This window comes from Hyla sarda, chromosome 3 (assembly GCF_029499605.1).
Source record: "Hyla sarda isolate aHylSar1 chromosome 3, aHylSar1.hap1, whole genome shotgun sequence".
NCBI classification, from domain to species: Eukaryota; Metazoa; Chordata; class Amphibia; order Anura; family Hylidae; genus Hyla; species Hyla sarda.
The window spans coordinates 141297591-141403173 of NC_079191.1; the positions used below are offsets into that span (position 1 = coordinate 141297591).

The 105583-nt window shown below is 44.3% G+C and overlaps 3 protein-coding genes and 1 non-coding gene across 16 annotated transcripts; 3 read left to right on the forward strand and 1 right to left on the reverse strand.

Annotated features, from left to right (window-relative positions):
• The first annotated feature begins 7663 nt into the window (after positions 1-7663).
• On the forward strand, positions 7664-51646 carry MYNN (myoneurin). 3 transcript variants are annotated; one of them, XM_056565117.1, is made up of 10 exons: positions 7664-7918; positions 22501-22609; positions 31798-32043; positions 36211-36501; positions 38315-39057; positions 42863-43022; positions 45262-45440; positions 46145-46228; positions 47009-47095; positions 50939-51644. In XM_056565117.1, the coding sequence occupies exons 4-10, from the start codon at positions 36236-36238 to the stop codon at positions 51199-51201; spliced, it is 1782 nt and encodes a 593-aa protein (XP_056421092.1). In that variant the 5' UTR covers positions 7664-7918; positions 22501-22609; positions 31798-32043; positions 36211-36235; the 3' UTR covers positions 51202-51644. The 3 variants fall into 3 exon arrangements, with proteins under 3 accessions (XP_056421092.1, XP_056421091.1, XP_056421093.1); XM_056565116.1 differs by lacking the exon at positions 22501-22609; XM_056565118.1 differs by lacking the exons at positions 7664-7918; positions 22501-22609; positions 31798-32043 and adding an exon at positions 35743-36127 and having other exon boundaries at positions 50939-51646.
• On the forward strand, positions 31535-31607 carry TRNAV-AAC (transfer RNA valine (anticodon AAC)). The gene has a single exon. It is a non-coding gene; the product is annotated as a tRNA-Val (tRNA).
• A 12930-nt stretch (positions 51647-64576) lies between the features above and the next one.
• On the reverse strand, positions 64577-86771 carry LRRC34 (leucine rich repeat containing 34). Of its 9 annotated transcripts, none has more exons than XM_056565134.1 (11): positions 86590-86771; positions 84919-85010; positions 81011-81125; positions 80042-80106; positions 79846-79929; positions 79618-79746; positions 76234-76329; positions 75985-76139; positions 67824-67979; positions 65684-65810; positions 64577-64971 (listed from the first exon to the last, which is right to left on the reverse strand). In XM_056565134.1, the coding sequence occupies exons 2-11, from the start codon at positions 85006-85008 to the stop codon at positions 64771-64773; spliced, it is 1218 nt and encodes a 405-aa protein (XP_056421109.1). In that variant the 5' UTR covers positions 85009-85010; positions 86590-86771; the 3' UTR covers positions 64577-64770. The 9 variants fall into 9 exon arrangements, with proteins under 9 accessions (XP_056421109.1, XP_056421106.1, XP_056421100.1 ...); XM_056565131.1 differs by having other exon boundaries at positions 86578-86771; XM_056565125.1 differs by having other exon boundaries at positions 81011-81129; positions 84905-85010; positions 86639-86711.
• Positions 85560-104517, forward strand: LRRIQ4 (leucine rich repeats and IQ motif containing 4). Of its 3 annotated transcripts, none has more exons than XM_056565121.1 (6): positions 85560-85676; positions 99640-100758; positions 102901-103074; positions 103254-103392; positions 103482-103678; positions 104205-104517. In XM_056565121.1, exons 2-6 carry the CDS (start codon positions 99655-99657, stop codon positions 104355-104357), a joined length of 1767 nt encoding a protein of 588 aa, XP_056421096.1. In that variant the 5' UTR covers positions 85560-85676; positions 99640-99654; the 3' UTR covers positions 104358-104517. The 3 variants fall into 3 exon arrangements, with proteins under 3 accessions (XP_056421096.1, XP_056421095.1, XP_056421094.1); XM_056565120.1 differs by lacking the exon at positions 85560-85676 and adding an exon at positions 86634-86771; XM_056565119.1 differs by lacking the exon at positions 85560-85676 and adding an exon at positions 86692-86814.
• The last annotated feature ends 1066 nt before the right edge of the window (positions 104518-105583 follow it).

The window sequence follows — 105583 nt, forward strand, 5'->3', positions numbered from 1 at the left end:
AAAGTGATCAAAAAGTCCGATCAAAACAAAAATCGTACCGATAAAAACTTCAGATCACGGCGCAAAAAATGAGCCCTCATACCGCCCTGTACGTGGAAAAGTAAAAAAAGTTATAGGGGTCAGAAGATGACATTTTTAAACGTATAAATTTTCCTGCATGTAGTTATGATTTTTTCCAGAAGTACGACAAAATCAAACCTATATAAGTAGGGTATCATTATAACCGTATGGACCTACAGAATAATGATAAGGTGTAATTTTTACCGAAATATGCACTGCGTAGAAACGGAAGCCCCCAAAAGTTACAAAATGGTGTTTTTTCTTCGATTTTGTCGCACAATGATTTTTTTTCCGTTTCGTCGTGAATTTTTGGGTAAAATGACTGATGTCACTGCAAGGTAGAATTGGTGACGCAAAAAATAAGCCATAATATGGATTTTTAGGTGGAAAATTGAAAGGGTTATGATTTTTAAAAGGTAAGGAGGAAAAAACTAAAAGTGCAAAAACGGAAAAACCCTGAGTCCTTAAGGGGTTAAGGACCAAGGACGTACCAGTACATCCTGAGTCCTTTCCCTTTCTATAACGCGGGGCCACAACATAGCGGGTCGGGCTCGGCCTCTAACAACGGCCGGGACCCATGGCTAATAGCGCGCCACAATGATCGCGGTGCCGTGCGCTATTAACCCTTTAGATGCACCGTTCAAAGTTGAACGCCGCGTCTAATGTGAAAGTAAATCACTGCCGGTTAGCTCAGGGGGCTGTTCGGGATGTCCGCAGCGAAATCGCGGCATCCCAAAAAGCTCTGGGACACGAGGAGGGTCTCCTACCTTGCCTCCTGGTGTCCGATCGCCGAATGACTGCTGAGTGCCTGAGATCCAGGCATGAGCAGTCAAGCAGCAGAATCATTGATCACTGGTTTCCTATGAGAAACCAGTGATCAATGTAAAAGATCAATGTGTGCAGTGTTATAGCCCCATATGGGAGCTATAACATTGCAAAAATAAAGTGAAAAAAAAAAGTGAAAAGATCATTTAACCCCTCCCCTAATAAAAGTTTGAATGACCCCCCTTTTCCCTTTTAAAAAAAAAACTGTAAATAAAAATAAACATATGTGGTATTGCAGCTTGCGGAAATGTCCGAATTATAAAAATATATCATTAATAAAACCGCACAGTCAATGGCGTACGCGCAAAGAAATTCCAAAGTCCAAAATTGTGTATTTTTGGTCGCTTTTTACATTATGAAAAAATGAATAATAAGCGATCAACAAGTCCGATCAATACAAAAATGGTACCGCTAAAAACTTCAGATCACGGCGCAAAAAATGAGCCCTCATACTGCCCCGTATAAATAAAAGAGTTATAGGGGTCAGAAGATGACAATTTTAAACGTATACATTTTCCTGCATGTAGGTATGATTTTTTTCAGAAGTCCGACAAAATCAAACCTATACAAGTAGGGTATCATTTTAATCGTATGGACCTAAAGAATAAAGAGAATGTGTCATTTTTACCGAAAAAATTTATGGCGTAGAAACAGAAGCCAATTTTGTCTCACAATGATTTTTTTTTTCCGTTTCGCCATAGATTTTTGGGTACAATGACTGATGTTATTACAAAGTAGAATTGGTGGCACAAAAAAATAAGCCATCATATGGATTTCTAGGTGCAAAATTGAAAGAGATATGATTTTTTAAAGGTAAGGAGGAAAAAATGAAAGTGCAAAAATGGAAAAAACCCTGGTCCTTAAGGGGTTAAGTTTACACATTTAAAGCTAAGTTTTATAGGGAGGGTGCACATTTAAGAGGTCTCAAACCCCAACCTGGAATTTATTCTAGGGGTGAAGGTTTGTATTAATATATGGTTTAACCTCAGCACCTCTCCTGGGCAATCGGTTCTATGTCCCGTTAAATGGGCACTGTCAGATACAGCATATGTTATACATCTTGGAAACTCACTGACCTTTCAAATATACTTCATAAGAAAAATGTATTTTCTTTTTATAGAAATCATGGCTTTGTCCAAGCAGAATAACAGGCATGGACAAAGTACAGTAAGGGGGGGGAGGGCTAACACTGATAGGACAGGAGAGAGCACAGAGGCATGCTATCAGACAGGAGAGAGCACAGAGGAGTCCTATCAGACAGGAGAGAGCACAGAGGAGTACTATCAGACAGGAGAGAGCACAGAGGCGTGCTATCAGACAGGAGAGAGCACAGAGGAGTGCTATCAGACAGGAGAGAGCACAGAGGAGTGCTATCAGACAGGAGAGAGAGCACAGAGGAGTCCTATCAGACAAGAGAGAGCACAGAGGAGTGCTGTCACACAAGAGAGAGCACTGACTAGCCGGGATACTTTCGCTTTAGAAGCAGCGGTCAGCTTTGACCGCCGCTTCTAAAGGGTTAATACCGCACATCGCCACGATCGGCGATGTGTGGTATTAGCCGCGGGTCCCGGCCGTTGATGAGCGCCGGGACCGACGCAATGTGATGCGGGAGCCGGCACAGGACATAAATATACGTCCTGCGTCGTTAAAGGGTTAAGTGGTTAAAATGTGACATAAGGAACCTAATGGTTAACCCCTTAAGGATGCAGGGTTTTTCAGTTTTTGCATTTCCGTTTTTTCCTCCTTACATTTTAAAAATCATAACCCTTTCAATTTTCCACCTAAAAATCCATATTATGGCTTATTTTTTGCATCACCAATTCTACTTTGCAGTGACATTAGTAATTTTACCCAAAAATCCATGGCGAAACGGAAAAAAAATCATTGTGTGACAAAATCGAAGAAAAAACACAATTTTGTAAATTTTGGGGGCTTTTGTTTCTACGCAGTGCATATTTCGGTAAAAAGGACACCTTATCATTATTCTGTACATCCATACGGTTAAAATGATACCCTACTTATATAGGTTTAATTTTGTCGTAATTCTGGAAAAAATCATAACTATATGCAGGAAAATGTATACTTTTACAAAATGTCCTCTTCTGACCCCTATAACTTTTTTATTTTTCCGCATATGGGGCAATATGAGGGCTTATTTTTTGCACAGTGATCTGAAGTTTTTATCGGTACCATTTTTGTTTTGATCGGACTTTTTATCACTTTTTATTCATTTTTTAATGGTATAAAAAGTGACCAAAAATACCCTTTTTTGGACTTTGGAATTTTTTTTTACGTGTACGCCATTGACCGTGCAGTTTGATTAACAATATATTTTTATAGTTGGGACATTTACGCACGCGGCGATACCACATATGTTTATTTTTATTTACACTGTTTTATTTTTTTTAATGGGAAAGGGGGGTGTTTCAAAGTTTTATTAGGGAAGGGGTTAAATGATCTTTATTAACACTTTTTTTTACTTTTTTTTTTTGCAATGTTATAGCTCCCATAGGGGCCTATAACATTACATATACTGATCTTTTACAGAGATCACTGGCATGTATTAACATGCCTGTGATCAGTGTTATTGGCACTTGACTGCTCCTGCCGGAATCTCAGGCATGGAGCAGTCATTCGCCGATCGGACACCGAGAAGGCAGGTAGGGTCCCTCCCGGTGTCCTGTAAGCTGTTCGGGATGCCGCGATTTCACCGTGACGGTCCCGAACAGCCCGACTGAGCAGCCGGCATAGTTTCACTCTCGCTTCAGACACGGCGGTCAGCTTTGATCGCTGCGTCTGAAGGGTTAATACATGGCATCACCGCAATCTTATTGTGTGACTATTTTGCGACTTTCGCACTTAGTAAAGTGCTATCAGACAGGAGAGAGCACAGAGGAGTGCTATCAGACAGGAGAGAGCACAGGGGAGTCCTATCAGACAGGAGAGAGCACAGAGGAGTGCTGTCACACAAGAGAGAGCACAGAGGAGTCCTATCAGACAGGAGAGAGCACAGAGGCGTGCTATCAGACAGGAGAGAGCAAAGAGGCGTGCTATCAGACAGGAGAGAGCACAGAGGCGTGCTATCAGACAGGAGAGAGCAAAGAGGCGTGCTATCAGACAGGAGAGAGCACAGAGGCATGCTATCAGTCAGGAGAGAGCACAGAGGCGTGCTATCAGACAGGAGAGAGCACAGAGGCGTGCTATCAGACAGGAGGGAGCACAGAGGCATGCTATCATACAGGAGAGAGCACAGAGGCGTGCTATCACACAAGAGAGAGCACAGAGGAGTGTTATCAGACCGGAGAGAGCACAGAGGCGTGCTATCAGACAGGAGAGAGCGCAGAGGCGTGCTATAAGACAGGAGAGAGCACAGAGGGGTGCTATCAGATAGGAGAGAGCACAGAGGCGTGCTATCAGACAGGAGAGAGCGCAGAGGGGTGCTATCAGACAGGAGAGAGCGCAGAGGGGTGCTGTCAAGACAGGAGAGAGCACAGAGGAGTACTATCAGGCAGGAGAGAGCCCAGAGGTGTTCTCAGACAGGAGAGAGCACTGAGGAGTCCTATCAGACAGGTGAGAGCACAAAGGAGTGCTATCAGACAGGAAAGAGCACAGAGGAGTGCTATCAGACAGGAGAGAGCACAGAGGAGTGCTATCAGACAGGAGAGAGCACAGAGGAGTGCTATCAGACAGGAGAGAGCACAGAGGAGTACTATCAGACAGGAGAGAGCACAGAGGAGTACTATCAGACAGGAGAGAGCACAGAGGAGTACTATCAGACAGGAGAGAGCACTGAGGAGTACTATCAGACAGGAGAGAGCACTGAGGAGTACTATCAGACAGGAGAGAGCACTGAGGAGTACTATCAGACAGGAGAGAGCACTGAGGAGTACTATCAGACAGGAGAGAGCACTGAGGAGTACTATCAGACAGGAGAGCGCACAGAGGAGTGCTATCAGACAGGAGAGAGCACAGAGGAGTACTATCAGACAGGAGAGCACACAGAGGAGTGCTATCAGACAGAAGAGAGCACAGAGGAGTACTATCAGACAGGAGAGTGCACAGAGGAGTGCTATCAGACAGGAGAGAGCACAGAGGAGTACTATCAGACAGGATAGCGCACAGAGGAGTGCTATCAGACAGGAGAGAGCACAGAGGGGTGCTATCAGACAGGAGAGCGCACAGAGGGGTGCTATCAGACAGGAGAGCGCACAGAGGAGTGCTATCAGACAGGAGAGCGCACAGAGGAAAGCTATCAGACAGGAGAGCGCACAGAGGAGTTCTATCAGACAGGAGAGAGCACAGAGGAGTGCTATCAGACAGGAGAGAGCAGAGGAGTACTATCAGACAGGAAAGAGCACAGAGGAGTACTATCAGACAGGAGAGAGCACTGAGGAGTACTATCAGACAGGAGAGAGCACAGAGGAGTACTATCAGACAGGAGAGAGTACTGAGGAGTACTATCAGACAGGAGAGAGCACTGAGGAGTACTATCAGACAGGAGAGAGCACTGAGGAGTACTATCAGACAGGAGAGCGCACAGAGGAGTGCTATCAGACAGGAGAGAGCACAGAGGAGTACTATCAGACAGGAGAGCGCACAGAGGAGTGCTATCAGACAGGAGAGCACAGAGGAGTACTATCAGACAGGAGAGCGCACAGAGGAGTGCTATCAGACAGGAGAGAGCACAGAGGAGTACTATCAGACAGGAGAGCGCACAGAGGAGTGCTATCAGACAGGAGAGCGCACAGAGGAGTGCTATCAGACAGGAGAGAGCACAGAGGAGCGCTATCAGACAGGAGAGAGCACAGAGGAGTGCTATCAGACAGGAGAGAGCACAGAGGAGTGCTATCAGACAGGAGAGAGCACAGAGGAGTGCTATCAGACAGGAGAGAGCACAGAGGAGTGCTATCAGACAGGAGAGAGCACAGAGGAGTGCTATCAGACAGGAGAGAGCACAGAGGAGTGCTATCAGACAGGAGAGAGCACAGAGAAGTGCTAGCCCAGCCTCACTTGTCCATGTCTGTGTTTCAGCTTGGACAAAGCCATGATTTCTCAAAAAAATTCTTATGAAGTATATTTGAAAGGTTAAATGGGCACTGTCACCAACTTTATTTTTTGATATGTTGTAGTACTTATGTACTACAACTTATCTCTAATATACTTTTATTATTTATTTATTTTTTATTAAAATTGTTTAATTTACATTTGAAAACCGGCCACTAGGGGTCTCCCTCCTAGTGGCCGGCTGCAGCCTGGCGTGACGTCACGCCTGAAAAAGAACCAATGCGGCCGGGCATCGGTCCTTTTTCATTCAGCCTGTGCTCGCTCCGGCTACTCCTCCCGCACATCGCCGCCACTACCTCCACCGCTGTCCCTGCACGCCCGCTGCCGGACTCTGCAGTAAGTGTAATGGGGGGGGGGGGGGGGGTTGTGATGGAGGGAACGGGGTATGGCGGGGGAAGAGACAGAGGGGACGGGCTAGGGCCGCATGTAACTAATAGTTTATCTACACAGGGTGTCTCCAGCTGTTTCAATACTACAACTCCCAGCATGCCCTGACAGCCAATAGATGTCAGGGCAAGCTGGGAGTTGTAGTGATGAAACAGCTGGAGGCACCCTGTGTAGATGAACTAAGGGCAGAAGTCCCCCCCAGCAGGCATCAGTGACGTGGTGCCTGCTGGGGAAGTCTGCCTGGTAGTGAGCACACTACCAGGCAGACAAAAAGGCATTTTTAATATGGTAAACAAAAAAAATTAAAAGCAGGGAGGGGGTTAGGGATAGATTGGCAATAGGCAGGGACAGAAAAAAAAATAGGATGGTGGGAGCTACTCTTTAATGTTATGCCATGGACAACCTATAAGAAGTTTCTGTAGCTGACAGTGCCCATTTAAATGTTTTGTTGTAGCACAGCCAGCACCAAAAGTTCCCACAGATCCCATAGACTTTGAACTAAACTTAAGGAGACACCATAGTTAGAACATTGAGCCAATGGCATAAAAGAAAACATCCCTGTAATTCGTTGTGAGCTATGATATTAGTACAGAATAATCTTCCAATGTTTCGTCACTGAACCTATAGTACTAAGCAGCTGTGTCTGGCCACAAAGTTAAAGGCCATAAAGTGCATTAGAGAACCGCGGAGTCTACAATGGCGGGCTCCGGTAAGTAGCGCATACGCCGCCTGTACCCTCCGCACTCTCGGTAACGCAGAAGTCTCGGTGTAGCCCTAGTAGACATGTCGGAGCCCCGCACCCCACCGCTCCACAGCTCAGGAGCGGAGGACCGTACAGGCGGCGCGGCTCGCGTTAGTATTCCCCGCTCTGCCTGTGGGATCCCGCACTCCGTCCACAGCGACCAAGGCTGACAGAGACGAACTCTTCGCGACTACCAAATAGGGCGGTAGACCGCGGCCTCATAACTGGAAGCTGCAGGACATTGTGGCGAGACCCCAGGCGCGGTGTGAAGAGGCAGGGGCGGTGGGAACAGGAGGGCCCGCGGCTGCCGTTTTTTAGTCCTCGCTTCCCTGAGCTCCCCCGCCCGCTGAAAGACAACCGGCAAAACAACGAGCGGCACATGGGAGCCCTGACCCGAGTGAATTAGGGTTAGCAGATGTGATTCCCTCCAATTCCCACTGTGTGACAAGCCGACCGGCTCAGGCTTTTATACAGAGCATATGACGTCACTGGTCGGCTTCGAATTGGTGGCGGGAAACTTTCAACCTATAGGGGTGGCGCTACGTGAACACGTGACTAAAAAATCCACAGGTGACGGCACGCCTATACTGTGCTGCGCTGGAAGCTTGGACACTTGCTGTCTGAATGCACTGTGATGTAAAGAGACCATGCGGCGCCATGTTCCTTGGCTCTATGTAGTAGAGAGCATGAGGCGCCATGTTCATTGGCTCTATGTAGTAGAGAGCATGAGGCGCCATGTTCATTGGTTCTATGTAGTGACATAAACAACAAATGTGTAATGAAACCCCAGCCACAGCTCTGCAGAGCATCTGCCCAGTACATATATGAAGCCCTTGCCAGGTAATTTACCTTCTCATCACCATCTTGCCAAAAACAGCATCTTATGACGTATATGGCCATCTCATGTCACATGGCCGCAAGTCACCAGGTAGCCCTAGCCCAGTGTTTCCCAAGCAAAGTGCTTCCAGCTGTTGCAAAACTACAACTCCCAGCATGCCCAGACAGCCGTTGGCTGTCTGGGCATGCAGGGAGTTGTAGTTTTGTTTTCATGTTGTTTTTTTTACGGCATTTACCGTGCAGGATAATTAACCCCTTAACCTCTTAAGGACTCAGCCCATTTTAGCCGGACCCGGCCAATTTTGTTTTTGCACTTTTATTTTCTCCCCTTCTAAAAATCATAAGGCTAGGTTCACACAACGGAATCTTTGGGCAGAATTTCTGCCGGAGATTTAGCCGGCGGCACTAGGACCGCACGCACTGCAGTGCCTTCTCCATAGACGACAATGCATCTCTGGGTAGATCTTTTGGGAGATCTGCTCAGAAATGAATTGACATCTATGGGGACGGCATTGCAGTCCTAGTGCCGCCGGCTAAATCTCCGTCAGAATTTCTGCCCAGAAATTCCACAGTGTGAACCTAGCCTAACGCTTTCAATTTTGCACCTACAGACCCATATAAGGGCTTGTTTTCTGCATCACCAATTGTACTTTGTAATGATATCACCTGTTTTCATAACATAATATGCGGCAAAACAAAAAAAATGATCATGGGTTCTACATTTTGGGGGCTTTAGTTTCTACGCAGTGCAATTTTCAGTGAAAATGAAGCCTTATGTTTATTCTGTAGGTCCATACGGTTACAATTTATGTAGGTTTTATTTTCTTTTACTACTTAAAATAATTATAACTACATGCACCAAAATTAGTATGTTTAACCCCTTAACGACCACGGACGTATATTTACGTCAGTGGCCGGCTCCCGCGATATAACGCATGGTCACGCGGTGACTACGTGTCATATCGGGTCGGTCCCGGCATGTAGCTGAAGCCAGGACCCGGGGCTAATAGTGCGCGGCAGCGATCGCGGTGCCACGCGCTATTAACCCTTTAGACACGGCGTTCAAAGTTGAACGCAGCATCTAAAACGAAAGTAAAAGCTTCCCGGCTACTCAGTGGGGCTGATCGGGACCACCGCAGTGAAAATACGGTGTCCCGATCAGCTGGGACGCGAGCGGAGGGTCACTCACCTTCCTCCGGCGCGTCCGATTGGCGATTGATTGCTCTAAGCCTGAGATTCAGGCTTGAGCAATCGACCGCCGATAACACTGATCAATGCAAAGCTATGGCTTTGCAGTGAACAGTGCTGGAAATCAGCGTATGCAATGTTATAGCCCCCTATGGGGCAAAAAAAATTTTTAAAAAAAGTTAATAAATGTGATTTAACCCTTTCCCTAATAAAAGTCCAAATCACCCTCCTTTTCCCATTAAAAAAAAAAAAACATGTAAATAAAAATAAACATAAACATATGTGGTATCGCCACGTGTGTAAATGTCCGAACTATAAAAAAAATATCATTAATTAAACCGCAGGGTCAATGGCGTACGCGCAAAAAAAATCCAAAGTCCAAAATAGCGTATTTTTGGTCACTTTTTATATCATGAAAAAATGAATAAAAAGCAATCAAAAAGTGATCAATCCAAAAATGGTACCAGTAAAAACTTCAGATCACGGCGCAAAATATGAGCCCTCATACCGCCCCATACGCAGAAAGAAAAAAAAAGATATAGGGGTCAGAAGATGACAATTTTAAACGTATACATTTTCCTGCATGTAGTTATGATTTTTTCTAGAAGTACGACAAAATCAAACCTATATAAGTAGGGTATCATTTTAACCGTATGGACCTACAGAATAAAGATAAGGTGTCATTTTTACCGAAAAATGTACTACGTAGAAACGGCAGCCCTCAAAAGTTACGAACTGGCGTTTTTTCTTCAATTTCGCCGCACAATGATTTTTTCTCCTGTTTCGCTGTAGATTTTTGGGTAAAATGACTGATGTCACTGCAAGGTAGAATTGATGGTGCAAAAAATAAGCCATAATATGGATTTTTCGGTGCAAAAGTGAAATGGTTATGATTTTTAAAAGGTGAGGAGGAAAAAACGAAAGTGCAAAAACGGAAAAACCCGTGGTCCTTATGGGGTTAATATATATAAATATATGGGACCAAAAATGCACAATATTGGACTTTGGTATTTTTTTACGTGTACGCCATCGACCGTGAGATTTAACTAACCTTATATTTTAATAGTTCAGACATTTACGCACGTGGCGATACCACATATATTTATGTTTATTTTTTATTAAATTATTTTATTTAAAAAATGGGAATTGAAGGGTGATTCAAACTTGTTTTAGGGGAGGGGCTTATTCACATTTATTAACTTTTTCTTTTTTACACTTTTTGCTATTTTTTTTTTGTCCCCTTAGTGGGCTATACCATGCAATTATTTAATTGCATACACTGTTCAATGCTAAGCTTTGGCTCAGCATTAATCAGTGTTATCAGTGCTCTGCTGCTCTAGCCTGCCATGGCTGGCTGGGAGAATCAAATCCCCGATCAGACGGCGAGGAAGCAGGTAAGGGCCCTCTCGCCGTCCTCTTAGCTGATAGGGACATTTCACCAAGATGGTCCCAATCAGCTCCGCTGAGCTGTTGGTATCTTTTTTAACATTACAGATGCTGTGATCGCCCAATCGGGGATGTCCACCATTAACCCTGGGTCCAGGCTGTTGATAGCAGTCATGACCCACCGGGTATGAAGCGTGCTCAGCTCATGAGCATTCTTCAAGCATCAGTATCGGGAACAGGGCGTTTTTTTTTAAATCAACTGGTTCCAGAAAGTTAAACAGATTTGTAAATGACTTCTATTAAAAAAATGTTTACCCTTCCAGTACTTTTTAGCAGCTGTATGCTACAGAGGAAATTATTTTCTTTTTGAATTTTTTATTTGTCATATCCACAGAGCTCTCTGCTGACACCTGATGCCCGCATCAGGAACTGTCCAGAGCAGGAGAAAATCCCCATTGCAAACCTATGCTGCTCTGGACAGTTACTGACACGGACAGAGGTGTCAGCATAGAGCACTGTGGACAAGACAAAAAAGAAATTAAAAAAGAAAAGAATTTCCTCTGTAGCATACAGCTGCTAAAAAGTACTGAAAGGGTAAAGATTTTTAATAGAAGTCATTTACAAATCTGTTTAACTTTCTGGCACCAGTTGATTTAAAAAAAATAAATGTTTTCCACGGAGTACCCCATTAAGTAACGGGTTAAGGACACAGCCCAAAAATGTTTTTACTTTTTTTAAATTTTTGTTTTTTCCCCTTTGCCTTCTATAAATCATAACTTTTTTTTATATTTCAGTCCACAGACCCATATGATGGCTTGTTTTTACCATGACCAATTGTACTTTGTAATGACATCACTCATTTTACTATAAAATGTATGGCAAAACCAACATTGAAAAGAAAAACGCAATTTTGCTAATTTTGGAAGGTTTCATTTTTAAGCTGTACACTTTTTACGGTAAAATGACTTGTTTTCTTTATTCTATGAGTTAATTAAAATGATACCCATGTTTAGATACTTTTCTATTATTGTACTACTTTAAAAAAAAAAACTAAAGGGGCGCTGTCAGATACAAAACCTTTTAATATGTTATGCATCTTGGCAAAACCTTAACCTTTCTGATATACTTAATAAGAAAATTTGATTTCCTTTTTATAGAAATCATGGCTTATAAAATCATGGCTTTGTCCAAGCTGAAGCACAGGCATGGACAAAGCCCAGTAAGTGAGAGTGGGCTAGCATTCCTCTGTGTCTGATAGGACAGGAGAGAGCACAGAGGAATCCTATCAGACAGGAGAGAGCACAGAGGAGACCTATCAGACAGGAGAAAGCACAGAGGAGTCCTTTCAGAAAGGAGAGAGCACAGAGTGTCACGATCCCGGCTGGTAGGAGGTGGATCCTCTGTGCCAGAGAGGGATTGGCGAGGACCGTGCTAGTGGACCGGTTCTAAGTCACTACAGGTTTTCACCAGAGCCCGCCGCAAAGCGGGATGGTCTTGCTGCGGCGGTAGTGACCAGGTCGTATCCACTAGCAACGGCTCAACCTCTCTGACTGCTGAAGATAGGCGCGGTACAAGGGAGTAGACAAAGGCAAGGTCGGACGTAGCAGAAGGTCGGGGCAGGCAGCAAGGATCGTAGTCAGGGGCAACGGCAGGAGGTCTGGAACACGGGCTAGGAACAAACAAGGGAACGCTTTCACTAGGCACAAGGGCAACAAGATCCGGCAAGGGAGTGCAGGGGAAGTGAGGTATAAGTAGGGAGTGCACAGGTGGAAACTAATTAAGCTAATTGGGAAGATTGGGCCAGGCACCAACATTGGTGCACTGGCCCTTTAAATCGCAGAGACCCGGCGCGCGCGCGCCCTAGGGAGCGGGGCCGCGCGCGCCGGGACAGGACCGACGGAGAGCGAGTCAGGTACGGGGACCGGGGTGCGCATCGCGAGCGGGCGCCACCCGCATCGCGAATCGCATCCCGGCTGGAGGCGGGACCGCAGCGCACCCGGTCAGTGGATCTGACCGGGGCGCTGCAACAACGAGGATGAGGCGAGCGCTCCGAGGAGGAACGGGGACCCGGAGCGCTCGGCGTAACAGTACCCCCCCCCCCTTGGGTCTCCCCCTCTTCTTGGGGCCAAAGAACCTGAGGAAAAAAAACTCAATTTTTTCGTGATGAGGTCCGATGCACATTAGGAAGGGTTCCGTGCGGTAACGCACGAGACAGTCCAATTTTTTATTGTAAACACAATTGATGTAGAGGGGTCTGGCGAGACTGGTCACAGGGACGTTGAACCTGTTGATAAGAGAGGCCAAAAAAAAATTTCCTGCAGATCCGGAATCCAAGAAGGCCATAGTAGAGAAGGTAGAGGCAGATATCCGCACAGGCACAGTAAGGCGTGGAGAAGCAGAGTTGACATCAAGAACTGTGTCACCTTTGTGCGGAGTCAGCGTACGTCTTTCCAGGCGGGGAGAACGGATAGGACAATCCTTCAGGAAGTGTTCGGTACCGGCATAGTACAGGCAAAGATTCTCCATGCGGCGTCGTGTCCTCTCTTGAGGTGTCAAGCGAGACCGGTCAACTTGCATAGCCTCCACGGCGGGAGGCACAGGAACGGTTTGCAGAGGACCAGAGGAGAGAGGAGCCGGGGAGAAAAAACGCCTCGTGCGAACAAAGTCCATATCCAGGCGGAGCTCCAGACGCCATCCGGAAAAACGCATGTCAATGCGAGTGGCAAGATAAATGAGTTCATGTAGGTTAGCAGGAGTCTCTCGTGCGGCCAGAACATCTTTAATGTTGCTGGATAGGCCTTTTTTAAAGGTCGCGCAGAGAGCCTCACTATTCCAGGACAACTCGGAAGCAAGAGCACGGAACTGAATGGCGTACTCGCCAACGGAAGAAACACCCTGGGCCAGGTTCAGCAGGGCAGTCTCGGCAGAAGAAGCTCGGGCAGGCTCCTCGAAGACACCACGGACCTCAGCGGAATCCATGGCCGGACGCTGCGGAGGAGTTGCAGGAGACGGCGGAGGAGATGGTTGTTGCAGTTGCAGCTGCTGTGTCAGTGGCAGCAGCTGCTGTAACTGTGACTTCAGTTGCTGTTTCACGGAGGACAAGTATGCCAGCTGGTGATTTTGTTGGGTGATCATCGTGAAAATGTCGGCAAGACTTGACAGCGGCACCTCAGCGGAATCCATGGCCGGATCTACTGTCACGATCCCGGCTGGTAGGAGGTGGATCCTCTGTGCCAGAGAGGGATTGGCGAGGACCGTGCTAGTGGACCGGTTCTAAGTCACTACAGGTTTTCACCAGAGCCCGCCGCAAAGCGGGATGGTCTTGCTGCGGCGGTAGTGACCAGGTCATATCCACTAGCAACGGCTCAACCTCTCTGACTGCTGAAGATAGGCGCGGTACAAGGGAGTAGACAAAGGCAAGGTCGGACGTAGCAGAAGGTCGGGGCAGGCAGCAAGGATCGTAGTCAGGGGCAACGGCAGGAGGTCTGGAACACGGGCTAGGAACAAACAAGGGAACGCTTTCACTAGGCACAAGGGCAACAAGATCCGGCAAGGGAGTGCAGGGGAAGTGAGGTATAAGTAGGGAGTGCACAGGTGGAAACTAATTAAGCTAATTGGGAAGATTGGGCCAGGCACCAACATTGGTGCACTGGCCCTTTAAATCGCAGAGACCCGGCGCGCGCGCGCCCTAGGGAGCGGGGCCGCGCGCGCCGGGACAGGACCGACGGAGAGCGAGTCAGGTACGGGGACCGGGGTGCGCATCGCGAGCGGGCGCCACCCGCATCGCGAATCGCATCCCGGCTGGAGGCGGGACCGCAGCGCACCCGGTCAGTGGATCTGACCGGGGCGCTGCAACAACGAGGATGAGGCGAGCGCTCCGGGGAGGAACGGGGACCCGGAGCGCTCGGCGTAACACAGAGGAGTACTATCAGACAGGTGAGAGCACAGAGGAGTCCCATCAGACAGGAGAGAGCACAGAGGAGTCCTATCTGACAGGAGAGAACACAGAGGAGTACTATCAGACAGGAGAGAGCACAGAGGAGTCCTTTCAGAAAGGAGAGAGCACAGAGGAGTCCTAAAAGACAGGATAGAGCACATAGGAGTCCTATCAGACAGGAGAGAGCGCATATGAGTCCTATCAGACAGGAGAGAGCACAGAGGAGTCCTTTCAGATTGGAGAGAGCACAGAGGAGTCCTATCAGACAGGAGAGAGCATAGAGGAGTACTATCAGACAGGAGAGAGCACAGAGGAGCCCTATAAGACTGGAGAGAGCACAGAGGAGCCCTATCAGACAGTAGAGAGCATAGAGGAGCCCTATCAGACAGGAGAGAGCACAGAGGAGTTCTGTCAGACAGGAGAGAGCACAGAGGAGTACTATCAGACAGGTGAGAGCACAGAGGAGTGCTATCAGAGAGGAGAGAGCACAGAGGAGTGCTATCAGACAGGAGAGAGCACAGATGAGTCCTATCAGACAAGAGAGAGCACACAGGAGTCCTATCAGACATGAGAGAGCACAGAGGAGTACTATCAGACAGGAGAGAGCACAGAGGAGTCCTATAAGACAGGAGAGAGCACAGAGGAGTCCTATCAGACAGGAGAGAGCACAAAGGAGTACTATAAGACAGGAGAGAGCACAGAGGAGTCCTATCAGCCAAGAGAGAGCACAGAGGAGTCCTATCAGACAGGATAGAGCACAGAGGAGTCCTATCAGACAGGAGAGAGCACAGAGGAGTCCTATCAGACAGAAGAGAGCACAGATGAGTCCTATCAGACAGGAGAGAGCACAGAGGAGTGCTATCAGACAGGAGGATATCAGACGGGATATGATAGAGACTTTTAAATACATAAAGGGAATCAACATGGTAAAGGAGGAGAACATATTTAAATGAAGAAAAACTTGTATGAATTTGAAAGGAAGCCTAATAGTTAAAAGCCCAGCAGCTTAACCACTCTACATATACACAATCTCTCATACGAGAGTAAACATGTGTCCTGTGCCTGCTGTGCTACAGGAACTGGTGGGTGGATGAACTGCTGTCATTAAAACTTGAAATGAACTGCCTCCTGGGCATTGGTTTTCATATATCAAGCAGGAGAGCACACAGAGAAGTACTACCAAAGAGGAGAGATCACAAAGGAGTACTATCAGACAGGAAAGAGCACAGAGGAGTCCTATCAGACAGGAGAGAGCACAGAGGAGTGCTATCAGACAGGAGAGAGCACAGAGGAGTACTATCAGACAGGAGAGAGCATAGAGGAGTACTATCAGACAGGAGAGAGCACAGAGGAGCTCTATCAGACAGGAGAGAGCACAGAGGAGCCCTATCAAACAGGAGAGAGCACAGAGGAGTACTATTAGACAGGTGAGAGCACAGAGGAGTCCTATCAGAGAGGAGAGAGCACAGAGGTGTGCTATCAGACAGGGGAGAGCACAGAGGAGTACTATCAGATGGGAGAGAGCACAGAGGAGTACTATCAGACAGGAGAGAGCGCAGAGGAGTCCTATCAGACTGGAGAGAGCACAGAGGAGCCATATCAGACAGGAGAGAGCACAGATGAGTACTGTCAGACAGGAGAGAGCACAGAGGAGTCCTATCAGACAGGAGAGAGCACAGAGGAGTCTTATCAGACTGGAGAGAGCACAGAGGAGTCCTATCAGACAGGAGAGAGCACAGAGGAGTCTTATCAGACTGGAGAGAGCACAGAGGAGTCCGATCAGGCAGGAGAGAGCACAGAGGAGTGCTATCAGACAGGAGAGAGCACAGAGGAGTGCTAGCCCACCCTCACTTACTGGACTTACAAATTACAAATAGATTACAAATCGCGGGTCGCCATTGGTTGCTATGGCAGCAGGAGGTCAGATCATGACCTCCTGTCTGCCTGCTAGGGAAGCCTGTGAGATCCAGCCATAGGCTGGATCGCTCAGGCTGTAGTGTGTGCAGGTCATCAGGTTATACTGTGCTGTGGTACAAATGTATTGCAGCATAGTATAACCTGTAAAAAGTGAAGAAAAAAATTAATAAAAGTATGAAGTGTAATAAAAAATAAAAAAAATGCCCCTTTCCCAATAAAAGCCCTGTATTATCATCATAAAAACAAACAAGACACAAATCATATACATATTAGATATTGTCACTTCCATAATGACGTGTACTTTAAAGCTATAATGTAAATTATCCCGCATGGTGAACGCCTTAAAAAAATACACAAAATTCGCCAATTTTGATACAAATAGCGGTATAAAAAAAATCAAAGGTAGCGTGTATCACAAAAATGATACCAATATAAAGTACAGCTTGTCCCGCAAAAAAATAAGCCCTCACTCGGACGAAGAATAAAAAAGTTACAGCTGTCGGAACATAACACAAAAAAGGGAAAAATAGAATTCTGCTCAGAAAAAGGAAAAAGAACATAACAAGCGATATAAAATGGGTATCGCCATAATTGTACCGACCCACAGAATAAATATAACATCACTTTTACTGCACAGTGAACACCATAAAAATATAATAAAATAAAAAACGCCAAGTTTTTCACAAAAAATGCTTCATGTGTCAACAAAAATGCACCACTTATGTAAAATACAACATGTCACAAAAAAACTATCTCAGAATCGCTCAACTCAGAAAAAGCATTCTAAAGTTACCATTTAAAGAGATACATATCAAATTAAAAAAAAAGGGACTGGTCATTATGGTAAAAAAATAGGTCCATCCTTAACCCCTTAAGGACATAGGGCGTATCCATACGCCCCCGTTTCCAAGTCCTTAAGGACCGAGGGCGTATGGATACGCCCTGAGCATTTCCGGCCCCCACCGCTAGCCGGAGGGGAGCCGGAGCCGGATGCCTGCTGAAATCGTTCAGCAGGCATCCCGGCATATCGCCCAGGGGGGTCATTATGTCCCCCCATGTCGGCGATTGCCGCAGATCGCTGGACAATTCAGTCCAGCGATCTGCGGCAGATTCCGGGTTAATCGGGTCTCCAGTGACCCGATGACCCGGAATTACTGGCTGATCGGGGCCGTCAGAGACGGCCCCGAACAGCCAGAGCCAGCAGGGGTGAGGTGGCACTGGTGCCACCTCACGATCGCCCTGATTCGTCGGCCGGATTACCGGCCGACCAATCAGGGCGCCTGCTGCGGGTGTCACTCCCGCAACCCGCTCCGCCCCTCTTCCGGAGGACGTGAGCGGGTGCGGGAAGACGACCCCCGGTGCTGGGGACCCCGATCCCCGGCGTCCCTGTTGGGATCGGGGCCCCAGGAGCAGCGGCGGCGGCGGAGACGACGAGGGACTGACCTGTGCGGCTGGATCGTTGGAGGTGAGTGACAGCCTCCTGCTGTTGCTTAGCAACAGCTCCCAGCATGCAACAAGGGCATGCTGGGAGCTGTAGTTATGCAACAGCAGGAGACAGACCACCACAACTTCCAGCATGCCCTTATGGGCATGCTGGGACTTGTAGTTTTGCAACAGCTGGAGGCACATTCTTTCTATGGGAAAGTGTACCTTCAGCTGTTGTCTAACTACAACTCCCAGCTTGCACAATCAGCTAAAGTGCATGCTGGGAGTTGTAGTGGTGCATCTGGTGGTTGCATAACTACAACTCCCAGCATGCCCGTTGGCTGTCGGTGACTGCTGAGAGTTGTAGTTTTGCAACAGCTGAAGGCACACTGAGTTAAGTAGTAAACCAGTGTGTCTCCAGCTGTTGCATAACTACAATCCCCAGCATCCCCAGCCAATGTAGTATGCCTCTGGCTGTTGCATAACTACAAGACCCAGCATGCCCTTCCGCTGTCCGTACATGCTGGGGGTTGTAGCTTTTGCAACAGCTGAAGGCACACTGGTTGCAAAACACTGAGTTTGTTACCAAACTCGGTGTTTCACAACCTGTGTGTCTCCAGCTGTTGCAAAACTACAACTCCCAGCATGCACTGATAGACCGTACATGCTGGGAGTTGTAGTTTTGCAACAGCTGGATGTTAATCCCCCCCCCCCCCCCCCAATGTGAACGTACAGGGTACACTCACATGGGCGGAGGATTACAGTAAGTATCCGGCTGCAAGTTTGAGCTGCCGCAAAATTTCTGTCGCAGCTCAAACTGCCAGCGAGAAACTACTGTGAACCCCCGCCCGTGTGACTGTACCCTAAAAACACTACACTACACTAACACAAAATAAAATAAAAAGTAAAAAACACTACATATACACATACCCTACACAGCCCCCCTCCCCTCCCCAATAAAAATGAAAAACGTCTGGTACGTCACTGTTTCCAAAACGGAGCCTCCAGCGGTTGCAAAACTACAACTCCCAGCATGCACTGATAGACCGTACATGCTGGGAGTTGTAGTTTTGCAACAGCTGGATGTTCCCCCCCCCCCCCCCCAATGTGAACGTACAGGGTACACTCACATGGGCGGAGGATTACAGTAAGTATCCGGCTGCAAGTTTGAGCTGCGTCAAATTTTCTGCCGCAGTTCAAACTGCCAGCGAGAAACTACTGTGAACCCCCCGCCCGTGTGACTGTACCCTAAAAACACTACACTACACTACCACAAAATAAAATAAAAAGTAAAAAACACTACATATACACATACCCCTACACAGCCCCCCTCCCCTCCCTAATAAAAATGAAAAACGTCTGGTACGCCACTGTTTCCAAAACGGAGCCTCCAGCTGTTGCAAAACAACTACTCCCAGTATTGCCAGATAGCCACTGACTGTCCAGGCATGCTGGGAGTTTTACAACAGCTGGAGGCACCCTGTTTGGGAATCACTGGTGTAGAATACCCCTATGTCCACCCCTATGCAATCCCTAATTTAGGCCTCAAATGCGCATGGCGCTCTCACTTTGGAGCCCTGTCGTATTTCAAGGCAACAGTTTAGGGCCACATATGGGGTATCGCCGTACTCGGGAGAAATTGGGCTTTAAATTTTGTGGGGTATTTTCAGCTATTACCCTTTTTAAAAATGTAAAATTTTTGGGAAAACAAGCATTTTAGGTAAAAAAAAAAATTTTTTTTTTACATATACAAAAGTCATGAAACACCTGTGGGGTATAAAGGTTCACTTAACCCCTTGTTACGTTCCCCGAGGGGTCTAGTTTCCAAAATGGTATGCCATGTGTTATTTTTTTTGCTGTCCTGGCACCATAGGGGCTTCCTAAATGCGGCATGCCCCCAGAGCAAAATTTGCTTTCAAAAAGCCAAATGTGACTCCTTCTCTTCTGAGACCTGTTGTGCGCCAGCAGAGCACTTTTCACCCCAATATGGGGTGTTTTCTGAATCGGGAGAAATTGGGCTTCAAATTTTGGGGGGTGTTTTCTGCTATTACCCTTTTTAAAAATGTAAAAATTTTGGGAAACCAAGCATTTTAGGTAAAAAAAAATAAAAAATTTTCACATATGCAAAAGTTGTGAAACACCTGTAGGGTATTAAGGTTCACATTACCCCTTGTTACGTTCCCCGAGGGGTCTAGTTTCCAAAATGGTATGCCATGTGTTTTTTTTTGCTGTTCTGGCACCATAGGGGCTTCCTAAATGCGGCATGCCCCCAGAGCAAAATTTGCTTTCAAAAAGCCAAATGTGACTCCTTCTCTTCTGAGACCTGTAGTGCGCCAGCATAGCACTTTTCACCCCCATATGGGGTGTTTTCTGAATCGGGAGAAATTGGGCTTCAAATTTTGGGGGGTATTTCCTGCTATTACCCTTTTTAAAAATGTAAAAATTTTGGGAAACCAAGCATATTAGGTAAAAAATAAAAAATTTTTTTTACATATGCAAAAGTCGTGAAACACCTGTAGGGTATTAAGGTTCACATTACCCCTTGTTACTTTCCCCGAGGGGTCTAATTTCCAAAATGGTATGCCATGTGTTTTTTTTTTGCTGTTCTGGCACCATAGGGGCTTCCTAAATGCGGCATGCCCCCAGAGCAAAATTTGCTTTCAAAAAGCCAAATGTGACTCCTTCTCTTCTGAGACCTGTAGTGCGCCAGCAGAGCAATTTTCACCCCCATATGGGGTGTTTTCTGAATCGGGAGAAATTGGGTTTCAAATTTTGGGGGGTATTTTCTGCTATTACACATTTTAAAAATGCAAAATTTTTGGGAAACCAAGCATTTTAGGTAAAAAAAAAAATTTTTTTTTACATATGCAAAAGTCGTGAAACACCTGTGGGGTATTAAGGTTCACTTTACCCCTTTTTACGTTCTCTGAGGGGTCTAGTTTTAAAAATGGTATGCCATGTGTGTTTTTTTGCTGTTCTGGCACCATAGGGGCTTCCTAAAGGTGACATGCCCCCCAAAAACCATTTGTCGCTCCTTCCCTTCTGAACCCTCTACTGCGCCCGCTGAACAATTAACATAGACATATGAGGTATGTGCTTACTCGAGAGAAATTGGGTTTCAAATACAAGTAAAAATTTTCTCCTTTTTACCCCTTGCAAAAATTCAAAAATTGGGTCTACAAGAACATGCGAGTGTAAAAAATTAAGATTTTGAATTTTCTCCTTCACTTTGCTGCTATTCCTGTGAAACACCTAAAGGGTTAATACACTTATTGAATGTCATTTTGAATACTTTGGGGGGTGTAGTTTTTATAATGGGGTCTTTTATGGGGCATTTCTAATATGAAGGCCCTTCAAATCCACTTCAAACGTGAGCTGGTCCATGAAAAATAGCGAGTTTGAAAATTTTGTGAAAAATTTCAAAATTGCTGCTGAACTTTGAAGCCCTCTGATGTCTTCCGAAAGTAAAAACTCATAAATTTTATGATGCAAACATAAAGTAGACATATTGTATATGTGAACCCAAAAAAAATATATTTTGAATATCCATTTTCCTTACAAGCAGAGAGCTTCAAAGTTAGAAAAATGCAAAATTTTCATTTTTTTCATCAAATTTGGTGATTTTTCACCAAGAAAGGATGCAAGTTACCATAAAATTTTACCACTAAGTTAAAGTAGAATATGTCACGAAAAAACAATCTCGGAATCAGAATGATAACTAAAAGCATTCCAGAGTTATTAATGTTTAAAGTGACAGTGGTCAGAATTGCAAAAAACGCTCCGGTCCTTAAGGTGAAAAAGGGCTCGGTCCTTAAGGGGTTAAAGGGGTATTCCGCCCCTAGATATCCTTTGTCTGATCGCTGGGGTCCTGCCGCTGGGGACCCCTGGGATCTCGGCTGCAGCACCCCTCTGTCATTACTGCACAGAGCAAACTCGCTCTGTGCGTAATGACGGGCGATACAGGGGCCGGAGCAGCATCGTGACATCACGGCTTCGTCCCTCGTGACGTTACGGCCCACACCCTTAATGCAAGTCTATGGGAGGGGGCATGAAGGCCGCCACGATGCTTCGGCCCCTGTATTGCCCGTCATTACGCACAGAGCGAGTTTGCTCTGTGCAGTAATGACAGAGGGGTGCTGTAGCCGAGAGCCCGGGGGTCCCCAGCGGCGGTACCCCCACAATCAGACATTTTATCCCCTATCCTTTGGATAGGGGATAAGATGTCTAGGGGCAGAGAACCCCTTTAAGGGGTTAAAGAAAATATTTCATCGGCCTCACCTGCACTAACCTGTACAGACAGGTAGTACAGGTGACACTGATGACAACGGTACTTACCTGACCCCGTTCCGTGCTGTGGTTCTCTGGCAATCCTCTTCAGTATCATCAGCTCCGGGCGCATTTTGGAGCATGGGCGAGGCTTAGTGACGTCACAGCTGCTGTTCTCTGCTGGGTCCCTCTGCTAGCAAACAGCAGCGATGACATCACTAAGTTCCGCCCATGCTCCAAGTAGGGAGCTGATGATACTGAAGAAGATTGCCAGAGAACCACAGCACGGAACGGGGTCAGGTAAGTACCATTGTCATCAGTGTCACCTGCACTACCTGTCTGTACAGGTTAGTGCAGGTGACACTGATGACAGATTTCCTTTAAACTTTTTGTTTTTTATAAAACGAGTATGTTTAAAATTGCCCTATTTTGACAACCTATAGCTTACTCATTTTTCTGTATACAGGACAGTATGAGGGCATATTTTTTTGCGCTGTGATATGTAGTATTATCGGTACCAATTTTTGCTGGAAGGCAGACCAGAGAATAAGACCCCGGGATGAAGGCCAGAGCAGGTGATGGGACCTCCGTCCACCATCTTGGATGATTGTATCCCTGCGGCCGTTCCACGGGCGATTGGATCATTGATTACAAGTGCCGCATTGCCGCAGATGCCGTGATCTGTATTGATCAAGGCATCTGAGGGGTTAATGGCAGATATCAGTCTCTGATGTCCGCCATTACCGGCGGGTCCCTGGCTGCTGATAAGAGCCGAGACCTGCCGTGCATGATGCGAGCTCCGCTTTGGTACTTGCATCATGTACAGGATGTAAATGTACTTCTTGGTGCATTAAAGGGGTACTCCGATGGAAAAAAAAAATCAAATAAACTGGTGCTATAAGATTAAACAGATTTGTTAATTACTTCTATTAAAAAATCTTAATCCTTCCAGTACTTATCATCTCTTGTATGCTCCAGAGGAAGTTGTGAAGTTCTATTTTTTTAGTCTGACCACAGTACTCTCTGCTGACTGTTTGTGTCAGGAACTGTCCAGAGTAGGAGCAAAGCCCCATAGCAAACGATTCCAGCTCTGGACAGTTCCTAACACAGAGAGAGGTGTCAGCAGAGAGCACTGTTGTCAGACAGAAAAGAATTTCACAACTTTCTCTGGAGCATACACGAGCCTCCAGTGCCGCAGCCGGAGTTCTAAATGATAGGGGCTAAGATGCCTAGGGGCAACATTATCATTTAATAGTACAAGTATATACAAACATGGCAATACCTTTTACAAACATGGCAATACCTATTATGTATAGGTTATGTTTTTTTGGGGGGGTAGTATGGGGCCGTATTGGACATGGGGCATTTATTTTATTTTTAGTTCACTTTATTTAGTTACCGTATATACTCGAGTATAAGCCGACCCGAATATAAGCCGAGGCCCCTAATTTCAACCCAAAAACCCAGGAAAAGTTATTGACTCGACTATAAGCCTAGGATGGGAAATACATCATCACCGCCTGTTAATCCCTTCATCAGTGGTCTTCAACATCTGCGGACCTACAGATGTTTCAAAACTACAACTCCCAGCATGCCCGGACAGCCGATGGCTGTCCGGGCATGCTGGGAGTTGTAGTTTTGAAACCTCTGGAGGTCCGCAGGTTGAAGACCACTGCGGCCTTCATCATCATCCAGACACCCCCTTTAGTTTTCTACTCACCTCCCCTCGGTGGGAAGGAAGGGTGAGCTGGTCCGGGCCATCTATGCTGCAGGGACCGTCCGGTGGGGAGGGTTAGTCGTTTCAGGCTGTCCATCTTCACCGGGAGGCCTTCTTCTTCGCTCCGGGCCGGACTAGTGTTGTTGCCTTGACGACGATGCACAGGGACGTTCATGCGCAGGGACCTCCCAGACCAGCTCACCCTTCCTTCCCACCGAGGGGAGTTGAGTAGAAAACTAAAGGGGGGTCTGGATGATGACGAAGGCCGCAGTGGTCTACAACCTGCGGACCTCCAGATGTTTCAAAACTACAACTCCCAGCATGCCGATCGCTGTGCGGGCATGCTGGGAGCTGTAGTTTTGCAACATCTGGAGGTCCGCAGGTTGAAGACCACTGAGAAGGGATTGACAGGCGGAGAGTTCACTCGAGTATAAGCCGAGGGGGGCGTTTTCAGCACGAAAAATCGTGCTGAAAAACTAGGCTTATACTCGAGTATATATGGTATTTATTTATTCATTTATTGAAAAGCCTTTTATTTTTATACTTTTTAGGCTAGAATTCCACTGAGGATTTTCAGGCAAAAACGCCGTAAAAACACCCATTTTGCCGCACATTTTTTTTTTCTGCAAAAAAACGCTGTTTCCAGATGTTAGCTGCAAATCAATAGTAAACTGCAAAATGCCAGATCCACTTGGCGTTTTTCAGTTTGGCGTTTTTTTTTAATCCTTTGGGCGTTTTTCAGCTATTTTGGGTTCAGAGGTTGGTTTTCAAAAATGCCCTCCAAATCCTAGTTTGGCATTTTTAATCGGGAAAATCTTGGCGCTTTCCTCCCATAGATGTCTATGGAAGTGAAAAACGCCAAGAAAAACGCCATGTGGGTTTTAACTTTAGTATTTTTTCAGTCTGTTTTTATTCTTTTTTGGACTTAAGTGATCCAAAAAAGTGATGGAGATACCTTTTTTAATACAATTTCGTAGGGTGCTATTAAAAAATAATAATAAAAAAGATACAATAGTGATGGAAAAATTGTATTTAACAAAAATTATCTTTTTTATAACAACATTTTTATAAATTTTTAAACAGGGATCAATTTATGTGGGTGGGCAGGGCACAAAAAATGTAGCCGACAATAATAAAAATGTAGTGTGTGTGTTTTTCACTTTTCTTTTTTTTTTAGGTGGTTCTACTATTCCCAGCATGGAACACACTGTTCCATGATGGGAGTAGTAGTTCCTGTACTATTTGACAGATCGCCCGGGTTCCGTTACGATCCTTCTGTATAATTTATAGATGCGGCCGGCCGCTCTTCTATGGTCCCCTGCACTGCCGTATATATACACCTATTCATATTTCCCGCAGAGAGCTGTGATTGGCCAGATGATTCCAGCCAATCACAACTCTCTGGGAAATATGAATAGGTGTATATATTCGTGTAGGTGTATATATACGTGTAGGTGTATATATACGTCAGTATATATACGTCAGTGCAGGGGACCATAGAAGAGCGGCCGGCCGCATCTATACATTATACTGGAGGATCACAGCGGGTGTCAGGAGTGACATCTGCTGTGATCTTTCCTTAACTGCAAGTACTACTGCTTCCAACATGAAACACACTTTGCTTCATGCTGGGAGCTATAGTACCTGCATTAATAGACAGATAGCAACAGGTGTCAGAAGTTACACTCGCTGCAATCTGTCTATCAATGCAGGTACTACCGCTCCCCACATGGAGCAGAGTGTTCTCCATATTGGGAGTAGTAGTACCTGTAGTTAAGGACAAATCACAGCAGGTGTCACTCCTGACACCCGATGCGATCGTCCTATCTATTGCAGAGATGCAGATCGGCTTTCTCCTGCGCTCCACATCTCTGCACTATACTGCAGCCGGCCACTCACTCATTCATATTTCCCTCTGAGAGCGGTGAGTGGCTGCCACCATCTGGCCAATCCCCACTCTGGGCGGAAAATATAAATGAGTGATGTGTATTCTATTCACATCACTGGCCGGCCGGAGTACAGAGCAAAGATCTGAGCGCTGTATAGAGCAGCTCCGCATCTCTGCTATAGATAGGATGATCACATCGGGTGTCAGGAGTGACACCCTGGGTGGTCAGTCTATTAGTACAGGAACTACTACTCCCATCATGGAACAGTCCGCCTGGAATTTCCAAGTCAAAATGTTGGGCAGAAATTCTTAATATGAACGGGCTCTTAGCGTTTAATAGGGAACTGGCCATTGAAATTGATCTGTTGGTATCCTGTGACAGAAAGCATAAAACACTGGCCCTCATTTACTATTTTAAACCCGACCTCTTTTGTCGGGTTTTTTTGTCGCATCTTTGTCTGTGCCATGTCGCAGACATCGTGCGCCAGTCTGCGACACTATGCGACATTTTTTCCCGACAGACCCGATGTGGATTCTCCCAAACCCGAAAAAGGGGCGTTACCCGACATTTCTGAGTTTTCCCACGTATTTATTAAGGTTTCCAACCCGAATTTGTTGAATTGTTGTGGATTTTTTCCCGACAGCTCAGAGGAGTTGGAAACCAAAACCTACAAAACCCACGTGCGACAAACAAGATGCGACATAATAATAAATACCAGGGAAAAAAGCAGTCGGGTAAGAAAGCAACATAGACTTACAACCCGATTTTGTTAGTAAATGAGGGCCACTGTGTGAACCTGGCCTTACTACTGAGCTCAAGGTGTTCTTTGTGAAAGCATAACCCACAACAGTGGTCTCCAAACTGAGGCTCTCCAGCTGATGCAAAACTACAACTCCAAGCATGCCCGGACAGCCGTTAACTGTCTGGGCATGCTGGGACTTGTAGTTTTGCAACAGCTGAAGGTCCACAGTTTAACCCTATGGGGACCGAGCCCATTTTGACCCTAAGGACCAGAGCATTGTTTTCAATTCTGACCACTGTCACTTTAAGCATTAATAACTCTGGGATGCTTGTACTTATGAATTTGATCCCGAGATTGTTTTTTCTTGACATATTCTACTTTATGAGTGGTAAATTTTCGTCTATAATTGCAAAATTTCATGAAAAATTTAAACATTTTGCATTTTTATAAATTTGAAGCTCTCTACTTGTAAGGAAAATAGACATAAGAAATAAATGATATATTGATTCACATATACAATATGTCTACTTTATGTTTGCATCATAAAGTTGAAATGTTTTCACTTTTTGAAGACGCCAGAGGGCTTCAAAGTATAGCAGCAATTTTCCAATTTTTCAAGTAAATTTCAAAATCTGAATTTTTCAGGGACCAGTTCAGTTTTGAAGTGAATTTGAGGGTCTTTATGTTAGAAATACCCCATAAAGGACCCCATTATGAAAACTGCACCCCTCAATGTATTCAAAATGACATTCATTTTTTAACCCTTTAGGTGTTTCACAGGAATAGCAGCAAATTGGAGGGGAAAATTCTAAATCTTAATTTTTTTACACTAACATGTTCTTGGAGACCCATATTTTTTATTTTTACAAGGGGTAAAAGGAGAAATAGCCCCCAAAATTTGTAACCCAATTTCTCTTGAGTAAGGAAATACCTCATTTGTGGATGTAAAGTGCTCTGGGGGTGCAGTAGAGGGCTCAGAAGGGAAGGAGCAACAATGGGATTTTGGAGAGCGAATTTTGCTGAAATGGTTTTTGCAGGGCATGTCACATTTAGGAAGCCCCCAAGGTGCCAGAACAGTAAAAAAAAAAAAAAAAAACCACCCCTCATGGCATACTATTTGGGAAACTACACCCCTCAAGGAACGTAACAAGTTGTATAGTGAGCCTTAAAGGAGTAGTCCAGTGCTTAAAAACTTATCCCCTATCCTAAGGATAGGGGATAAGTTTCAGATCGTGGAGGGTCCAACCGCTGGGGCGATCTCCTTTACGGGGCCCCGGCTCGCTGGCCAGATAGCGGGTGTCGACCACCGCATGAAGCGGCAGCCGACACGCCCCCTCAATACAGCGCTATGGCGGAGCCGGAGAATGCCAAAGGCAGCGCTCCGGCTCTGCCATAGAGTTGTATTGAGGGGGCGTGTCAGCCGCCGCTTCGTGCGGTGGTCAACACGCCCCCTTCCCGCGGAGATCCCCGTACAGGAGATCGCCGTGGGCCCCAGCTGTCAGTCCCCCGCAACCTGAAACTTATCCCTTATCCTTAGGATAGGGGATAAGTTTTTCAGCACTGGACTACTCCTTTAACAACCCACAGGTGTTTGATAAATTTTCAATAAAGTTGGACATGAAAATGAAAATTATTATTTTTTTCACTAAAATGCTTACCACAAATTTTACATTTTCACAATGGGTAATAGGTAATCTTCACTGCTGCCTCTGTGGCTGCCTCCACTTGCCTGCTGGTCCTCCCCTGCTCCACTTGCCAGTCCCCGCCAGTCCCAGCGTGCCCAAGGTACCTGCCACCATCTTCCCCTGCTCTGTCTTGGCTTCCAGGGGCAACAGGTCTCAGGACTCCCCCAGTCATTGTCACGGGATGCCTGCTGAATGATTTCAGCAGGCATCCCGCTCCGGTCCCGGCCCGGAGGGGACCAAATTCCCACGGGCGTACAGGTACGCCCTTGGTCCTTAGGTACCAGGGAACAAGGGCGTACCTGTACGCCCTTCGTCCCCAACAGGTTAACCCCTTAACGACCACGGACGTAAATGTACGTCATGGTGACGTGGTACTTAGAGCACCATGACGTACATTTACGCGCCACCATGATCTGTGCTCGCGTCATGCCCGGCAGGTCCCGGCTGCTATTACTGCTGGTAATGGCAGATGTCCGCCATTAACCCCTCAGATGCCTTGATCAATACAGATCACGGCATCTGCAGCAGTGCGGAACTTTGAATGGATGATGCGGCAGCGCTGCGGGCGATCCGATCATCCAGCATGCCGGCCGGAGGTCCCCTCACCTTGTTCCGGCCGTCTCCCGGGGTCTTCTGCTGTGGTCTGAGATCGAGTAGACCAGAGCAGAAGATGACCGATAATTCTGAGCTGAGCAGTGCTGTGTCCTATACATAGCACTGAACAGTATTAGCAATCAAATGATTGCTATAGATAGTCTCCTCTGGGGACATAAAAAGTGTTAAAAAAAATGTAAAATAAAAAATGTGAAAAATCCCCTCCCCCTATAAAAAAAAGTAAAATGGACGTTTTTCCCATTTTACCCCCAAAAAAGCGTAAAAAAAAAAAATTAATACAAATATTTGGTCTTGCGTAAAAGTCTGAACTATTAAAATATACTGTTAATTATCCCGTACGGTGAACGGCGTAAGCGTAAAAAAATTTTTTTAAAGTCCAAAATTGCTGCTTTTTTGTCACATTTTTTTCAAAAAATAAATTATTCAAATATTTATAAAAAGTAAAACCTAAGCAAAAGTGGTACTGATAAAAACTGAGCCCTCATATCGCCCCATATACAGAAAAAATTGAAAGTTATAGGTGGTCAAAATAGGGCAATTTCAAACATACTAATTTTGCTAAAATGGTTTGAGATTTTTTTTGAGCGGTACAATTATAGAAAAGCATATAACATGGGTATCATTTTAATCGGATTGACCCACAGCATAAAGAAAACATGTCATTTTTACCGGAAAGTGTACAGCGTGAAAATAAAACCTTCCAAAATTTGCTAAATTGAGGTTTTCTTTTCAATTTTCCCACATAAATAATATTTGTTTGGTTGCGCCATACATTTTATGGTAAAATAAGTGATGTGATTACAAAGTACAATTGGTGATGCAAAAAACAAGCCCTCATATGGGTCTGTGGATGGAAATATAAGAGAGTTATGATTTTTAGAAGGCGAGGAGGAAAAAACTAAAATGCAAAAATATAATTGGTCTTGTCCTTAAAGGAGAACTCCAGAGTATAAAAATTGTCCTTCATACTGCCGGCAGTAAAAAAAATAAACATGTACATACCTTCCTCCGCTCCCCCGTGGCCTCCGGTAACCGGCTTCGGTCTCCGCCGTGATCCTCTTACTGGTTGCCGGTGGTCGGAGAGTCATACTGCGCTCAGCCAATCACCAGCCGCAGTGAAGTCCCGGCTCGGCCGGCGATAGGCTGAGCGGCAGTGTGACGTTTTCGGCCCTGGCCGCAGGTGCCGGTGTAGTGAAGAATTTTGTGTCCTGAAGCGTTCTCACACTGCCGCTCAGCCTATCGCCTGCCGAGTCGGACTTCGCTGAGGCTGGTGATTGGCTGAGTGCAGTATGATTCTCCGACCACCGGCAACCAGGAAGTGGATCGCGGCGGAGACCGTAACCGGTTACCGGAGGCCCCGGGGGAGCGGAGGAAGGTATGTACATCTTTATTTTTTTACTGCCGGCAGTATGGGCGACAATTTTTATACTCTGGAGTTCTCCTTTAAGGCCAAGATGGGCCTGGTCCTTAACCCCTTAAGGACCAAGGACGTACCGGTACGTCCTTGGTCCTGCTCTCCTGATATAACGCGGGGTTACACGGTAACCTCGCATCATATCACGGAGGGCCCGGCGTCATAGTGAAGCCGGGACCCGCCTCTAATAGCGCACAGCGCCGATCGCGGCACCGCGTGCTATTAACCCTTTAGCCGCGCGCTCAGAGCTGAGCCGCGCGGCTAAAACCAAAAGCGAAAGTTGCCGGTTAGCTCAGTGGGCTGTTCGGGATAGCCGCGGCAAAGTCGCGGCATCCCGAACAGCTTACAGGACAGCGGGAGGGCCCCTACCTGCCTCCTCGCTGTCCGATCGCCGAATGACTGCTCAGTGCCTGAGATCCAGGCATGAGCAGTCAAGCGGCAGAATCATAGATCACTGGTTTCCTATGAGAAACCAGTGATCAATGATAAAGATCAGTGTGTGCAGTGTTATAGGTCCCTATGGGAGCTATAACACTGCAAAAAAAAAGTGAAAAAAAAATTGAATAAAGATCATTTAACTCCTCCCCTATTAAAACTTTGAATCACCCCCCTTTTCCCATAAAAAAAAAACACAGTGTAAATAAAAATAAACATATATGGTATCACCGTGTGCGGAAATGTCCGAATTATAAAAATATATCATTAATTAAACCACTCGGTCAATGGCGTTCGCGCAAAAAAATTCCAAAGTCCAAAATAGTGCATTTTTGGTCACTTTTTATATCATTTAAAAATGAATAAAAAGCGATCAATAAGTCCTATCAATTAAAAAATGGTACCGTTAAAAACTTCAGATCACGGCGCAAAAAATGAGCCCTCATACCGCCCCATACACGGAAAAATAAAAAAGTTATAGGGGTCAGAAGATGACAATTTTAAACGTATTCATTTTCCTGCATGTAGTTATGATTTTTTCCAGAAGTACGACAAAATCAAACCTATATAAGTAGGGTATCATTTTAATCGTATGGACCTACAGAATAATGATAAGGTGTCATTTACACCGAAAAATGTACCACGTAGAAACGGAAGCCACCAAAAGTTACAAAACTGCGTTTTTTTTTTTCAATTTTGTCGCACAATGATTTTTTTTTCCGTTTCACTGTAGATTTTTGGGCAAAATGACTGACGTCATTACAAAGTAGAATTGGTGGCGCAAAAAATAAGCCCTCATATGGATTTTTAGGTGCAAAATTGAAAGAGTTATGATTTTTTAAAGGCAAGGAGGAAAAAACGAAAATGCAAAAACGGAAAACCCCCCGGTCTTTAAGGGGTTAAAGACCACTGAATTTGAGAAACATAAAAATAACAGCATACCATGCTACTGACTGCTGTGAGTATGTTTTGTAGGCAGATTACCCCTTCCTTCGCTATGAGAGTTTCCGTAGTGTAGTGGTTATCACGTTCGCCTAACACGCGAAAGGTCCCCGGTTCGAAACCGGGCGGAAACATTATTGTAATTTTGTATCTAATTTATTTTTCCGCTCTTCAGTTTTTTCACATTAATGTCGTCTGTACCAGCAGAATTTAACCCTCTGATTTACCGAGCACTGCTAATATTATATATTCACAATACGTGCGCATGCTTTATTGCTTTTTCTGTGACAATGTCCCCGGTTGTTTCTCATTCCCATACACTAGATGGACCATAAGACCTCCGCTCTGGGCACCGCTCCGCCCGTCTCATCCTGTCACCGGGGATCAAGGAGTTAACGAGCCCCGGAGACGTCATCCGGCCGGTGGCTTACGACGTTCCGGCTACAACAATGGCCGCCTAGTGAGGAGAGCGGTGCGGCTGGACGGGGCTCATCCCTGCTGGACGGGGAGATCTGTGGATAGCACGGGCCGATCCTCCGGTTATTCCTGCACACTGCTTACTACGGGGAGGTAGGTGGGCGGAGAGGCGATCAGCCTGATCTCTTTACGTTACGGCATTGTGACCGTTGGCTGAAAATATTTAAAAATGTAAACGTGAATTCTTTTTACCGGAATCGTAACACTGTTTCCATGGAGACGGTAGATGGTCCTAGGTATAACAGCTGTATGAAGCATAAGAAGTCATGTCTGTAACCAGCTCGTCTACAGCAGTGCTTAGCAAGAACTACAACTCCCAGCATGCCCAGATGTGCCCCAGGTTGCCATGATGGGAGTTGTAGTCTTGCCACAGCTTGGGAAGCAAGTGAAGATAGAGAACTTGATACTGACAATCTTTATTCGTGGATGTAGGGCAGTGTTTCCCAACCAGGGTGTCTCCAGCTGTTGCAAAACTACAACTCCCAGCATGCCCGGACAGCCTTTGGCTGTCCGGGCATGCTGGGAGTTGTAGTTTTGCAACAAAATGAGGCTCCCTGGTTGGGAAACGCTGATGTAGGTAACCCGTGGCAAGCCAGCTGCAGCCAAAACCTGGGTAGTTTACCTCAATATGATTCCCCATATGTCACTGAAAGGGGTGCCAGCATGGGCACACTACTTGGAATAAAAATAGTTGTCCATTCATATGCTCTGTGGGGGTCCCAGATGTGGAACCTTCCCCCCCTAATTTGCTTGTTATCCTCTGTCCCTAGGGGAATTGCTTTTAATTTTGGGGTAACCTATGTAACTAGTTGTCATTTCGGAAAATGATGCATGTAATACTGCCTATCCCCTGTAGATGGCAGCTGTGTACCTGCAGTGCAGACGCTGGCAACCAAAGAGTCTGCAGAATGCCTTTTATTAGCCAATTCCATAGGTTGACATTGGGGTTGATAACTGAATTTAACCCCTTAAGGACTCAGGGTTATTCCGTTTTTGCACTTTCGTTTTTTCCTCCTTACCTTTTAAAAATCATAACCCTTTCAATTTTCCACCAAAAAAATCCATATTATGGCTTATTTTTTGCGTCACCAATTCTACTTTGCAGTGACATTAGTCATTTTACCCAAAAATTCACGGCGAAGCGGAAAAAAAAAAATCATTGTGCAACAAAATCAAAGAAAAAACACCATTTTGTAACTTTTGGGGGCTTCCGTTTCTACGCAGTGCATATTTCGGTAAAAATGACACCTTATCATTATTCTGTAGGTCCATACGATTAAAATGATACCCTACTTATATAGGTTTGATTTTGTCGCACTTCTGGAAAAAATCATAACTACATGCAGGAAAATGTATACGTTTAAAAATGTCATCTTCTGACCCTTATAACTTTTTTATTTTTCCACGTACAGGGCGGTATGAGGGCTCATTTTTTGCGCCGTGATCTGAAGTTTTATTAAATTTTAACGGTATGATTTTTTGTTTTGATCGGACTTTTTGATCACTTTTTATTCATTTTTTAATGGTATAAAAAGTGACCAAAATACGCTTTTTTGGACTTTGGAATTTTTTTGCGCGTACGCCATTGACCGTGCGGTTTAATTATTGATATATTTTTATAGTTCGGACATTTACGCAGGCGACGATACCACATATGTTTATTTTTTTATTTACACTGTTTTATTTTTTATGGGAAAAGGGGGGTGATTCAAACTTTTATTAGGGAAGGGGTTAAATGACCTTTATTAACACTTTTTTTTTGCAGTGTTATAGGTCCCATAGGGACCTATAACACTGCACACACTGATCTCCTATGCTGATCACTGGCGTGTATTAACACGCCTGTGATCAGTGTTATTGGCGCTTGACTGCTCCTGCCTGGATCTCAGGCACAGAGCAGTCATTCGTCGATCGGACACCGAGGAGGCAGGTAAGGGCCCTCCCGGTGTCCTGTAAGCTGTTCGGGACGCCGCGGTGAAATTCACCGCGGCGGTCACGAACAGCCCGATGACTAGCCGGGATACTTTCACTTTCGCTTTAGAAGCGGCAGTCAGCTTTGACCGCCGCTTCTAAAGGGTTAATACCGCACATCGCCGCGATCAGCGATGTGTGGCATTAGCCGCGGGTCCCGGCCGTGTAAATATACGTCCTGCGTCGTTAAGGGGTTAAAGGACATCTGTGGCAAAATACAACTTATCCCCTATCCACAAAATAGGGGATAAGTGATTGGGGGGGGGCCGACTGCTGGGACCCCTCGCAATCTCCCAAAAGGGGCTCCGCATTGCCGCTTTATGTGAGCGGCTAATGCGCGTAGCGGTACTTGCACTTGGGTGATTTGCGAGCACGTACCTCGGCTTTCAAAAAGATGCGTGTAGCGGTACGCCCCCTCCCCATACAGAGGTGTGGAGGCACTAACGCTGCCTCCCGGCCTCTCCCATAGAACTACATGGAGGAGGTGTGTCGGCCATGACGTAACGCTGCGGATGGTACGCCTCCTGCACGGGAGAGCTGTGGCAGAGCCGTGGCCCCGTGCAGGAGATCGCGAGGGGGGCACAGCGGTCGGACCCCCCCGCGATCAGACACTTATCCCCTATACTATGGATAGGGGATAAGTTGTATTTTGCCACAGATGTCCTTTAATACTAGGAAGAAGTGATGGATTTTATTTTTTTGGGAACGTAAATAACATGTCAATAATCCAGTATTTCCCAAGCAGGGTGCCTGCAGCTGTTGCAAAACTACAACTCCCAGCATGCCCGGACAGCCTTTGGCTGTCCGGGCATGCTGGGAGTTGTAGTTTTGCAATGGCTGGAGGCACCCTGGTTGGAAAATACTGCATTACTCTAGAGGTTGCAGTAGTTTTTTGCACGTAAGTGTAAGTTTACATCTGCAATGTGTTCTGTTCCATCGTAGTAACAGAAAACCAAAAATACCAGTGGTGCCGGATCACTAAGGCTACTTTCACACTACGAAAGTGGCTTTGTTACAAACGGACATTAAAGGGGTACTCCGGTGGAAAAGGTGTGTGTGTGTGTGTGTGTGTGTGTTTTTTTTTTTTTTTTCTTTTAAATCAACTTGTGCCAGAAAGTTAAACAGATTTGTAAAATACTTCTATTAAAAATTCTTAATCCTTCCAGTACTTATTAGCTGTTGTATACTACAGAGGAAATTCTTTTCTTTTTGGATTTCTTTTCTGTCACGACCACAGTGCTGACACCTCTGTCCATGTCAGGAACTGTCCAGAGCAGGAGAAAATCCCCATAGCAAACCTATGCTGCTCTGGACAGCAGAGAACACTGTGGTCAGACAGAAAATATATCCAAAAAGAAAAGAATTTCCTCAGACGTATACAGCCGCTAATAAGTACTGGAAGGATTAACATTTTTTTAATAGAAGTAATTTACAAATATGTTTATCTTTCTGGCACCAGTTGATAAAAGGTGTTTCACCGGAGTACCCCTTTAAGGGCTCTTTTATTTTTTTTATAAATTGTTTTCACTTTTACCGCCCTTATCGTTCGTTATTGTAACTGAGCCTAACGGGAGTCATAACTGGCAAAGAGGATCATGTTCACTCGAATGGGATTCCTCTAACGTCTGTTATAACTCCTGTTATTGCGGGAGAAAAAGATGGCGCATGCACAAGTTATTCTCCTGCTATCTTCCTAATGCATGTCACCTACCGGGCACAAACAGTAGTGTGAAAGGAGCCTAACAGCACATTACAGATGCCATGGGTCTGTCAGGTTTCCATCATTGTGTATGGCATTTTACCAGGCAAAATAACGCTGCATGCTGCACTACTTTGTCTCTTATTTGTAACTGAATCTGTATTGGAGGTTCCAAATAAAACATTTCTGCCGATGTGAACCTAGACCAAGGCTCTGTTCCCACTCCCGTCAGTGATGGACATGCCACATGACAGACAAGCGCTGTAACCATCAGCCACTTATTGACTTACAATGGGACCGGTTGGATCTTGGCTAGTAAAATAGTGAATAAATTATGAAATGATCCAGCACTTGAAGAAACTGCAGCTTTATTGGTAAATCCTCTTATAAACAGCATAGAACAACTTCACAAAATCTTACACAGCTCGACGCGTTTTGAGCGCATGCGCTCTTTGTCAAAAGATATACAAGATGGTTCCTATCACATATAAATAGGTGGTTCCACAGGTGAGTCAAATATATATATGCAGATCTTATTTGGCATAAATCTTGTAGAAATAACACTCATGACAATTGTGATTCTCTTGTAGATAAGAAGTTCCAGGCCCGGCTATCATGGCCCATGCTGAGCACTGTAAACAACTTCTAGACAAGTTACAGACACAGCGAGAGGCCGGCTTCTTGTGTGACTGCACTATTGTGATCGGTGACGGCCACTACAGAGCTCATAGGAATGTATTGGCCTCTTTCAGTGAATATTTCCGAGCCCTTTTTAAGGACACTTTGGACTGTACTATACTTTTGGACCAGAAGCAGGTGACCCCTGCTGGATTTCAGACAATGTTGGATTTTATTTATAGTGGCGACTTACATCTTGACAGGTAAGTTGTATGTTATATCTATAACCCATACAATACTATGGATTTACGCACAAAATATCCTTAGTAGATTACAGTATCAGCACACCTATACCCTGTGCTTTCTACCCCTAATAAGTTTTTGGACTGTCTTGCATCTCGGAAAAAATACCCCAAAAACTGACTATTTTTCCCATTAAATTCTGTTTCATTCAATGGGAAAAGATCTCTAAAAGTGTAACTCTCCAGTTGCATTCACTTTGAAGAAAATTTGGCACTGTGCACGATAGTCATTTATCTAAATAACTACCCATACCAAGCACCTGTTCTCCCTGCCGCATATAATATGTGCATTAAAGGGGTATTCCATTGAAAAACTATTGTTTTCATATCAACTGGCTCCAGAAAGTTAAACAGATTTGTAAATTACTTCTATAAAAAAAATCGTAATCCTTCCAGTACTTATCAGCTGCTGAAGTTGAGTTGTTGCTTCTGTCTGACCACAGTGCTCTCTGCTGACACCTCTGTCTGTCTCAGGAACTGTCCAGAGTAGGAGCAAATCCCCATAGCAAACCTCTCCTGCTCTGGACAGTTCCTAAAATGGACAGAAGTGTCAGCAGAGAGCACTGTTGTCAGACAGAAAAGAACAACTCAACTTCAGCAGCTGATAAGTACTGGAAGGATTACGATTTTTTTATAGAAGTAATTTACAAATCTGTTTAACTTTCTGGAGCCAGTTGATATGAATTTTTTTTTTTTTTTTACTGGAATACCCCTTTAACAGATGGAGCTTCCTGCTCTGGCTCCACAGCACCTGTCTCCAGCACAATACCCAGTGGGGTAGAATCGCATCACACTAGGTCACGCAGTGGAGACTAAGCGAGAAGCTCCTTCTACTAGTGACATTACCCTTTGTCGCACCTTTTCTGTGTTTTTACATGTAAAACGCATGGATTTCCGCATCAAAATCAGTGCAGTGTCATTTCCCAAAACTCCACCCCCAAAAAAGGTAGCATGTCACTTCTTCTATATGACATACACTTCTTTTGCCTTTGTCAATATATCCTTAGGCTATGTTTACACATGGTATTTTAGTCAATATATTGATTAATATTTTAGCCAAAACCAGGAGTGGGTCCAAAACGCATAAGGGTGTGTTCACACTGAGTAAATCAAGAGGAATTCACGCTGAAAAATTTACGTGCGGAAAAAAGAATTTTCTATTAGCGCAGAATTTGTGCGGAATTGTGCGCGGAAACTGGGGAGAAAGAAGTGAAGGGTTTTTCAGCCATTTCTGCACAAATTATGCGCGAAAACGATGTCGGGCGGAATTTTTACCATTGACTTCTATTGATTTCTGCTAGAGGATTCCGCTTGAAGAATGAACATGTTCTTTCTTCGTTCGATTCGTCACAAACTTCTCGGCTCGGCGGTGGCTGACTTTTCCTGCGTAAATTAGTTCAGCTTTCAGGTGCTCCGGTGGGCTGGAAAAGGTGGATACATTCCTAGGAAAGAGTCTCCTAGGATTGTATCCACCTTTATCAGCCCACGGGAGCACCGGAAAGCTGAACTAATTTATGCAGGAAAAGTCAGCAACCGCCGAGCCGAGAAGTTCGTGACGAATCGAATTTACCGTAAGTTCGCTCATCTCTAAAAGTAACATTGAATTATTACACATAATATTGGCCTTGTCTTGTAAGAAATTAATTCCTTGCATTAAGAAGACAAGTTAGCATGTAATGGAGTTATGATCTGAAGCCATTATAACACGGTATTATGAAATGCCAGTAACACTTGTACAAAACTAATGCCACCCTTACTGCTGCGTTTCCCATAGATGTCCTTTAGAAGAAATCCTTAATGCGGCTGAATACTTGAGGCTTGAAGAAGTAGTTTTGACATGCAGAACTAAACTGAACTGTGTTATGATGGAGGAAGCCTGCAGTACAGAGCTTCCTTCTGCAGAGGATTGTCCTGACACAGATAGACAACCAGAGCATACAGCAGCAGGGGACAAAAGAAAAGATCTACGACCGCCTAAAAAGATCACAAACAGAAAAACAGCTAGGAGCAAAAAGTGGAAAAGGAAAATAACCTCTACCCAAAAAATGCCAAAAAAGGTGGCAGGCCAGCAGAATGGTACATCAGACGCCTGCCTGCCTGTAAATAGACTGCAAGAAGCTTTAGTGGAGCAAACCACTACGGATCACTGCTTACCACCAGGCACTATGACACTGAGCTGTGAAAGCTTTTTACCAGAAGCGAATGTTACTCAGCTTTCATCAGTGAGGCAAAAACAAGTCAGGTCACCCCAAAACGGCGCTCTGAAGGAACACTGTATGGCTAATATTACAAGTGCATCTAACATGTGCAGGATGGAGGACTTGGTAAAAGACGCGGATGAGAAATACTATAAGAATAAACCTACCTGCAATACTTGTGGGAAAGTTTTCTCAGAAGCTAGCAGCCTTCGGCGCCACATGCGGATCCACAAGGGCGTTAAACCTTATGTATGTCATTTGTGTGGAAAAGCTTTCACTCAGTGCAACCAGCTAAAAACACATGTAAGGACTCATACAGGTAAGACAGGCGTGCTTAACCCATTGAGGGTGGTCACACACACACACACACAGCATTTCTTTAAAAAAAAATCAGAAGTGCATCCAACAGGAAGGCGAAGTATATGTCCTTCTTTTTTATATTTCTCCTTTTAAATCCACTTCTGGCCATAAAAAAAAAAAAACTGAATGAACAGCTGCCACAAAAAATCATTTTCCCCACCGCCTTCGGTAATGCTACTCCTGATCTTCGGTGTTCTTCCCTTCTGGGTGCTAGGGGTCGGTACGTCAATTGCTGCTCAGCCAATCACTGACTGCAGTGTGACGTATTGGGCTCAGCCGCCCCCCAAGGCCCCTTGAATAGGAGAACACCTGAGACCGGAGGCAGCCAGGAAGCTCAAGCGGTATGTAGGGGGTGGGGGTGTCCCTAACGGCACCCACTCCGCCTCTATTCCGGGGGGGGCCAGAGCGGGTGCCGGGAGTGAGTACTTGAAGTGGGGGCCCCAATCCCAGGCAGCGGGAACGGGGCCTCCGGAGCGGAGCCAGCGGTTGCTTAGCAACAACTCCCAGCATGCATGAAAGGGAATGAAAAAGTTTGCCTCCAGCAATTGCATAACTACAACCCCCAGCATGCACAAACTACCAAAGGGCATGCTGGGAGTTGCAGTAGTGTGCTTCCAGGTGTTGCATAACTACAAGTCCCAGCATGCCCTTTGGCTGTAAGTGCATGCTGAGAGTTGTAGTTTTGCAACAGCATAAGGCACACTGGTTGCGAAACACTGAGTTTGTTACCTAACTCAGTGTTTTGCAACCAATGTACCTCCAGCAGTTGCATAACTACAACTCCCAGCATGTTTGGTCTGTCAGTGCATGCAGGGAGTTGTAGTTTTGCAACAGCTGGAGGTTTGCCCCCCCCCCATGTGAGTGTACAGGCTACATTCACATGAGTGTGGGTTTACAGCGAGTTTTCTGCTGCAAGTTCGAGATGCAGCAAATTTTCCACCGCAGCTCAAACTCGCCGTAAACCCCCGCCCGTGTGACTGTACCCTAAAAACACTACACTACACTACACAAAATAAAAAGTAAAACACTACATGTACATATACCCCCTACACAGCCCCCCCCCCCCCCCCCCCCAATAATAAAAATAAAAAACGTCTTGTATGGCCCTTTTTCCAAAACGGAGCCTCTAGCTGTTAAAAAACAACAATTCCCAGTATTGCCGGACAGCCACTGACTGTCCAGGCATGCTGGGAGTTTTGCAACAGCTGGAGACACCCTGTTTGGGAAACACTGCCGTAGGGTATTTTGATGGCGGAAGCTAAACCCCAATTTAGGCCTCAAGTGCGCATGGTGTGCTCTCACTCCGGAGCCCTGTCGTATTTCAACGCAACAGTTTAGTGCCACATATGGGGTATTCCGTACTCGAGAGAAATTGCGTTACAAATTTTGGGGGTCTTTTTCTCCTTTTATACCTTTATGAAAAGGTTTATACCTTTATGAAAAGTTGGGGTCTACACCAGCCTGTTAGTGTAAATTTTTAAAATTTTTACACTAACATGCTGGTGTTGCCCCATACTTTTAATTTTCAGCGGTAAAAGGAAAAAAAAAGACCCCCAAAATTTGTTACGCAATTTCTCCTGAGGACGGAAATACTCCATATGTGGACGCAAAGTGCTCTGCGGCGCACAACAAGGCTCAGGAGTGAGAGCGCACCATGTACATTTGAGGCCTAAATTGGTGATTTGCACAGGGGTGGCTGATTTTACAGCGGTTCTCACATAAACGCAAGAAAATAAATACCCACATGTGATCCCATTTTGGAAACTACACCCCCCACGGAACGTAACAAGGGGTATAGGGAACCTTAATACCCCACAGGTGTTTGACAAATTTTCACAAGGGAAATTAGGAAAAATCCCCCCCCAAATTTGTAGCCCCATTTCTTATGAGTATGGAAATGCCCCATATGTGGATGTTAAGTGCTCTGTGGGCGCACTACAATGCTCAGAAGAGAAGGAGCGCCATTGGGATTTTGGAGAGAGAATGTGTTCAAAATTGAAGGCCATGTGTGTTTACAAAGCCCCCATAGTGCCAGAACAATGGACCCCCCCCCCCCCCCCCAACATGTGACCCCATTTTGGAAACTGCACCCCTCACGGAATGTAATAAGGGGTACAGTGAGCATTTACGCCCCACAGGAGTCTGACAGATTTTTGGAACGGTGGTCCGTGAAAATGAAAAATTGAGATCCCGACCAAACACTAAAACGAACAGATAGCTGTGCTCAGGTGAGCTCTGTGCTCCTTCATTTCTGTTTAGAGAGCAGCATGAGCAGTGGACATGTACAGACTGGACCATATGCATTCTGCTGCCATATTGGGGAAACAGCCTCCTTTTTACCAATAATATGTCACCTCAATCTATTTTACATGCACTTTGAGGGGGTTTAAGATTGCACTTTATTTATTAATTCTGTTTTCATTAGAACAATTTTTGTACTTGTTACCAGTACTAAGGAACTTTATGAAAGGGGACTGTAAGCAGTGTGCATACCTGTACTTATTTGGGGTCTGGACCTAATAGGTAAAATACACTGGTACTTGTGTGTTTGGAATTGAGTACAATAAGGAGATTTCTCAATGACGAGCACTCACACGTATATCTAATAGGCCAAGTAAAGCTTTGTTCACATCTGCATTGGATGCTCCATTCAGGGCCTCTGTCACAGGTTCCGATCAAGTAACTGACATTTTTGTTTCTTGTTCGGTTAAAATCCAGTAAAATTAGCGGACCATATTAAAGTCAGTGGGGTCTGTCGGGCTCTGTTAGTGTCCCGCGTGCGGCTGACCTGCTGCCTCTATTTACTGCTGTTGAATGGAATCTGAGATTGAGTCCCTGAATGGACCCTCCAGCCCAGAAATGTAAACGTAGTAGAACACACAGGGGGTCAAGTCCTGGGAAAAAATAGTGTGGGAACTCTCCCAAGATTTCCACTTAAAGAGGTACTAGACATCTGCCACTGGGGACCCCCGCATTCTCCCTGCTGCACCCGGCGTTCGTTTAGAGCGTTGGGTGCAGCACCGGAGGCTCGTGACGTCGCACTCACGGCCCTTCAATGCAAGTCTATGGGATTGGGCATGATGGCCATCACACACCCTCCCATAGACTTGCATTGAGGGGGCCTAACTGTGATATCACAAGCCTCTGCCCCGCATCACCAGTCATCCGGCACGGAGTGACATTCGCTCTGTGTACCGGATGTCTGGGGTGCCACAGCCGAGATCACGGGGGTCCCCAGCAGCTGGACCTCTGCGATCTGACATCTTATCCCCTATCCTTTGGATAGGGGATAAGATGTCTAGGGGCAGAGTACCCCTTTAAGGGCTGGTCCTGCAGGACTCCTGCTAATGGGAACTGCGTTCCTGCTGTGGAAAAAGTGCAGGATCTCTGTTCCCATGAGTTTTTTTTTTTTTTGTGTATTTGTATTTTAGAACAGTTTACAACAGTTTCTTTACAAAACTGCCTGGTAGTTTTTTGTTTTTTTAATAGGTGGGAGCTTCCCAAAATACAAGACTATCTGCTGTATAGACACATTCTTATTGCGAACAATGGTTTTAATATGTTTTTTGCCCGCTTGGAAAACATGGTAAAATGCTTGTGGGACTGTAACCTCACAAGTTTCTGATGTAACTGAAGATAAAAGTACAATATAAGTGAGAACCAGCAACAAGCATTCAACACCCTTTACATGGAGAAAGTGACCTTTGACCTGTTCTCTTTGTCCAGTTCAGTTGTGACTCCCTTCTGTTTATCTGATATTTCAGGAGAAAAGCCATATCAGTGTAAGCTCTGTGACAAAGGTTTTGCCCAGAAATGCCAGTTGGTCTTTCATAGCCGAATGCATCATGGAGAAGAGAAACCGTATAAATGTGACGTGTGCAATCTACAGTTTGCTACTTCCAGCAATTTAAAGATTCATGTCAGGTCAGTAACATAATGTGGTAAGTGCCCCTAAAAATATGTCTGTGCACTGCTAGGATTTTCACTTTTTTATTTTTTTGTTTATCTCTTCAAGGATCCCCCCTAACAAACAAACGATCAGTAATATGGAGAGATGGAAGTTGTATCAATTTTTTAAGGCCTTTTTATAATTTTTTTATTTGCAATATATGCTGAACAAGATTTGGTTCAGTTTAAAGCAGTGGTCTTCAAACTGTGGCCCTCCAGATGTTACAAAACTACAATTCCCAGCATGCCAGGACAGCCGTTGGCTGTCCGGGCATGCTGGGAGTTGTAGTTTTGCAACATCTGGAGGGCCACAGTTTGAAGACCACTCCTTAAAGTGAACCTGTGACCTATTTTATACTTCCAATACCGCAGGCAGCATTAAAACAGGTGCAAGGAACGAGGTCTTGAAACTCCATGTTTTACTCTGAATTGCTTGGAAGTTTCTGAAAAAAAATCATAGTTTAATAAATAAATAAATTAAATACACCGGGACCAGGCTAAGTAGTCGCAGAGGGCAGTCTCCACAGCCGTTCCCCACCTGCAGGCCTAAGACTTGTCACTCAAGGCTGGCGGGGGAAGAGCAGCTTCAAGGAACCACCCCCATGACTAGTTACCTGGGTCCTAGCAATTTTTTAAATTAAATAATAAAAATAAACTAAATAAATACATTTTATTCCTTCACTTTCCTAGGTGTTAAAGGGGTACTCCACTGCTCAGAGTTTGGAACAAACAGTTCCGAACACTGGCGCCGGGAGCTGGTGACTTTCACCTTATGTCACGTCCCGCCCCCTCAATGCAAGTCTATGGGAGGGGGCGTGACGGCTGTCACGCCCACTCCCATAGACTTGCATTGGGGGGGCAGAGCGGGACATCATGAGGGGGCGGGGCTATGACGTTAACAGCTCTCGGCGCTGGCTCCAGCGTTCGGAACAGTTTGTTTCAAATGCTGAGCAGCGGAGTACCCCTTTAACTAACTCATGCTTTACCAATAGTGTAACGTGCTATTACATGACTCTGGAAAGACAATTCGCATCCTATCGTATCTAATATCGTCTAAACGACAACTGCTTGCTTGATGTTTGGGGTCATGAGCCCGATCTGGTTACTTGTACAGTTTTACTATTAATTTGACATAATCTCTATTGAAGTACATGTAGAGATCTGCACCTAATACTTTAACAAATTATTCCGTTTTTAAACAAGTTGTACACGTATCTCATCCAAATATTATTTGACTGATGTGATTTTATTAATTTATTAATTTCGAAATTTGCAATAAAATGTATGTAAAAAATATATATATATTTTTTTTAATTAGAAAAAAAAAGCATTCCACAAAAAGGCATATTGATTGTTGGGGAGACATTTACCTAATCCCAGGATCCCATTCCGCAGCAGTGTCATTGCCAATATGGTGGTGGTCTATTTGTTCACTCTTCTGATCCTCAGAAGTGCTTGTTAGGTTATGTTCACACGGCAAAATTCCACAAGAATATTCCGCACAGACATTTCGCTGAAGCAGAGTCAATGGGATTCTGCTGCACTGTTCATACAGTGGAATTTCTGCGGCACATGTTTCTGCCGCGGAAATCCCCATTCTGGCGTCCACAAAAAGAATAGACTTGTCTATTCTTTTTGCAGATTTCGCACGGAAATGCATTGCCCTTTATGAGACATTGGTCCTCATTTACTAGTGTTGTGTAGGTTTCTTTGTGGGTTTTAATTCCCTACAATTTACTTTCCACTGTATTTACTAATGTTTCCCTACATTTTCCACTTTCCCTACATTTAGCTTTTTTTACACATGCTCTGATCTGTCTGGTTTTCCTCGGCTCAAATCCACCACATTTTATGTGGAAACCTTAGTAAATATGTTGGGTTTTTGTGAAAATGTTGGGAACACGCCCCTTTTCAGAGACCACGCCCCTTTGTCTGGCAGCCACGCCCCCTTTTCAGGTTTTCTTAGCAAAATTGAGAGTTAGTCGTGGTTTTTTCAATTCTGGCGCAGACATAGTAAATGAGGGCCATTATTCAAATGTGCGGAATGTCCGCACGTGTTTTCCGTGTGGTCATTCCCGCACATTTTACACCATGTAATCATGACCTTAGATGCTCCCAACAGGCTTGTCCTTATAGTTAGAACAAGCACAAGTTAATAATAAAAGTTTATATGACCTTTTCCTTTTATGCTAACACTTAGCTTTTTTATTGTTAGAAAACACAGTGGAGAAAAGCCATATGTCTGTGATAGGTGCGGTCAGCGATTTGCACAGGCTAGCACCCTGACCTACCATGTCCGGCGACACACAGGAGAGAAACCGTATGTTTGTGATACCTGTGGAAAAGCGTTTGCGGTCTCCAGTTCTCTAATCACTCATGCAAGAAAGCATACAGGTAACCGGAAAAGGAATAGTCGGCACGTATCAAATCCTACAGTAGTGCATACAAGTCTAAAGGGGATATATTATTGTCTTTGTCCTGGACATAAGCATTCACATGTTTAGACCTCCCCAAAATAGCATATTTATAACAGCCGTGTACCCCTCCCTGTTTCACAGAAGGCTTTTAAATTGATAGTGAATCCTGCATGTCACCCAGGAAAAAAAAAAAATAGTGAAACCTTTGCTCCTTTTTCTGTGCTTTGGACCCACTCCTGGTGTTGGTTTGAGTTTGTATGTAGTATTTTAAAGAGAAAAAAAATATTCTATTGTATTATATACCCGTGGCTATACTCACTTGTTTGAGGTACAAATTTGTAGTATGCCCTGGAAATTCTGGCATATACGGTAAATAAATGCATAGAACCCCCCCCACCCCCAAATTATTCAACAGAGGCCAAAAGAGTGTAATTTTGCCTATTTTCCGGTGATTCTTGCCAGGGTTTCTGTACATTTGCTTGAGGGAATAACAGTGTATGTAAAACATGGGGGATGTACATACTTTGGATGCTACTCTGGCATCTGTCACAGGAAATTAACCCAACGTATACCTGTGAGCAGACACTACACAACGCAGTGAGAAAATAACCTATCTTTAAATGGTTCTTTCGTCAGTATTGCTTTATCTTTAATGTACACTCATCTATATGTAATTTCTAGGGGAGAAACCTTACATTTGTGGAGTTTGTGGAAAAAGTTTTATTTCTTCTGGAGAACTTAACAAACACTTTCGTTCTCATACAGGTAGGTATTTTCTGTAAAGAAATGCATAGTTTTTCATCACCGCTTCAGTAAAGACTATCGTATACCACTCCCTTACCTTTCTAAACTTAATCTGCTATAGTGATAGGTGGGAAATAGTTTTTTATACCTTAGAGACCTTTTAGCCAGGACGATTTTTGGCCATTACAACAAGTACTAATTGACTGTATATACTATATAATAATGATTTTCGCCTATTAAATGGCTTCTTTACGTGGCTCAATCATCTCATGTAAACAGATGCACAAATCATGCTGCCACTTTACTTAAGTTAATGCGCTGCCAACAACCAACTTGGATTTTTGCCGCAGCTCAGAAACTAATTTTCGCTTGTTTGCCAGCTGATTGTTGGTCCTTTTGCATAATGTCCCCTAAGAAGTGTCTGATTGCAGGTGGTGTGAACACTGGGCCCCCACCCCACCCCCTCCGCAGTCTCCTCCACCTGAAGCGGCAGCCAACACACCTCCTCTATGTATCTCTATGGGAGAGCCGAAGATACTCAAACTCTGTATCTTCGGCTCTCCCATCGACCTACATGGAGGGGGTGTGTCGGCCATGTGTGTGTGAGGGTAGACATGCTTCCTTCCTGGGGACTGCCCGTGTGTTGTGTAGAAGATCATGGTGGGGGTGTCCAAGCGGTCGTACCCCTGCAATCAGACACTTAAACTCCGACATTTTTATTGTTTTACTTTGTGATATTGAAACAAATGACATATGTTCAGGTCATATTACATTATATTTTACATAATATTCTGAATTTAGGAGAAAGGCCCTTTGTCTGTGAAGTATGTGGAAACTCATATACTGATGTGAAAAACTTGAAGAAACACAACCTGAAAATGCACAGTGGTGAGTTAAGATGTTCTTTTTCCTACTGTATAGTGAAGCATATGTCAAAAAAGTAGCTTTTTTTTATTTTTTTTCATTCATTCATTGAATTGTTTAAAAGTGGCCAACCCCTTTAAATGTCAGATCCAGAAACTTTGTATATGTTATTACGGAAGAAAATTCTAGACCTTTTGTAATATGGTTATTTCAATTTTTTTTTTAATATTTAAAGCGCAACTGTCATGAAATTTTGGTGCCATAACCTGCACACAGCCTTTGTACTGTGTGCAGGTGGTGGGTATAGCAATATTTTTACCTAATATTTGGCGGCTTTCATGACAGCAAAAATTGCTTTTATTCAAAGCCACTGACGGTCGGATAGGCGTGGCGCGAGGTACGCGATGCCCTGTCGCCGCCACCCCCACGCCTACCCCGTATGTCAGCACTGGGACCGCTGTGTGATTGACACACAGGTCCCAATGCATGTGCCCTTCAGCAAATCTGCTAACCTGCGCGCCGCTGTGTGTCATCCTGCAACTGCTCGCTCCCGCCGCCGTCTTCCTCCTCAGTGCGCCTGCTCAGAGCAGCGCGCAATCAGGTTAGTTCTCGATACTAGGTGCAGAGAGGAAGTGTGCTCTCTGCACCTAGCACTGCGCAGGCGCACTGAGAAGGAAGACGGCGGCGGGAGCGAGCGCGATGACACACATCAGCACGCAGGTTAGACTAGCTGAAGGGCGCATGCACTGGGACCTGTGTGTCACTCACACAGGGGTCCCAGCGCTGACATACGGGGTAGGCGTGGGGGTGGGCTTGGCGGCGGCGGGGGATCGCGTACCTCGTGCCACGCCTTTCCGACCATCAGTGGCTTTGAATAAAAGCATTATTTGCAGTCATGAAAGCCTGCAAATATTAGGTAAAAATATTGCTATACCCACCACCTGCACACAGTACACAGGCTGTGGGCAGGTTATTGCACCAAAATTTCATGACAGTTGTGCTTTAATAAGGAAACCGGCTCCTGGACCACTGATCCCACCACTAGGGGTCCCCAAACCTACTGGAACACTAACTAGTCCTGCCTCAGTATGTCCATGAGTCATGGACAAGGCAGCATGAGCAGACACACCATTCACCTCCCACCACCACAAGGAGGTCCCCTTTCCGAGAGGATTTTTTTTAACACTGTGAGCTAATGAAGAAAGGTATTTTGATAATAAATATAGGTGATAGAGGCATAAAAATGAACGTACATGGTCAGGATTGGGTACTGAGTAACCTAGCATAGGTACTATAGTAACTTAGCATAGATGCCATGTATAATTTATGCTTGCTCTCTAGCCAAAATTTTCATAAATTTGGCATCTCGGGAGGCCACGTCCCCCTCACACTAATAAGCTCTGCCCACTTGCGAGCACTGCGTCACAGCACATTTTTGCACAAAACTTTTTTGAAGTGTACCTTTCGTTTGCAAAACATTTTATATTATGTAGATAATACTATTGTATGTATATTTGTAATTTACTTTGGTTAAATAATGTGTATATTTTTTGGGTAAAAAAAAAATTCTGTTGCATACGTGTCGTTGTGCAAAGACAAAATACAAGTTTGGGCAGGACAAGCAGGGCTCTGTGCAGGCTCCTGGCTTGTCAGTCATCCTGCTGTTTGAGCCGGGGCATGTCGCAGCCACAGTGTACGGAGCCCCGCTTGTCCTCGGTGTACGGAGCCCCGCTTGTCCTCGGTGTACGGAGCCCCGCTTGTCCTCGGTGTACGGGGCCCCGCTTGTCCTCGGTGTACGGGGCCCCGCTTGTCCTCGGTGTACGGGGCCCCGCTTGTCCTCGGTGTACGGGGCCCCGCTTGTCCTCGGTGTACGGGGCCCCGCTTGTCCTCGGTGTACGGGGCCCCGCTTGTCCTCGGTGTACGGGGCCCCGCTTGTCCTCGGTGCACGGGGCCCCGCTTGTCCTCGGTGCACGGGGCCCCGCTTGTCCTCGGTGCACAGAGGAGCCCCGCTTGTCCTCGGTGCACAGGGCCCTGCTTGTCCTCGGTGTACAGAGTAGCCCTGCTTGTCCTGCCCACACTTCCTGTATTTTGTCTCTGCACAGATACACATAGACAATAGCTGCAAGGACAAGCCAGGATTCTTTCACCCCAAAATGTAACACATTTTTTAACCAATAAATAGTGCAAATATACATATGTTGTTTATATGAAAAGTTTTTTGCAAATGACAGGTACGCTTTAAGCCTGAAGCCTGATGTAGCGGTTTGTAAATACCCCCCACACTGACTCTGCTGAGTTTCTTCTGTCTTTACACAGATAAACAACCTATGTAATTTACCCACCTACCATTCAGACTTCCCTTTGTGTCCTTTCCTCCTTATCTACACTGTGATACAGTAAAGCCTGTGTGATCTGCCCTCCTTGAAAACATGGATATGTTTCTAACTATCTACACTCTCATCTGTTGTGTACAACCTCCTTGTGATGAGAGCAAAGAGACTGAACACACAGCCAGAAATAACATGACGTCAGGTCGTTAGAGCTATATAATGGTGTTATAGAAAGCGTTAAAGAAGTCTATTTATAAAGCAATTAAAGTGGAAAAACAGACAAACAAAAAAACTCAGTGCGAAGGTGTCCATAACAATTAAACTATATTTGTGGAAAATGAATACACATATAATACATCTTATACATATAATATCTATTAATACACATCATCTGGGAAGATGTGCAGATAAGAACACACTTGTGAATTGTAGCATGGACTTTGAAATAATTGCTAATGGATATTGTATGTTTTATTTCCCTCCTTATGTACATTACATAAACGTTTACAAATTTGTTCTGTGACAATTATTTGTTACATGAACAAACTGCCTTTTTGTTGGTCATTGACACAATTGTGGCAAAAAATAAATAAATAATAATAATAATTAATGTAACGGCAGCCGTATTTGTAACAGTTGCATTTTGCTCAGCGTTTGCTGTTAGGAACAAAGTAACAGTTTGTCAAACTTTTTTTTAATAATATTTTATTTTTAAATGACATTTTGTAAACCAGGTACAGTGGTCCCTCAAGTTACACAATATTAATTGGTTCCAGGACGGCCATTGTATGTTGAAACCATTGTATGTTGAGACCAGAACTCTATGGAAACCTGGTAATTGGTTCTAAAGCCATCAAAATATCATCCAAAAATAGGAAAAAGTGATGATTAAACAAAAATAAGTAGATAACTAATATAGATAAAGCAAATCCTTACATATAAAAGTAAGAAAGATCTGCTGGGAGCTGTAATCACTGTCTATGTCTGTGTTTCCCAAGCAGGGAGCCTCCAGCTGTTGCAAAACTACAACTCCCAGCATGCCCGGACAGCCTTCGGCTGTCCGGGCATGCTGGGAGTTGTAGTTTTGCAACAGCTGAGGGCACCCTGCTTGGGAAACACTGGTCTATGTAGAGGACAGGAGCTTCTTCGGGGTCCTGTACAGAACATGCAATGTCCTAAAAAAAAAAAAAAAGTAACATGGAGTCGCCCTCACCTGGTGTCCAAAGGAGCAGCTATCCCTGGTACAGGTAAAGAGTACAGAACATGTAATACCTCCCTGTACTGTAGGGGGCGCTACCAGACATCAGTCAGTGCATACACTTCAGTAATACAGGGGTTTTACCAGTGAATGTCCATTCTGATTGGTCAGTTCTTCCAGCCATTGACACGTTTCACAGATCTGGACTGTCTGTACATTGTATGTTGAGTCTGGCTTCAACTTACAATGGTCCAGAAAATATCACTGTATGTTGAAACTATTGTATGTTGAGGCCATTGTAAGTTGAGGGATCACTGTATCACCTTTGTTGCATTGCAGGAAATGAAGAGACAGAGGAAGCAGAACCTTCTGGTGGAAGCCTCAATGAGGAAGACACTGCAAAGACTAGTTCAGCTCCCGACTGCTTGGATCTGAAGCCATCCGAGTTGTTCTTGCCTCTTACTCTCCACATTGGCCCGGAGGACCACCAGATGTTGCTTCCTGTAACAGATAACCAGTGTCTCTCTTCTGATGCTTTGCTGAGGACATCGGTCAGCAGCTATTCAGAGCCACAGTTTATATTTTTACAACAAATGTACTGACAGAACTGTCTACAATCACACAAAATACAGTCAAGCAGCGCCGTAAAGAATTACTGTAGGGTAAGCCTGAGCTGGGGTTTTAGAGATGCACTTTTTTTGCTTTTAGAGGAACAATTTATTTGATGCGCTGTAGAGGAAAAATAAATTCACCCCTTATACATTTTACCTGCATAGTTTTTTTTATTTATTTATTTTTTTACTAGGACATTGCTTTCAAGTCTTATTTCTTGCTCACAGAGTACATGCTGTGAGGTTGTAGAATATTTAGCAAATCTATTAAACTCATATTAAAGGGGTACTCTGCCCCTAGACATCTTATACCCTCTCCAAAGGATAGGTAATAAGATGTCTGATCACGAGGGGTCCCACCACTGGGGACCCCCACGATCTCCCTGCTGAACCCAGCATTCATTTAGAGCGTGGGGTGCAGCGCCGGAGGCTCGCTTGTGACTTCACACCCACGCCCCCTCAATGCAAGTCTATGGGAGGGGGCGTCACGCCCCCTCCCATAGACTTGCATTGAGGGGGCATGGCCGTGACATCACGTGTGAGCATGGCCGTGACGTCATGAGCCTCCGCCCCGCATCGCCAGTCACCCCGGCACAGAGCAAAGTTCGCTCCGTGCATTGGATGTTTGGGGTGCCGCAGCCTAGATTAGACATCTTATCCCCTATCCAAAGGATAGGGGATAAGATGTCTAGGGGTGGAGTAACTAAAGCTACAGTTCCTGCCTCATCCTGTTCTTTTTAATAGTTAATAAAAACTGTGACCAATATATAAAGCATTCTTATATATTTTTGCCCCAGAACAGTCATTAACTCCCCCTCCTCTTAACAAGCCTGCCTTTAGACCTGACTTTTGTTCTATAGCAACTGGCTGCAGCAGAAGACCCCCCCCCCCCCCCCATTGCTAATCTAGCAGTTGAAGACCAGACATGGCAACCCTCCAAACCTATAGTTCCTGCCAGCTTTCTGCCAAGCTGTAAATAGGGGTTCCAAAGGACATTAATATGTGTTCTCTGCAAGGGTTTTGCTTTCTAAGGACCATGCACAAAATCCTGCAGACTGACACACACTATTGACATGTTTTCCCCTCTATATTATCAGTGTTGATCTTTCCATCATTACTGTTCCTATAATGTCACTTTATATAGACAGTTTACAAGCATTTTTCAAAAACTGCAAGTTTCCCTTTTAAAGGGGTACTACACTGGAAAACTTTTTTTATTTTAAATCAACTGGTGCCAGAAAGTTAAACAGATTAGTAAATTACTTCTATTAAAATATCTTAATCCTTCCAGTACTTATCAGCTGCTGTATGATCCACAGGAAGTTCTTTTCTTTTTGAGTTTCCTTTCTGTCTGAGCACAGTGCTCTCTGCTGACATCTCTCTCCATGTCAGGAACTGTCTAGAGTAGGAGCGAATCCCCATAGAAAACCTATAATGCTCTGGACAGTTCCTAAAATGAATAGGTGTCAGCAGAGAGCACTGTGGTCAGGCAGAAAGGAGAAAAAAATTTCCTGTGGAACATACAGCAGCTGAAAAGTACTGGAAGGATTAAGATTTTTTTAATGGAAGTAAATTACAAACCTGTTTAACTTTCTGGCACCAGTTGATTTCCAGTGGAGTACCCCTTTAAAGAAGTACTCCAGCTTTTGCCCATATCATGCACACTCAGCTTCACTATACCTACAGTGCCATTTGTTTCATGCAAGCACACACAGCTGCATATTTTTCATTACTGTAACTTGTTCATGACCCACAGAAAATCGCAGTGCGTAATGTGTCAGAGAAAGTGGTCTCTCCTGGGTCAGCTGATTTTCCATCCCCATCGAGCTCTATCTATATACTGCGATCTCTATAGGATCAGGATTTATAGCAGTTATACACCTCTCCTGAGGCCATGTTCACACATTGCATTTTTGCCAGGTTTAAAAAAAAAAAAATTTGGGAAATGGTGCTGTTTACTGCAATTGTGCAAACCATTGTAATTAAATGTAATTTTTAAGATTTTTAGAAAAACACAGCAAAAAATTACCAAGATGTGTTTAAAATACAACGTGCTAGCATAGCCTGAAGACTTCAAATCTCCCCCCAAAAAATCTAATTTGTGAATATACGTCAATCACTTTTTCTAATGTCAATATTTCTAAAAGAAAAAAAAAAATTTGAATAAGAAAAGGCATCAAAACTGCACGTTGTGTGTGTGTGTGTGTGTGTGTGTGTGTGTGTGTGTGTGTGTACCAACCCACTTATGAGTCTGAGCTGTTAGGGCCTCTGGGTGATTAGATTGGTCTCTGCAATAAGAAAATTGCTGTGATTGGAGGTGTAAAATGTATTTTGTTGATTATTTAAGGCTTTGTTCACACTAGCTTCAGTAGCCTACATTGGGGGTTCTGTTGGACATTGCAGTATTTTTAATAGCAAGAATAGTCATAATCTGCAGAACAATTGCAGTCAAAATTGTAATGAACGTCTATCAAGTCTGTCAGCTTGCATCTTTTTCCTAAAGCTTATACCACTACAGCATAAATGGAAGTTTGGTACTAGTGTGAACAGAGGCTAATGGGCCATGTACACTTCAGACATTCTGCTTGCAGCAGCGTCCGATTCATGTCAATGGGAGGTCCTCTGTACACACATCAGAACTTCCGACGAGGAAGTGTATTCTGCCCATATTTGCCCATGGGACTTTGACTTTGGCCGCTTATTTCCAAAGCATATCTCGTGGAAAATAAGCGCCAAATCCTTTTCATTTATCTGTGAGCTTGCTGAATTTCCTTGGGCCCTATCTATTCAAGAACGGTTGTCCAGTTTTGCGTAAGCAAACAAGTGTTTAAAGTTCACTATTTTCTGAAAGACTATGGTTTAAAGGGGTTATCCAGGAAAAAACTTTTTTTTATATAGATCAACTGGCTCCAGAAAGTTTTGTACAGATTTGTAAATTATTTCTATTAAAAAATCTTAATCCTTTCAGTACTTATGAGCTTCTGAAGTTAAGGTTGTTCTTTTCTGTCTAAGTGTTCTCTGATGACGGGTGTCTCGGGAACCGCCCAGTTTAGAAGAGCTTTGCTATGGGAATTTGCTTCTAAACTGGGCGTTTCCCGAGAAACGTGTCATCAGAGAACACTTAGACAGAAAAGAACAACCTTAACTTCAGAAGCTCATAAGTACTGAAAGGATTAAGATTTTTTAATAGAAGTAATTTACAAATCTGTTTAACTTTCTGGAACCAGTTGATATATAAAAAAAAGTTTTTTTCCTGGAATACCCCTTTAAGCTCCTTTAGGTAGTTGTAGTTTGATGGAATGTATGAATGGGTCATCCATGCAGGAAACAGATGTGTATTACTCTTTCACATTGCTATAAGAAAAATGTTGTTTGTATGGGGTTTCACCATACAAGTTCCATCTCTCTGACTAAAAGCAGAGGTTATTGTATTTATTCATATGGTACAAACAAAATCTGCAAGCTGTACATTGGTCACTGTGCGTTTTAAGGCTTATAATCTACATTCCAAGTTTTTTTTTCTTGATTTTAGAAAGTGTGGAGAAAAAATGTAATACTCAGAAGAAACTTTTACAAATGAAGTGAGTGTAGGGGAGTCCATACAGATGAATACAGCGGCTGACACTCTCCTGTGTGCAGACTCTGTAGTGACTCCTATGTAATGGAGCCTGACACTGCAGAGAGGGAGAAAAGGAGCTGCTGCTGTATTACATACGATATCATACTCTATAGTTTGAGTGAAGGGAAAGATTTGTGTCACTTACTGCACTTAAAGGGGTATTCCAGGATTTTTTTTTTAATATGACTGTTACATGGGCTGTAAAGTTAGTGTAGTTCATAATATAGTGTCTGTACCTGTGGTCTCGCAATTCTTCTGTGATTTATCGCTCCAATAGTTATTATTTTTAACCGCAAACAAAATTTACTCAGGTGTCAGGTTTTACTACATTGCAGTGCATCACTAGTTAGGTGTGCAAAGGGAGCCTGTCCTGCTTCAATGGGTGGAGCAACCGCTTGGTGGGAGAGAGAGATCATCCTGCAACTAATTGTATTTTTGCAACAGCTGTAGGTAGGGCTGGGCAGTATACCGGTTCATACTGAATACCAACATATACCAACGCAATACCGGTTGGGCCCCTCTGCAAAAGATAAAGAAAATAAACTTTAACTTATCTACGTCGGCCTCACACTGGGGACGGAAAAGTCGGACAGCCGTCAGCCTATCACCGGCCGGAGCGATGTCCCGCCCCTGCCAGTGATAGGCTGAGCCCACTGTCATGTAAGGAGCTCTGATTTAACCTATCACTGGCCGGGGCGGGACATCGCTGCGGCCGGTGATAGGCTGACGGCTGTCCGACGTTCCCGTCCCCAGCGCAAGGCCGACGTAGGTAAGTTAAAGTTTATTTTCTTTATTTTTTGCAGCCCGGGCATAGGGATACAGCGTACAGCAGTGGTCTCCAACCTGCGGACCGCCAGCTGTTGCAAAACTACAACTCCCAGTATGCCCGGACAGCCGTATGCTGTCCGGGCATGCTGGGAGTTGTAGTTTTGCAACATCTGGAGGTCCGCAGGTTGGAGACCACTGGCGTACAGTATAGCGTTCCATCGCCGGCGGCCCCCAACAAAGAGGAGGAGGGCAGTGCTTGCGGGTGACAAATGTGAGTAGTATCCCGCTGGGCTGATAATTAATTGGGGGGAGCAGAACAGCGCTGGCGGGTAACATGATTTGGTGGGAGGGGGGAGCAGAACAGTGCTGGCAGGTAACATGATTTGGGGGGAGGCGTGAAAGAAATACCGTTCTATACCGTGGAACTGCCATAAGTTACAAAAATACTGTGATACACATATTTGGTCATACCGCCCAGCTCTAGCTGTAGGCACCCTGGTTAGAAAACACTGGTCTTTTGAATAGAATGCAGCTCATTTATGTTTCAGTGGGTGAGGTGGCTGATGTGTGGGAGGGAGGAAAGTAACCTTACACTTTTACAAATAAGGAACTATGGGATTTGTAGTTTGAGAGAGCAAACTCCAACAGGAAATACCCAGTTCACAAAAAGCCACAGCTTTATAGTAATCTCACAACAGCTCTTGCTGTCCTGTTGCTTGTATAAGAATCAAAACGTTCCTTCTTTTTTTTATTTTTTATTTGGATTTCCATTTCGGCGAGCCAATGAGGTTGTCACACTGTAGCAGCTATGAACAGGCTGATTCCCAGGCCCTCATTCACTACTCCCTCAGCCCTATATAGACTGTACAAAAAGTACTATGTTATGTATTTTTTTAAAGAATTTTTTTCCTTTTTCAGTTTAAATTTATAGTGTATTTGTATGTATAGTGTTGACTGTAGAGATTACATATGTAATCATACATGTTTTATCTTAGACATTCTGATGGCCATAGGACAAGAATTCTCATAAAGTGGACACATTCAAAAATCTTTGTCATTTATGTTACAGCAATATTAACCCTTTTTTTTCACTTTCACTTTTCAAAAATTTAGGCAGCAAATACAAATCACACGTAACAAGATATGTGAGATGATATTATTTATTATTGCACAGATCAGAGGCTATGTTAACACAGTGCTTTTATTAGCAGTACTGCTGCAGTACCGAAAACATTTTTGCATAGTTTTTATGTAAAATGCCTGGAACTTGCTGTAAAAATGGCACTTTTAACCGTAGTTCATTTTGGAACATTGCTGTAAAAACGTGACCGTACTGCAAAGCCAAAAATGCCTCCAGTTCCAGTAAGCCAGACCAGATGGTATGTTCAGACCCCATACAAAAATAAATCAATATAGTTTGAAAATAAAACAAAACAGTGTGTAAGTCCTCAAGGTGTTACCTGAATGGTGATAGTGCTGTGTGTATACATGAATGTGTCTCTAAAATTAAATGGGCACTGTCAGAATCAAAAACACTTTATATGTCTTGGCCAAACGTTAACCTTTCTAATATACTTCATAAAAATGTTATCTCCTTTTTAACAGAATTTGTGGCTTATTAAAAAAAAGGCCACTAGGGGTCCCCATACCATCCAGAAAATAATCCTGTCTGGCTGAAGCATCATCTTTGTCTTAGCTGAAGCACAGGCTGGTACAAAGTCCAGGAAGTGAGGGTGGGGCTATCACCCCTCTGTGCTCACTCCTGTCCTGTCTGAAAATAGGAGGGGGTTACAGAGCAGCCTGCTGAGAAAATGGAGTGTGATTGTTTTGTGCTAAAACTTTGGTGCAAAACTCTGTTAAACGTAGCATAAAAAGTTCTGAATATGTCCCCAAGAGTGTCTTTTATGCCTAATTATCCTAGTTCTGCTGGTCATTTTTAGCACACTGTTTTGCACTACTGTTTTTAATAAACAAGCAGATTGCTTTGAACGTTTGATCTGATCCTGTCAGACAGAGCTCACGAGCATACTTACATTAAATTGGTGACCTCTCTCCACATATATTTAGAATGACAAGTTTATAGACATTTGCAAAAATAATGATCAATAGGGTTGCCTTCATTATTGACTACTTCACACAAAGAACATTGCATTGAATCGGTAAAGCAGGGGAAACGGAGCAATAAGATTTACAGTAGTTTAGCAATAACTAATGGCTTATGATTAGGTATCTGCTCTAGAGGTAGATGGTACTGTTCCTTTTTAATGGCATCACAAAGGATTTACTTATTTTATACACAAGAAATGTCTCTTTGGCAGAACATAGACAATGGTGCATTTCTGTCTCTCCATACATGATGGTTATCACTTTTTTCCTTGGGACCATTCTAGGTGCCTTAAAGGGGTACTCCCTTTGGAACAAACTGTTGCCGAACGCTGGAGCCGGCGACCGGAGCTCGTGACGTCATAGCGCTGCTCCCTCATGACGTCACGCCCCACCCCCTCAATGCATGTCTATGGGAGGGGGCATGACAGCTGTCACGCCCCCTCCCATAGACTTGCATTGAGGGGGCAGGGCTATGACGTCACGAGCTCCCGGCGGCGGCTCCAGCGTTCGGAACAGTTTGTTCCAAACGCTGAGCAGTGGAGTACCCCTTTTAATGTTGTATTTGATAATTCTATTAGGGCTACACTTAAATGCATTGATAATAAAATTATATCATAGTATATTATTTGTATGTGCATTGTCGTTTTTTTTTTTTTTCTTTTTTTGTGTGTTTAGTAAATTCTGTGCAATAACACTAGAAAGAATGACCTGCATTATGAGAATTTTGGAGATGGCGAGTTTAATAGGAGCCTCATGTCCACTTGTCTTACCTGTATAGTTGCTTGTGTTAGCTGCATTTTTATTGTTTTAAATAAAGGTGCAATTTTCTAATTCATATAATGTACTCTGTTACTTTCATATTATATACACTAGAAATAACATATATATATATATATATATATATATATATATGTGACATAAGAGAGAGAAAAGGCACCTTGGCACCGCTGGAGTTCCTTAAAGGGGTAGTCCAGTGGTGAAAAATGTATCCCCTATCCTAAGGATAGGGGATAAGTTTGAGATCGCGGGGGGTCCGACCGCTGGGGCCCCCCGCGATCTCTCTGTACGGGGCCCCGGCTCTCCGCCGAGATAGCGGGTGTCGACCCCCGCACGAGGCGGCAGCCGACACGCCCCCTCAATACATCTCAATGGCAGAGCCGGAGATTGCCGAAGGCAGCGCTTCGGCTCTGCCATAGAGATGTATGGAGGGGGCGTGTCGGAGCCCCTTCCCGCGGGCTGTCGGGGCTCCGTACAGGAGATCGCGGGGGGCCCCAGGGGTCGGACCCCCCGCGATCTGCAACTTATCCCCTATCCTTAAGATAGGGGATAAGTTGTAAACCACTGAGTCACCACTGGACTACTCCTTTCATTTCAATGCCCACTGCGACAGCTGTGAATATCCTGAACTCCTCGTGTAAAGCTAAGGGTGGTGCTGCACGAACTGATATACAATATTGGCAATAACGTGTGAAGAAGAATGAATCGGAGCACTCACCCAGTAGAAGTATGCAAAATCTTCAGGCTTTATTCAATATTGGAGCAGGTAACAAATACAGTGCAGGAGAGAGGATTGGCGTGGGGGGTTGGGCAAACGGACCGTGTTCGCGCGAGATCGCGCTTCGTCAGGCCACTAGTGTGCTTCCGTGTAGTAGGTGTTATATAACACCTAAAGCTCGTTACCATGGCAAAGGGTGTAAACAAACCAAACACAGAAAAGACAAGGTAACAAAGCATAAGGTAAATTAAAAATAACTCTAAAACATTCATGTGAATCCGATATAACTGGGATAGGTATGATAGCAATAAATATAAATATAAATAACATGCTTCTTTTAAACGGTTACAGAACAACTTCAGATCTGTCATTTAACCCAATCGGGCCCGTAGCATTTAATTTAGCTATCCACCTTGCTTCCCTAATGAGAAGCTGTCGGTGTCTATTACCTCCCCTTCTGGACTGATTAACTCTTTCAAGGGCTGCAAAACGCAATGCTTTCGGATTACCAGTGTGAACAGTCCTTACATGGTCGATTAATCTCGTGGCTCCTATACCACTAGTTATAGATTTAACATGTTCGCGAATGCGGTGGTATAGGGGGCGAATAGTTTTGCCTATATAAAATAGACCGCACTCGCAAAATATAGTATATTCCACGAAATTTGATCGGCACGTAAGGAATTGTTTAATATTAACTGTTTCACCTCCCAATTTTATTTCTTTTGCTTTACTGTTTAAAGGACAAAATGGGCAATTGCCGCATGAATAATTGCCTACTGGGATAGACGCAGATAACCAGTTTTTCTTTACCTGACTTTTTTTTATTACTTCTCATCTTTAAATAATCGTGAATTGTTTTATTCCTTTTGTAGGTAATTATAGGTTTACTTTTTGTGGAATCTTTTAATTCATTATCATGTTGGAGTATGTACCAATTTTGGTGTATAGCTCGTCTAACAGCTGAATTCATAGGGGTATTATTAAACGCAAACATTAAACAATTCCTTACGTGCCGATCAAATTTCGTGGAATATACTATATTTTGCGAGTGCGGCCTATTTTATATAGGCAAAACTGTTCGCCCCCTATACCACCGCATTCGCGAACATGTTAAATCCAAAACTAGTGGTATAGGAGCCACGAGATTAATCGACCATGTAAGGACTGTTCACACTGGTAATCCGAAAGCATTGCGTTTTGCAGCCCTTGAAAGAGTTAATCAGTCCAGAAGGGGAGGTAATAGACACCGACAGCTTCTCATTAGGGAAGCAAGGTGGATAGCTAAATTAAATGCTACGGGCCCGATTGGGTTAAATGACAGATCTGAAGTTGTTCTGTAACCGTTTAAAAGAAGCATGTTATTTATATTTATTGCTATCATACCTATCCCAGTTATATCGGATTCACATGAATGTTTTAGAGTTGTTTTTAATTTACCTTATGCTTTGTTACCTTGTCTTTTCTTTGTTTGGTTTGTTTACACTCTTTGCCATGGTAACGAGCTTCAGGTGTTATATAACACCTACTACACGGAAGCACACTAGTGGCCTGACGAAGCGCGATCTCGCGCGAACACGGTCCGTTTGCCCAACCCCCCACGCCAATCCTCTCTCCTGCACTGTGTTTGTTACCTGCTCCAATATTGAATAAAGTCTGAAGATTTTGTATACTTCTACTGGGTGAGTGCTCCGATTCATTCTTCTTCACACGTTATTAACATATATATATAAACAAACTCAACGTGTGTGTGTAAGTATGTATGTGTGTATGTTCCACAACAACTTCCAAACGGCTAAAGATATTAACATGAAACTTGGCCACATGTTACTTATGTCAACAACAAACATAGGATAGGTGATTTAATCCTTACTCACCCCCATTTGCCAGGGGCGGGGTTTATGTTTAAAGTCCCATACAAGTCTATGGAAAATATATGTTACTGCATAACTTCCAAAGGGCTGGAGATATTTTGATAATACTTGGTTACATGTTACTTATATGTCCACTTAAAATATAGGATAGTTAATTTAACGCTTAACTACCCACATTTGTGAGGGTCAGGGTTTTTGTTTAAAGTCCCATGCAAATCAATGGGAAATGTATGTTCTCACATAACTTCTGTACGGCTGGAGATATTTCAATACCTGGTACACATATTACGGGTCAGGATATGAGGACGGGATGGTCGGGATATGAGGACGGGATATGATGACGGGATAGGAGGTCGAGATAGGAGGTTGAGATAGGAGGACAGGATAGGGGGTTGAGATAGGAGGAAGGCATAAGGGGTTGAGATAGGAGGACGGGATAGGGGGTTGAGATAGGAGGACAGGATAGGGGGTCGGCATAGGAGGTCAAGATAGGAGGTCGGCATAGAAGGTCAATATAGGAGGTCGGCATAGAAGGTGGAGATAGGAGGGCGGGATAGGGGGTCGAGATAGGAGGACGGGATAGGAGGTCTAGATAGGAGGACGGGATATGGGGTTGGGATATGACAACAATATATGGGGATGGGATTTGAAGTCAAAAGCTTCCTCCTTTTGTTGATTTTCCTCCCCAACAAGGATGGGGAAGGAAAAACCGGGCAACGCTGGGTATTCAGCTAGTTTCTCATAAAACACAGTATGGAACAAACTTGGAACGTCACTTTTTAATTTGTGGCTCATGAAATTAGCAACTCAATAAATCCTCTATGTGCAATTCTTATGTGGGACACGTGTGGTCAGTATAAGTGGGTTTTTTATGTACTTTTTATCTTTTTAGTTTTTTATTTCTTTATAGGTATTTCTTTTCTTTAAGGTATTTATAGCTATAGACAGAAGTAGAAGCGCTTAAAGGGGTACTCCGGTGAAAACCTTTTTTCTTTTAAATCAACTGGTGGCAGAAAGTTAAACATATTTGTAAATTACTTCTATTAAAAAATCTCAATCCTTCCAGTACTTATTTGCTGCTGAATGCTATAGAGGAAATTCCTTTCTTTTTGGAACACTGATGACATCACGAGCACAGTGCTCTCTGCTGACATCTCTGTCCATTTTAGCAACCATGCATAGCAGAGGTATGATAAGGGCAGCATGGTGGCTCAGTGGTTAGTACTGCTGCCTTGCAGTGCTGGGGACTTGGGTTCAAATCCCACTAAGGACAACAATAAATAAAGTGTTATTATTATTATAATAACGTCAGCAGAGAGAACTGTGCTCGTGATGTCATCAGAGAGCATTCCAAAAAGAAAAGAATTTCCTCTGTAGTATTCAGCAGCTAATAAGTGCAGGAAGGATTAAGATTTTTAATAGAAGTAATTTAGAAATATGTGCTTTCTGCCACCAGTTGATTTAAAAGAAAAAAAGGTTTTCACCGGAGTACCCCTTTAAATAATGTATTCATATGGATATTTTACCCACCAACTCTGTTGACATGAACATAGTGGTCAGTACTACATGAAATGCCATCAGTATTACATCCTTTTTTCTGTACAGTAAATACCGGCGGCTGTCTTCTAAACGCAATACAGACAAAATACTGATGACTTGTCGAGACAATACTGATCAAAGATGGAATACATTTAGTTGCATTCATATTTTAATCCCCACCCATAGACTTTAATGGGTGTTTTACATCCAGAAATGAATGAGTAGCTCAACAATGTAAAATATCCATGTGAATAGCCCCATAGTTTTTTTGTTCTTCCGACTCCGACTCCTCTGTATTAATATGCAAATGTATTTATAAACACTTACAGTTGAATCCAAGAAGCTGTTCCACCAAGTTCTTCTAAGCTCTTCTAGCAGAGAGAGGTAGTTGGGCAGAAGCTGCTGCCTTCTCCTTTTTGTGTGCTGATCTGCTGCTGAAGATAGGGCAGTGGGAGGATCCAGGAGGGGGCATTTATTATAGAACATGATTTCCCTAGTAGAATCCCATAGTCATGTTTAAAGTTTAAGCTAACAATCAGAGTTTACAAGTTTTTATAGCCTAAGCTGAATGGCAGCAGTTTTTCCCAATAGTTTACAGCTTCAGTCTTGAACTATTGACCTTCCAGTCTCTAGTCCTGCAAAAAAATATTTACTTAATCCCTTATCAGAGAGAGGCTAGGTTACCCATGGGTTCCCTGTAACAGCAGAACACAACACTATGGAAAGTATAAGTATTGCCGCTCCTAATTGTGCGTTGCGTGCCATATAGTGAAGCACATGAACAGCATGCTTCTTCATGGTCACTTAACGTGTTCGTTTTGCGGTTACATGAGACACTGCATGCAATGGTCTTTATTCTTACAGTAGAGAAGTCATTAATTATAACATTTTGTGAATTGGGACATTTAAACATGCTTTTTTTTTTACATTCCAATCTAAATTTAGTAGGAGTCTGAGTCGGTGCATTGTTCTCCGACTCCGGGTACCCAAAATTTCGTCCGACGACTCGACTCCAACTCCACAGCACTGGTGAGGTCTGAAACAAGCCAGTAGAATGCCCATGTAAAATACACTTGTGAAAGTTGCCAAAGGAATATGTGCCGACTTTTGCATCTACTTAAATACATTGCATATGCCATACTATGTGTTCTCATAGGGGAAGATGTATCATTGCTTTGAGCATTTTTTTGGTCTATATTTTGGCGCTGATCAGGCGCAAGCAGCATATTTTGAGACTTTTATGCGCCTTTTGATATTGACAGTTTCACTCTTTTTGCCTACCCGTAGAACTTTTTCTTTTTGACCATGCAGTGGTACAGGTACTTTTTTAGGCGCAAAGCCACACCACCTACCCGTAGGCGTGAGAATCCCTTCTACCTTTCGCAATTTAACCTTTGACTTAACCTCTTGTGGACGACAGCGTCCCGCTGCCCTTCTATGACACGTGATCAGGAGCGGAAAGCGGGTCATAGCTGGGTGGTCCTAGTGGCTATCTGCTGCCAGGAACCATCTCTAATGCCAGACATGACCGATCACGGTGATGCCCGGCTTTAACCCCATAGACACTGCAATCAAATTTGATTGTAGCGTCTAAAATGCAAGTAAAAATGTCCCGGCAGCTCTATGAAAGTAAGTAAAAACACCTAACCTGCCAAATTCAGGACCCAGGAAAGTGTCTACTTCCCTCCCTCACAAGTGTCTAAAAAAAAGTGTATGTGGTAGAGCTTTTCCCACCCACAGTAGAGCTGCGCAAAATTCATCATCCTGCTGCACCCACCACTCAAATAAACGTGGGAAAATAGCTCTACCGTAGACATTCTTTGATAAATCTGGGCCATAGTATTTCATTTAGTATGTCAGATATGTGTTCTTATAAAATTCAAATAACAAAAATGCTTTTTGACCAGCAGAAAAATAACAATTTAATTGCATTTTTTCAGAACATAAAGAATTAGAAGTCTACAATCCTTTTATTTCCATTTATTTTCAAACTTTTGTATCTTTAAAAATGTTTGCATGTTTTAAGCATAGTGTTCTTCAAAAGTGACATAAAATGTAAGTATTGCCATGTTAATGGTGATTATACACATTTATTGTAGTTTTGGTAAGCCCTGGCTTAAATAAATAGCATATCTTTTCAGGGAAATTTGTTTTTGCCTTCAGGACGTATGATCATTTATTATTGTGAGACTGGAGTTACATACAGGATCATCTGCAATGCCGTAAGATGGAGTCCAATAATAATGCTTCTTTAGACCATGGAAGAGTTCTGCAAGGTAGACACGACCATCAACCATACAGGGCTGTACATCTGTGGAGGAGGCACTCAGGCGACCGGTCAAGAGGAGCTCTGAAAATGCCTGAAACAGCGCATATGAGTTAGTAAAACAACCTACCATTATCATTACATAGCTTAGGGTGCCCTGATCACACCCTTTTTATTTCGTGATACTCCCTTCTGTTGCTGAGATATATAGTCTTATAGTTTATCTGACAATTCAGTGAGTCAGTCATATGGGTGTGAACTTAATTTTACAGGAGGTGTGTATTAGGCAAACATACCCCTCAATGTACAAAATCCACACCTTCTTGCCCATCACCTGATAGCCACTCCCACTATTAAACTAAGTTCACGCCCATCTGATGGATTTCCCTAATTATGCGGCAGAAAAAACGTATCCCCCATCCTGTGGATAGGGGTTGAGTGATCGCGGGGGGAGGTTCCGACCGTTGGGACCCCTGCCATCTCTCATACGGGGCCCCGACTCTGCTCCTCTAATTCCCATGTCATACCCAGCATGGAAGCTGGTTGAAACATGCCCCCTCCCTATCAATGGGAAAGGCAGAGAGACAGCGTTTTGGAGGGGGCGTGTTTCAACCAGCTTCCATGCTGGGTATGACATGCGCATTAGAGGAGCAGAGTCAGGGCCCCATACAGGATATCGCAGGGGTCCCAGCAGTTGGATAATTTTCCATTGCATATCTCCTTTAAATGTTACTTTCTCAAGGTTCTTAGTTTACAAATATAAGAAATGGCAAAAGTAGCCCAATAATCTGGAATAGAATACATACCAAACAGGCATCTTCGTCAAGTACGTTACCCCAAATATAGATGTATTCTAGCCCTTTATTTACTTTGATTGCAGCTGCCAGAGCCTTGAGTCCTTGTCCAGTGATATTGTTACTTACAATTGCTAACCTGGTGGTTAAAACAACGAATAGTGTCAGACTATAATAATGAAAGGTTTCCAAACTCTCCCCACACTTCCATATGTACATTATATCAGATATTGTTTAACATCAACTATTACATATCTGATTACACACTGAGTGCAGTTTTCAATGTGGCCCCCAGGCAACTGGCTTGTCATTCATTGAGAGGATGATAATATATAGTCTGATGGCATGGACCTTGAAATTGCAGCTAGCCATGCTTACCTGCTAATATCCCACTACTACATAACATTAAATAACAGCTTTAAACCCTCAAGGCATGGACCCCACAAAACCTTTGAGGGTGTCTTGTGGTATCTGCCACCAAGATGATAGCAGCGGATCTGTAGGTAAGACCTCCATGAATTGGACTTGCTTTTTCAGAACATCCTTTGTGCCAGGCTCCAGTTCATGCAGCAGGCTGATTGACAAACAGGGGGCCTGCCCAGAGCCCTGCTTGTCCCGCCCACGCTTCCTATATTTTATCTCTCAAAGATAATATATGCAGGAGAAAGAGCATTTTTTCACTGCAAAAATATATACATTTTTTAACCAATGTATATTACAAATACATATATATATATATATATATATATATATATATATATATGTATTATCTACAATGATATAAAAAATATAGTGCTAATGACAGGTATGCTTTAACTCTTATTCCTCAAACCATTCCTGAACAAACTGTGCACTGTGGTGCGTGGCATTATCCTGTTAAAAGAGGCCACTAGTATAATGGAATAGCATTGAACTTAGTCTGTAAAAATGCCAGGACCCACGGTTTCCCAGCAGAACATTGCCTAGGGAACCACACTGGCTTACCTACTTCCTATAATGTATCCTGGTGCCATATCTTCCCCATGTAAGTAATGCACACATGCCCTGCCATCCTCGCCATCCTCGTGATAAAATGTGAGCCATCAGAGGCCACCTTCTACCATTGCTCCATGGTCTTGTTCTAATGCTTATATATCCATTATAGGTGCTTTCTGTGGTACATAGAGGTCAGCAGTCCTTTAGACCAGTCTGCAGCTACACAACGAGCTGTGTTACACTGTGTTTTGATGTCTATATTACCCAGTATTACCTTTTTCAGCCATTTTTGCTAAAGTAGGTTTTCTGTGGGATTAGACCAGACAGGATAGCCTTCAGCATCCATGATGATGCTGTCACAAGTTAACCGTCTGTCCTCTTTTGAGACTCATGGTAGGTACTAACTACTGTGTATATGAGACACCTGCTGTTCTGAAGATGCTTTGATCCAGTTATCGAGCATTTCAATTTGGACCTTATGACTCTTGGGTCTTCTGGCATTCCTTAAACACATTAACTTCAATAACTGTATTGCTGCCTTATATGTCCCAATACTTGACAGATGCCATTGCCACAAGGCAATGTTATTTATATAGAAGAAAAGAATCACTGCGCAGCACTCACCTTTTCCAGTGATTTATTTCAGATCCATTGACAATCCATGTGATGATCCAAGTACACTGAGGTTCGTGGGGAGGACAGGAAAGAGAGCTCTGAGGAGCCCTTGCGGCAACGTTTCGCAGCAAAAACCGCTTGGTCACGCCTTCTGAAGGCGTGACCAAGCGGTTTTTGCCGCGAAACGTTGCCGCAAGGGCTCCTCAGAGCTCTCTTTCCTGTCCTCCCCACGAACCTCACTGTACTTGGATCATCACATGGATTGTCTATGGATCTGAAATAAATCACTGGAAAAGGTGAGTGCTGCGCTGTGATTCTTTTCTTCTATATTGTCGCATCTCTAAGTGCCACTGCACCACCCAAGTGTATAGTACAGTCACCCCCGATAACAAAGACTATTGCAAGACCCGGTGCCGAGCACTTTCCTACTCTGTGTGTGTGTATACATATATATATATATATATATATATATATATATATATATAAAATGTTATTTACTTCACCTTTTAATGTTTTGATTAATGGGTATATACTATTATTAAATGTTAAATGTAATACTAACGCTCTCAGGCTGTGATTGTATGAATGAATAGCTTCAGCCAGGTAGATTGCACCTTCATCTTCCATTCTGTTTGATGTCAAGTCTAAGATCTCCAGTACTGCATTTGTCTTCAGTAGGTTTGCCAAGCACTTGACGCCATCACGGGTTATTTTATTGCTGAAAAGGTATAAGCATATTTGTTCAGTTTTCTACCGGTGTACAATAGCAGATGCTACTCACGACATTGCACATAATAGTATGACCCTAAATGCACCTTCATTCTCTGATTTCAGAGAAATCTCAACATATATTTCTCATAAGGGAAATACTCTGCTCAAAAAAATAAAGGGAACACTTAAAGGGGTACTCCCATGGAAAACTTTTTTTTTAAATCAACTGGTGCCAGAAAGTTAAGCAGATTTGTAAATCACTTCTATTAAAAAAATCTTAATCCTTCCAGTACTTTTTAGAGGTTGTATACTAAAGAGAAATCCAAAAAAGAAATGCATTTCCTCTGATGTCATGACCACAGTGCTCTCTGCTAACCTCTGCTGTCCATTTTAGGAACTGTCCAGAGCAGGAAAAAATCTCCATAGCAAACATATGCTGCTCTGGATAGTTCCTAAAATGGACAGCAGAGGTCAGCAGAGAGCACTGTGGTCATGACATCAGAGGAAATGCATTTCTTTTTTGGATTTCTCTTTAGTATACAGCCCCTAAAAAGTACTGGAAGGATTAGGATTTTTTAATAGAAGTGATTTACAAATCTGTTTAACTTTCTGGCACCAGTTGATTTAAAAAAAAAAAAAGTTTTCCACGGGAGTACCCCTTTAACGACGCAGGACGTATATTTACATCCTGCACCGGCTCCCGCGATATGAAGCATCACATTGCGTCGGTCCCAGCGCTCATCAACGACCGGAACATGCGGCTAATACCACACATCGCCGATCGCGGTATTAACCCTTTAGAAGCGGAGGTCAAAGCTGACCGCCGCTTCTAAAGTGAAAGTGAGACTCTCCCGTCTAGTCAGTCGGGCTGTTCGGGACCGCCGCGGTGAAATCACGGCGTTCCGAACAGCTTACAAGACACCGGGAGGGCCCTTACCTGCCTCCTCGGTGTCCGATCGACGAATGACTGCTCCGTGCCTGAGATCCAGGCAGGAGCAGTAAAGCGCCAATAACACTGATCACAGGCGTGTTAATACAAGCCAGTGATCAGCATGAGAGATCAGTGTGTGCAGTGTTATAGGTCCCTATGGGACCTATAACACTGCAAAAAAAAAGGAAAAAAAAGTGTTAATAAAGGTCATTTAACCCCTTCCCTAATAAAAGTTTGAATCACCCCCCTTTTCCCATAAAAAAAATAAAACAGTGTAAATAAAAAAAATAAACATATGTGGAATCGCCGCGTGCGTAAATGTCCAAACTATAAAAATATATCATTAATTAAACCGCACGGTCAATGGCGTACGCGCAAAAAAATTCCAAAGTCCAAAAAAGCGTATTTTTGGTCACTTTTTATACCATTAAAAAATGAATAAAAAGTGATCAAAAAGTCAGATCAAAACAAAAATCATACCGATAAAAACTTCAGATCATGGCGCAAAAAAATGAGTCCTCATACCGCCCTGTACGTGGAAAAATAAAAAAGTTATAGGGGTCAGAAGATGACATTTTTAAACGTACAAAATGGCGTTTTTTCTTCGATTTTATCGCACAATGATTTTTTTTTTCCGTTTCGCCGTGAATTTTTGGGTAAAATGACTAATGTCACTGCAAAGTAGAATTGGTGACGCAAAAAATAAGCCATAATATGGATTTTTAGGTGGAAAATTGAAAGGGTTATGATTTTTAAAAGGTAAGGAGGAAAAAACTGAAAAACCCTGAGTCCTTAAGGGGTTAAACAACACAATGTAACTCCAAATCATTCACACTTCTGTGAAATCACACTGTCCACTCAGGAAGCAACACTGACAATCAATTTCACATGCTGTTGTGCAAATGGAACAGACAACAGGTGAAAATTATAGGCAATTAGCAAGACACACAAGACAAAAAGGAGTGGTTCTGCAGGTGGTGACCACAGACCACTTCCAGGTTCCTATGCTTCCTGGCTGATGTTTTGGTCACTTTTGAATGCTGGCGGTGCTTTACCTCTAGTGGTAGCATGAGACGGAGTCTACAACCCACACAAGTGGCTAAGGTAGTGCAGCTCATCCAGGATGGCACATCAATGTGAGCTGTGACAAGAAGGTTTGCTATGTCTGTCAGCGTAGTGTCCAGAGCATGGAGGCACTACCCGAGACAGGCCAGTACATCAGGAGACGTGGAGGAGGCCGTAGCAGGCAAACAACCCAGCAGCAGGACCTCTATCTCCGCCTTTGTGCAAGGAGGAGCACTGCCAGAGCCCTGCAAAATGACCTCCAGCAAGCCACAAATGTGCATGTGTCCACACAAATGGTCAGAAACAGACTCCATGAGGGTGGTACGAGGGCCCAATGTCCACAGGTGGGGGTTGTGCTTACAGCCCAACACCATGCAGGACGTTTGGCATTTGCCAGAGAACACCAAGATTGGCAAATTCGCCACTGGTCCCCTGTGCTCTTCATGGATGAAAGCAGGTACACACTGAGCACATGTGACAGACGTGACAGAGTCTGGAGACACCATGGAGAATGTTCTGCTGCCTGCAACATCCTCCAGCATGATCGGTTTGGCGGTGGGTCAGTTATGGTGTGGGGTGGCATTTCTTTGGGGGCCACACAGCCCTCCATGTGCTTGCCAGAGGTAGCCTGACTGCCATTAGGTACCGAGATGAGATCCTCAGACCCCATGTGAGACCATATGCTGATGTGGTTGGCCCTGGGTTCCTCCTAGTGCAAGACAATGCTAAATCTCATGTGGCTGGAGTGTGACAGCAGTTCCTGCAAGAGGAAGGCATTGATGCTATGCACTGGCCCACCCGTTCCCCAGACCTGAATCCAATTGAGCACATCTGGGACATCATGTCTCGCTCCATCCACCGCCACATTGCACCACAGACTGTCCAGGAGTTGGCGGATGCTTTAGTCCAGGTCTGGGAGGACATCCCTCAGGAGACCATACACCACCTCATCAGGAGCATGCCCAGGCATTGTAAGGAGGTCATACAGGCACATGGAAGCCCCACACACTACTGAGCCTCATTTTGACTTGTTTTAACCCCTTAAGGACGCAGGACGTAAATGTACGTCCTGGTGCAGGGGTACTTAACGCACCAGGATGTACATTTACGTCCTAAGCATAACCGCGGGCATCGGAGCGATGCCCGTGTCATGCGCGGCTGATCCTGGCTGCTGATCGCAGCCAGGGACCCGCCGGCAATGGCCGACGCCCGCGATCTCGCGGGCGTCCGCCATTAACCCCTCAGGTGCCGGGATCAATACAGATCCCGGCATCTGCGGCAGTGCGCGATTTGAATGAATGATCGGATCGCCCGCAGCGCTGCTGCGGGGATCCGATCATTCATAACGCCGCACAGAGGTCCCCTCTCCTTCCTCCGTGCGGCTCCCGGCGTCTCCTGCTCTGGTCTGTGATCGAGCAGACCAGAGCAGAAGATAACCGATAATACTGATCTGTTCTATTGTCACGATGCCGGCTGGCAGGAGGTGGATCCTCTGTGCCAGAGAGGGATAGCGAGGACCGTGCTAGTGGACCGGTTCTAAGACACTACAGGTTTTCACCAGAGCCCGCCGCAAAGCGGGATGGTCTTGCTGCGGCGGTAGTGACCAGGTCGTATCCACTAGCAACGGCTCACCTCTCTGGCTGCTGAAGATAGGCGAGGTACAAGGGAGTAGGCAGAAGCAAAGTCGGACGTAGCAGAAGGTCGGGGGCAGGCGGCAAGGTTCGTAGTCAGGGGAGATAGCAAAGTTCTGGTACACAGGGTATAAACACACAAAAACGCTTTCACTAGGCTCTAGGGCAACAAGATCCGGCAAGGAAGTGCAAGGGAGGAGACTAGATATAGCCAGGAAACAGATGGGAACCAATTAAGCTAATTGGGCCAGGCACCAATCATTGGTGCACTGGCCCTTTAAGTCTCAGGGAGCTGGCGCGCGCGCGCCCTAGAGAGCGGAGCCGCGCGCGCCAGCACATGACCGCAGGAGACGGGAACGGGTAAGTGACCTGGGATGCGATTCGCGAGCGGGCGCGTCCCGCTGTGCGAATCGCATCCCCAACGGCCATGACAGGGCAGCGCTCCCGGTCAGCGCTGACCGGGGAGCTGCAGGGAGAAAGGCGCCGTGAGCGCTCCGGGGAGGAGCGGGGACCCGGAGCGCTAGGCGTAACAGTACCCCCCCCCTTAGGTCTCCCCTTCTCTTTATCGGGTAACTGCCTCCCCTGGGATGAGGACACCGGGAAAGGAAGGAGGGATTCCTCAACGGCAGGCAGAACCGCAGGAGTAGGAATGGGGAGAGAGGGCAGAGGGCGAGACCTGGCACGGGGCAGTGTGACACCAGGACGGGGGCCATGGGGTGGCACAGAGGCTTGCCTGACGGGACTGGGAGGGGGGGAGGGGCATTTCCTGTGGCAGGCAGAGTCCTTAATGACCTTAGGGGGACCGGAAACAGGAGGAACCACAGGGTCACGGCAGGGAGTACTGGGAACCGGTTTTAGACAGTTCTTGGAACAAGAGGACCCCCAACTCCTGATCTCCCCAGTGGACCAATCCAGGGTAGGGGAATGAAGTTGAAGCCAGGGAAGTCCAAGGAGAATTTCCGAGGTGCAATTGGGGAGGACCAAAAGTTCAATCCTCTCATGATGAGATCCGATGCTCATAAGAAGGGGCTCCGTGCGGAAACGTATGGTGCAATCCAACTTGGCTCCGTTGACCGCGGAAACGTGGAGTGGCTTGACAAGACGGGTCACCGGAATGCGAAATTTATTCACTAGGGACTCTCGAATAAAATTTCCAGAAGCTCCAGAGTCCAGGCAGGCCACGGCTGAGAGAGAAGAGCTGGCTGAAGCAGAAATCCGCACGGGTACCGTGAGACGTGGAGGAGCAGACTTGGAACCAAGAGACGCCACACCCACGTGAGCTGGGTGCGTGCGTGCGTTTCCCAGGCGTGGAGGACGGATAGGGCAATCCACCAAGAAATGCTCGGTACTGGCACAGTACAGACAAAGATTCTCTTCCTTACGGCGATTCCTCTCTTCCTGGGTCAGGCGAGACTTATCCACTTGCATGGCCTCCTCGGCGGGAGGCCCAGGCGTAGATTGCAACGGATACTGTGGGAGAGGTGCCCAGAGATCTAAGTCTTTTTCCTGGCGGAGCTCTTGGTGTCGCTCAGAAAAACGCATGTCAATGCGGGTAGCTAGATGGATGAGTTCTTGCAGATTGGCAGGAATCTCTCGTGCGGCCAGCACATCCTTGATGCGACTGGATAGGCCTTTTTTGAAGGTCGCGCAGAGTGCCTCATTATTCCAGGATAATTCTGAAGCAAGGGTACGGAACTGTACGGCATACTCGCCAACGGAAGAATTACCCTGGACCAGGTTCAACAGGGCAGTCTCAGCAGAAGAGGCTCGGGCAGGTTCCTCAAAGACACTTCGGATTTCCGAGAAGAAGGAGTGTACGGAGGCAGTGACGGGGTCATTGCGGTCCCAGAGCGGTGTGGCCCAAGACAGAGCTTTTCCAGACAGAAGGCTGACTACGAAAGCCACCTTAGACCTTTCAGTGGGAAACAGGTCCGACATCATCTCCAGGTGCAATGAACATTGCGAAAGAAAGCCACGGCAAAACTTAGAGTCCCCATTAAATTTGTCCGGCAAGGACAGGTGGAGGCTAGGAGTGGCCACTCGCAGCGGAGGAGGTGCAGGAGCTGGCGAAGGAGATGATTGCTGAAGAAGTTGCGAATGTTGGCGCACAATGGTGGACACTTCCGACAGCTGGTGGGTTAGATGGGCGATCTGTCGGGCGATATCAGAGACAACTGGCAGGGGAACCTCAGCGGGATCCATGGCCGGATCTACTGTCACGATGCCGGCTGGCAGGAGGTGGATCCTCTGTGCCAGAGAGGGATAGCGAGGACCGTGCTAGTGGACCGGTTCTAAGACACTACAGGTTTTCACCAGAGCCCGCCGCAAAGCGGGATGGTCTTGCTGCGGCGGTAGTGACCAGGTCGTATCCACTAGCAACGGCTCACCTCTCTGGCTGCTGAAGATAGGCGAGGTACAAGGGAGTAGGCAGAAGCAAAGTCGGACGTAGCAGAAGGTCGGGGGCAGGCGGCAAGGTTCGTAGTCAGGGGAGATAGCAAAGTTCTGGTACACAGGGTATAAACACACAAAAACGCTTTCACTAGGCTCTAGGGCAACAAGATCCGGCAAGGAAGTGCAAGGGAGGAGACTAGATATAGCCAGGAAACAGATGGGAACCAATTAAGCTAATTGGGCCAGGCACCAATCATTGGTGCACTGGCCCTTTAAGTCTCAGGGAGCTGGCGCGCGCGCGCCCTAGAGAGCGGAGCCGCGCGCGCCAGCACATGACCGCAGGAGACGGGAACGGGTAAGTGACCTGGGATGCGATTCGCGAGCGGGCGCGTCCCGCTGTGCGAATCGCATCCCCAACGGCCATGACAGGGCAGCGCTCCCGGTCAGCGCTGACCGGGGAGCTGCAGGGAGAAAGGCGCCGTGAGCGCTCCGGGGAGGAGCGGGGACCCGGAGCGCTAGGCGTAACATCTATGTCCTATACATAGAACAGATCAGTATTAGCAATCATGGTATTGCTATGAATAGTCCCCTATGGGGACTATTCAAGTGTAAAAAAAAATGTAAAAAAATGTAAAAGTAAAAGTAAAAAAAAAGTGAAAAATCCCCTCCCCCAATAAAAAAGTTAAACGTCCGTTTTTTCCTATTTTCCCCCCAAAAAGCGTAAATTTTTTTTTTTATAGACATATTTGGTATCGCCGCGTGCGTAAATGTCCGAACTATTAAAATAAAATGTTAATGATCCCGTACGGTGAACGGCGTGAACGAAAAAAAAAAAAGTCCAAAATTCCTACTTTTTTAATACATTTTATTAAAAAAAAAATTATAAAAAATGTATTAAAAGTTTTTTATATGCAAATGTGGTATCAAAAAAAAGTACAGATCATGGCGCAAAAAATGAGCCCCCATACCGCCGCTTATACAGAAAAATAAAAAAGTTATAGGTCATCAAAATAAAGGGATTATAAACGTACTAATTTGGTTAAAAAGTTTGTGATTTTTTTTAAGCGCAACAATAATATAAAAGTAAGTAATAATGGGTATCATTTTAATCGTATTGACCCTCAGAATAAAGAACACATGTCATTTTTACCGTAAATTGTACGGCGTGAAAACGAAACCTTCCAAAATTAGCAAAATTGCGTTTTTCGTTTTAATTTCCCCACAAAAATAGTGTTTTTTGGTTGCGCCATACATTTTATGGCATAATGAGTTATGTCATTACAAAGGACAACTGGTCGCGCAAAAAACAAGCCCTCATACTAGTCTGTGGATGAAAATATAAAAGAGTTATGATTTTTAGAAGGCGAGGAGGAAAAAATGAAAACGTAAAAATGAAATTGTCTGAGTCCTTAAGGCCAAAATGGGCCGAGTCCTTAAGGGGTTAAGGACATTACATCAAAGTTGGATCAGCCTGTAGTGTGGTTTTCCACTTTGATTTTGAGTGTGACTCCATATCCAGACCTCCATGGGTTGATAAATTTGATTTCCATTGATAATTTTTGTGTGATTTTGTTGTCAGCACATTCAACTATATAAAGATGAAAGTATTTCATACGATTAGTTCATTCATTCAGATCTAGGATGTGTTATCTTAGTGTTCCCTTTCTTTTTTTGAGCAGTGTAGTATGTGTCTCTTTCTAGCATATAGATCACACAGATCGTACTAGCAGTTATATTGAACTTTCTACTGTGATTACAATAACACTGCAATACTGCAGAAACCACTGCAAAACACAACAATATCCAGCTGCCTGATCCCTCGCTTCCCTGATATCTACTGCCAGGGGAGATGCCCACAAACCCACGATATGACTGAACAATCCTTCTGAAAGTTGACGTTAGTGTATTGCCAGTGTACCACTGTCTAATCATCAAAACTAGAAGGCATGGGGCACAAAGGTAATGCACTTGATTGATACCATATTACTCTTTACCAGCTTAGATCGAGATATTTTAGAGTCCTGTTTTCATGTAAGGCTTCACAAAGACGCTCAACTCCAGAATCTGTCATCTCATGTTTTGACAGATGGATCTCCTTAAGAGTATTGTTCACCTTTAACATTCGAGCTATGTGATTGGTAGTATCCTCCTAAAAAAGACCAATAAATAAGGATGAATTGAAATAATTTGCACAACAACATTTAGTAAAAATCAGTTTACTATAACTAAAGTAAGTACCTTACCTGCAAAACATAAAACAAAGGGCGGTTTAGATTTATCGATTTTATCGAGTCATTTTGCTTTAGGACTGTAGAAAATGCTATCAAGCTTTCTATGCCCTGTACAGATAAATGAGATAAAAAAACAATTTAGCAATAGCATATTTCTATTAAAAAAAACATACAAATAATACAAAAAAATACATACCACCTGTCTAAAACTGCCTTAGCGTACATTCACACATGCATATTTTCTGAAACAGATTTTGCTACCCATTAAAGTCAATGGGCATCAAAATCTACTGAAGAAAATCTGCAGCAGAAAATACACGTGTGAACGTACCCTTAGGGTAGGGTTCACTTGTACAAGAGCTGCTGCGTATTTTTGCTGCATATTTTGTGCAGCTGATTTTGCTACCCATTAACTTCAATGGGCAACAAAATCAGCTGCAGAAAATATGCAGCAGGTCCTGTACGTGTGAACATACTCTTAGGGTAGGGTCACACATAACGGATCCACAGCATATTTTAAGATGCGGATCCGCCGGTGACTGGACCCATAGTGTTCCTCCAGTTGTTGCCCCGCCCCCTGGCCTACTCACAGTGGCAAACTGCCGCTCTAAGCAGCCACACAAGGGCCTGCGAGTCGTCGCACGCATGCGCAGTGTACTCCGCGATGTCTGAGTACACTGCAAGTGCACTTTGTGACTCACAGGCCCCTGTGTGGCTGCTCGGAGCAGCGGGCAACAGCTGGAGGCACACTATAGGTCGGGTCACCGGTGGATCCGCAGCGTAGAATATGCTGCGGATCCATGACGAGTGACCCTACCCTTAGAGCAGGGGTCTCAAACTGGTGGCCTTCCAGATGTAGAAAAACTTCAACTCCCAGCATTCCCAGACAGCCGTTAGCTGCAGCCAAGGCTGTCTGGGCATGTCCAGGCATGCTGGGAGTTGAAGTTTTGTAACATCTGGAGGGCCACCAGTTTGAGACCCCTGTCTTAGAGGATGTTTACATGCTGCAAATTTGTTGCAGATTTGCTGCAGATATTGACTTACCTATTAAAGTTAGAAAATGTGCAGTAAATTCGCAGCATGTGAACATACCATTATAGAAAACCTGTCACCAAACCCAGAAAATGATATTGCATTATTATTAAATAGCTTAAAGGGGTACTCCTGTGGAAAACTTTTTTTTTTAAATGAACTGGTGCCAGAAAGTTAAACAGATTTGTAAATTACTTTCAGTACTTATTAGCAGCTGTATACTACAGAGGAAATTCTATTTTTTTTTTGTGTTGTCCACAGTGCTCTCTGCTGACATCTCTGTCCGTGTCAGGAACTGCCCAGAGTAGCATAGGTTTTCTATGGGGATTTTCTCCTGCTCTGGACAATTCCTGATACGGGCATCAGGTGTCAGCAGAGAGCACTGTGGACAAGACAAAAAATAAATTCTAAAAGAATAGAATTTCCTCTGTAGCATACATCTGATAATAAGTACTGAAAGGATTGAGAATTTTTTTACAAATCTGTTTAACTTTCTGGACAAGATGATTTAAAAAAAAAAAATGTTTTTCACCGGAGTACCCCTTTAAGGTGCCTTGATCTAACAACAGCTTCTTGATACACCCTTCTGCTCCCAAGATATGAGGGCTTAGAGTTTGTCTGACAATTCAAGGAATTAGTCAGATGGGTGTGAACAAAATTTTAATAATGGGAAAAATATTTGGTGATGGGTGAGATTATACAAACAGGGGGTGTATATTAGAAACATATGACCCTCAATATATAATTCTGACCTGATATTTACTTCCAATTTTAAAATTACCTGTATATACTCGAGTATAAGCCGAGTTTTTCAGCACGATTATTCGTGCTAAAAACGCCCCCCTCGGTGTATACTCGAGTGAACTCTCTGCCTGTCAATCCCTTCTCAGTGGTCTTCAACTTGCGGACCTCCAAATGTTGCAAAACTACAACTCCCAGCATGCCTGGACAGCCATCGGCTGTCCGGGCATGCTGGGAGTTGTAATTTTGAAACATCTTGAGGTCCGCAGGTTGAAGAGCGCTGCGGCCTTCGTCATCATCCAGACCCTCCCTTTAGTTTTCTTCTCACCTCCCCTCGGTGGGAAGGAAGGGTGAGCTGGTCCGGGCCATCTATGCTGCAGGGACCGTCCGGTGGGGAGGGTTAGTCGTTCCGGGCTGTCCAATTTCACCGGTGGGCCCTCTTCTCTGCTCCGGGCCTGCCCTGTGACGTTGCCTTGATGACGATGCACAGGGACGTCCGTGCGCAGCAGACGTCCCTGCGCATGAATGACTAACCCTCCCCACCGGACGGTCCCTGCAGCATAGATGGCCCGGACCAGCTCACCCTTCCTTCCCACCGAGGGGAGGTGAGTAGAAAACTAAAGGGGGGTCTGGATGACGACGAAGGCCGCAGTGGTCTTCCACCTGCAGACCTCCAGATGTTTCAAAACTACAACTCCCAGCATGCCCGGACAGCCGATGGCAACATCTGGAGGTCCGCAGGTTGAAGACCACTGAGAAGGGATTGACAGGCGGTGATGATGACGGAGGGGGGATGATGACGAGGGGGATGATGACAGGGTGATGATGACGGGGGTGATAATGACAGGATGATGATGATGGGGTGATAATGACAGGGTGATGATGATGGGGGTGATAATGACAGGATGATGATGATGGGGGGTGTAAATGACTGGGGTCTGGATGATGACAGGGGGGATGATGACATGGGGGGGATGATGTACAGTATTTCCCACCCTAGGCTTATAGTCAAGTAAAGTTTTTGGGGTGAAATTAGGGGCCTCGGCTTATATTCGGATATATATATATATATATATATATATATATATATATATATATATATATATATAGTAAGTTCACACCCATCCATCTGATTCCCTAAATTGTCAAACAGACTATAAACCACATATCTTGGAAACGGAAGGGTATATCAAGAAACTTTAAAAAGGTCTGAGATCAGGACACCTTAAGCTATTTTTAACAGTAAAGAACCCCCACAATCTCCAGAATGGAGAAAGAGAAAGCACGTGCTGTAGATGGCACACGCTCAACTAACTTGTGTGGGAGCATCGGAGATGCCCGAATGCTAAACTCTGGTTTCTTCAGTGCTACCATAGAAGTTATTTTTTATTGGACAACCACTTTAATGACTGAATAAAAAGGAATTGACCAAAATTAAAGATAGAAGTAAGTACACAGTACAAATGTACTACAGGGTCAGACTACAAAAAGTTTGTTTGTGGTCAGTTACCATGGAGACACATAGGTATGCATAGGGGCTGCAGACATAAGGAACCTTTTTTCTTTTACATAGAATATTTGGAAAGCTAACCTATAAGACAGTTCATTTCCTATCGGACATACCAAGTCGCAGTCTCCGAGGTCCAGTGCTTCGAGAGTTGAATTTATTTGCAGCATTGCAGCAAAGAACATTGCTCCCTTGTTGCCAATTTTGTTACCTGTCATCCTCAGGCTTCTAAGAGTGTCATTCCTCTGTGCAGAAAAAAATAGAAAAATGAAAAGGAGACTATCACCATTAATATTTATAAGATTTATAAGAATTAAATGCAAGGAAGAATAAAGTTTACTTACATGCAAAGCTTTAGCAATGTGTCCTGCACCATCTATTTCAATGTCATTCCCCATAAGGTTTAAATGGAACAGGGAGCAGCCATCCTGAGATAATAAGAAAGGTTGTTTACTTCTTCAAGTATAAAAAAACAATATACTGACAAATACTGACAATGAACAGAACATGCGTGCCTTTAATCTTCTTTTTGCAACATACCTGAAGAAATTTGGCGATGTACGCTGCCCCATTATTGGTCAAATTGTTGAACCTAAGATCAAGATCTTAAAAAAAATATAATTAAATATATTTGCTTTGAAAAAAAACAACTATGAAATGACAGCACATATTTGTAATACCAATTTATAATATTCTGAAGGCTAATACATTATTTTTAATTGACTTTTTATCTAATCTGTCAAACTTCTGTTCGTCTCTAAGGCTACTGAAAAGTAGCCTATGTTCGAGGTATACATATGTTGACACATAGACTACAGTGTCCCCATGTTGGTCTTACGGAATTCAATTAACCGAACGTAAACTACTAATGACTATATTCAGTCCATGTCCAAATATATATAAAGAACAGGTGAGTCCAGCGAAATAACAGCATATGCTAAGAAATGGACTGAATATAGTCACCAGTATACTATGCTTGGTCCACTGAGCTCAAAGGGGGACATTTCCTAATCTAGTCTATTCTGGGTATGCTTATAGACCAGCGTATGTGGTAGTCTCCTGTCTATTGTGCTCCTAATTTATCAAAGGTCTCACAGCCCTTGATAAATTCTGTGCTCAGACTTCAGGGTCTACAGCTTAAACTGCATTTAGACCTGCTCCAACATGGTCTGACATTTCAGCGTATTTTGGGCAGATGCGACTTGTCGCACAAAAGTCGCACTTGATAAATTCAGCACCAATGCATTTTCCAATGCATTTCCGTCTAAAATAGACTTGCATGCATCATGTTCTAAAAATCCTCTACAGCAAAAGTCGCAGAAAAGTCGCACATATTTAGACTGCGACTTTCTGTGAGACAAATTTAGACAAGAAAAACCAGTCTAAATCCTTTGATAAATCTCCCCCAATGTACCTACAGCAGTATACATCTGCATATTGTTTTGTCACTATGCCAACTCATATCCTAAGCATAGCCTAAGTCATAAAAAATGCTCAAATATTACTTACTTGTTATGAAATTATTTTCTTTTAATACACGAGAAATAGCAAGAAAATCTTCATCTGTAACACGTTTGACGGCCACTAGTCGATTATTTCCACAAATCTTCAATGTAGATGTATACTGCCTAGAAAAATACATTGGACAATTTATAGACCAGTGTATGTGTAAATATTATTCTCTCAGGAGCATTAACAGGGTGAGCCTAAACAGACCCCCTGTTCCCCTCTTCATTTCTCTGCTATTTACTATTTACCCAGCTCTGGTCCCAGCGAGCTGCTTTATGATCAGCCATTTTACAGCCATTTTTGTGTGTGAAGCGGAATTTACTTTTCATATGTAAGTCTTCGGATGCCAGTAAACGTCCCAAATTTATTTCATTGCTATTTAGGGTACATTCACACATGCATATTTTCTATTGCAGATTTGCTGTAGCAGATATTTCTACCTATTGAAGACAAGGGGCAGAAAAAGCTTCAGCAGCAAATATGCAGCAAAAATATGCATGTGTGAACATACCCTCAAAGTGAAAATGTACAAACAATTGAAAAAAGTAAAAAAAAAAAAAAAAAACACAAATTTATTTCCATCTTTTTGTACTTTTAATGGCACCCTTTCAAAATTGTGGAAAAATAAGGTTGTTTCAAGCATGTGATGCTCCTTTAAACTCACCTGGGGCAAGTAACAGGTGTGGGCAATATAAAAATCACACCTGAAAGCAGATAAAAAAGTGAGTCTTAGTCTTTGTATTGTGTGTCTGTGTGTGCCACACTAAGCATGGACAACAGAAAGAGGAGAAGAGAACTGTCTGAGAACCGACATTGTGGAAAAATATCAACAATCTCAAGTCCATCTCCAGAGATCTACATTTGCCTTTGTCCACAGTGACCAACATTTTCAAGAAGTTTGCAACCCATGGCCCTGTAGCTAATCTCCCTGGGCGTGGACGGAAGAGAAAAATTTATGAAAGGTGTCAACACAGGATTGTCCGGATGGTGGATAAGCAGCCCCAAACAAGTTCCAAAGACATTCAAGCTGTCCTGCAGGCTCATAGAGCATCAGTGTCAGTGCAAACTATCCGTTGAGATTTAAATGAAATGAAACACTATGGCAGGAGTCCCAGGAGGACCCCACTGCTGACACAGAGACATAAAAAAGCAAGACTACATTTTGCCAAAATTAACTTGAGTAAGCCAAAATCCTTCTGGGAAAACATCTTGTGGGCAGATGAGACCAAGATAGAGCTTTTTGGTAAAGCACATCATTCTACTATTTACCGAAAACATAATGAGGCCTACAAAGAAAAGAACACAGTACCTACAGTGAAATATGGTGGAGGTTCGATGATGTTTTGGGGTTGTTTTGCTGCCTATGGCACTGGGTGCCTTGAAAGGATTACAAACGGATTTTGGGTCGCACTGTACAGCCCAGTGTCAGAAACCTGGGTTAGCGTCCGAGATCTTGCGTCTTCCAGCAGGACAATCATCCCAAACATACATCAAAAAAGCACCCAGAAATGGATGGCAACAAAGAACTGGAGAGTGCTGTAGTGGCCAGCAATGAGTCCAGATCTAAATCGCATTGAACACCTGTGGAGAGATCTTAAAATTGCTGTTGGGAAAAGGCGCCCTTCCAATAGGAGAGACCTGGAGCAGTTTGCAAAGGAAGAGTGGTCCGGCTGAGAGGTGTAAGAAGCTTATTGATGGTTATAGGAAGAGACTGATTTCAGTTATTTTTTCTAAAGGGTGTGCAACCAAATATTAAGTTAAGGGTGCCAATCATTTTGTCCAGCCCATTTTTGGAGTACGGTGTGACATTATGTCCAATTTTTTTGTATAGCAAAATATGTGTTACTGCAATCCTTTTCTGTGAGAAATACTTTATTTTCTTGAAAAATTTCAGGGATGCCAACATTTACATGACTGTAAGTAACATGTACCAAGTGTAACGGGTCACGGCAGGTGGTGGATCCTCTGGGCCTGTGTGGATTATGACGTGAGCCGTGCCAGGGAGTCTAAGTTGCCGCTGGTTTTTACCAGAGCCTGCCGCAAAGCGGGATGGTCTTGCTGCGGCAGGCGGCACCCAGGTCGCTACCCCTGGCACGACTCGTCCACACAGGTAGCTGGGAGATGGTGTATCACAGAAGGAGACTGGCAGGACGTTGCAAGATGGCAGTAGGTCAGGGCAGGTAACATAGGTGCAGAGAAGATAAGGTAGTAAGGAACAGGTACACAGTAACTGGAACACAGACTTTCGCAATGGCACAAGGTAACCAAAGACCCGCCCAGGAATCAAGGGAGGAGCTGATATTTTAAGGACAGGGGGAAAGGTGTAGACACTTGATTAATTGAGCACTGGTCCTTTAAGAGACAGAGCTCCGGCACGCACGCACCTTAGGAGGAGGGGGCACGCGCGCCGGGGCTGCGAGGACACGGAGAAGCGGAAGATGAGGGAGGTGAGTGACGGGCTGGGATTTGCATGCGGGCATGTCCCGTGATGCGAATCCCAGCCCAGCCGGCAGCGGGGACAGAAGCAGAGAAGCAAGACTTCACGTCTGAGTTTAACAGGCACAAAAGATATCGCAGGGGGAACAAGACAGTGATCTTGGCAATATTGTCCCCAACAAGTGATTACACCAGATTTCCAGTCAAGTTGTGGAGAATGACATTGGAGCCAAGAAAGACCAAGAAGAAGCTCTGAAGTACAATGTGGTAGCACATAGAACTTAATTTTTTCCTTATGCAAATGTCCTACTTGCATGGCGAGGGGTTCAGTGCGGAATTCTGCAAGGAAGCTGACAGGTTCAAGGAGACTGGACGATCCCAGAGAGGAGTAGCCCAGGCCAAAGCTTTACCAGAAAGTAGGCTGACCACAAATGCCACTTTAGCACGCTCCATCGGGAACAGATCCGCCATGAGTTCTAGATTGATAGAACACTGTGTCACAAAGCCTCTACACAGCTTGGGATCTCCGTCATACTTTGAAGGCAAGGACAAATGAAGCTTGGTCCCGGGAGAAGCTGCAGACACAGGAGGGGGCTCAGGAACAGGGGGCTGCTGCTGTTGCTGGTGTTGTTGCTGAGCGGCAAGAAGCTGTTGCTCCATGGCTTGAGTGTTGATTCAGTTGTTGCGCCTGACGGGCTAACTCCTGTGATTGTTGAGCCACTACGGTGGAAAGATCCGAGACATCCGGCAAAGGCACCCCAGCAGGATCCATGGCCGGATCTTACTGTTAGGGTCACGGCATGTGATGGATCCTCTGGGCCTGTGTGGAAGATGACGTGAGCCGTGCCAGGAAACAAAGTCTAAGGTGCAGCTGGTTTTCCCCAGAGCCCGCCTCAAAGCGGGATGGTCTTGCTGCGGCAGGCGGCACCCAGGTCGCTACCCCTGGCACGATTCATCCGCACAGGTAGCTGGGAGGTGGCCTGGCACAGGCCTGGCAGACTGGCAGCATGTGGCAAGATGGCAGTAGGTCAGGGAAGGAACACAGGTGCAGGAAAGATAAGGTAGCAAGGAACAGGTACACAGTAACTGGAACACAGACTTTCGCAATGGCACAGGGTAACCAAAGATCCGCCCGGGAACCAAGGGAGGAGCTGATATTTAAGGACAGGGGACAGGTGTAGACACTTAATTAATTGAGCACTGGCCCTTTAAGAGACAGAGCTCCGGCATGCGCGCGCCCTAGGAGTCAGGAGCACGCGCGCCGGGGCTGTGAGGACACAGAGAGGCTAAAGATGAGGGAGGTGAGTGACGGGCTGGGATTCGCATGCGAGTGCAGGTGTTACACCAAGTTTCATTAAATTATTTCCAGCAGTTTGGAAGTGATACTTGAACATACAACATACATTGAGTTTTACACACAGTATATAGATGACGTATTATTAGTTCGTTTATACTTACTCTGGATGCTCAACTTGCCTGAACATTACTTCAATGAACTGGTTGACTGGTTGGTTTAAGTCTGTACAGGCCCTATTATACTGCTGGCTCAGAGCTATGGCCATGGCTACAAAATGATAAAATAGAAACAAAATAAAGTCAGCTCACCGCCATAAGATATTTCATACGAGTAATATCAGGATCTTTAATCAACTGGTGCCAGAAAGTTAAAAAGATTTGTAAATTACTTCTATTAAAAAATCTTAATCCTTCTAGTACTTATCAGCTGCTGTATACTATAGAGAAATTTGTGAATTTATTTTCTGTCTGACCACAGTGCTCTCTGCTGACACCTCTGTCCATGTCAGGAACTGTCCAGAGTACAAGCAAATCCCCCTAGCAAACCTATCCTGCTCTGGACAGTTCTTAAAGGAAAACTGTCAGTTCCCCCCCCCCCCCCCCCCCCCCACTAACCAGTGGTACTGGCTGGTAGTGCGGGGGACGCTGATCAGTTTTGTCCTTACCGTGCCCGGATCCGCCGCGCCGATCTGCCGCAATCTTCTATTTTGGGGATATGCTAATGAGGGCACCGGCCGGGCTAACTGGCACTCTGACGTCAGTGCCGTGGGCCGCAGCGCCGCCGCCCAGGAGGAATATTGATGAGCTGGCGGCGCTGCGGCAGGCGGCACTGACGTCAGAGTGTCAGTTAGCCCGGCCGATGCAAGTTAGCACCTCATTAGCACATCCCGAAAATAGAAGACTACGGCAGAACGGCGAGGCAGATCCGGGCACGGTAAGCATGAAACTGATCAGCGTCCCCCGCACTACCAGCCAGTACTGCTAGATAGTGAGGGGGGAGAAAGCTGACAGTTTTCCTTTAATATGGACAGAGGTGTCAGCAGAGAGCACTGTGGTCAGGCAGAAAGGAAATTCACACATTTTTCTGTAGTATACAGCAGCTGGTAAGTAGTAGAAGGATTAAGATTTTTATATAGAAGTAATTTACAAATCTGTTTAACTTTCTTGCACCAGTCAATTTTGAAAACATTATTTTTTTTTTTACACCAGAGTACCCCTTTAAGTGAACGAGGCCTTAGGCAGGTGTTAGGTCTATAGTCAGTTGCAGTGTTTCCCAACCAGTGGGACTCCAACTGTTGCAAAACTACAACTCCCACCATGCCCATGTCAACCTTCTGTGGCTGGGAGTTGTAGTTATGCAACAGCTGGAGGCACATTGGTTGGGAAACACTGATCTATGAATACATTGCATTTACTGGCATATATATATATATATATATATATATATATATATATATATATATACACACACACACATACCCCAGGTCTGCACTATTCTTAGAAGTGTATGGGGCAGGTGTCACCCAGCTTTTACCCTCTATAGCAGTGTTTCCCAAGCAGGGTGCCTCCAGCTGTTGCAAAACTACAACTCCCAGCATGCTGGGAGTTGTAGTTTTGCAACAGCTGGAGGCACCCTGCTTGGGAAGCTCAATTCTATAGTGAACGACTAGAGGAGGAAGGGTACATGATGCGTCCAGCCACCTAATGGCACTGTGGGCGCCCTCTAGCGGACAGCTTGTGTATAAAAACTATTATAAAAATAAAGTAAAAACTAGCACGCCGGTGACCGGGTCCAGCACCGAACAGGACGCCGCCGTGCAGTACAGCCTCCATACCCCGGGATTTACCATAACAAGGACACAGAATAGAGAAATAACCCGCAGTACATGGAGTCACCTGCAGTGTACGGCTCCGGCCCGTCTTCGCTGTGTGTTGTGCTCGGTTGCCATGGCAGCCGCCTATACACTGCTTGTAGCTACAGCTCCATACAAGACAGCGGAGGAGAGCGGGCACCGGGCACAGCACACTGGTAGGCACACCGCCGGCGGAGAGTCCGTCACTATACAGCCCGGGTGTGTCATCTTGGAATGCTCCTCTGTAGTATGGGGGTGACAAGAGAGGGGCCCCACTGCAGCCTTCACAAGCCCCATTTACATGACATTTCTGGGCACCATTGCTAGTATATGTTGTATTAGCCCAAAAACGTAGCCTGACATATACCGCAGTGTACGTTTTTCTTGTGGGACAGACACATAGACTACCGCTATGGTATACGTCGGAGACTTTTATTTGAGATATACATTGGGTACACGGTGGTGTACATTTTTTAGGCTATGTTCACATCAGCATTGGGCAAATGCTTAACCCCTTAAGGACCCAGCCATTTTACACCTCAGGACCCGGCCATTTTTTGCACATCTGACCACTGTCACTTTAAACATTAATAACTCTGGAATGCTTTTAGTTATCATTCTGATTCCGAGATTGTTTTTTCGTGACATATTCTACTTTAACATAGTGGTAAAATTTTGTGGTATCTTGCATCCTTTCTTGGTGAAAAATTTGATGAAAAATTTGAAAATTTAGCATTTTTCTAACTTTGAAGCTCTCTGCTTGTAAGGAAAATGGATATTCAAAATATATATTTTTTTATTCACATATACAATATGTCTACTTTATGTTTGCATCATAAAATTGACGTGTTTTTACTTTTGGAAGACACCAGAGGGCTTCAAAGTTCAGCAGCAATTTTCCAATTTTTCACAAAATTTCCAAACTCACAATTTTTCATGGACCAGTTCAGATTTGAAGTGGATTTGAAGGGTCTTCATATTAGAAATACCCCACAAATGACCCCATTATAAAAACTGCACCCCCCCCAAAGTATTCAAAATGACATTCAGTCCGCGTTTTAACCCTTTAGGTGTTTCACAGGAATAGCAGCAAAGTGAAGGAGAAAATTCACAATCTCCATTTTTTACACTCGCATGTTCTTGTAGACCCAATTTTTGAATTTTTACAAGGGGAAAAAGGAGAAAATGTATACTTATATTTGTAGCCCAATTTCTCTCGAGTAAGCACATACCTCATATGTCTATGTAAAGTGTTCGACGGGCGCAGTAGAGGGCTCAGAAGCGAAGGAGCGACAAGGGGATTTTGGAGAGTACGTTTTTTTGAAATGGTTTTTGGGGGGCATGTTGCATTTAGGAAGCCCCTATGGTGCCAGAACAGCAAAAATCCCCCACATGGCATACCATTTTGGAAACTAGACCCCCGTAACAAGGAATAAAGTGAGCCTTAATACCCCACAGGAGTTTCACGACTTTTGCATATGTAAAAAAATAAAAATAAAATTTCACTAAAATGTGTGTTTCCCCCCAAATTTCACATTTTTGCAAGGGTTAATAGCAGAAAATACCCCACAAACATTGTAACCCCATCTCTTCTGAGTATGAAGGTACCCCATAAGTTGACCTGAGGTGTACTATGGGTGAACTACAATGCTCAGAAGAGAAGGAGTGTCACAGTTCGGTAGGCAGGAGGTGGATCCTCTGTGTCAGAGAGGGATTGGCGTGGACCGTGTCGGTGGACCAGTTCTAAGTTGCTACTGGTTTTCACCAGAGCCCGCCGCAAAGCGGGATGGTCTTGCAGCGGCGGTAGCAACCAGGTCGTATCCACCGGCAACGGCTCAACCTCTCTGACTGCTGAGATAGGCATGGTACAAGGGATAAGGCAAGAGCAAGGTCGGACGTAGCAGAAGGTCAGGGCAGGCAGCAAGGATCGTAGTCAGGGGCAACGGCAGGAGGTCTGGAACACAGGCTAGGAACACTCAAGGAAAGGCTTTCTCTGGCACAAGGGCAACAAGATCCGGCGAGGGAGTGCAGGGGAAGTGAGGTATAAGTAGGGAGTGCACAGGTGCACGCTAATCAAGGTGATTGGGCCAGGCACCATCATTGGTGCACTGGCCCTTTAAATTGCAGAGACCCGGCGCGCGCGCGCCCTAAGGAGCGGGGCCACGCGCACAGGGACAACACAGACGGGGAACAGGTCAGGTACGGGGACCGAGATGCGCATCGCGAGCGGGCGCGTCCCGCATCGCGAATCGCATCCCGGCTGGGAGCAATATCGCAGCGCACCCGGTCAGCAGGTCTGACCGGAGCGCTGCGAATTAAAGAACGCTGCGAGCGCTTCGGGGAGGAGCGGAGACCCGGAGCGCTCAGCGTAACAGTACCCCCCCCCCTTGGGTCTCCCCCTCTTCTTGGAGCCTGAGAACCTGAGGATAAGACTTTTGTCCAGGATGTTGTCCTCAGGTTCCCAAGATCTCTCCTCTGAGCGCTCAACTACAAAGGGTCCAAGATAACGTGGTCCCAGATTAAAACTGGGGACACGGAAGCGGATATACTTGGTGGAGAGCCACACAAAAACAGGAGGAGTTCTTCTTTTTTCTTCGGCAAGCTTCTTCACCCGGGAAGAGGCTAGTATGAGGGATTTTAGAGTCTTTTTCCAGATGGTGGCGAAGCCCTGGGAAACCACATCAACAGCGGGCACACAAGAAGGCGTGGGGGTGGGGAGGGAGGGAAGAGGGTCAAGCTTGGCACGGGGCAGAGTGTTAACAGGACGGGGGCTGTGAGGAGGAGACACAGCATAGTCCAGATAGGCCTTGGGGAGACCAGGTAAAGGGGGAGACACAGAGGTTTGACTGACGGGACTGGGAGCAGACGTGAGGCATTTTCTGTGGCAAGAAGCCCCCCAGCTCATGATCTCCCCGGTGGTCCAGACAAGGGTAGAGGAGTGGCGTTGGAGCCATGGCAGACCGAGGAGGACTTCAGAGGAGCATTTGGGCAAAACAAAAAGTTCCATGCTCAAGAGCAGGGGTTCTGTGCGGTAACGCACAGTGCAGTATAGAAGTAAATCTTCTTTCTTTCTGCGGCGAGTCCTCTCTTCAGGGGTCAGGCGAGACCGATCCACTTGCATAGCCTCCTCGGCGGGAGGCACAGGGGTGGATTGCAAAGGATACTGAGAGAGAGGTGCTCCGAGCGGTGTGGCACATGGCAGGGCCTTCCCAGGCAGGAGACCACGGCAGAGTCTAGAGTCCCCATCAAATTTGTCCGGCAGGGACAAGCAGGGGTTAGGAGCGGCCGGTCGCTGCGGAGGAGTTGCAGGAGCCGGCGGAGGAGATGGTTGTTGCTGTTGCAGCTGCTGTGTCTGTGACTGAAGTTGCTGTATCTGCGGCAGCAGCTGCTGTATCTGTGACTGAAGTTGCTGTGTCACGGTGGTCAAGTATGCCAGCTGGTGATTTCGTTGGGTGATCATTAGGGATTGCTGGGCAATCACCGTGGAAATGTCGGCAAGACTTGACAGCGGCACCTCAGCGGAATCCATGGCCGGATCTACTGTCAAGGTTCGGCAGGCTGGAGGTGGATCCTCTGTGTCAGAGAGGGTTTGGCGTGGACCGTGTCGGTGGACCGGTTCTAAGTAGCTACTGGTTTTCACCAGAGCCCGCCGCAAAGCGGGATGGTCTTGCAGCGGCGGTAGCAACCAGGTCGTATCCACCGGCAACGGCTCAACCTCTCTGACTGCTGAGATAGGCATGGTACAAGGGATAAGGCAAGAGCAAGGTCGGACGTAGCAGAAGGTCAGGGCAGGCAGCAAGGATCGTAGTCAGGGGCAACGGCAGGAGGTCTGGAACACAGGCTAGGAACACTCAAGGAAAGGCTTTCTCTGGCACAAGGGCAACAAGATCCGGCGAGGGAGTGCAGGGGAAGTGAGGTATAAGTAGGGAGTGCACAGGTGCAAGCTAATCAAGGTGATTGGGCCAGGCACCATCATTGGTGCACTGGCCCTTTAAATTGCAGAGACCCGGCGCGCGCGCGCCCTAAGGAGCGGGGCCACGCGCACAGGGACAACACAGACGGGGAACGGGTCAGGTACGGGGACCGAGATGCGCATCGCGAGCGGGCGCGTCCCGCATCACGAATCGCATCCCGGCTGGGAGCAATATCGCAGCGCACCCGGTCAGCAGGTCTGACCGGAGCGCTGCGAATTAAAGAACGCTGCAAGCGCTTCGGGGAGGAGCGGAGACCCGGAGCGCTCAGCGTAACAAGGAGTCATATTTGGCTTTTTGAGAGCAAATTTTGCTCGGGGGCATGTCGCATTTAGGAAGCCCCTATGGTGCCAGGACAGCAAAAAAAAACCACATGGCATACCATTTTGGAAACTAGACCCCTTGTGGAACGTAACAAGAAATAAAGTGAGCCTTAATACCCCACAGGGGTTTCACCACTTTTGCATACGTAAAAAAAAAAAAAAATCACTAAAAGGTGTGTTTCCCCCCCAAATTTCACATTTTTGCAAGGGTTAATAGCAGAAAATACCCCCCAAAATTTGTAACCACATCTCTTCTGAGTATGGAGGTACCCCATAAGTTGACCTAAAGTGCACTACGGGCGAACTACAATGCTCAGAAGAGAAGGAGTCATATTTGGCTTTTTGAGAGCAAATTTTGCTCTGGGGGCATGTCGCATTTAGGAAGCCCATATGGTGCCAGGACAGCAAAATAACCCCCACATGGCATACCATTTTGGAAACTAGACCCCTTGAGGAACGTAAGAAGGCATAAAGTGAGCATTTACCCCCCACTGGTGTCTGTCATATCTTTGGAACAGTGGGCTGTACAACATTTTTAATTTGCACAGCCCACTCTTCCAAAGATCTGTCAGACACCAGTGGGGTGTAAATTCTCACTGCACCCCTCATTACATTCCGTGAGGGGTGTAGTTTCCGAAATGGGGTCACATGTGGGGTTTTGTTTTTTTTGCGTTTGTCAAAACCGCTGTAACAATCAGCCACCCCTGTGCAAATCACCTCAAATGTACATGGCGCACTCTCCCTTCTGGGCCTTGTTGTGCGCCCCCAGAGCACTTTACGCCCACATATGGGGTATCTCCGTACTCGGGAGAAATTGCGTTACAAATTTTGGGGGGCTTTTTTCCCCTTTACCTCTTGTCAAAGTGAAAAGTATAGGGCAACACCAGCATGTTAGTGTTAAAAGTTTATTTTTTTACACTAACATGCTGGTGTAGACCCCAACTTCACCTTTTCATAAGGGGTGAAAGGAGAAAAAGACCCCCAAGTTTTGTTAGTCAATTTCTCCTGAGTACGGCAATACCCCAAATGTGACCCTAAACTGTTGCCTTGAAATACGACAGGGCTCCAAAGTGAGAGCGCCATGTGCATTTGAGGCCTGAATTAGGGATTTGCATAGGGGTGGACATAGGGGTATTCTACGCCAGTGATTCCCAAACAGGGTGCCTCCAGCTGTTGCAAAACTCCCAGCATGCCTGGACAGTCAACGGCTGTCCGGCAATACTGGGAGTTGTTGTTTTGCAACAGCTGGAGGCTCCATTTTGGAAAGAGTGGCGTACCAGGCGTTTTTTATTTTTATTGGGGAGGGAGGGGGGCTGTGTAGGGGTATGTGTATATGTAGTGTTTTTTACTTTTTATTTTATTTTGTGTAAGTGTAGTGTAGTGTTTTTAGGGTACAGTCACATGGGCGGGGGATTACAGCGAGTTTGAGCTGCCGCGCAAAATTTGCTGCATTGCAAACTTGCAGCCCGATACTCACTGTAAGCCCCCTGCCCATGTGAATGTACCCTGTACATTCACAGGGGGGGGGGGGGGGACCTCCAGCTGTTGCAAAACTACTACTCCCAGCATGCCTGAGAATGTTTGGGAGTTGTGGTTTTGCAACAGCTGGAGGCACACGGGTTGGGAAACACTGAGTTAGGAAACAATGTTTCCCAACCAGTGTGCCTCCAGCTGTTGCAAAACCACAACTCCCAAACATTCTCAGGCATGCTGGGAGTAGTAGTTCGGCAACATCTTTAGAGCCAGATGTTGCCGAACTACAACTCCCAGCATGCTTGAAGTTGTAGTTTTGCAACATCTGTAGGACTACAGTTTGCAGACCACTAATACAGTGGTTCCCAATCTGTGCCCTTCCAGATGTTGCAAAACTACAACCCCCAGTATGCCAAAACTGTCCAGGCATGCTGGGAGTTGTAGTTCTGCAACATCTGAAGGGCCAGATGTTACAGCACTACAACTCCCAGCATGCCTGGACAGTAAGGGCATGCTGAGGATGTGTAGTTTTGCAACATCTGGAAGGGCACAGTGGTCCAAAAACTGTGGACCTCCAGATGTTGCAAAACTGCAACTCCCAGCATGCCCAGACGCCAAGGGCTCTCTGGGCATGCTGGGAGTTGTAGTTTACAGGGTCCTATTACAGCAATGCATGTCGCTTTACGGCGACGTGCATTGCTGTAAAGGGCCCGACCGCGGCTGAAGATATACTCACAAGTCGCCGCCGCCGCCATCTTCCTCGCCGGGATCCGGGTCTTCGGGGACGAGGTAAGTACCGGGGCCGGTCCCCAGCACTCCCCCGTCCCCCGCCGCGTCCTCCGGTCTTCCTCCCGTCCTCTCCGGACTTTCAGGGGCCGGGCAGGACGGGAGGAAGTAACCGCCCCCCCTCCTGCGATTGGTCGGTTAACTAACCGACAGATCGCAGGGGATAGGAGGAGGTGGCAGGCTTGCCACCTCGCTCCTATACGTTAGCATGGTCCTGGCTGTCTGTGACAACCGGGATCATGCGAAATTACCGGGCGGTCGGGTCCCAGAGATTTCCCTTGCGATTTGCGTCGATCGCCGACATGGGGGGCCTACATGGCCCCCCTCGGCGTTTGCCCTGGATGCCTGCTGAAGGATTTCAGCAGGCATCCGGTTCCGATCTCTGCCCGGCGAGCGGCAGAGACCGGAAAACGCCAGGACGTACGGGGACGTCCTGGGTCCTTAAGGCCCAGGGTGCGGGGACGTCCCCGTACGTCCTGGGTCCTTAAGAGGTTAAAGGGGTACTCCGGTGAAAACCTTTTTTCTTTTAAATCAACTGGTGCCAGAAATTTAAACATATTTGCAAATTACTTCTATTAAAAAATCTTAATCCTTCCAGTGCTTATTAGCTGCTGAATGCTACAGAGGAAATTCCTTTCTTTTTGGAACACTGATGACATCACGAGCGCAGTGCTCTTTGCTGACATCTCTGTTCATTTTAGCAACTGTGCATAGCAGATGTATGCAAAGGGCAGCATGGTGGCTCAGTGGTTAGCACTGCTGCCTTGCAGTGATGTGGCTTTGGGTTCAAATCCCACTAAGTACAACAATAAATAAAGAGTTATTATTATAATGACGTCAGCAAAGAGCACTGTGCTCGTGATGTCATCAGAGAGAATTCCAAAAAGAAAATAATTTCCTCTGTAGTATTCAGCAGCTAATAAGTACAGGAAGGATTAAGATTTTTTTATAGAAGTAATTTACAAATCTGTTTAACTTTCTGGCACCAGTTGATTTAAAAGAAAAAAGGTTTTCACCGGAGTACCCCTTTAAAGGAGTACTCCAGTGCAAGAACACTTCTCCCCTATTCTGAGTGTCTGATTGCTGGGGGTCCGACCCCTCGGACCCCCTTGATCTCCTGCAAGGCACCCCATCTCTCCAGAATGGATCCCACAATTCCAATAAAACATTGATTTTATTCGTTTTTCAACAGCATAAAAATCTTTCACAGATAGCACTCACAGCACACCACCTAATCAGTGATACACAGCAACATGGACACGTTTCGGGCGCATGGGCGCTCTTGATCACCTGGTGATCGAGAGCGCGCATGCGCTTGAAACGCGTCCATGTTGCTGTGTATCACTGGTTAGGTGGTGTGCTGTGAGTGCTATCTGTGAAAGATTTTTATGCTGTTGAAAAATGAATAAAATCAATGTTTTATTGGAATAGCTGGATCCATTCTGAATTTCTTCATATGCGACGTATCAAGCTGGGCCAGGCTGAGGATCTGTGCAAAACCATTGGGAGGTGAGCTGAAGATCTTTCTTTTCTTTTCATTATAACCCCATCTCTCCCCAGGAAGGAAATGTGTCAAACCCTACACAAAGCAGCGGCCAACACAGCCCCTCCATGTACAGTGGGGCAAAAAGTGTTTAGTCAGCCACCAATTGTGCAGGTTCTCCCACTTCAAAAGATGAAAGATGCCTGTAATTTCATCATAGGTATACCTCAACTATGAGAGACAGAATGAGAAAAAAAATCCATAAAATCACATTGTCTGATGTTTAAAGAATTTATTTGCAAATTATGGTGGAAAATAAGTATTTGGTCAATAACAAAAGTTAATCTCAGTACTTTGTTATATACCCTTTGTTGACAGTGACAGAGGTCAAATGTTTTCTGTAAGTCTTCACAAGGTTTTCACACACTTTTGCTGGTATTTTGGCCCATTCCTCCATGCAGATCTCCTCTGGAGCAGTGATGTTTTGGGGCTGTCGCTGGGCAACACAGACTTTCAACTCCCTCCAAAGGTTTTTTTTGGGGTTGAGATTTGGAGACTGGCTAGGCCACTCCAGGACCTTGTAATGCTTCTTACGAAGCCACTCCTTCATTGCCTGGGTGGTGTGTTTGGCATCATTGTCATGCTGAAGGACCCAGCCACATTTCATCTTCAATGCCCTTGCTGATGGAAGGAGGTTTTCACTCAAAATCTCATGATACATGGCCCCATTCATTCTTTCCTTTATACAGATCAGTCATCCTGGTCCCTTAACAGAAAAACAGCCCCAAAGCATGATGATTCCACCCCATGCTTTTCAGTAGGCATGGTGTTCTTTGGATGCAACTCATCATTCTTTCTCCTCCAAACTCGACAAATTGATTTTTTACCAAAAAGTTCTACTTTGGTATTATCTGACCATATCACATTCTCCCAATCCTCTTCTGGATCATCCAAATGCTCTCTAGCAAACTTCAGATGGGCCCAGGCATGTACTGGCTTAAGCAGCGGGACATGTCTGGCACTGCATTATTTGAGTCCCTGGCAGTGTAGTTTGTTACTGATGGTAGCCTTACTTACTTTGGTCCCAGCTCTCTGCAGGTCATTCACTAGGTCCCCCCGTGTGGTTCTGGGATTTTTACTCACTGTTCTTGTGATCATTTTGACACCATGGGGTGAGATCTTGCGTGGAGCATCAGATCGAGGGAGATTATCAGTGGTCTTGTAAGTCTTCCATTTTCTAATAATTTCTCCCACAGTTGATTTCTTCACACCAAGCTGCTTGCCTATTGCAGATTCAATCTTCCGAGCCTGGTGCAGGTCTACAATTTTGTTTCTGGTGTCGTTCGACAGCTCTTTGGTCTTGGCCATAGTGGAGTTTGAGCTTGTGGACAGGTGTCTTTTATACTGATAACAAGTTCAAACAGGTGCCATTAATACAGGTAACGAGTGGAGGACAGAGGAGACTCTTTAAAGAAGAAGAAGTTTCAGGTCTGTGAGAGCCAGAAATCTTGCCTGTTTTTAGGTGAGAAAATACTTATTTTCCACCATAATTTGCAAATTAATTATTTAACCCCTTAAGGACTCAGGGTTTTTCCTTTTTTGCATAATTCTTTCAATTTTGCACCTAAAAATCCATATGATGGCTTATTTTTTGCGCCACCAATTCTTCATCAGTCATTTTACCCAAAAATCTACAACGAAACAGAAAAAAAAATCATTGTGCGACAAAATTGAAGAAAAAACACCATTTTGTAAATTTTGGGGGCTTCCGTTTCTATGCAGTACATTTTTCTGTAAAAATGACACCTTCTCTTTATTCTGGAGGTCCATACATTTAAAATGATACCCTACTTATGTAGGTTTGATTTTGTCGTACTTCTGAAAAAAAATCATAACTACATGCAGGAAAATGTATACGTTTAAAATTGTCATCTTCTGACCCCGATAACTTTTTTATTTTTCCGTGTATGGGGCGGTATGAGGGCTCATTTTTTGTTTGCGCCATGATCTGAAGTTTTTAGCAGTACCATTTTTGTATTGATCGGACTTATTGATCGCTTTTTATTTATTTTTTCATGATATAAAAAGTGACCAAAAATACGCTATTTTAGACTTTGGAATTAATTTGCGCGTACGTCATTGAACGTGCGGTTTAATTAACGATATATTTTTATAATTCGGACATTTCTGCACGCGGCGATACCATATATGTTTATTTTTATTTACACAGTTTGTTTGTTTTTTAGATGGGAAAAGGGGGGTGATTCAAACTTTTATTAGGGAAGGGGTTAAATGATCTTTATTAACTTTTTTTATTTATTTATTTATTTACTATAACTATAACACTGCACACACTGATCTTTTACATTGATCAGTGGTTTCTCATAGGAAACCATTGATCAATGATTCTGCCGCTTGACTGCTCATGCCTGGATCTCAGGCACTGAGCAGTCATTCGGCGATCGGACACCAGGAGGCAGGTAAGCGGACCCTGTGTGTGATTTTATGGATTTTTTTCTCATTATGTCTCTCATAGTTGTGGTATACCTATAATGAAAATTACAGGCCTCTAATCTTTTTAAGTGGGAGAACTTGCACAATTGGTGGCTGACTAAATACTTTTTGCCCCACTGTATCTCTATGGGAGAGCCGGAGATACCCAAACACTGTATATAGAGGGGGAGTGTCGGCTGCTGCTTTGTGCAGGGGTGGACACTCTCCCTTCCTGGGGCCTGCTGGGTGCCGTGCAGGAGATCGCGGGGTCCCAGTCCTTTGGATAGGGGATAAATGTTCCTGCTCTGGTGTACTCCTTTAAAGAATATGTTTGTTATTTTCACATAACAGAGGTCATTCTTAAAGGGTACCTCTCATGAAATAAACTTTTGATATATTTTAGATTAATGAATGTTGAATAACTTTCCAATAGCATGTTAATGAAAAATATGCTTCTTTCTATTGTATTTTTCCCGATCAGTCCTGTCAGCAAGCATTTCTGACTCATGCTGGAGTCCTAAACACTCAGAGCTGCCAGCCTGCTTTGTTCACAGCCAAACAGGCTGTGAACAAAGCAGGCTGGCAGCTCTGAGTGTTCTCCTTTGTGAACAAAGCAGACTGGCAGCTCGTAGTGTTTAGGACTCCAGCATGAGTCTGAAATGCTTGCTGCCAAGACTGGTAGGGAGACCCCTAGTGGTCATTTCTTCAAAGTGGAAAATTAAATAGAAATAAGCATATTTTTTTAATAACATGCAATTGTAAAGTTATTCTGCATACATTAATCTATAATATATCAAAAGTTTTTTTGATGAGAGGTACCCTTTAACGGATCTGAAACTGATGTTAACAGAAGTCAAAGGTCCGTTATATTAATAGATTTTTTAATACCATTAAATATAAAATAATGGATGGTTAAAATCCATTAATATGTGTTTTAACCATTTCCATTCAGTTTTTTTTTCCGAGCATGCTTAGTAGCAATAACGGATGTCAAAATAATGGAGATTACTTCCGTCATCATAGAGTTCAATGTTTAATTAGTAACGTACGTTAGATTATCCGTTATTTCTGAAGGGAAAAAAATACTGCATGCCCAGTATTTCTCTCCTTTAGAAATAATGGAAATACAGCATAACTGATGACATCTGAGTACAGCAGAGATTTAAAAAGCCCATAGGAAGGGATCAGTTACCTTAAAGGGGTACTCCAGCCCTAATACATGTGTCATTCATCACCCACCTTTGCGAGCTCTCCGCAGCACTGGAGGCTACGAGTGTGCATCGTGACGACCATGGGGCCGGAGTATCCTGACGTCACAACTCCGCCCCTGTGTGACACCCCCTCAATGCAAGTCTATTGAAGGGGGTGTGACGTCACACAGGGCGGAGTCGTGATGTCATGATACTCCGGCCCCGTGGTCGTCACGCTTCACACTCTGAGCCTCCAGCGCTGCAGAGAGCTCCCAGAGGAGGGTGCGGAATGACAGATTGCGGGGGTCCCCAGGGCGAGACCCCCACAATCAGACATCCTTTGGATAGGGGATAAGATGTATTAGGGCCGGAGTACCCCTTTAATTTTCATTTCCGTTTCTCAATTCTATGATGAAAATGAGTAACAGAAATGAAAAAAAGTGCTGATGATAACCCAGCCTTACTGTACACCTATTCATTTTTAAAATGTATAAATAAAACATATAGCTATACATTAGTATACATTTTGATGCAATATCTAAACATGTGTTTTTCCTATACAGTCTTTTCCTTGTAAATAAAGCTATAAGATTCTATTTAAATCCTGTTACTGCGCATGTGTGAAAATAAAAAAGAGACACGTTAAATGTATAAGAACTGATGGCTTTACATGCACTTTTGCTCTATGTTTTGTAAGTAGAAGTCTATGGGTTGGTTGAGCAATATGTTTCAGTATGTTTATCTTGCATTGAAATTTGATGCATTGCAAAATTGTGGTGTGAATCTATTTTAAGTCACAAACTGTTCCCACTTGGTGCCTGTGGATTCATGGACTGGACCATATTACTGTATCAGAAATCTCCATGTTATACAGGACTGTAAAATGGCGCTCATAAAGTGGTGCACTGTTTATACTGTTTCCGTAACCCACATTTATCAGACATTAATGGCATGAATATTCCAAGAATGGCTAAGATGGAAATACCCCTCCTTCAAGTGTCATTAGATCTTTTTCCATTTAGATATATCACTGTGTTGATGTTTTTATGTTTCTCAGAAGGGATGGACAGACCGGTTATATAGTCTTGACTGTGCTCGACATAAAGTTTTTAACATAACAAGACACTAAGGAATGCAGTTGCCGAGCTTCCATTCTTGATAAGACTGCAGAGTTTAGTTATTTTACTGTGTTTCCTATGAACTCACCTGGGTAGTATACATATTTCATAAGAAATATCCTTTGATGAGACATCACCTTTTCTTTTAGATCTTACATATTTATTTCCCGTATTCTTAACAGTCTTTATCTTTCTGTTTTGTAACAGTGTATGTGAACTAGAATGGCCACCATGTCAGAACTTATTGAATGCCCGCCTTGTAAGAAGTTCAGTGTCCGCTTCTCAAATGCAGTCACATCTGTCTTCTTAGACGCGGATGAGCAGCAATGGGAGAATATTCAAATGAACCAAGAATCTGATGTATCCAAACCTGTGAAATATCGTGTCCTATTCATGGATTCTGCAAAACGGCAACACAAGGAGATCCCTGCTTACATTATGGATCTTAAAGACCTTGAAGAACTGCACTTGGAGACAAACCATATTGAAGTCATCCCAAAGGAGATCAGCCATTTTCACAATATTAAAGTTCTCTATCTAAATAACAACAATATTATTCACGTTTGTGAGGAACTTGGAAAGTTAAAGAATCTCCAGAGTTTAGACCTTAGCAGCAACCCACTCAATAACAACTCACTGGATGTCATAAGCAATATCTCTCAACTTCGAGAGCTGAGACTTTACAACATTAACCTTGAAGAATTCCCAGTTCAGTTATGCAAACACCTCCATCATTTACAACTGCTTGGCCTGTCCAACAATAGACTAGAAACTCTCCCACCAGAGGTTACTAATCTTATCCATCTCAAAGAAATATATTTGCAGACTAATGCCTTCAAGGTATTTCCTGTGCAGATATGTGCTCTGAGCTCTCTGGAGGTTGTTGATCTTGAAAAAAATAAGTTGACGTCTCTCCCTGTTGAAATTGGATCATTATGTAATCTTATTAAACTGTTCATTAGTTCCAATAAGCTTTCCTTCATCCCAAAGACACTTTGTCAGTGCAAGAAGTTGGCGGTTCTTGACCTCTCAGGAAATCGCCTCCACAAACTTCCTCATGCTATCTGCAAACTGAAAGAGTTGAACGAACTTGGACTGTCACATAATCAGATGAAAAAGCTGTCATCCAGGATATGCCAATTGCATTCCCTTTGTGTGCTCTATCTGAAAAACACTGGCTTGTCCACATTACCTGCTGCATTTGCAAAATTAGAGTCTCTAAAGATACTAGATCTCAGCCAAAACTGTTTTACCGATTTCCCCCTTGAAATTTGTGGCCTTAAGCAGCTTCAAGTCTTATCGATGGATGACAATTTAATAAGCACGGTAAAGCCACAAGATATTTTCCTGAGGGCATTGATTTTATCTTTCTATAATTAAGGTGCCCATACACTTTTCAATACCTGCTAGCTTTGGTGGGACTGATTGATTGTCTAAAGTGTATGTGGGTCTGCAGAGTCTCCCCCTGATGATGATGTCAGGGAAGAAAAGGATCAGGCCTGATGGATTTGCACTTCCCAACCATACTGTTCTCAGAGAAATAAGCTGCTGGCAGAGGCTTACCCCAGCATGCCAAATGTTCATCTGTATGGGGAGATCATGAGAGATAGTTGTTGGCCAAACGAACCTTCGTCCAACAGATATTGAAAGTGTATGAGTCTTCAGACTATGATAGCAGTAGATTTGTGAGAAGGGCTGGCTTAGTCCAGTCTGGTAAAATAAAACCTAAAAGAAGCATATATATATATATATATATATATATATATATATATATATATATATATTATAGTTGAAGAGGTATTGCAATCTTATGGTATGTTGCTAGTATGTTCCATGACTTAATGAGCACTGGGGTCTGACCTATGGGACCTCCAACAACCCCAGAATGAAGGAGAAATAGCACTGATAAGAATTGTGTCTTCTTTATTGATGTGCAGCACTGCTCCATTAAAGGGGTATTCCAGGCCAAAACTTTTTTTTATATATCAACTGACTCCGGAAAGTTAAACAGATTTGTAATTTACTTCTATTAAAAAATCTTAATCTTTCCAATAGTTATTAGTTTCTGAAGTTGAGTTGTTGTTTTCTGTCTAACTGCTCAATGATGATGTCACGTCCCGGGAGCTGTGCAGTTCCTATGGGGATATTCTCCCATCATGCACAGCTCCCGGGACGTGACATCATCATTGAGCCGTTAGACAGAAAACTTCAGAAGCTAATAACTATTGGAAGGATTAAGATTTTTTAATAGAAGTAATTTACAAATCTGTTTAACTTTCCGGAGCCAGTTGAGATATATATATATATATATATATATATATATATATATATATATATATGTATATATATATATATATATATATATATAAAAAGGTTTTGCCTGGAATACCCCTTTAAGGCTACAAACAAACACACATTTTTTATACATTTTTTTGCCTGAAAAAAAACACTCCAAAAAATTGCCACCTCTTTTTTCTCTTCTATGATGCAGTTTTTCTCAACATAGTGTGTATTAGCATATACAGTTTTATGTGGCATTTTCCTCTGCACTTTTCTCATGACAAGTCGTGATTCTATTGAAAAATTGAGAAAAAACAACAGCCTAAATGCCCACAAACATTTTTTCAACCTGTAGAGGTCTAGAGTAGGAAAAATGCCACAATTACCTGGAAAAAAAAACACTAGCCAGAGGACACTGCAATTTTGTAAAAGTTCGCTGAGCCAAAAATATCACTAAAGGGTATGGCGTTTCATATTTCCCTATTGATTCCAAGTTAACATCTGGCACAACATTTTTGCACAACTTTTGGTCCTCTACCATATACTAGACATTTTTACATCTGACAGTGCACATTTACGATAATAAGGTCAGCACTAGTTCACTTCAAAGCCAGTGACCAGGAAGGGGACACAAGACTAGACAAGCATTTTGACCCTTTCATTCTCAGGATCAAGTGGTGTTCCAGAAGTCAGATGTTAAAAGTCAGACCCCAACTGATGAGAAATAGCTTATTTTAGTGGTATGCCATTACTTTATATAATTTCAGACTTTAAGTACAAATCCTTTTAATATACCAGCCCAAACAGTAATCCAAGTGTATAAGGCCCTATATTACCCTGAACAGTATCCAAAAAGGCCAACATCGCCCTGTGTAATAGGACTAAAGATCAACCGAAGAATGAGCTGAATGTTGATTGATTGGACCTGCTGACAAAGTTGGACATGGATATCATTTTATTTAAGAAATCTAAATGAAAATTCTCTTTTAGGGTACATTCCCACACGGCGTATTTGCTACGTATTTGCTGCTGCGTATTTTATTTTCTCTGTTGAAGTCAATGGGTAGGAAAATACGCAGCAGCAAATACGCAGCAAAATACGCCGTGTGGGAACGTACCCTAAACAAGATAAACATTTTTTGCAGTTAGTTTTTCAGAGGGTAGTGAATAAAAATGTTCTTATTTTAGATAACACCAGAAGTGCAATCCTTGGAAAACTTGTCATACTTAGGGATCACTGGGAACAGATTTACTGCTTTCCCTGAAGAAGTCCTTCAGCTCGAGTCTTTGGAAAAGCTTTATATTGGACAAGACCATGGTGTTCAGCTTTCAAGTTTACCAGACAACATTTTCATGCTGAAGGTAAAACCAGTGTTAATAATATTCTATGAATAGTTTTCTTGTTTTATAATGTAAGGATAAAATGTAAGTGTTGGTGAGCATAGCGGAGATGTCATAAACTGCTACATGCTTTCAGTATATTGAATACTGTATGTTTCTATGAATGAGAGCTGGAATTCTCTATCTTTGTTTCCATCTAGAATTTGAAAGAATTGTACATTGAAAATAATAATCTGGAATTTCTTCCATCAACATTGAACTTATTACACAACCTTGAAGTTTTGGATTGTCATAATAACAATCTGAAGAAGCTACCAGACAACATATGTCAACTTCATGGTGAAGTACTTGTTCTTATAATACTGTACAGTACCCAATATTATAATTTAACAATTTAGTTAGTAAAAAAAAATCAATTTTGTTCTCAGCCTTGCAAAAATTGCTTCTTCAAAAAAACCAGCTGACCAGTCTTCCAGATAACCTGGACATTTTACACAAGCTGGATCTGCTCTTACTAGATGGAAATCCATTGGTGGATCCCCCTGTAGAAGTGTGCAGCCTCGGGAAAAGTGCTGTATGGGAATACTTAAAAGAGAAAAGGCAAAAAAACGCATTTGCTACAAAGGTATCGATAATTCTGGTATCTCCTATGAACTATTTTCTTCATTTGTTCTCTCATGGCTCCTGTAATAACAGTCAAAGCGCCGGCGTCAACAGATCTTACATGCATAGACATCAGGGTAGATTTACTAAGACTGGTAAAGCTCTTTGGAGCCAAATGCATCACATCTTTTACAAGGCAAACACTTCTTAATACCTTTGGAACATCTTGGACTGTTTTTTAACTAGAGAATAAAATCTACACCTTTAGGAACTGCACATTTTAATGTAAATATGTTTTATGCTATAATTTACAATTTTCTACACTGTAAAAGTGGCGCAGATGCAGTAGTGGATCACCTTAATGTGGTTACCGATACAGAAAACTAAATTGGAATAGACCATTAGAATATGCAAAACAGGAGATTTGAGTGGGCATTGCACTGCAGATTGTTACATTGATATTTACCATCACATTTCATTCTGGTTCTTTGAAAGTCAATAAACTTATTAGGATCCTGACAAAAATGTTCTTTATATCTTTTTTTAAGATCCAGGCTTTATGGCGTGGAATCATGGTGCGGAAAGGTCTCGGACCCTTTGCTTACCTTCGTCAGACTGGGACAAAAGGAAAGAAGTCAAAAAAGGACAAAAAAGGGAAGAGTAAAGGAAAGAAGAGCGATTCAAAAGGAAAGAAAAAGTAGAAGTGTATCGTAATACAAAGAAAATAAATGATAATATGCAGTACTTGAAGTAATTAAGTAAATGTATATTTTAATTATAGTAATATACACCTATGATTTTTTTTTCAAATTGTTAAGTCCACAACTGTTAAAAGGGTTTTCCAAAGAAAAATTGATTAAATGTGCTCAGGGTGGCAAGAAAAATTACCACACACATAAACACTCACCAGGTACCTATGCCCCAATAGTGCCATACTGACAGTGATGGTCCTGCTGCTTAGAGCTTCTTGATCTCCAACCCAACACATGGAAAGTGTCTGATCAGTGGCCACAGCATTGGCACATATCCACAGGATATTCCATGGGTGTCTGATAGATGGCGTTCTACCTCTGTAGAACATAGCCCTAGGTCCTTATCCAGCCAGAGGTGTCTGGGATTATAAAAACAGCTGTTTTACGCTGCTTCCAAAATTCCCATATACTTAAATGGGAGTTACAGAAATGGTGTAGCATCACAAGCTATGTTGTTTCCATAACTCTCGAATTACAGAAACAGCTTGCATTGCTATAATGGTTCCCTAACTCCCATTTACAGAAATGTTGTTACAGAAATGACATAAAACAGCTCTACTGATATTCTGTGGATATGCCAAAAATATCTGTGATGGCACTACCCCTTAACCCCTTAAGGACTCAGGGTTTTTCCGTTTTTTCACTTTCGTTTTTTCCTCCTTCCCTTTTAAAAATCATAACCCTCTCAATTTTCCTCCTAAAAATCCATATTGTGGCTTATTTTTTGCGTCACCAATTCTACTTTGCAGTGACATTAGTCATTTTACCCAAAAGTTCACAGCGAGACAGAAAAAAAATCATTGTGCGACAAAATCAAAGAAAAAACACCATTTTGTAACTTTTGGGGGCTTCCGTTTCTACTCAGTGCATATTTCGGTAAAAATGACACCTTATCATTATTTTGTAGGTCCATACGGTTAAAATGATACCCTACTTATATAGGTTTGATTTTGTCGTACTTCTGGAAAAAATCATAACTACATGCAGGAAAATTTATATGTTTAAACATGTAATCTTCTGACCCCTATAACTTTTTTATTTTTCCATGTACAGGGCGGTATGAGGACTCATTTTTTGTGCCGTGATCTGAAGTTTTTATCGGTATGATTTTTGTTTTGATCGCACTTTTTTATCACTTTTTATTCATTTTTTAATAGTATAAAAAGTGACCAAAA

What these genes read in the sequence shown, in the direction of transcription:
- LRRC34 (XM_056565125.1), bottom strand. Translation starts at nt 85,008, where the DNA reads ATGGCCATAGCTCTGAGCCAGCAGTATAATAGGGCCTGTACAGACTTA. An exon ending in AGGCAAGTTGAGCATCCAGA is followed by an intron (nt 81,130 to 84,904) that starts GTAAGTATAAAC and finishes GTATTTTTCTAG; the next exon opens with GCAGTATACATCTACATTGA. An exon ending in ACCTCGGAGACTGCGACTTG is followed by an intron (nt 76,330 to 79,617) that starts GTATGTCCGATA and finishes TTATCTGTACAG; the next exon opens with GGCATAGAAAGCTTGATAGC.
- MYNN (XM_056565117.1), top strand. Translation starts at nt 36,236, where the DNA reads ATGGCCCATGCTGAGCACTGTAAACAACTTCTAGACAAGTTACAGACA. An exon ending in GGCGACTTACATCTTGACAG is followed by an intron (nt 36,502 to 38,314) that starts GTAAGTTGTATG and finishes CGTTTCCCATAG; the next exon opens with ATGTCCTTTAGAAGAAATCC. An exon ending in TCATGCAAGAAAGCATACAG is followed by an intron (nt 45,441 to 46,144) that starts GTAACCGGAAAA and finishes TGTAATTTCTAG; the next exon opens with GGGAGAAACCTTACATTTGT.
- LRRIQ4 (XM_056565121.1), top strand. Translation starts at nt 99,655, where the DNA reads ATGGCCACCATGTCAGAACTTATTGAATGCCCGCCTTGTAAGAAGTTC. An exon ending in ATGACAATTTAATAAGCACG is followed by an intron (nt 100,759 to 102,900) that starts GTAAAGCCACAA and finishes TTCTTATTTTAG; the next exon opens with ATAACACCAGAAGTGCAATC. An exon ending in AAAACGCATTTGCTACAAAG is followed by an intron (nt 103,679 to 104,204) that starts GTATCGATAATT and finishes TCTTTTTTTAAG; the next exon opens with ATCCAGGCTTTATGGCGTGG.